The sequence below is a fragment of the Pinus tabuliformis genome, chromosome 2_1, assembly GCF_031772625.1.
Source record: "Pinus tabuliformis cultivar Carrire ecotype Pingquan chromosome 2_1, CPIR1, whole genome shotgun sequence".
Lineage (NCBI taxonomy): Eukaryota > Viridiplantae > Streptophyta > Pinopsida > Pinales > Pinaceae > Pinus > Pinus tabuliformis.
In genome coordinates, this window is record NC_142299.1 from 101,108,504 (window position 1) to 101,252,682 (window position 144,179).

Genomic DNA, 144,179 nt, shown 5'->3' on the forward strand with positions numbered 1-144,179 from the left:
TCTTTTCAAAACATCTAGTGTCTGCTTAACATGCTTTAAATGTTCTTCCCATGTTTTACTAAAAATCAGAATGTCATCCAGGTAAACAATAACAAAATCATCAAGAAAAGGTCTGAGTACATCATTCATTAATCTCATGAAAGTAGCAGGAGCATTAGTTAAGCCAAAAGGCATAACCAGCCACTCATACAATCCCTTTTTTGTTTTGAAAGCAGTCTTCCATGCATCTTGTTCCGCAACTCTGACCTGATGGTATCCACTGTGCAAGTCTAGCTTGGTGAAATAAACAACTTCCTTCAATTGATCTAAAAGATCATCTATGCGAGGAAGGGGATAATGATTTTTGATTTTTATCTTATTCAGTGCTCAGTAATCAATGCACATTCTCCAGGAGCCATCTTTCTTTCTCACCAAAACGATTGGTGACCCACATGGTGATGTGCTAGGCCTGATGAATCCCTTATTGAGTAACTCCTGCACCTGCTTCTTGATTTCAACATTCTCTAAAGCAGACAACCTGTACATTCCAATGTTACGCAATGGAACATCTTGTTGCAAAATAATATCATGTACTATTGCCTTTTTGGGTGGCAGACCTTTAGGTTCTTGAAATAAGACATCATACTCGGAAACAACCTTTTCTATATCAGCTTGCTGTTCAACATTACAACCATCAAATACATTGGTTTTATTTGGTTTCTTTTCCTTTATAACCATCAGTAAGAATTGTTTGCATGAATTTATCATTCTTTTCATTTGCCTTGAGTTTATGAGAGTATAATTATTCTTGAGCTTATGAGCTCTTACAAAGTATTCGATTCCATCTTTAACAAGTTGATACTTGTTCTTAGATCTATAGAAGATAGCCTTCCTATCATACAAGTAAGGACTTCCTAAAACAATTCCACATATATCCAAAGGAATTATGTCTAACTCAACCTCATCTACAAATGCTGACCCACAAGAAAACTTGAGTTTGCACTGTCTAGTCACTTGTAGTTGTGCTTTATCATTCAACCATCCTAATGGGTATGGTTTCTTATGAGGTGTAGTTGCTAATCCCAATTTCTTTACAATTGCTTCAGAAATTAGATTTACTTGTGAGCCACTATCAAACAAAGTATCAATCTTTTGATATTTGGAAACAACTCGAATATGGAAAAGTTCATGTCTTTTTCTATCATTTTCTTCATCAATAACAGATTGAGCAGAATTACTAGTAGATGATTCAGAATTCTTACCTTTTATACCTGTGGCTGCAATGGCTGTTTCATCTCCCAAGTCTGACCCCAAATCCTTCTGGATAGCTGCAGTAGTCTTCTTCTTCTTGCCCTCGGAATTCTTAGGTCTTAGCTCTGGATGCAGAATCTAGCAATGCTCATCGTCATGCCCATCCTTTTTACAGTGAGTGCATGAAGCTTTGCTTTTCTGTGCAGTGTTCGCCTTCCTTGCTTTCCACTTCTTCTTTCTTTTCTCCTTTCTCTTGCTTGCAGTGGGTTGGGATGGTCCCCCAACTTCTGGATTTCCATTCTTTCCTCTAGCTTCTAGATGAGTAGCTTGTCCATATACCTCATCTATACTAGTGGGATTAAACATGAGGATGGTATGCCTCATGTGTATGTGTAGACCACTAATGTACTTCAAAAGAGTCTCTGGTGAGTCTAATGAGATCCCTAGAATCAATGCTCTCTTTCTAAATTCTTGAGTGTACCCTTTCACACTTTTCCCTTTCAAATGCCGAAGAGTTTGCCAACTCATCATGGCTTGTTGCATGTAGGCCAATGGATAGAATTGCTTCTTCATTGCAGAAACAAAGTCACTCCAGTCAAAGATAGTCTTACCATGTCTTTTCATATCATCTTGGGTTCTTCCTTCCCACCAAACCAAGGCAGTGCCTCCTAGGCGTAGGTTTGCCAGCTGAATCTTGCTCTTGTCTGAGTTGATGTTCTGTACTTTGGAATACACATCACTTTGTCTAATACAATTGTCCAAATTTTTAGCATTTAGCTCTCCATCATATATAGGCAAGTCAAATTTAACATCTAGCTTGATCAAAGATGCTTCCTTATTATGCACAGGGCTATTAGGAGGTGTGAGGAAGTTTTCCTCTTTCCCTTTCCTTTTGAGTGGTCATGGGAATGAGACTCATCTTCTTCTTTATCTTGTTTAGAACCTGATGAATCTTCAATGTTATTTTTTCTAAAGTCCCTACACATTTCTTCTACCATGGACTTTATGGCTAGGAAGCTTTATATGGATTGAGGGTTTGGCCTCATAGAACCTTCCTTTGACATTGTCTTCCGAGGATAGACTCTCCCGATTTTAGGATTAGTTTCCACCAACTCTCCTCCTAATTTAAGCTTTGATCTAGTGAGCATTCAACAACTAAACCAACACAAGCTTGTCTAACCTTACAGCCTAAAGCTCTGATACCACTTGATCTGATAATCACCTAATGAGTGACTTCAGTTAAAGATTTATTAAATGAAGGTATTACAGAATCATATGCTGGAGTATGTCTATGTTATTCAGGCAACAGATTGATTAGATTGCAAATACACAGACACTTGAAATGGAAAACAACAGAGGAATACAGTAAGCAAATACAAGAACACAAGAAATTATAAGGATTTCACCCTATCCTCTAGGGCTACATCTCCGGTCTAACTCTCAGTGGTGGCCTTATTTTATTGTGTCTTAAGTAGAGAATTACAATGCAGGAGCTCAATATGAGTCTCCTGAAATAGATTTGCTTGGCAAGGTGGTTCTTGGATTCCCCAAGCCACTGGAGTGCACAGACTCTTTTCCTACCATCTCTTTTACCTCTTTGGTCTGATAGATCCTCTCAGGGATGGCTTGAATCTCTCAAGCTCTCTGGTGCTCGACGCTGCCTTTGGTTAGCTCGGCCCTCTGTCTTCTTTCTGTTTTTTTTTTGCTTCACTGTCTTCTTCGCTTCTCTATCTTCTATCTTCGGTTTTTCCTCTCTGTGTATCTTCTGTTCTTTGTTCATGGCTTTAAGGCCATTCGAGCTCATGGTTGTTCGATTCCTCTTCAACTTCCTTCGGATCGCCTGCTGCAGCTGCGCTTGGAGTTCCCTGTCTCAGCGTCATCATTAGGCTCACAGGGAGCGGCCACTTGTCCTCCTGCAAACTATGCCAGTCCGCTTCGTCGGTTCAATTCTTCGGCTACGTTGTGGAATGAGTCTTCCACCACCTTGGTGGTCAAAGTGGACCTCAAATTCTTCTAAATCACAACTTATTCCCTCGTTAAATCCGGTCTTGCTGTCGGACGCGATGTCAACCATCAGATCTGGATCCCCCAGATCCAACGCCATCTGCTCATTTCGTGTGGTTGACTTGCTTGACCGTCAGCGCGCAATGAGCGACGATTTTCTCTCTCCTCCGCTTGCCATGCGTCAAGCGTTGAGTGGAATCGCTCCACTTTCACCAAAACTGCTTACCGCCCAAGGATGCCCTCGATCAATACCGTCGGTTTTGAAGCAGGTCCCGCCTTTTATCTTTTAGCCTTTTGTCCCATGGTTTTTCCGGTTCCCACGTGACCAAGCGCTCGAGGCCTCTCCTTCTTGAGGGTTTTTTCCCAGCGATGCGCAATTAGGCGCATCAAAAACTCCCTCCGTTTCCTGATCCAGGCTCCCTAGGGGCTAGTTTCGCTTCTCGTGCAGTCTCCATGGGCCTCAGTCAACGCGCTTTGACCGAGGTCCTCGTCGTTCCACGCTGGCTGCTAACTGCCACTGTTTTAGAGGTGTTTTTGATCGCTGCTCTCAATTCTTTGAAGTCTATCCCGACCTGGTACAACCATGGTTCTTTTGATAATTCTTCATGGATCCAATTCGGATCACTGTCATCGACAATTTCTACAACTTCAAAGTCCGCTAGTGCACTTGCACCTTCAATATCAACCGTTACTCCATATAATCGTCCCATGGGGATGATTTTATGCTAATTCACCATTTTGAGATGAATCAGAGACCATTGCAACGTGGGTCTCCCCATCCTTTTCCATGTCTATTTCTATAGAACATTCGCATTAGACCCCAGAATCAGAATGACCTGGTCCATTTCATAATCGCCTATTTGTGCTGTTAGCTGCATCTCACATCCTGTTCGTGCCTTATGATTACCAATCTTTCTAATTGTGTGCTGCTTCGTAGAAGTATTTTCCTTATTGGCGCACTTTTCTATTAAGTCTTCCAATCCTTCCACAACCTTTCTGTCGTGCAGTAACTTCATGTAGGTCTCTAAAAAAGTAGTGATTACAGAAGGATCAACCTATTGTGTCACACCAATGTCTGGTGTCTTGTCCTGCCTTCCTAAGGTGGAGGCCTAAGTGAAGCTCTTCTTTGCTTCCATGAATGTTTCCTTAGTGCAATTAAGGTCAAAGGCAACTTCTTTCTCAGGAGCTTTGCAGACCCATTCATCTTCTTCAGGGTTATTACCTTTGTCTGTTCCAGTCTTCATACCACATCTTAGTACAATATTAATGCTCTGATCCTCCTCATGGGGCTCAGCCCTCATCATTTGTAAATTCTGCGTAGGTTGCATTTTCTTCTCTTGCATTTTAGCTATTAGCACCGGACATTCTTCTACGACATGGTCGAATTTTATATAGTATTGAAACGAATGGTGTGTAGGATTCGGGAAATCTCACGTGAAGTGCCTCGACTATCCACAATTGTAGCAGATAATCTGACCATGACCTCAGCCAGGTCCTCCTCCTCCTCCTCATCCTCATCCTCATCCTCGGCCTTGAAAACCACCACGCTCTCCTCCCATGCCTTGATCTAGAGGCTGAGTTTTTGCATGCATACGATAAGTAGGGGTTCTTTCCATCATCAGCTCATAACTTTGACAATGGCACTCATCATGGTCCACAGATTTACAGAAATTGAAAAACAAATACTAGGGTGTCTGAATGAATTTATGAAGTAAGTGGTAGTTATCTGTCACATGTTTCCCAATGACTTGACAATTGGCGCACCATAGCGCAACTCCCGTGCTTAGCCCCGGTGGGGTTTCTAGCTTTAGGGGGGTTGGCCCCCGCCATACTATAATTCACGTATACTAGAAAATGATCTTTAGCATTCCCGTGGCCCTTGCACTTCAAGCACAAAACCTTTGTGCGTACTTCTGGCTTAGTCTCCTTTTCTTTCTTTAGACTCTGTAATTCTAGGTGTAGGCTCACTAAATGTGAGTGAATCTATTGTACCCCTAGGTTCATATCTTGAATAGGTGATGCATACATCCTCATCACGATCTCTAAGGATTCTTCTTGCATTGCTATCTTTTGCTGTGATAGAGGGATTCTTAACCGTGGAAAAAGTGATGCGATAAACCAGTCACGATGTTGGGTATATGAGATTTTCTTGTTAGCCTGTCTGATCTGGAATTTCAACCTCTGATCAAAGTCCCAAGGTGTCTCATCAACTCTCATTAGGATCTCCTTAAATTCAATAATCGACTATGCCTCAGATTTAGGCTTACTAAATTCTTTGTTCAAAGCTGTTTGAGTCTCTGCTAACGATGCCTGAGGATTATCAGCATAATACTTAATGTACCAAGTTAGCGTGTGATCATGTAAAGTGGTAACCAATTGCGCCTTATTTATATTATCATGAGTGATTTGTTGCATTTTCCTTACAATGTTCGCAATAAACCAGAATTTCTTTGGATCTTCACTTCTTATTCCCTTGAAGATCGACATATTCATTGCGTTTTCCATGATGAATGGTGGAGGTGGAGGCAGAGGTGTAGGTGAAGGTGTATGCGGTGGAGATGGAGGTGGAGGCGAAGTGGATGGATGAGATATCCTTAGAATGCCCTAAGTTATTAACTGAACAACGCTTCACGGTGTGGTCAACGCTGCCCCTTCATCGTCGCTTGAAGGAGGTTCAATCAATGGACTATACTCTGGACCTGATCCGTGATTTCTAAAGAGTCTACCACTTCGCGTAGCTTTGAAAATTAAGGTAATGGCATTACTTGCTTTTCACATAATAAAATTTTAATCCAAGTATTCAATGACCTGAAATGCTTACCTCACGGTCCTTTGAAGAATTTTCTCTCCGCCTAGCTATAGCTAACCGAGGTATCTACTGCAAATTCAGTAACAAATCCTCCCATAATTTGATCAAGCCAATGATCGATAGCCCGCGCGATCTTGTTTATAGATGCCTCTAGTCATCGCACCAATTCTGGAGTCCACACTATAGGACTATCAAGTTTCCACCTTCCTTGACTATCTGTCAATTTAGCTAACCACTCATATAATTCAATTGGGAAAGTGCAAAAGAAGATTTCGTGTACCTCTGTATACAAATACCTATTCAACCAATCCTCCTTCGACAGGTGTGGATTCCTATTTTCTTGAGCCGCAAACTTGTGAATCTTCCGATCTAACCACTTTTCAATCTCTTTCTTAGTCAGATTCCAATGATGCGACATCACACATCTCTTTAAGCAGATCCTTGTCCTGACAACAGAGCCATTTGTTGGCTTAGGGGGTCCTAAACTAGGTTTAGAGTTAGTTGCGCCAACCAAAAAAACCCCACACTATTGGTACTTTCGGAAACAACCCGCATAACATAGGCTATAGTCTCACCCAAAGCAGTATTGGGGGATGCAAGAACCAAGTTTCTGCATCCAGAGACTAGTGTGATGTCTTTCAACGCATTAGATTTTCCTTCGTGCAGATTGATAGACTTCTAGGGCCCTTTACTGTAACTGAGTTTAAGCTGCCTCCAAACCTTCGCGAAGGTCTACAAACAGTCCTTCCGGACCTTAAACAAACGATTTACCTACTTTCGCGCATCAGCAAGAAACCTTAGATGGGATTTCATGTAGATCTACTTGATTCATCAGAAAACAAAGAAATAGCTTCTAAATTCGCGGAAGTGGATAACCATTCAGTTGATATATTATTAAGATAGATTCAGTGAATTCCCATAGCATTCATTCAATAATTTAGAAAACACATCATTAATCGACAACATATAACATAAATAGATTCAATGGAAATACTCAGTAATTCTTCAAACCACTGTCTTTATTGATCTTCAGTTCACTAGTTACAAACTCTTCTACCTGCGGACACAGTGGTAGGGGTCCACGCACTCAGCTGCAGACTCTACCCAGGCCTCCTTCTCACTCAACTGTAGGAGCCTTCCCTTCTCTACCTAAGCGTAGGAAGTAGATCCTTCCTTCCTTAACACTTGCCCAAGACAACAAAACTCTTCAATATACCCAATTCTCTATCCAAAGTTACTTCCAACTATTTATAACTTTTCTAATACAATACCATGGCCCCCAGCTCATGGGTGAGTCTTCAAAACCGACCAAAACAAGGGGCTAAGACCCCTCTGACTCTTATCTATCTGTGCGCTCTCATCCATATTTCACAGAGACTTTACATCTTTTACAAAATTATTTACAAAAAATGACTAAGTTAATTCAATTCTACCCATGGGGACCCCATCCCAACACTTTTGCTGTTATTTTGGGGGTAAGGTAACCAATCTCTGAGCATAGTTAATTTTGGTTTCAAGCTTGTATAAAAATGAAACTAATCTCCGATCATAGTTATTTTTGGTTTCAAACTCGTGTAAAAATGAAACTAATCTCCAAGAATAGTTATTTTTGGTTTCAAGCTCGCATAAAAATGAAACCAATCTTCAAGCACAATTATTTTTGGTTTCAAACTTGCATAAAAATGAACCAACCTCTGAGCACACTTTTTGTTTGTTTGTTTCAAGCTCGTGAGAAAATGAAACCATCCTCAAGCATAATTTTTTCTTTATTTCAAGCTTGTGTAAAAATGAAACCTATCTCAAGCTTAGTTTTTTTTATTTATCATGCTCGTAAATACATGAGAATAAGAAACCAAGTATACTTGTATCACGTTTTTTGGGCTTGTAAAAACTATATGAGAAAGGAACTTTCAGGAGTCCCCTTTAAGCTCATTTCAAACTCCCTAAACATGATAATATTGTTGAGTGAGCTTGTTTCCTTTCACACTTAGATCTAAATAGATTGAAAAAAATTAGTAATCAATCATGCTGAACGGAACTCAAGCTTCCACAAATCAAATTAACTGAGTGACAAGTGCCATGTCACCTTAGTAAACTACCTCCAAGATTTCTGCTAAAATAGAAATTCAAATTTTCTCTAGTTTGATTAAGGCAAAGGTCAAACTGAGATGTTCTTATTGCATTTTCAACACTCCATCTCAGCAAGAAAGGGATTATCAACCACCCCAATCTTGCACCTGTGGAACTCGAAATTCCCTCTTGACAAGGCCTTTGTAAAAATAACAACATCTTGTTCCTCTATCAGAATGTACTGCAACAACATAATCCCCTCTGCACACAATCTTGTAGATGGTGAAATTGGATATCAATATATTTGGATCAATTGTGAAAAACATGATTTGCAAAGAGTTTGATGCAATTCTAATTATCACAGTAAATCACAGTTGGATACATCAACTGACCAAACAAGCCAACAAGTATCTTTCTCATCCAGATCACCTCACATGTTGCTTGACTTGTGTTGGGTAAAGGAATCACATTTCAGTAGACTCCTTCAACACTTAATTTTAAACCTGAGGGTTTCATAAACTTAGAGGAGAAGCACAGGAAATGCCAGAAATGATACAAACTTTTCCTAATTCTATTCCTACTTCTTAAATCACAAATTTACATAATCGAAAGAAAAGTGATGATCAAGCGGAAACTGATACTCAAAGAAAGTCTGGTGCTAGAATAAATGAAAAATAATTTTGTAGAAACTAAAATGGATTCTTAATTCATTATGAACAATCTTAACTAATGAAATGACCCTCTATATTTACCTTCAATGAGACAGTGTGATAAATAATTTATTCCGTGTATATGTCTCCTTTAAAGATATTATTTCCTGCACTAAATTGTTATTCCTGTGCTATGACAACATTCCTGTAACAGAACGTTGTGCCTACACTGGAATGAGGTTTAGATACTGAAAGAATGTTTTATGCTTGTATTGAAGTTCTGACCTTTGTGCAGGAACTCTAAGTCTTCGGGCTAGAACACTCTGATCCTGTACCGAATCTGAGGTTTCTACACCAGATAATAAGTATTTCTGCACTTGGTTTCTAGATTACTTTCGAAAAATAAAAAGCGTGTTAAGTGAAATAGAGTGAAAAGAAAACAAATTTTGAAAGTAAATTCTCACAAGCAAAAATATGCTTCAACCAAACTTATATTCTAGACAGGAAATTATTTTCAAAAGTTAAAGTAAATCTTTATTTAAAATAGAAAACTCTTCTATGTAATTACATAAATTATCTGGTTGTGTAAACATGCTTTTCTTGAGATAGCTGTGCATATAATTTAGATCTGCCTTTTAATGTTTTAACTCAGAAGGTTCATTTAATAATTAATCATGAAATTCAATCCTTTCTTCGAAAGTGTTCAATGCAAGCATAGACTTGTAAGTTACTACAACATTTATTCCATATTCATCACAACACAATTAAATATTAAGTGAGACCTAAGATATTAATAATTCCCTTAGTTTAGAAACAAACATCAATCTTGTAGGAAAGAATAAAGAACTTTTGTGAAAGGAAAGGAGTAAAAGACTTGCGAAACTGAACCAATGAAATCAACTTGCAGAACCAAAAATACACTAGTACATGCATCGTGCTTGTACCGACCTTGCAGAAATGAAATCAAGCATTACAAAGGAAAGCTTATGGAAATTGAAATCAAATAGTTCTAAGCCTGCACACCATGGATTCTGTGACTTGTGAGGAAAATAAAAGTAAATAATAAATTCACGCCTGCACTTTAAATTAAATTAACACAACTTTAAAGAAAGGAAGAACGAGCTGGGTTGGCTGGGCCCTAGCCAACCAGCTCGTTTCCCTGTTACGAAATCGAGAAATGCAGTCGGTCAAAGATTCATCACAACGCAAATGGAAAATGAAATTGCGTATTGGCACATTCCTTTATATTAGTTTCAGAAGAAAAAATACATCTTGGATATGTGATCTAGCCTAGAGAGGCGATACTCCAAAATAATTACAATCTCTTAGAAATCTTTACCATAGCATCGCTCCCTAATTCCTATAAGAGTTTTACATTATATACAAGCCTTCAGGCCTACGGCCGTAACGAAATCATAACAGTAGATTAAATAAGCCTTTCGGCTGTTTACAAAATACTAATCTAAGATATCTGGCCGAGGTCCTGATCTTCAATCTACTAATTTATCTCTCGCTTTGATCCCAACTCAAGGTCAACTGATCCTTTACTAAAGATATGCGTCAGTTGGTGAGTTGTCACGGGAGTGTAGGAATCCACCAACTAGTGCAGGAATCCTACCTGCACTCGACCATTCTATCACAACGATTAATACATTTGTTTATCAAATACTTTAGGAAAGACAAATATTAGTTGCAAGGATAATTAAAGGTATAAAATCCATAAATAAATAATTAAGTCCATGACAAGCCTTTAAATATGAAAATACAAAGAGGGTACAGGAATGTGCATGATTTTAGAGAAAGGTACAAGAATGAATAGGTTCTTAGGTTAAAATATAGGTTTATGTCATGTGTCTAGAGTAGGATAGAGGTTAAAAAATAGAACAATTTAGCCTACCAACGTCCATTAGATCCTCTGTTTAGCCTTTACCTGCACTTTCACTAGGTGTCGACGTCATTTTCCTTTTCTTCACTTTTCCAAGCAAAACCGACAATGGTGTGATGTCTTGTTCATCAATTTCCCCCTCGCTAATCACTGTATGAGCCACAACATCCAAAAGCACTGTAAGGTTGTCTGCGGCTAGTGAAGTATGTTTAGAGTCGTCCAAAATGATTGGGGAAGTCGATTGAATGTGGGCTTCCTTCAAGGAGGCAATCCTCTTGACTGAGCTTCGGGTCCTCCTTTTTGATGTAGAAGGAGTTTCAACAACTAACTTCCACTCCTTTGCCTGCACTAAATCTTCTCTGTTCTTAGTCTTGGTAGGGTGTAGGGTTAGGGTTTCAAGCTTCCCCTTCTTTCTTGCACTCTTCTTTCTGGAGGATTTCCCTGCACCTCTTTTCTGTAAATCGTTAAAAATACTTCCTAGGTCATAACTAAAATTGCAATCAAACCATGATGGTATAAATTGCATGCAACTTGGCTCGTCTTACCTCTCTGAACTCCTTTTGACATTTTCTCCAAGCTTCTTAACAGAAAATAGGGGAAATTGATAAGCTTACCCGACTCGAAATGTAGCAACAACCGAATATGATACAAGAAGGTCAATGAGTAGCGACCCTCGTAGGTGAGGAACTTCTGTAATATGTACAATAGGTCTTTCCATTTTCCTTGCATGGCGCTGTGTGGCAGTCCTTTCTTCTAATCCACTTTTTGTTTTATGTCGACCACAAATTGGTGCCAATTTTTCTTCTTGATCTCCTTCTTTTTTGAACCACTACTCACCTTCTGCTTGTAATCCCATGGCTTGTGATATAGACTGTTCCGTTACTTCAAATTCCAGTGATCCTACCTTGGCTCGGCTCCCATCAAATGTCCGAGAAAACTCTAACGCCACAGCCGAGTAAAAACCATTAAATTTTTGCAGAATTGGGAGGAACCCAGATTCCTACAATAGTGGAAGACTGTTATGGTATTTGACCGTTTGATCTAACTCTTTCATGGAACATGGTTCAATTCTCATGGGCACCATCCTCAATTCACTAAACTCTATCTAAAACTTTTTAGAAGGCTCACATGGTTAGGATTTAGGAGCTCTGTCTAAAATGAACCTTGTGATAGTCGAGTTATCCGAATGCCACTATACTGGCCACCTCCTAACGGTCACGCTCCATCATTAAATGTAGACCTTGGGACGGATGCGATACAGATAGGTTGTGGTACAAGCAGAGATAATCATTAGTGAAGGCGGAAGTTAAGGTGCCATGATTAATATGATAGTCATGTGTGGTATGGTATGAGGTCGGGTCGTCATTAACAGGTAATGATTTTTTTTTCAAAAAGGTAAGTGTGGGATGACAGATTAAATCGTACACATCCCACAATCACTTCATTATTTCACACAAGGTGTACATGGTACTTTAAAAAAATAAGATTTCATAACTTAACTATCCCTGTACTTAAAAGATTTCCTTCCTATTTTAGCAGATGATAAAACAAAGCTTAATCATAATAAAAAATTATTGAATGCTATCAATCTGGAAGTGGTGCAATCATTCTACCTGCACATGATTTTCATGAAACAAGAATAAACTTTCTAGATGTGCATTCTTGCACTAGGTATTCCTACACCATATTATAAATTTTTGCACTAAAGACCATTGTTCTTGCACCAGGACATGTATTTTTGTACTCGGAAGTGCTCAGCAGTGCAGATTCCTACATTGAACATTTCCACAGTTGAACAATCCTGCACCGAACATTCCTACATTGAACATTATTGCATTGAACATTCCTACACTAAATACATATATCTGCACCAGGGATATTGTGGCCAATTTTTTTTTTGATAAAATTCATAGGTTGGATTCTGAAGGGTTTGTTGAATCATAAAGGAGGTTTTATTCGCCAGCTTTTTATTATCAATACATGCCTTTTGATTTGCTTCATAAGCTTGAATAAGATTTTGCAATATGGTCCATAAGGGAGAAAAGAAGTGGGAAAGGGGGTAAATTTTCAGAATGGGAAGGAAATTATGACAGGGAATTCAAGAGTGAGACTACGAAGAGGGACATATTGAAAAATGAATTTGGGAAAAAAATTTCATGGGAAAAAGAGGGAAGAATGAAATCAAATAGGGATAGTTTCCATGTGAAGAAAGGGGTGGTAAACTTTATGGGATAAAAATAAGAAAAATAGAGGGAATTTTACGAAAATGGGAATAGAAGAAGGGCATAATTTTACCTGAAATATGCCTGAATAGTGTTGAACCAAAAAATAAATGCAGCGGGAATTGAGTGTTTCTTGAATAAAAATTTCCATGCCAGCTATCCCAAACTTGGATAAGGGCTTGGTTCCTGCACTTGAACCTGCTTCTTCTTGGTGACAGTTAACACATCTAAAGATCAAGCAACATTCCCATTTTATTAGAATTTGATCTTCCTGCCAGCAAGCTGGTTTTTAGGCTGATCCTTCTACAATCATGTCAGTAAACGGATTTTCACGACCACAAGAAATTTTTTTTTCTTTGTTGTTGTTGTTGCTTTTTTTTTTTTTGAATAGAAAGAATCAAATTTTTAATATGTTGGCATGGCCACCTACCATCTTCACTTCCGATTGTTGCTATATTTACTGCATAAAATATTCCTTTGCGAGGGGCTGAAAATATACCTTAAGCCTATGCCCGTTCACAAGGAATACTGAATCTCGCCCATCAATAGTTTTGATTTCTACCGCTCCATTTTAAAAGAATTTCATCACTTCATAAGGTCTCATCCAACATGTGTGGAATTTACACTTAAAATGTTTAAATATGGAGTCGTAAAGGAGTACCCAATCACCTGGTTGGAATTGCTTATTCTTGATGGAATTTTCATGCCACTTCTTGCGCTGTTGTTGAACTAATACATTTTGCTGAACAACATCCCGTCTAAACTCATCTAACTCATTTAACTGTAGTAGACGTTGATGCTGTGCCTCTGAGAGATCTATCCCCAATTGAACTACAATCCTAAAGGTTTTGATTTGGAACCCTATCAGCAAAAGGACTTGTTTCCCGTACACCATCTCATATGGTGTATGTCCTATGCTGTTCCTCCAAGTGGTCCGATATACCCATAAGGCTTCTGGTAATCTACTTGCACAATCCTTCCTATGCATGTTCACTGTTTTGGTGAGGATGGACTAAATTAGCTTGTTTGTGGATTCCACTTGGCCATTTTCTTACGGGTGGTATGATGTAGATTTCCTGTGCCGAATTCTGTATTGCTCCATCACACCTTGTACCATATTAGAAATAAACTGCGGGCCATTGTCATAAACAACCAGTGTTTCAACCACTCCTCCTACAACTTCACCTTCTAGAGAGCCTCTAGAAATTAATCAGTCCACAGGAACTAGTTCTTTAGATGATCAAAATATATTTTCAACTTTCCTTGAGATAAAATAGAAAAATGAGACTTTAAAGTCCAATGTGTACATCCGATTCTGGAAACAAACTTCAACTTCCCAGCACAGGTTTCTTTCTGCTTTTGACAGTGAGAAAGGTAGAATGCAAATGGCATTCTTACAAGCCCAGATTCCATTCCTAAATCACCATTAGATTATAAAAAAACCATGTTTTAATTTGATACCAGTCAAATTCATTCAATTGACTAGATGGATATGCACAGACAGACTGGTGAGATGCTGTCTTCTACTATGACAACTGCAACCATGTCTCTTTCTAAACTTAGGACTGCCCTATCCAATGTTTAGTCCCAGCTTAAGTTAGAAAATATTTATTCTTTAGCCAAAGACAATAGAATAAAATCATTGGAAGATTTTGTAATTAGAGTGGGATATGATCCCAAATATGTAAAAGTTGCAAAGCTACTCCTAAAAAAGAAAGATGCAGACATTGCTGCATTGAAGAAACAATTGAAGCTACCTTCAACAGAGGATCCTCTAACAAAGGATATAGCAGAGAATGAACAACAAAAGGAGGATATGCTCAAGCTTATCATTGAGAAGAATATATAGTTGAAGAAAATGGAAGAGCAGATTGAAGAGTTATTAAAAGAGAAGGAAGCATCACAACTTTCCATGGTTCCAATCACAACAGTCCCAATAGCAGTTGCAGGTACATAGCCTAGTTCATCATAAAAAACCATTGAGTCTACATCAAAAACAACTGATCCAGCTAGATTATCACAAGAATTGTCCATACAAAAATAGGAAAATGAGAAATTACTGCAGTAATTCCAAAATATAGAGTTGCAAAAAATCAAGAATGACACTTTGTATGTGTAGAAAATGCAAAAGTCCCACAAATTGGAAATTAAGATTCATAAATTAGAGAATGAGTCCCTAATGGCAGATACTTTGGAGCATGCCAAGGAAAATATTTGGACAAGAATAATCTAATCCATGATAGATGTATGACCATCCATACATATTATTTTTGAGCAGCAAGAACTCATCATTAGATGCAGAGGAGTGATAGAAGAACAAAAAGTAGCCTTGAAGACCAAGCCAATAGAAGCCACATATATGATCAAGGTTTTAAATTCAAAAATTAGAGAAGAATGAGAAGAAATAAACATCTTTGATAGAACAACTACCATCCTAGAGATTAAGAAGGTATTACAAAAGAGGAATTTGATCAATCAATTAGAAATTAAATGTCAAACCCTCAATATTTCTGTCAAAAGATTTCATTGAAAGTTTAATGTCTTAAATCAGAAAGGGCTACCAGGATTGGTAGGTTCGAATGATAAATTGATCAAATTAGAAGATTATTGCAAGGAATTATATGTTATTGCAGTAGATAGAACTAAATTTTCAAGAGTCAAAGGACATATTACACGAAAATCCATTTTGGAAGCCTTGGAGTTTGATTTGACCATCATGCATGAGATTAAACATATATTCCTCACCAAGCCAAATTTTGAGAGGTATACTGAAGTGGATGAAACATTAAGAAAGATGGTAAATTTGGAAATCCCAAGTGAAGAATTATGGGATAAATTGCGTAAAACAATTTAGTAATTGCTCATTCTAACAACATGACAACTCATCAGTGTTTTCAGGCCAGATCATCAACAAATTCCTAAAGGATAGAGCCACCTCTTCAGCCGTTTCTTGGTTCCTATTATATTATTCTATTTTTGTAGTTTTGTACTACTTTGGTATGCCATTCCTAACAGATTGTAGATCTTTTGCAAATTTTGTATAAATAACTCCTCCTTTGAGTTATAATGGGTTGAACCCTTGAACAAGCTATCAAGCAGATTTGTACTAAGCTGGACCATTTTTTTGGAATAATAAAAGATTCTAGATTTACCTCATATGGTTTGTTTCTCAGTGAGTTGTGTTTCATCTTGTTCATTCATTATGTTTTCTTCATATAAATTAAGTCGTTTGCAGTTATTCGATTCAAAATTTAACTGAGTTTTAGATCCTCTGTGAAGTTATGATTTAAATAAGAAAAGAATTTCTCACTGTAGATCAACAGATTATGCAATATACTTGTTATCGGGAAAACTAGTGTCTATGCAGAGCTGCTAGTCCAACTAAGGCTGGTAGCTACCTTAGAAACAAACAAACCAAAAACTACTTTCGTTTTCCTTTATGAGAAATAGATGAGAGAAGAATAAGGAGACCAACCTCTGTCTTGCGCTTGGTTCCTTGCTCGTTTCCTCTCTCTTCTGATAGGTCTTTGCCACTCACTTCCTTGTCTACCCAGCTTCAAAGAGTACCTGTAGAATCAAAGCAGCATAACACTATCCAAGAACATAGATCTATTATTATAAACAATATAGGACCAGATGTATATTGACCACACAAATTCATAAATCATCAATCATACAAGAATGTGGAGGAAAACTTGAATAGCTTTATTGAAAATCAAGAAAGAGCAAAGAGGATTACAACCAATTGTTCTGACCCAACATTATCCTCTCAGCAAGAAAGCCCTTCTTCACCTCATGAAAAGCTTAGATCACCCAACACTATGATGTTGCACCAAGAAACCAGCAACACTTCCTTACAAGATACAAAATTCCAGCCTCTCGATCTCTGGGATGAGGGATCCATATATAGATGTCTGCAAGGGAGGTGAGTTAGCTTTTGAGATTTGATTAGTGTCTTCTCTTTGATAGTTCTTGATTCCACTTGGAGATTGATGGTCTCTTACTCATCCCTGGTCGAATGCAGAGAGGCAAGTGTCACAGGAGAAGTTTCTGGAAGATTCCATGCTCCTCCACCTTGCGGATTGACCCTGCCATTTGTCCCTTCTCACCCATCACACCCCATAGAAGGGCTTTTCAACATGCATCGCACCTACTGTGTGTATTCAGGTGGGATGCAACGCACTTTGACTATGGAGCAGATGAAATGGTCCAGTTTTGACTAGTTCTGAGTAGTTTTTCATGGAGAACTTCTGGGAGATGCTGTAATCAGTTGACCTTATTCTTTTAGGGGTTAGAACAACACCTTTAGGGACTTAGGAGCCTTTGGTTTATGGACATTTATGCTTGGGGTTGCAGTGCCCAAAAATGTCTATAACAGTTGCCCCCTAAAGCATGAGGTCGTTAATCTTTTGATGTCGGGTGAAATGCTTTATCATGAGGATCCGAAGTTTTTTCAAGCTGGAAGGTGACCTGTAATAAGATATAATACAATACATTATCTTCATAATATTTTCATGATCTAGCTGAGGCGGGCATTCCCATGCTCAACTTTATAAATTAATTTTCATGTACATAGGACAAACAATCGTCTGAGTGTAGACTGATGATTCTGGTAGAGCCATCATCCCTTATATTGGATGATTATCTGTGCAGCAATGATGTACATTTGATGTCTTTATTTTCCTGAATATATATTGCAACCCGGATGGATGAAACTAGATCCGGGGTCTTCAATCTCGTTCGACTTTCACTCAAAGTACAAGTCGATCCATGTCAGAGATGTTCTGGAGTCGAACATGGAAAGACATCGCCTGATTACCAGCCAATGATGTAAGCTGTTAACAGGCGCGAGAGGAATCACCGATAATGATGATGACCCTCAAGGTACTGTAGTACAATTCACATGGTGTGAATAAGGGAATTGGCGTCGAACACCATGCAAAATCTTTCGGTTGAAGGCCATTGATGTAAACCTGTCACCGGAAGTGAGAAACTTGCCATTGAGGCATGCAAGCTTCAAAGTACTGAAAGGGTTGTTCCTAGATCGACATCTTGGATAATGAGCTGATGTCGACAAGAAGCGATCCGTCATAGGAGGGCCTTAGTGAATCCCACATCAATGACACAGAACGGAGCAAATTATTTTAATGGAGGTGAAAAAGATCTAGTGATATAAGGTTCAGGGTGGCGGTCATGAAAGAATGGAGCGTAAATGTATTATAGTGGGTGAGACACAGGTGAATTCTCTGAGCGACTTCTCTTGAACATATCGGCGACACTGACATGATGGATTGGTAGCATTAACCCCAAATGTGGATGGTGTGATGGAACCATGGTGATGTGACCAATGAATGGAATAACCCAACCCGACTCGGATGCAGAGTGAAAGTGTCATGTTCAAGAGTGACTTGCTACCAACAAAGTTTCTTCAAGTTTTCTTCCCAAATTTTCCCCAGTCATTGCTGACCAGTACCTCTTTATTTTTGTCAGGCTTGAGGAGGATAACATATGCTTGTTCTATAATTTTCCCTTTGGGCAAACCCATTGCTATGTTTTAACGAGCCTAGCGATAGTGAAACTCGTTCTTGTCTGTTATGGACAAGTTTGTTGCTATTCGGTTTTAACGAGTTTAATGACAAAGATAACTTGGTCCTTTTCAATTTTAGAGAGTCTGAAAAGGGACGTAAAGGAAACTCCAAAAATCCTTTTTCGTCATCTAATCCCTTAAGTCCGAAAAAGTATAAAATAATACAAAAGGGATGAATTTTCGGTAATTTTAACGAGCCGAACAAAACAAGCGCTCGATCTTTTTGTGTAATAATCCCTCAGGTCCAAAAAGATTAAAATCTAAAGGAGGGATAGCACTTACGGTCACTTTAACGAACTGGAGAGGCGAATGGCTCGGCAATCTTTTCATATTTTACGAGTCAGTTGAAAAGAGCTTAAAGGAGACTCGGTTTTTGAGGAACGAGTGATAGATCCAGGTAGCGGCTGATTCCAGGTAAGGTTTGGAATTTTCCAATCACGGCAGTGTCACAAGGATGGCTAACAGGATCACTCTTCACAACTATTCCTCAAAAGGGGTAAACAATCAAGTGGAGGTGAATGATTGGCCAATACAGAGTGGAGGTGATGACGAGAACACGACCAAGACTTCAGAGGCTGAAGTAATACATTCACGATGGTTATTTACCGGAAATTGGTTCATTTTTTAATGAGCTTAAACGCTGGGGGAAACACTTGCTCATTGCTTATGTTTATTTTTTAACGAGCTTGAATTCCGTGTTAAAACTGCTCAATATAATGGTCATTTCTTGACTTTACCATTAATAACTTTGTTCCTTCAAAGATTGTGCTGCATGCTCAATTGCTTCATCAAACTAGCTAGAAATGAACAATACATGTTTGGAAAATGAGTTAAGACACTAATATTTTACTTGAATTACGTAAAAAGTAATTTAAAAGTGCTTTTACCCCTCATTTTACCATTTGATTTGAACTTTGGTCTGGTGGAGCCTTGGAGGTGCTTTCCCCCTTGATTTTCACCAGCTGATTCCGAAAGATTCTGTGGACGATTTTTGGCACCGTCTGGACCAGGTAGGAGCTAAACCCGAGCTCTTTCATTTCATCCTTTCCATTTTGCATTCTGAGCCTGATTTTCGGTTTTTCTAAGCCTCTGGGGTTTGAAAAACTCGCTTTGGCTCCATCGCACCCTTTGTATTTCGAAAGGTGCGTTGCATGTTGGCCTACCCACTGGACAGTTGGCATGCAACGCACCTAGAACACTGCTGGGGGTGCGATGGGAGCAAGGAGGGAAATTTGTGCACAATTTTCAATGGAGATTTTTGCCTGTTTTTCACCAAATCAGGATCTAACTCTTCTCTTGTTTGTTTTCAGAGATTTATTGGAGCAAAATGCCTATTACATGGTGAGAACGTGCACATGAAGAAGAGGACATGCTTGCTTTACCTGATCCGGTTACGGTAAATGCACTGCAGAACTGTGGCCTGTTCAAGTTTTTCCACATCTCTAGCATGAGGCAACAAATCAACTTGTTGCAGTATTTTCTCGATGCCTGGGATCCTACCAGCCAGGTGTTCCAGATTAGAGGCAAATCCATCCCCTTGACTGTCATGGACATCTATTTTTTGACCGTCTTATCGAGGCGGGGTGCCCCTATCTCATTATCAGGTTCGGCTCGTGGGGGTGAATCTGTGAGAGATTACATTAGCAGGTATTGCAGAGAGGGATCTCAGCCAAGTAAAGATGGCAAGATCATCATCCGAGATGTCACTGACAGGTCCCTGAGGACCATTTTGTTCACCTTTGGTAGGATGGCTGGTAGTGCGGCTCTTCACGTGGCCAACCGGTCTTATATGCAGTATGCCTTAGAATGCCTCGAACCGAAGGTGTTCAACTGGTGTGACGCAATACTCTTTGTGATGAAAGAACAATTTATCAAGGTGAAAAATGGAAGATTGAAGAACTTTGGATATGGTTCTATTTTGACCGTCTTTGCCTTGGAAAAGATCCCGCTGATGCAGCCGCAGTATATTTCACTTGGTTTACCTCCACCGACTGAGCCACGGATGCAGAGATGGGTCGACCATATGTCCAGACATGTTGGTTAGTCACACGTTTCCTTTTATGATACCTTCTTTGGGTGGTTCGATCGTCAGGAGATGGTTTTCTTCCGAGTATCCATGTGCTGGTATGGACTTCGAGGGTGACCCGGATTTGGTACTGCCGGCTGGCGAGCAGTGGGGTGCCATTGGTAAATTATTTGACCATATTTCTGTTTATCGTTTCTCTTTATAATGTCCTTGTGCTTTGTTCTGTCAAGAATAATCAGAACTCATGTGCTCATGTATATGTTGGATCCGTTCGGCCAGTAGGACGCCTGAGAGTGCCAGCTGCCGCTCCAGCAGGAGAGGCTGTGGGAAGGGCTATCCTTCGCGACCTTGATGTGGCCGAGACTCTTTCAGCATTACAGGATTAGGTCGAGGGCCTCACTCTCGGTATTCCAGATGTGAGGATTGACAAGCTTCCTCTGAGGTTGCAGCGACATACTACTGGCATGCCAAGTCGATGGACTAGGCTTTTACGCATGATTGCACAGGCGGTGCCAGCATCATTAGACTAGGGTGCCCCTAGTGTTTTGAGTTTTGGGTCATTTGACCAATTTTGTCTTGGTTACAGAACATTATGTGTAAACCATAAACAATTATATATATATTTTTGATTTTCAGAGTTTTATTTTGGTTAAGTTACATGATCTGAATGCAAATATTGATGAAATGCTTCTTTTTATAAATGTTGCAAATGTCTATCTAACACATAATTTGCCAATGAGTCAGTTAACATGTTTAAGCTTCTGGAAATATGCTGATATTGAATAAAATCAAATTGCCTTTCCAAAATCTTGACCCTTAGGAACATGCGATAGATAGCTGGATTTCAGACGGAGTAGATACCAGTGAGTTGTAGTATGACGAGTTGTGAGTCTAGCCTGACGAAGAGTCGGCGTATGCCATGTGCGATGGCATCAGAGAGAAGTTCTATCAACGCGCTATATTCAATGATGTCATTCGTTGATCGACCAATACATACCCCTCTGAAACTTACTAACTCGCCGCTTGGATCAAAAATGGCCCAGGCCGTAGAAGATAGGTTCCGCGAACTACGACTTGCTCCGTCGGCATATCCAACAAAAGATTCCAATAGGTTCGACATCTGCGACAAATTTAAAAAGTGGATTTACTTGACCAAAACGATTACCCTTAGCAAAATAAAAAATGTAACAAAATCATATGGGTTACCACACTGAATCATGCATAGTAACGCTTAAGGTACAACCCGTTACGGGGTTGTGCCAGTGGAATTCCGTCGTAATCCATTAACTCGTACGCTCCTTTTGCTAATACACGTTTAACAATATAGTGGCCCATCCATAAAGACTTGAATTTACCTGCTCCAAATTTATTGGATTCTTGGTCGTAAAGTAAGACCAAGTCACCTTTGAGAAGACACGGGGTTTGGCATTCTTGTCGAACTGTGCCTTGACTCGTTTCTTATGGGCTTCGTTAGCCAAAGCGGCATCACGACGGGTTTCATCCAATTGGATTAGTTCCAAGAAACAAGCCTCCTCTTCTGAAGTTCTGGGGAGAAGGTCGATTGCGAGTTTGAGGGACGAGATTTCACAATGAACTGGTAAGATTGCTTCTAGGCCATACACCAGTTGGAAGGGTGTAAACCTAGTTGCATTCCTTATTGATGTTCGGTATGCTCACAAGGCTGAGTACAGGATCAGGTGCCAACTCCTTTTGTGGACTCTAATCATCCTTTGCAACATGCGATTCAGGACTTTGTTGATTGCTTCAACTTGTCCGTTGGCCTGCGGGTAGTCTGGAGTAGAGCTGTCGTGAGACAACCCTAATTTGGCAGCTAATTCGGCCATCATGTGATTGCGAAAATGTGATCCATGATCTGTGACTATAGCCTGTGGAACGCCGAATCTGGCGACTACATGATTGAAAAAGAAAAGGGCTGCTGTTTCACCAGTGTTATCTAATGTAGGCATCGCCTCGACCCATTTGGTAATAGTCCACTGCGACTATGATATACCCATGCCCCTCGGTCGAGGTGGGGTTACATGTCATGAAATCAATGCCCCATTTGGCGAATGGCCCAACAACAACTATTGGCTGTAGAGGTGTGGGTGGTCTTCTGGTTTTGCTATCGAAAATTTGACAGGCATGGCAACTTCTGACTGCGGTTATGCAATCTTTGAACATTGTTGGCCAGAAGTATCATGCTCGTAAATTTTTTTCGCCGTAGCGTAACTAGATTGATGCCCCCCACACGTGCCTGAATGGAAATCATTCAAAACTTTTTCGGCTTCCTCATGGGTGAGGCACCTCCTCAGAACTGTATCGACGCCACGACGGTAAAGCGTATCACCGACGATCATGTAGTCTCTTGATTGGTATCAAATATGTTTTTGTTCGGAGCGGGAGGTATTAGGCCTATATTTTTGGGTTTGGAGATAGATGATTATATCTCCATACCACAAATTTCTTGAATATATCAGAAACAAAGATTCATCCATGATCGTTTCATCTGATGTTTCATCGTTGGACGACGATGGGAGATTGCATAGTAATTCTACGAAAACCAGAGCTTTCTTTGAATTGGATTTTACAAATTCCAGATCAAACTCTTGTAGAATTGCTATCCATTTTGATATTTTCCCCCCAGCAACTGTCGCGACAATATATAAGTCATGGGGTTGCAATCTGACAGAATGGTAGTTTTTCGAAAGAGGACATAGTGTCGAAATCTTTGTATCGCTTGAACAGCTGCGAGCGCCAGCTTTTCAACATAGGAATATTTTCTTTTTGTATCATTTAAGTTCCTACTTAAATAATATATAGGATGTTCAATTCCGTTGTCTTCTTGAACTAAAACCATTGCGATGGTTGTATCCGCTGCAGCCAGATACAGGTTAAAGTCTTTTTGATAATCAGGAGCGTACATTAATGATGCTTTCATTAGGGATTCTTTTAAAGCATGAAAGGAGGCTTGCGCGACTTGATCCCAGACGAAGGGCACTTCCTTTTTCAATAGACGTGTATAACCTTTAGCAAGTTTGGCGTAATTTGGAATGAACCTCCTCAGAAAGTTTACTTTCCCTTGTAGTTTCTGAATCTGAAGCAAATTTGAAGGTGGAGGCAAATTTATGATTGCCTGAACCTTACATGGGTCGAGACGAATCCCGTCCTTTGAGACTACAAAGCCAGGTAGACGACCAGAACTAACACAGAACACACATTTGTGTGGATTGAGTCGTATTTTGTAGTGTCGACAATGTAGAAATATCGCTCTCAAATGCTGCGGATGATCGGTCCGCTTTCGCGAATGAGCCAGAAGGTCGTCGAGATATGGTTGAACGATGTTTTTGATGTCATGGAAGGCATAATTCATTGCCCTTTGAAATGTTTCCCCTGTGTTCTTTAAACCAAAGGGTAATTTGCGATATGCGAATGTGCCCCACGGATAAATAAATGCAGTCTTTGACTGGTCCTGTGGGCGGATATTTATTTGATTATACCCGGAGAATCAATCCATGAATGAAAAGATTTCGCATCTGGTGCATTCATCAATTATATGGTCAATAAAGGGTGTAGGGTAGTTGTCTTTTGGACAAGCTTGATTTACATCCCTATAATCGATGCACACTCTAATCGTTCCTTGTTTTTCCATAACAGGAACAATGTTCGATACCCAATCGGTTAGAGGAACCGGGTAAATGAAACCAACATGGAGAAGCTTTTCAACTTTTGCCTTGATGGCAGCGGCTTTCTTGGGGTGCACCTGTCGTAGCTGTTGTCGTACTGGTTTGACATCTGGATACATCTTGATTTCGTGTTCAACTATACTTGAGTCAATGCCTGGCATTTCATCATATGACCAAGCAAAGACATCTCTGAATTCGCGAAAAAGAGCGTTATATATTTCCAGTTCTGAAGGAGAACAACATTTGCCAACATAAATGTTCTCTACAATATCTGTTTTGGTCGAGATATTTATGGCGATGGTCTCTTCAATGTTGGACAAGTTTCGCTCGGAATCCATCGTGTTTACAGTATTTGATAGGAAATCAAAAACTGAAGGATGATGAAGGTCATCAGGAGTATCTTCTTTATAATCTGGAAGATGGGAACGATGGTGGTAATCTTCCCATGGCGCCCCTTCAATTACCATTGATTGAACAATTCCTTCGTCGGTGTAATGCACTTGCGACCAAGGATCTGAAGGGGTGCCATATTCCTTAGACCTATCTATCCAAACGCTTGATGAGCGTTGATTCGGGTCTGCCTCCCATGCCAAAAACATTGATTGCTACAATATTTCTATTGGGCTTGGAGGCAATACCTGCGTATGATCCATGTTTATATCGTTTTCTGAGATCTTTTGAATCAAAGATATCATATTGCAGGTTCCTACCGTCGCTACTTCCGCCAGATTGATTGGAGGCGGAAGGGAAAAATTCCCCATTAATATAGGGTCTTTTAGTAGGCCTACTCTGATATTTTGAAGTGTATGGTGGCTTCCATGGATCATCGGAATGCTTCCCGTAACTTGGGAACTATTCAGGAGAAATGTTTGTTGGTCGACGATCGTAATTCCTCCTTGAAAAGGAAATGCAATCTTCTTAAAGTAGGTCGACACAACTATAGCCATAGCATATATCCATGGTCTTCCCAGTAGGATGTTGTAATCGAGGTTTCCGTCGATTACTTCGATGTCTATTTCTACTATTTTCCCTCCTAGTTCAACTTGCAAGTTACTTAGAATACCATATGGGGTATACGTTCTTTTGTCAAATGCTTTTAATGTTGTTGAAGATCGCGACAAGGTTGGCGATCCTAAAGTTTTCCAGCAACTCATCGACATAATACATGTAGATGCCCCTTCATCAATAATTGTTCGATGAACAATTTTGTTGAGGGCTTTTACTTTAATGAGGAAAGCTAGTTGAGCTGGTAACTGAGGATCATATCCTTTATGATTAAAGGACACAAGATTAGAATCCTTTGGGTCTATCCCACCGATAGCTGATAATAAAGCCTGCTTTTGGGATGGCCAATTTTGCAGTACCTCAAGTGTCGACATAGCGGATGGCGATTGGGCCAGATCTTCCACTATATTATAATGCTGTGCTGCTTTGGCACGAGGATTAAATGTCGACTTGTGTACTACTCCCTTTGGCAGTTTTATTGTTAGCTCAGGAATGATGGGCGACGCAACTTCTGTTGAAGTTTTTGTCGAACTACTAGGTTGATCTTTATCCTTGTTGTTAGACCGCTGTGGATTCCCGTAATCTTTGTTCCTTGTCGATATCAAAGCATCATTTTGCTGTTTTGAAACCGACAACATCAGTACTTGGGATGGGGAAGCATTTTCACTAGCAACCAGATTTGTTCCTGGATTTGGAAACAGATCAGTCAATACTGCCGAGGTTTTTGAATTCTTGAAGATTCTTTTAAGCTCAACCTTATGTGGAAAATCTCTTGTCCAATGATCCTCATCACATATTATGCATGGATTTTTTGGTTTCCTATTTCCAGCAGGGTTTGCAGAAGATTTTTCAGGTGATGATTCCTCTTGTTTCTTCTTCTTCCCTTTGTTTTTCTTCTTTCCTCCTGGTTGCTTGGTTTCTTTGCCTTTATCTGTCGAGACAACATTTACTTCCGAGGCGAGAAGTTATTCTTTTGCATTTTGACTGGAAATCTTACGGGCCTTTTTAGATGTAGCCTTTGTCGATTTCGTGTCTGTCGTACCATTCACGCCATCGCCGACATGAGAGTCATTGTTCGATTTAGGAGGAGGGGGGACGGAAATTCCGGTTTGGGAGTGTCCGGGATTTTATCGTAGAGCATGCCAGACTGAGTATAAATAAAGTCTAAATATTGCGCACGAGCAATAACTTGCTCTTCAGTGACGACTCCTCCTTTTGCCACATCTTCTGTAATGGAATAAAGACTTAATAAACCATTCAGCTAAAAGCTTATCAGGAACATACATTTTTACCATTCTATGACGACATCGCCACTCATGAATATGATCGGATATGTGAGTGGCCGTTGTTTGTTTGAAATTGGTAAGAAGTTCTATTCCCATTTTGTACCTTATCGGTAACTGAAAATGGGTTAAAAAGGTTGTGTCTAGGGTACTGAAGTTGTCAAACGAAGCTCTGGGTAACTCGATATACCATTTTGCTGCCAGACCAGTTAACGTCCTCTGGAAAAGGCGAAGCCTAATCGAATCATTGTTTAGGGTGTTTGATGAACACCAAAAAGGAAATGTCATCACATGATTCGATGGCTCTTCACCCGGATTTCCATTAAATTTAGGAATATCTGACGGAAGTTTATGTGGAATTGCTGGCCACCAAGGGGCGTAAGAAATTGGATCGTTTGTTAACCTATTTAGATCCGATAACTCCAAAGTTGCCACGAAGGGTAGCTTTTGATTCAGGTTTGGCGAAGCATACGCAGGATAAGATGGGATTGCCTGAGCAGTTAGTCTCTGCATACCAGCATAATGCATTTGATGCTGGTAACTTTGGTAAGGTTGATGGGCATAACCATTGTAGAATGGTTGATTTTGACTGTTTTGAATATACGGCTGCCCACTATTTGCAAAGATTTGTTGTTCAGATCCTTGGTATACTTGTTGGAATTGCGGTTGTTGGTATTGCACCAGCCATGGTTGCGAAGCCATGTGCTGTTGTCCAATATTGACTGTTTGACCAAGATGAGGGGTAATTGTACCCGTTTTGGCCTGTGTCATTCCACTAGTTGGCGATTGTGGTTGAGTCGTAGGGACAAGAGGCTGTTGCATTACAACCTGAGAAACCTGAGGTTGGCATACAACAGGCAGCGCTTGTACTTGTGACACCGTCACAATAGCCGACGTAGTTGGTATATTAGACATAGGTAAACATTTTGCATCGAATACAAAACTCTTGGTTGTTGAGGCAGTATCGGCACCTAACCGCTAGATGTAATTCCAGCATAACCTGAATTTTGTTGTGAACTCCCGTATGGTTGTCCTCCCGAAGGAGACAATGAAAGGGTATATTGCCCCCCATATGGTGGTAATCCGGTACTTAAAGGAATTGTTTGCCCTTGAGGACCAGACTGCCCAAATTGACACCCTGAAGGATCAATTTGTTGAGACTCAACATAAGAGTTTCCGGATACTATTCCGGATGAAAAAATAGGAACATACCATACTGTCGAAATAGCCCCTGAGTGGGCCCTGTCTAGCGATTGAGAGCTAGTTGGGACAGATGGTATGCCGGCGAACATTTGTGGAGTGATAGCAGGAAGTTCTGTCGTCGCTGTGTTGTATGACACAATCCTAGATGTCGACAGTTGTTCAGACATTTCTAGTCTATCCAAAAGATTGCCTAACGATTCTATAGGAGCTTCCGATGGCGGTAGACTAATTTCTGACGAAGAAGGATATAGAGTGATCCCGACTCCAAATCGTGATGGAGTACTAGATGGAGGATCCTCCACAATCTCTTCTATAGCAATCAGACCAGGTGGAAGAGGTAGACCGTCAGGTCCGTAAAATATTTCTGGTGCCGAAGAAGGTATAGAATCTGCAGCGACAGATGTTTGGGGAATAACACCTTCCGAATCAGCTGTAGATGGAGCTAGCTCAATAACACAAGTGTTTACCTTCACATTAGGATCAGTTCTACTGTCCTTTGGTGGCTGCTGAAATTCTTCTGTAAAGGCTGGGATACCAGAAATATTTGGAGTAACCGGAGTCTCCGATGGTGTCGAAACACTTGTTCTAACTTTACCAGGGGATTTGGAACCGGTTAAATGAGTTCGCTTTGTCCGTAATAGTTTCGACTCTGGAGACAAAGATGGTTGACTCCTAAGCCTCCTCGAACGACGGGGTTTCAATTGACTTTCTTCCATGATTGCGGATTACTCGATCAACTAAAAATCAAGGGGAAGTATGTTTCCGAATTAGATGAATTTTAGACGCTTTGACATAACTTGTTTTTTCAATTTTTAAGAGTCGAGAAAAAACAAAAGATGACTCTAGTTGCCTTCGATTTTTAATGAGCCTGAAGTGACAAGTGATCAGATGGAACTTTTCCGTTAAGGAGTCTGAAAAGGAACGAAAGGGACTGCTCTTAAAATCTAGATAGAGGGATTACCAAACGAGTCACAAAACTGCAGAATAATTTTTACGGTACGACAGTCAATCTTCTCGAATGCTGTGTTCAGTGCATTGCGATCGATAGGGTGGCAGACAGGGCTTCCTATGGATAAAGGATTAAGCCTATTGTGGTCTCCCAAAATATACTCGACAGTACGTGGGAGCACAAGTCCGTAGTGGCACTTATCGTCTCAAGTGGAGGAATCACCCAACCAACAGTGAAAACAACATTTACCAGGCTTTACGACGCTGGAATACGTCTCTAGCCTAGACTTCTAGATGTTGTGCATTAGGTTCCAAAGCGTTTTTAGATTCATTAAATTTATTTTATGGTTGATCTTGCTTAAGAAATTTTCCTTTCAGGTTCACCGCGTGATGTAGATGTACAATTCCTAAATTGCAATCTAAGATGATAAACAACTGTTTAATCTTCTTTTTGCAATGAAAATCCTAGCTACTAAGGAAAGAGAGATGACGTTCTTTCAACAAAGAGTAGAGAGCACACACTATATGCACTGTCCTAAATCAAACCAACAAACAATCTAAATGCAAATGCACATGCGTGTATTTGTTTTCAGCCTTCTTAATGTGTGAATGATAAAAAGAAAGCTAATCGCAAATCTGAATTATTTTTCAAAGTGACAATTACTAACAAGTTTCTTTTCAAAACAAAATGAGGACAATGATGACACTTTGTTATTTGGAATTGAAAACTTGCTTTCGACACTTGAAAAACTACTAATTCAAATCAAATACAAGAGTAACAGTGTAATCGACTATTAAGAACAATCAGATTCTCTTCTATGACTGAAAATGACACTTGCGACACTTTCAAATCAAGAAACGACAGTACAATTACGCTACTTCTTTGTAAAGGAGAACTGAAAATGACTCAAAAATACATAAAAATATTTACAGTTCTTTGCACAATGGAGGCGGAATAACAACAAGGAAAGGGGTTTCAAACAGAGGTGTACTGACTACAGGCAGCAAAACTCCTGAATAGAGCTGAAAAGAGTGAACACAAAAACCAAAATTTAGGAACAAGGCCTTGTGTGATCAGCGCACCTGTAACACAGTGAAACTGAAATGCAACGCACCTACTACACTCGAGAAGTGCGATGCATTTGAAGTTCACAGAACAGACAGTGCGCTGGGCCAGGGACGAGACTTTGATTGGATTCTGGGTCACAGTTTGCAGTTCAGTTCAGGGATTTAGGCCGAGCAAGTGGTAGTCAGTAAATCAATGACAGGGGTAGATCTAAGGAGGTTACTAGAGCCACCACGAGGGAAATTAGAGAGCTTGTAAATCAATTGTTTAATTCATAAACAAAACCCGGAGATAGACTGAAGCAACATTGATCTACTTTGCACTTGCATAGAAAATGCAATTCGAAGGCTAGCTGGCTTGACAGGCTCCGTCTGTAAGTTTATAAAGTAAGCAAATGTAGATAAACAAAAAATCTATTCGGTCCCCAGTGGAGTCGCCATTTTGTTATCAGGAAAACTAGTGTCTATGCAGAGCTGCTAGTCCCACTAAGGCTGGTAGCTATCTTAGAAACAAACAAACCAAAAACTACTTTCATTTTCCTTTATGAGAAATAGATGAGAGAAGAATAAGGAGACCAACCTCTGTCTTGTGCTTGGTTCCTTGCTCGTTTTCTCTCTCTTCTGATAGGTCTTTTCCACTCGCTTCCTTGTCTACCCAGCTTCAAAGAGTACCTGTAGAATCAAAGCAACATAACACTATCCAATAACATAGATCTATTATCATAAACAATATACGACCAGATGTATATTGACCACACAAATGCATAAATCATAAATCATACAAGAATGTGGAGGAAAACTTGAATAGCTTTATTGATAATCAAGAAAGAGCAAAGAGGATTACAACCAATTGTTCTGACCCAGCATCATCCTCTCGGCAAGAAAGCCCTTCTTCACCTCATGAAAAGCTTAGATCACCCAACACTATGATGTTGCACCAAGAAACCAACAACACTTCCTTACAAGATACAAAATTCCAGCCTCTCGATCTATGGGATGAGGGATCCATATATAGATGTCTGCAAGGGAGGTGAGTCAGCTTTTGAGATTTGATTAGTGTCTTCTCTCTGAGAGTTCTTGATTCCACTTGGAGATTGATGGTCTCTTACTCATCCCTGGTCGAATGCAGAGAGGAAAGTGTCATAGGAGAAGTTTCTGGAAGATTCCATGCTCCTCCACCTTGTGGATTGACCCTGCCATTTGTCCCTTCTCGCCCATCGTACCCCATAGAAGGGATTTTCAACATGCATCACACCTACTGTGTGTATTCAGGTGGGATGCAACACACTTTGACTATGGAGCAGGTGAAATGGTCCAGTTTTGACCAATTATGAGTAGTTTTTCATGGAGAACTTCTGGGAGATGTTGTAATCAGTTGACCTTGTTCATTTAGGGGTTGGAACAACACCTTTAGGGACTTAGGAGCCTTTGGTTTATGGACATTTATGCTTGGGTTTGTAGTGCCCAAAAATGTCTATAACAATACTAAAGCAAAATACAAGATCTACTTCTACAACAAACTTGCAGAAGCTTAATCATTATGAGCAAGATCAAATAGAACACATATAACTGAGAATGAGAAATCAATCACACATGAACGCAGAAGAATACTCTGGGGAAAGCCTCAGATAAAAATCCCAATCTATATATTATCATACAAGTGGAAATATGTTCAAATTACAAAAAGAATCAGCTCATAAGCTATCCTGCTCTCTCTGTAATCAAACTGTTGCTCATAGATGGTCAAAGGCTTATCCAAACCATCTCCTCTACCCTCTAAGCCTCCTATTTCCTTGTGCAGTTTTCCTTGGGGTCCAGTACTGCCACCTGTGTGAATTGGCCTCTTCACACACTCACTAACCTCTGATCTAACTGTGCATCCTGAAGGAGATTATTCCTTCTGCATGGATGAGTTTCCTATATAGGAAAAATCGTCCAACTGATAATACATTGTCCCTTCCTCTGACCTCAACTGGGTCTCTGACTGAACTGACATGCATGAGTTATTTATGAGAGAATATTTAGTTATCTGAAGTGCAACAGTTACATGCATTCATGCATTAACTAACTGAACTCACAATTAGTTCAACAAACTATTTGAACTAATATAACTAGACTTGAATCAGTTAACTGAGCCAACTAATTACAACTCAATATTACAACTCATCCTTATCTCTTTAACTGAGGGATAAATTCCTCAATCAATGGAGAAACTGTTGCATGTCCCCACATAAACTTCATGTTTGATTTTCTACAACTAATTAACTCAAGATGAATTAATTAATTATTTTGCAAACAACTGCTAAGATCAAATTCAAATTTTCTTCTCAATTTTAGTTCAGGGACTAACTAAAATTGGAATCCATCCCGAAATGATATTAATAGCAATGCCTATTTTTAGCACTTCCATTTTTCATTCCTTGTTGCTATGTCTAACACTAGTACCCGAACTGCTATTTATAGCAGTGCTATTTTTAGCATTTCTTGTTGCCATTTTCAACACTCCCTCTCAACAAGAAAGGCATTCAACTCGAACCCGATCCTGAACCTTTGGAATGTTCTGCATGCAACACTTCTCCCAAGTGTTGTTGCTCTAGCAACTCTAGAAACAAAAAATCTCCCAACTGACCTCCCTGTTGGGCTAGAAACATCCTCTAATGCTGAAGCTCCCTCTGCCGCTGACAAGTGCTCCCTTTGTGACCTCTGAGCTGCTGCAACACTCCATGCATCTCGCACTGTTGCACACCTATCTGTGCCATCCTGCACTAGTGCAACACTCTTGTGCCTCTCACATTGTTGCAACCTGCTAGCTCTGCACCGTCTTGGGATTCCTGCACTGTAGCTCTCTCTGCTGCTCCATCCGCATCTGTCTCTACCCACTCAGCCAATCCTACTACTCCTTGTCAGGGCTCCCATAGTAAGGTATAATCAAAGAGGTTGGGTACCTCAATGATCCTGCCCCTATTCTAGCCTTCTTGGGACTGTCATTCCACATCGCCCCACCTCCGACCTGGAGGTATGGATGGTGTGATCCCTCTGCCCACTTGACTCAAAATTTCCCCCTACTGGAGGTCTCTGCATGAGTAGACGTGTCTACTAGATCTCCTCTCAGCTTCTCTAGTTGTGGCTGCTCCATAACCTCTTGAAGCTGCTTCACCAATTGTGGCTCATCCAAAATTATCTGAGACTTCTTCTGGAACTGCATGTTGAGAGGTAATGTACTCTCCCTCTCAACCACTAAGTCTCTAATAGTTGCCTTGCTCCTCAAGGATTTGCATGCATCTTGAAACTCAAGAGCATACAGTTTCTTGACTCATGAACCGATCTGCTTCACCTGTCTCATGGTGATGTGTCGAAGGAAAACCTTTCCCTTCTTGAAGACTACATCATAGCCTTTGTCTTCCAGCATAGTGATCGACACCAAATTTTTCCTCAATCCTGGTACATACTTGACATCGGTCAAGGTAATGCGAGCTCCATGCTCCCTTTGAAAAACAACTATGCCTACTCTTGAGACACTATACTTTTCATCATTACCCATCACTATGAGTATCTGGAGATCTTTCTCCTCCAAGGTACTGAATGAAATCTTGTCGCTAGTCATGTGGAAAGAAGCTCCACTGTCAAGAAACCAACCACATCCCACCATGCATGAAACCATCTATGCAAAGAGGGTGAAATCCAACTAGAACTGTGAGGCCAATGCCTCACCTTCAGATCCTACCTTGGATCCCATCTTGGATTTCTTCAGTGGACAATTTGTAGCAAAATGGCCCACCTCATGACAATGAAAGCATCGCACTTTCGATTTGTCAAACTTCTTCCCAGCATAGGAAGAACTCAATTTTGGATGAGAACCCTTCTCCTTCCCTTTCTTTGCCTTACTCGCTAAGGCGCAACTTTCTTCATCCTCCTTGGATGAAGAACCATCTTTGGTGCTTCTTCTTATCTCCTCCCGCATTAGATCCGACCAAAGTCGTTCCCAATCTAGCAGTTTCTCTCTTCCATTGACAGAGTCTTGGTAGCTATGCCAGCTCTTAGGAAGATCGATGAGTGCAAGACTCACCATGTCATCATCAACTGTCATGATCCCTACACTTCCAAGCTCATCCCTACAGGTGGTGAGCTTGCTCAGATATGTAGAGATCATGCCGCCCTTTTCACACTTGATTTTCTGAAGCTTGTCTTTCAGCACCAGCTTCCTCTGATCGTTGTTGTTCTGATATAGATATTTCAATGTTTTCCACATCGAAAACAATGTCTCCTTCCCATGGAGGCTCAAGATAATGTGGTCTCGTCCTCCCTCCAGGAGGATTCTCCTTGCTCTAGCCACACTTTCTTCCATTCCACCAATTCTGTAGCATCAGATGCTGCTAGCTTGGGGACTTCTTGATAAATGAAGTCCTTTAGACGGTTATCCTCTAATACTGCTTCCATGCGATCCTTCTAGGCTATATAATTCGAGCTGCCATCAAGAGCATACTCAAGTCTTAAACTGTTGAATGCCATTGGTGAAATTTGAGATGTGATAAGAATTCGAATTCTATAATTAGGAACTTGAAACTTCGAACTTCTCCCTTCTTTGTATACTATTCTTAGCTTTGATTACCTTTGCTCCGATACCATGTAGAATTTCTCACTGTAGATCAACATATTATGCAATATACTAAAGCAAAATACAAGATCTACTTCTACAACAAACTTGTGGAAGCTTAATCAATTATGAGCAAGATGAACACATATAACTGAGAATGAGAAATCAATCACACATGAACACAGAAGAATACTCTGGGGAAAGCCTCAGCTAAAAAATACGATCTCTGTATTATCATACAAGTGGAAATATGTTCAGATTACAAAAAGAATCATCTCACAAGCTATCCTACTCTCTCTGCAATCAAATTGCTGCTCATAGATAGTCAAAGGCTTCTCCAAACCTTCTCCTATGCCCTCCAAGCCTCCTATTTCCTTGCGCAGTTTTCCTTGGGGTCCAGTGCTGCCACCTGTGTGAATTGGCCTCTTCACACACTCACTAACCTCTGATCTAACTGTGCAATCCTGAAGGAGATTATTCCTTCTGCATGGATGAGTTTCCTATATAGGAAAAACTCTCCAACTGATAATACACTGTCCCTTCCTCTGATCTCAACTGGGTCTCTGACTGAACTGACATGCATGAGTTATTTATGAGAGAATATTCAGTTATCTGAAGTGCAATCGTTACATGCATGCATTAACTAACTAACTGAACTCACAATTAGTTCAACGAACTATTTGAACTAATCTAACTGGACTTGACTCAGTTAACTGAGCCAACTAATTACAACTCATCCTTATCTCTTTAATTGAGGGATAAATCCTCAATCAATGGAGAAACTGTTGCATGTCCCCACATAGACTTCATGTTTGTTTTTCTACAACCAATTAACTCAAGATGAATTAATTAATTATTTTACAAACAACTGCTAAGATCAAATTCCTATTTTACTTCTCAATTTTAGTTCAGGGACTAACTAAAATTGGAATCCATCCTAAAATGCTATTTATAGCAATTCTATTTTTAGCACTTCCATTTTTCATTCCTTGTTGCTATGTCCAACACTGGTACCTAAACTGCTATTTATAGCAATGCTATTTTTAGCATTTCTTGTTACCATTTTCAACAAGAATAATTTACAGAATTGTTTGTTATTATAAGTTCCTCTTTATAAATAAATTACATCAGATCTCTGTAATAGTTTAATTATATTTTGTTAATTAAGTAAACAATGTTTCCTTAATTTCTTCTTATATCTGGTTAAGTATTCAGTTTGAATATTAAATCAATTATACTTCTACATGTTCTACTTTTCCACCCCATTTAAATCAAATTAACTATGTGTAGTTAAAGAACAACCTTTTATTTAACTTGGAAATCTCTCTAAGTTTGAAGCACCTGTTTATAAAACTGTTCACTGGTCATCCAATCAATTAAAATCAACAAAACATTATAGATGCTTTGCCATAACTAATTGACCTAGAGTTATCTCAAAGGACAACACAAAATTTGTAACAAAATCTGTATAAACCAATATACGCTTTTTATTTAAAGATGTCAGGTTTATAGATCCCACAAAATCAATAGCCCATTTTTCAAAGGGCTCAATCATAACCTGGGGACATAAAGGCATCTCATTGGCTTGTCCCGGCTGACCCATTCATTGACAACTATCACATCGCTTGACATATTGTTTGGCATCCTTAAACAAGGACGACCAAAAATAACCAGCTTGAAGAATCTTGTATGTAGTCCTCTTATCAGTGAAATGGCCTCCGCAAGGTTCATCATGGGTAGATTTTAAGATTTCAAACACTTCTTCCTCTCTTACACACCTACGGGTAATGAGATCTGGTCCAGTGTAAAAGAGGTCTCTTTGAACCCAATAATATGCAACACTTTTCTGTATAATATTCCGTTTTTCACGAGTGGATAAGTGAGGTGGTGTTTTTCCAGTTAATAAATAGTTGGCTATGTCAGCAAACCATGGGGATTTTTTTGACACAACAAAAATATTTCCATCAGGGAAATTATCATCAATAGGAATTACTTCACCAGGATCATTTAATCTGGAAAGATAATTTGCTACAACGTTAGGATTTCCTAGTCTATCAACAATAGTAACATTAATTCCTACAACAAAAGTAACCACCTATTCACTCTACCTCTAGTCAATGGGTTATTCATTAAATATTTTATTGCGGAATGATCAGTATGCAAAAAGACTTCATATCCTATAATGTAATGTCGAAATTTATTAATAGCAAAAATCACAGCTAAAAACTCCTTCTCAATTACTATATAATTCAGTTCAGCGGGTGATAAGTTTTTACTGATGAAGTAGATAGCATAGGATTGTTTGTTTTCTTCGTGTCCTAAAGCTATGCCAATGGTAGTATCTGAGGCATCAGAGGAAATGTGAAATGGAAGGGACTAGTTTGGTCCTCTCAAAACTGGTGCCTGTACTAATTTTTCTTTTAATGTATCACAAGATTGTTGGCAAGCTATGGACCAAGAAAACTCATTATCCATAGCTAAAAATTGAAAAGGGGGGGTAGCTATCCTAGAAAAGTTCTTAATGAATCCCCAATAGTAGCCCGCATGTCCCAGGAAACCTCTCACTTCCTTTTGTGTTTTGGGTGTAGGAAGACACAAAATAACTTCTATCTTAGCTGGGTTAACCTAAATACCTTTGTCAGAAATGAAGTGGCTAAGAACTACTCTTGCCTTACACATTAATCTACACTTTTTATCACTCAAGGCAAGATGAGATTCTTGGCAACAAAAAAATACTTTTTCTAGATTTTTGATGACTTCCTGAAATGAATCACCAAACACAAAAATTCATCCATATACATTTCCACACACTCAAGGTCAACAAAAATGGCCAAAACTTCCCTCTGAAAGGTATTTGGGGAATTACATATCCCAAAGGGAAGAAATCTATAAGAAAATGTCCCCCATGGGCATGTAAAGGTGGTTTTGTCTTGATCCTTAGGTGTGATCTGTATTTGGTTGTAACCGCTAAAGCCATCTAAAAAATAAAATTACTTTTTACCGGTAAGGGTATTAAGCACCTGATCGATGAAAAGAAGGGGAAAGTAATCCTTGAGAGTGGCAAAATTCATTTCTCTATAATCAATGCAAATGCGCCATCTCCCATCTTTCTTCGGGACCAACACTAATGGAGAGACCCACTGGCTATCAGAAATAGGATAAATAAAATCAGCATCTAAGAGTTTTTGTAATTCTTCCTTCACAAAATCTCTTAGAGCTGGGTTCATACGCCTTTGGGTTTGTCGGATAGGTCGATCTCCTTCCTAAATATAAATGTGGTGAGTATCGGTTTTAGGAGGGATGCCTTTCATGTCTTCGTAGTCCCATGCAAAGGCATCAAGATGGTCTCGCAACAAACTAACAAGCTTCTCTTGTTGAGAGGAATCCAGGTCTGAATTGATATGTAAAGATTTTCTTGGACTAATTTCAACAAGAGTGGTTTTGGGTTCGAGAGTGAAAAGAGGTGCTGCTAGAGACGACAGTGAGGAAGGTTGGGGATCATGACTTTCCTGAAAATCCAGACTAAAGATCTGACACAATGATTCAAAATTTGGCATAGTGTCTAGATTATTCAGGAAGTTAGTATGATGATGTATCATAGAAACTGACTGAGTCTCCTCATCACTATTGTAATCTAGCCATAAGGTATCTCAAAGCTCCTGGATAGATCTAGCAGGTGGATATAAGGTGACTTTCTTCCTAGAGTCCCCATGTGAAATGTACATGTCACCAGAACGACATCCAATGTAAGCATCAGCTGTAGCAAGCCATGGTCATCCCAAGATCAAGGGATGTCCTCCCACATGATTCTTTGGCTGAAGCATAATGAAGTCTGCAGGATATTCCCAAGAGTCTATCGAAACAACCACATCATCCAACACTCCTTCTGGCTTGATCTTAGATCTGTCTACCAATTCAAGCATAGTGGGAGTAGGACGAATATGGACCAACCCAAGCTGATCCATGGTTTGCTTGGTCATAACATTAATGGCTTCCCCTAGGTCTATAAGCACATTGGAGACAAGGAAATCACCTATCTGAACAGAGACAACAGGGTTTCTAGGGTCGATGTATTTTTCCATTTGCACACACCCTGTCATCAACTCTGCTGCTCTTCCAACAAATTGAATAGTTTGGGGTTCTACTCTTTTCCTTCCTGGCTTCTTGAGATAAAGTTCCCTAATGATTTTGGTACATTTGGGATCTCTTTGATAGCTTGGAGCAAAGGGACCTTTATAAAAATATTCCTAAGCTCAGAAGCCAGACTAGACTCGGGAATGGGGTCATTCTTCTCCATAACTAGCCTCTCTGGATAGGGAGGCTGGTTTGAAGAAGATGGCAAAGGCTCAGAAGGTACGGGGATAGGCTGAATGGTGACATTTTTCCTAGAATGGCTAGGAGTTTCCTCCTCACCTTTTTCTTCAATAATCACCATGGTTTTTTTTTTTGATGTTAATACCTTCCCCAATCTCAGTTGGAGGTCATTGACCCCAACTAGCATGGACTGATAACTGGGTGGAAGAAGCGGGGTTCATGGAATGGATCATTTGTACTGCTTTATTATTGGGATTTGGTATGGGTTGAGTAGGCAGTTAAGGTGGTCAAAATGGTGGAGGCAAAGCTAATGGTGGCATAGGTTGACTTAACTGGGGCAATGATGGTTATGGCATTGGGTAAGGTGCATATGTAGGAGGATATGATTGCATAGGTGTAGGATAAGAATGATGTGAATGTTTTGGCCCTCTCCAACCTTGTTTCCAAGATTGGTAGGGTTTTCCATACTAATAGTGGTTCCCATGCTGCCAATATTGAGAGTGATTAGTGTTAGGATATGAATTATAACTAAAAAAATGTGGTGGAAGTTCAGGAACCATACCTGTACTTACCTGAGGCCAATTTTTCCATACTCCCATAACATGCAATGACTCAGGTTCAGGCTGCCCTCCCTCGAATATTTCTTTCAATCCAGGTATGGAGGGGCATTTTTCGGTGGCATGGTTCTCTGCACAAATTACACATTTATTAGTTCCTTTAATATCATCAGGACATTCTTTCAAAGGATGCTTTTTCCTACATCTTGGACAAAAAATAGACAATGACTCTTGTTCTTTTTCAAGTTTTTGCTAAAATTTCAAAGAGTCTATTTGTTTGCTAACAATATTCATTATTTCAATTTTCATATTGTCCATTTTATTCTCCAAACCAATAATCATAACATCAATAGATCCAAGTTTGTTATTTCTACTTCGGATTCCTTTGCCGGATCTAGATTGGTTCCTTGAGAATTTCCTACATAGGTCACAAATTTGATCAAAAGGTTTTTGAGAAATATCCCCTTGTCCTAACAAATTTAAATTATTCCTAGCATCATCAACAATCCCACGTAAGAACAAGTTTCTAATGGTACTTAGATCAAATTTGTGCTTCGACCTTTGGAGGATATACAAAAATCTTTCCAAATAGTCCTCCAAGGTCTCATCATCACCCTGTACAGTGGTGAAGATCTCGTCCTGCATCTATTTAGTTTTACAATATTCATGATATTTAACAAAAATACTCTCTTCATTTTCTCCCAGGGAGCTATAATGTTCCCTCCTAATCCCATGAACCAGTGTAGTGTCGCGTCCTAGAGAGTTGTAGGAAACAGATTTAACTTCTGAGCATCTGATGAGTAATCATAGCTTCTACATAAGATATCAAACTCAAATAGAAAATAATATGGGTCCTCATGTACCTTACCATGGAAATGAGGAAGAGCCGATGGAGGAATATTCTTCATTTGCACGACTATATCCAGATCCATGATTGGAAATCCAAAGGTGGATTGTTCCTCATTTACCTAATTTTCGCCAGTTCCCTCAGCATGATCTTCATGTTCTACCATTTTAGTACCTCCAAATAAACCACTCTCAACAGGCTGAGAAGGCCGACTATGGGTCAAATCAGTTTGAAGTCCAACAGTCTCCTTCTTCCCCTTAGTTGGTTGTGTCACACCTGAACTACTGTTTCTAAAATCCAAGTGGACAATTCCTGCGTGGTGGGTTTGCGTTTGTTTGGAATTTCTGTTTGCAAGAGAAGGCCCAATATGAGAAAAAGTTTCAGATTTATTAGTGTTTCCTCGACCCTTATTGGGCTTCAGACCCCTACCCTTTTTAGGCATTCATCTCAAAAAATGACAAAATAAAAACTCAATAAAATGCTGCAATTAAAATAAGAAATCAACACTCATAAAATCCTTGAAACAATAGAAGCACACTGCAAAAAAAATAATAGCAAACTTACCCCTATTGCTGGAAAAAAAAATGGAAAATTCTTACCAATTTCAAATCGCCTCCCCGGCAACGGTGCCAAAATGTTGGGTGCAGGAATCACAATTTAGAAGACTCCTTCAACACTTAATTGTCAACTCGAGGGTTTCGTAAACTTAGAGGCAAAGCACAGGAAATGCCAGAAATGATACAAACTTTTCCTAATTCTATTCCTACTTCTTAAATCACAAATTTATAGAATCGAAAGAAAAATGATGATCAAGCGGCAATTGATACTCAAAGAAAGTCTAGTGCTGGAATAAATGAAAAGTACTTTTGCAGAAACTAAAATGGATTCTTAATTCATTGTGAACAATCTTAACTAATGAAATGACCCTTTATATTTACCTTCAATGAGATAGTGTGATAAATAAGTTATTCAGTGTATCTGTCTTCTTTAAAGATATTCCTTCCTGCACTAAGCTGTTATTCCTGCACTACAACAACTTTCTTGTACCGAAACATTGTGCCTGCACTGGAATGAGGTTTAGATACCAGAAGAATGTTTTATACTTGTACTGAAGTTTTGACCTTCGTGCAGGAACTCTAAGTCTCCGAGCTAGAACACTCTAATCCTATACCGGATCTGAGGTTCCTGCACCAGATAATTAGCATTTCTGCACTTGGTTTTTGGATTACTTTCGAAAAATAAAAAGTGTGTTAAGTGAAATAGAGTCAAAAGCAAACATAATTTGAAAGTAAATTCTCACAACAGAAAGATGCTTCAACAAAAATTATATTATAGACAGAAAATGATTTTCAAAAGTTAAAGTAAATCTTTCTTTAAAATAGAAAACTCTTCTATATAATTATGGAAATTATCTGGTTGTATAAACAGGATTTTCATGAGATAACTGTGCATATAATTTAGATCCGCCTTTTAATGTTTTAACTCAGAAGTTTCATTTAATAATTAATCATGAAATTCAATCCTTTCTTCGAAAGTGTTTAGTGCAAGCATAGACCTGTAAGTTACTACAATGTTTATTCCATATTCATCACAACACAATTAAATCTTAAGTGAAACCTCAGATATTAATAATGCCCTTAGTTTAGAAACAAACATCAATCTTGCAGGAAGGAATAAAGAACTTTTGCGAAAGGAAAGGAGTAAAAGACTTGTGAAACTAAACCAATGAAATCAACTTGCAGAACTAGAAATGCACTAGTACAGGCAATGTGCTTGTACTGATCTTGTAGAAATGAAATCAAGCATTACAAAGGAAAGCTTATGGAAATTGAAATCAAATACTTCTAAGCCTGCACACCACGGATCCGTAACACAATAACTGTAAATGAAATCAAATATGTGACTTGTGAGGAAAATCAAAGTAAATAACAAATTCACGCCTACACTTTAAATTAAATTAACACACCTTTAAAGAAAGGGAGAACGAGCTAGGTTGGCTGGGCCCTAGCCAACCAGCTCGTTTCCCTGTTACGAAATTGAGAAATGCAGTCGGTCAAAGATTCATCACAACGGAAATGGAAAATGAAACTGCATACTGACGCATTCCTTTATATTAGTTTCAAAAGAAAAAATACATCTTGGATCTGTGATCCAACCCAGAGAGGCAATACTCCAAAATAATTACAATCTCTTAGCAAAATTTTACCATAGCATCGCTCCCTAATTCCTATCAGAGTTTTACATTATATACAAGCCTTCAGGCCTACGACTGTAACGAAATCATAACAATAGCTTAACTAAGCCTTTCGGCTATTTAAAAAATACTAATCTAAGATATTTGGTCGAGGTCCTGATCTTCAACCCGCTAATTTCTGTCCTGCTTTGAGCCCAACTCGAGGTCAACTGATCCTTTACTAAAGATATGCGTCAGTTGGTGAGCTATCACGGGAGTGCAGGAATCCGCTAGTTGGTGCAGGAATCCTACCTGCACTTGACCATTCTATCACAATGATTAATACATTTGTTTATCAAATACTTTAGGAAAGACAAATATTAGTTGCAAGGATAATTAAAGGTATAAAATCCATAAATAAGTAATTAAGACCATGACAAGACTTTAAATATGAAAATACAAAGAGGGTGCAAGAATGTGCATGATTTCAGAGAAAGGTACAGGAATGAATAGGTTCTTAGGTTAAAACAAAGGTTCAGGTCATGTGTCTAGAGTAGGATAGAGGTTAAAAAATAGAACAATTTATCCTACCAACAACTTGCAGCCATGTATTATACTTTTTAAGAGTTGAGTGCCACAAATCTTTGCTTCTTGCTATACCAAGAAATAGTTACAGACCTAACATTGAAAATTCCACCAGATGTACTCTTTAGGTTTGATGGACTTCTAGCCCAATCTACAGCTATGAAGCCACACAAATTCACTCCCTTTGTCTGTCTATACCATAGTCCAAACTGGGTGGTGCCTCTAAGGTACCGTAGAACATGCTTAGCTTCTCTCCAAAACAGTTTGGTTTACCCAACCATAGCCTAGCTCAGCTGGTTGACTAGAAAGCACATATCTAGTCATGTGTTCACAAGATACATGAGTGAACCCACCAACTACAGGTAAACAATCACATCCAATTCCTCACCTAAAGTGGTATCCTCTTCCCTCTAGTTGGTTAGTTGAGGAGTCCCTATGGGTTTGCACTTGTCCATGCAGAACCTTTGAAGTATCTTGTTGGCATACTTGCCCCGAGAGACAAACAATTCCCCATCACCTTGCCATACTTCCAATTCGAGGAAGCAGTGCATGATATCCATGTCCTTCATTTCAAACTCTCTTGTAAGGTCCTCCTAACAAGATTTTGTTCGAAATAATAATAAGAGGGGGGGGGGGGTGAATCAATATTTGTAAATCAATAATTTTTTCCTTTCCATAATCAGATTTATATAAGCTACTTCAGTGAAGGGAACTCGTGAGTGCACACAATTGTTCTTAAGGCAACCAACGTATATCTAGTGAACTTATGATTCAGTTAATTCATCATATGTTGATCTTTAATCTGTGCATCAATACTTTATTAAACATTAAATAATAACCATGTGTAGTTAGTAAAAAAATGAACCATCACATATAAGCAACACACATGAACACAAAGATTTAAGGTGGAAACCCAATGTGGGTGAAAACCACCTACTGCTGTCGTCACTGTCTTCTTTTAATAATAAGAAAATATGTTTACAACATTGTACTGGTGCAGACTCATAACAGTACGCAGGTTTTTACCTGCAGAAGGTTACAACCTTCTCTCGTTCTCCAGCTTCTACTGGAAGGGAGCTACAACCCCCTAAGATATGTTTACTAGTACGTAGGTGTCGACCTACAAAAGGCTACGACCTTCTTTATTCCTCCAGGGACCACATTTCATAAATTTTCAAACTGGATGCTCCTGGTACACAACAATACACATGAAGGCATCATTTCATCCAATTTTCATACTAGACCCATCAACAACATTGAAGCTTAGAATCAATCAGCATTGCAATACAACCATCAAATGCATCTGCATCAACCAATCACTGAAACTCAATCATCACTCTCTGAATCAACCAAACTCAATCATCACTCTCTGAATCAACCAAATTCAATCAATCACTGACAACCTCTGAACCTCTAACACAACTGAATCAACCATTCATTCATACATAATCAACTTCAACCAATCAACTGGAACAGATAGATCATTGTAACCAGTACACAGATCTGAACCCATAACACGACATCATCATTCAGAACTAGCTGTAAACTCAAAACCATGCATCAGATTGTATATGCTACTTGGCTGAACCCAACCGGTGTGTATACGCTACTTACTTTAGCCCAACCTGCGTATATCTCTAAAGATACTGAATCATAAACTTCTGAACCACAAACTATACCAATCAGTGACATTATGAATATCTACTGTCATATTACAGAGTTTTAAACAGATAGCAACAAGGATCACCCTTCCTTCTCAATCAATCAGAATCAATTTCCTTATACATTCAGTTCTACTTTTAGATCTAAGAAGACATCATTGACAAATAGCAGTAAAACAGTAGTACTAACTTGATAGATCAATCATCCTTGAACACCAAGCTTTTCTTTTTCATACGCTACTTGGAAGAGCTGGACCAATGTGTATACGCAACTTCACCAAAGCGAACCAGCGTATAGATCTGCAAATACTTACTTATGACTTTGCTGCACTTCCCAACTTCAGACATACCCAAATGTTACACAAAATATTGTCACCATGACTATTTGCAGTCAGTATGGGCCTATCATCATTCATACTATCTTCCTAAGCAAGTCTCAAACCTCAGCTCTTCATGTCAAGCTTTGAAAATGAGAGAAAGACCTTAAAAATCATTAAAGCTCTGGTTCCGCACTTTCTCACTATTACCTGCGGTCCTGCACCCCCTGTTCATGTTACCTGCGGACCTGCCCACTTTGTCTCTAAAGGAGTGGGTGCGGACCCCTGTGAAAGTAAAAAAGGCGCAAGTTTATTCTAAAAAAATCACTTTGGGTTAATTCTAGATGATTCTAGAAGGAATTTTGACGTGGAAGCCTCGCTCCGTTGATCCAAATGAGCTCCCTTGTAGAGGATCTGCAAACAAAAACAAGCACACAAATTAAATAGCACCTGAAAAGCCAATAGAATAAAGCATACTTATCATGATGATCAAGGAATTCATGAAACAAATCACATAAGACAATTTGTTGAGAAAAATGAGTCTGATTGTATTAATTTAAATCAAAGAAGAACTTTACAACCTATGCCTTGATGTTGTACAAGCTCCTCCCAGGGTCCAGCAAGAAGTCTCCTCTACTTTGACAAGTTTCACTCTCTTCCCAATGAAGCCAAAAGGTATGTGATCTCTCCTCTCAAGCTTAACTGGGAAGTCCCAATTCCACCAACATTTACCCTAAAAAATGTTCAACTTCTAACCTCCCTAGCAACCAACCCAATGCCTTAATTTATAGTGCAATGGAGGGAAGTTACTAGGTCCACCTTCAAAGGGATAAAGCCCTCCTTCAAAGGGATGGCTCCTCTCATCAAGGGATAAGCTCCTTCTCTTTTGGGATGCATGAACCACCTAAGAGTGAACCATCCATGTCAAAATTCCTTCTAGAATCATCTAGAATTAAACCAAAGTGAGTTTTTTAGAATAAACTTGCGCCTTTTTGACTTTCACAGGGGCCCGCACCCACTCCTTTAGAGACAGAGCAGGCAGGTCTACAGGTAACATGAACAGGGGGTGCGGGACCGCAGGCAATAGTGAGAGAAAGTGCAGAACCAGAGCTTTAATTATTTTTAAGGTCTTTCTCTCATTTTCAAAGCTTGACATGAAGAGCTGAGGTTTGAGACTTGCTTAGGAGGACAGTATGAATGATGATAGACCCATACTGACTGCAAATAGTCATGGTGACAGTATTTTGTGTAACAGATTGCCCCATAAAGTGCGAAGTTTGTAGTAGATGAGGATTTCATTTATCATCTAGGAAGAGTGAAGTACTTTATCATTTCGAGGATCATCTTGTGGAGATCCCGGTTGGAACCTGTAAAAACATTCAAAGCAAAATAAATATATGAGATCATATCATCGCTGAGGTAGGCATTCCCATACTCAGATCAAAACTGAATAGAAAACTAACTACTGCTCTAATATAGGAATGATATTTTAATACATCACAAGTATAGACACATGTAGACACAGTATGGACGTAGCCATCTGTTTATGAATAGTCCATTGTATAATGAATACAAAATTCCTCACAGCCTGGATGGCAGAAACTAGATCCAAGGTCTTCATTTCTACTTCCAGAAATAGTACGATTCTATCCATGCGAATGAATGTGTCGAAGTCGAACATGGTAGAAACCACTTGATTACCGGTCAATGATGTAAACTGTTAACAAGTGTGAGAGAAACCACCAGTAATGTCAATGGCTCTCAAAGTACTCAGTACAATCCATGAGATGTGAATAGATGTGTTGATGTCGAACATGTCACGGAATCCTTTGATCGAAGGTCAATGATGCAACCTATCTTCGAAGGCGAGAAACCTGCCATTGAGGCATGTAGATCCCAAGGTACTGACGATTCCTAGATCATCTTTCTAAATAATGAGCTGAAGTCGATAGAAAGCGATCCGTCGTAGGCAAGCCCACAACACGAAATCATAGATCAAGTTTGAAGAAATTTAGTTGAAAGGACTGACTCAGGGATGGTCAAGATGGATGACAGATATTTTGCAGATGAATGGCTTATTTGCACTGACCTCTTGAACACATAACGTCACAGCATATGGTTCGGTGACAATTGACCCAAAGTTAATACCCAGAAATCGGCTGAAGACTTTCAATATGTTTTGATCAACTGTTAGGCAAAGGATTTCCCAACGCAGGTGAATAAAAGTGTCGTGTTCAAGAGTGGTTACAAAGTATGACAAACATGCTCATTTTTCTCTCTTTTCCCCCACCATTTCTGGCAAGTACCTCTTTATTTTTTACAAGCTTGAGGAGGATAACATTTGCTTGATTATAAGCTCATCCTTCGGATGAGTCCAACTTAGTTTAAATTTGAACCCTAAGAAGGAGTGGTTCATTCCTGTTTGTAATTGAACATGTCCTTTACTGTTAAATTTTAACGAGTCCAGTATAGGAGAAACTCAGTGTTTTTCAATTTTAGAGAGTCTGAAAAAATATAAGAAGACTCCATGATTGTCCTTTTTCGTAAATTTTTGTTTCCCAAGCCCTAAAAAGTATAAAATAATACTTGAGAGAACCACTTGATCATTACGACCAAGGAGTACTTTTCGTAATTAGTGCCTTTGATATGAAAAGTAAAAAAGCGATCAATGACATGTCATTTTATAACCAATATCGAATTTGAAACGACAAAACTCCGACAATCTTTTCATGTTTTTATGGTCAGAAAAGAGCTGTAAGTGGACCATATTTTTAGTCCCGTTTTAACGAGTTTAAAAAGAAAAACTCAACGATCTTTTTATGTTTTAGGAGTCAAAAAAGAGCTTAAAGGTGATTCTAATTTTTTTCGTCGAAAATCACTGATTTTGCCTGAAAAATCTGTTATCCTGAACAAAAACTCAAATATTATGTTATAGCTCCAAATCTCACTCTTATGGTTTGTGATGCTGTACTCATGGCCTAGGGCAACCCCTCCTTCCAGACCTGGTCCTAAAATTTAAAAAACAGTGTTTTATCCCTTATACGCGACATTGCCCTGAGTTAAACGCGTGTATACGTGGGTCTATGTATATCCAACCTGCGTATATGTATTAAAACACTTAAAAAAATATAAAACTCCTTATTTTTGGGCGAAGATTGCGGGTTTTACCTGCTGATCACCTGTTAGTGCCCGTGGTCCAACTGTTCCCAACCAACTCCCAACTAAAAAACTACTTTGGGAGAGGTATAAAAAGACCTCAAAGGGAAGGCCTAAGGGAGGAGAGAAGAGAGAGAAAGGTTATTATGCTGAGATTTTTCCCCTGACCAGGTCTGAAGTCCCTTGTTCCTTCTGCACTTCCCCATTTTGTCCAGGAAACCCTTGTTTCCTTGTGTGTTGATATTCATCCACCATTTATGACATCATGGAGAGAGTCATGGAAGGAGTTTGTTAAAGGCTTGAGGCTGGAACGAATCCGGAAGGAAGCTTTGCTTGGAGCCTGCTGAAGGTGACTCAGGTGAAAATATTCCTTTTTATGTACTTTATTTGTCTATAATAAAAGAAACACATGTCTTGGTTCCCGAAATGAATCTTCTTCATGTTAATGATAGTCATGTTTAGAATTCATATGTAAATGGTTGTTTGGATTTCATAACTAACTACCTTTATTTATAACATGAGGATGGTTTCTTTATAAGGTTTTGTCCATATATTGTTGTGTTCTTTGGAATTGCTTGTTTTGCAGGACAAAAGAGAAGAAGGGAACTCCAAGAAGGGTTTGGACCCTAAGGGCCTTCTCGAACGTAGGACCTAAGGTATGTACCCTTTACAATAGAATTTGCTTATAATAGCATAATGGCTGTGTGAATGTGTGCTTCTTCGAATAGACAACTTTCAGTCTGCTAGGGTTTCAACTCAAAAAGCCCTAGGGGAACATTTCCCTCCATCAGAATTGGCGACTCTACTGGGGATGCGGTTTGCTTAAATTTTTTAAACTGCCAAATATGAAAGCGAACACGCGTCTGCTTGAGATGCTCATTGATTATTGGGATGTCGACGAGGAAGCCTTTATGATCGATCAGATGCCGCTCAGGGTAGAAGAGGAGGATATCTATTTTATCATGGGCCTTTCCCGAAGGGGAGAGGTAGTACATTCCCGGGGCAGGACACAGAGTAGCCTCACGATAGAGGACTATGTACATATATATTGCCTGAGACATCCCAAGAAGGTTGGGAGCCAGATTTCTATCACACATGTGGCGAGTTTGTCACTTAGGATAATCCTGTTCACCATAGCTCGAGTGAACGGATCATCCTCTCTGCATCAGGCGTCACAGGTCACCATGAGCGTGGCAGTTGACTGTCTCACTACTGTGTTTGACTAGTGTACTCCTCTCCTGGCCAACATGAAGAGCCAGCTCACTTCTATCAGGAGGGGACAGACCAAGAACTTTGGATATGGGACTATCCTGTGTACTTTCTTTTTCGAGAAGGTTCTCGCACTCCGCCCCAAGGTAGCAGTTTCCATCAGTACCCCACGCGATCCACGCATGGGCCGGTGGGTTGATTTAATGAAACGTCTAGGGGGTGGGGAGGTCCCAAGGACTGCCTTCGACGACGATTTCTTCACCTGGTGGGATCAGCAGATCATCGCCATGGATGACTACCCCTATGCTGGGCTAGATTTCCGAGGAGATCCTGATCTAGTGTTACCACCGAACGCAGCATGTAGGGATTTTTTTGATTTTATGATTTTTTTTTTTGAATTTTTCAAACATAATGATGCATTTTGAAAAATATTTTTGATGAGATTCAAATGAATGATATGATGATCATGTTCCAGACATTGGGCCAGTACGACCAGATGGGTTCCCATGGCATGGACGACGCGACCGAGGAGCAGAAGAGGTGGTTGCTGATACAGAACGGACTCTAAACAATGTCTAGCGACACTTGGCCAGACTGAGCTGCCGAGTACCGATGGCCACCATAGAGGACCTTCCTGAGGATCTGCAGCGTCATGTGGTTGGCATGCCACGTGACTGGGTTCGCACTTTTCAGCGTGTGGCCACTGCGATAGTTACATACTTAGACGCTCATCCTGAGCCGAGGCATTAGATATGCCGGACATGATTATGGGAATTTGAGTCCCAAATTTTGTATATTTTTGGACACACATATGTACACTCGAGACGCTTTACGATATATATATATATATATATACAGTTTGACTTTTTGATGCTTGATTTTATTATGATGAATGATTGATGTGCCAGTCTAATGCCTAATTAGCGATAGAATTAGCTAACCAATTATGAGATCTTGGAATATGCAAATAATTAATATAAGTAAATGATCTTTGCAACAACCTCACCCTTAAATACTGGCGATATAAAGATGGATCCCGTACCCGATAAATGTTATTTAATTGAGACACTATCAATTGAGAATCAAGATACATCTGCCATAGGGTCGATCCCATCGTGTTATGGTTCGTAAGCCATTTTCACTCGCCGATTCTTTAAATCATGACACGATGGTAGAGCCATCCTTTACATGGGCATCGTAGTTAGCACCTCACTGACATTTGTTGCCCATGCTGCTCCATTGAGTAGGCTTGGGAGTCCTCTGTAGTCCCGCCATGACTTATGCGTTGAAGACTCATTCCTCTTAGCTTCTCCGCTTTGTTCTGGCCTTATACCCTAGAGGCTCCTTTGTGTTGAGTTGTACTACTGCATTGCATGTTGACCACTTGCACCTTTTGGCCTAGAGCCGACTTCACTTGGACTCGTGTTTAAGCCAACTTTTGACCATGACGACTGCAAAATCAACCTTGCATACCTTTGACTTCTGCAGCTTGACACACCTTGACCCGTGGAAGGAACACACCTTTGAGTGTCACTGACCAGTTTTCACCTCCCTGCATTGAGCATAGGAACGTTCCATTCCCAGGAACTAGATCATCTGTTTCACCGACACTCGTTCTTTCCACTGTACCATAGCATTCTTTTATTCTTTTTCTGGCTTAACAGAAAAAGACAAAAAAATTAAATATTCCAAAAAGAGCGGGAACGGGACAGTATTTCCATTTATTGTTGGCAGCTAGAGTCAGTCGTTTTGCCCTTGAACAAAGCACTCAAAACAAAGTCTCCTCCGCATGGGTGGGATTTAGTTTGACTTAGGTACGCCATAACCTTGTTATTGAGTCAGTTCTCCCTCGATTGGTTATCTCTTCCAATCATATGGAGGGTTCATTCGTGCCTCCTGCGTGGTGAACTTATACAAAGTCATCATATGTTGCCACATAGTCACATTGAGTCGTGCTTTTGTTCAAGGGATACCTGTTTAAAATGGATAAAAATGCTTCAAAAGTTACCTCTTTAAAGTGAAACATAAACAAATTAAAAACTCATTTATTCAAAAAACTTATAAAAAGGGATTTTGTAAATTCATTTTTATCGTTTGAGTTATGGGTGAGAAAATAGAGCTTTTGGTCAGAAACTTCCCGTGAAGATTGCGGAAAATCCGTCTGTTGGAATCGAACGCCGTCTCCTCCAGGTAATCTACATCATCCTACTCTTTAATTTCATCCGTTTCAAATTTGTTTTTAGGCTTTAATTTCATTTTTTAAGGGATTCTTAGGTTAAAAACCCGCGCGCGGGGGCCCGCAGGCACAACACAGGTAACCTGCGGACCCCGACTTTTTCGTAATGGGAAAAAAGTCAGGGGTCCGCACCTGCCGTGAAGGCAAGGTGCGGACCCACGCACTGTCTCTAACAGAGAGGGTGCGGTCCCCGCAGCAAGGGTTTTTAAACCTAAATTTCTCAAAATTCACCCAAAAACTTTGCTTTTAGACATTCTAATTCACCTTTTTGTTGAATGTAGAGTATACATCATGCTTGATTGGTGAGAACGGGAGCATGAGGATGTAGATCTCACCACGATAAATCATCAACCTTCGATTGATGCATTGAAGGCATGCGGCTTATACAAATCCTGGGCCATACCTGGAATGAGGGCCCATGTGGACTTCTTGTAGTGGCTGGTAGATAGGTGGAGCATACAGGACCAATGCTTCTTCATTGGTGGTCACCAGCTCGAAATGGAGCCGGTAGACATTTACTTCTTGACTGGTTTGCCTAAGAGAGGTGAACACTTGACTCTATTCGGGACTAGGCCAGGTGGTCAGTCTGTCGATAGCCTCCGGGTAGAGTTCTATAACAACCAGACTAGAGACAAAGGGATAGATATCAAAACCATATCCCTTCTTGAACTCAAGGTAATTGCGTTTACTGTTACTAGGCCCTGCGGGAGCGCAGCACTACATGTAGCCACTAGATCTCAAATGCGGATGGCAGTTGACTGCTTTCGAGTCACCATCTTCAACTGGTGCGATGCTGTGTTGGCTAATATAAAAGGCCAACTGACTAGAGCCAAGAACGAACAACTAAAGACCTTTGGATATGGTGCTTTAGTCGTGAGATTTGGTCTGGAGAGGGTTCCAATGTTGGTCCCACAACACCTCATTGTTGGAGCCGGACTTCCTCGAGAGCCCAAACTGATGCGATGGGTTGCAGTTATGGCCCGTCATCCTGAGGAGGGGACAGAGGTCGTTCGATTCACTCCTGAGTATTTCCATTGGTTGGAAAACCAGGTTTTTTCTATTCAGGGCTTTCCTTACGCTGGGGTAGATTTTCGTGGTGACCCAGACATGGCTCTTCCACAAGGAGAGCAATGGGATGATTTAGGTGAATTCATTTTCAACATTTTCCTAATTTTTTTTTGTTTTTGTTTTTATCTCATCCCAAAATTGATAGTAAAAGTTTCAAATGCAGATGTAGGTCCACGACAACCAGCCGCTCTCCGGCCCTATGAGAGGAAACAACCAGCTGCAGCAGCACCAGCCCCACAGGACAAATCAGCAGAGACCTTGGCCGAATTGGAGAGCCATCTAGAGCATTTGACAGGAGACATTCCAGAGACTGGCATAGATGACATTCCTCTTAGACTACAACGCTATGTGATTGGGGTCCCAGGACCTTTTAGGAGGTTCCTTTGTAAGGTAGCTCGTACAGTGGTTTCTTATCGTGATCATCACGAGTGATAGGATGATCGCCCGTTGTAGACACATATGACATTTTTTTCTTTTTGTACTATCATTTTTGCCAATCATAAGGTGTTTTTCAACCTATGATCGAAGACGATGTATATTTGACACACTCCTATGTTACACTATATCACTATTACCAGCTTATCTTGTAAAACATGTTATGGAATGCTTTTAAATTTACTTGTATGATTATTGCAAATGTCTACCTAACATTCGAGTGAAATTGCATCTGCTAATGTATTTAAATATCTTGGAATATGATGATATTCAATATAATAAAATTCACGTTCCAAGAGACGAACTCTCAAAAATAATCTCAATAACACTGGATTTCTAATGGCATATACTCTATTAAGCTGTAATACAACGAGTTCAGAATCTAACCTCACTATCAAAATCCGAATCCCAAATGAAATAGATTCAGATAATAACTCAATCACTTCACTATACTCGGCAATGTTTTTCGTTGTTTTACCGAGGCTTACCCCATGCATAGATACCAACTCGTCAGAGGGCGAATAGATAACCCAAGCTGTGGAAGAAATGTTCCGTGTATTACGACAAGCACCATCAGCAAAACCGATGTATGTTTGGAGAGGCGTCGACATCTGCAATATCAAGAGTAAAACCAAAATAAGCAGGAAAAATGACAAAAAACACTCTTTAAGCTAAGAACACTTTTTAAAACTAAAACACACCAGCTAGAAAGAAAACTAACCTAATTGAAAATCTCCACACCCAAATTTAAGCATAATAGATCTTCAGGTAAAGACCATTTCTGGGTTTACCTAAAGAGACCCCGTCAAAGTCTACCAATTCATAGGCCCCTTTCGCTAGCTTTCGCTTAACAACATAAGGACCATGCCACATAGGGACGAATTTCCCAGCACCTAATTTATCATTTGCTTGATCGTACAATAAGACTAGGTCTCCTTCCGAAAAATTTCGAGGGGTAACATTTCGATCATACTGAGCTTTAATAAATTTGGCATGAGTTTCGATCGCTAATGCAGCATCACGTCGATTCTCATCTAGCTGAGCCAAGTATAACAAACGTTTTTCCTCTTCGGAAGTGGCTGGAAGTAACTCGATGGCCATTTGCAATGACGAGATTTCACATTCAATGGGTAACACAGCTTCCAAACCATAAACTAGTTGGAAAGGAGTGAACCCTGTTGACGTTTTTACTGAGGTTCGATACGCCCAAAGCGCTGAAAATAGCATGTTATGCCAATTCGACCTATGAATCCCAATGATTCGTCGGATCATGATGACTAGAACTTTGTTGATGGCTTCAACTAGACCATTAGCCTGTGGATAATATGGAGTTGAACTATCGTGACGCAAGCCAAGTTGGCCTGTAAGTTTAGTCATCATAATGTTTCGAAAATGACGCCCATGATCAGTGATAATTGCTTGTGGAACACCAAACCTAGCAATTATATGATTGAACATGAAAATCGTAGCAGTTTTGCCGTCTGCCTCAAATGTAGGCATCACCTCGGCCCACTTGGTAAAATAATCTACCCCAAGGATGATATACGCATGCCCCCCCGGCCGAGTGAGGGTTATATGTAATAAAATCGATACCCCATTTTGCAAAAGGACCGACGACAATTATAGGGTGGAGAGGAGCAGGTGGAGCGCACATCTTTCGATCAAAAATTTCGTAGTTGTGGCATTTTCGGACCGCGTTAATACAATCTTTAAACAAAGACGGCCAGAAGTAGCCAGTGCACAATATCTTTTGGGCTGTGGCAAACCCATACATATGACCGCCACACACTCCAGAGTGACAGTCATTTAGAACCCTTTCAGCTTCCTCATGAGTTAAACAACGTCGAAAAACAGTGTCCGCCCCATGACGATAAAGTGTATCTCCAATAATTTTGAATTATTGGGATTGGAATCGTATTTTTCGACGTTATGACCTTGAAATTTTTGGCCGAAAGGATTGGGTTTGGAGATAAACGATGATATTTCCATACCCATGATCTAAAGTGGTGATTAGAAACAAGGATTCATCCGCAATGGGCTCCTTCGCCACAATTTCCGTGTCAGCACGTGGGAAGTCACACATTAACTCCGCAAAGACTAAAGATTTCTTCGACTTAGATTTTTCAAATTCCAAGTCGAACTCCTGCAGGATCACAATCCATTTGGAGTACTTCCCCCCTAGCAATTGTTTGGTTAAAATATAGATCATAGGGTTGCAGTTAGTATGGGTCTATCATCATTCATACTGTCCTCCTAAGCAAGTCTCAAACCTCAGCTCTTCATGTCAAGCTTTGAAAATGAGAGAAAGACCTTAAAAATCATTAAAGCTCTGGTTCCGCACTTTCTCTCACTATTTCCTGTGGTCTCACACCCCCTGTTCATGTTACCTGCGGACCTGCCCGCTCTGTCTCTAAAGGAGTGGGTGCGGACCCCTGTGAAAGTCAAAAAGGTGCAAGTTTATTCTAAAAAACTCACTATGGGTTAATTCTAGATGATTCTAGAAGGAATTTTGACGTGGATGGTTCGCTCTTAGGTGGTTCATGCATACCAAAAGAGAAGGAGCTAATCCCTTTATGAGAGGAGCTATCCCTTTGAAGGAGGGTTTTATCACTTTGAAGGTGGACCTAGTAACTTCCCTCCATTGCACTATAAATTAAGGCATTGGGCTAGTTGCTAGGGAGGTTAGAAGCTGAACGTTTTTGAGGGTAAATGTTGGTGGAATTGGGACTTCCTAGTTAAGCTTGAAAGGAGAGATCACATACCTTTTGGCTTCATTGGGAAGAGAGTGAAACTTGTCAAAGTAGAGGAGACTTCTTGCTGGACCCTGGGAGGAGCTTGTACAACATCAAGGCACAGGTTGTAAAGTTCTTCTTTGATTTAAATTAATACAATCAGACTCATTTTTCTCAACAAATTGTCTTATGTGATTTGTTTCATTAATTCCTTGATCATCATGATAAGTATGCTTTATTCTATTGGATTTTCAGGTGCTATTTAATTTGTGTGCTTGTTTTATGTTTGCAGATCCTCTACAAGGGAGCTCATTTGGATCAACGGAGTGAGGCTTCCACAAACTTGCATTGGACCCAAGGTAGGCCTAAAACACTTGTTTTCCTTTTTTTATAAATTGCATATTTAGAGAAAGAGAGAATTAGATTGGCTTGCTTGTCACTAGATATCATTAGATACTAGGGAGGTCGGTCTTGTCCGCAAGAACGACTCATTCCATGTGACACCAAATCATCATATATAGAGGATAAAACATGTGTTAGCAATTAGATCTAGCCCATCCATTATCATATCACATAATGATAAGTCATTATGATCCTGATCCATCATTAGATCTCATCCATCATCACTGAAGCAATTCACAGTCAATCAATATGAACATTCAGTATACTGTCACCAGAATGCAGTCACCAGAACATAAATCATAGCCCATAATTATGCATCAAAAACCAGAACCAACTACAACTTCAAACATCATAGTTCGTAATGTATACACTACTTCGATGTGTTGAACCAACGTGTATACGTGCTTTTACCAAAGCGAAACAACATACATATCTGCAAATACTAACTTGAAACTTCACAGACATTTCAGACTTCAGGCATACTCAGATCATAACATTTACAGAATAAAACATGCGTCAGTATTCAGATCTAGACTATCCATGATCAAACCACATAATGATAATTCATTTCAGGCTTTATGATCCCGATCCATCAACCATCATCAACCACATAGCCACATCAGATCAAGCAAAGCATCAGAAGCTCATAACCTACATATATGATCTAACACTTCATAATATATTCAATACTTGCACCACTTGGCCTAATGATCTTCTCGTCCTTATATAGTTTTAGGCCTTTCACAATACCTTGGACCAAAACCACTTAGGACCAATACCTTGGACCAAATGCCTAGGGTCAATACCTCAGACCAAATACCTTGGATCAATACCTTGGACCAAAATACCTTGGACTAGATACCTCAGACTAGATACCTCGGACCAAAACCTTGGTTTTCCAACATGTATGCGCTTTTCCTTCTGTGAAAGTGCGTGTATACGTATACGCTCCTTTTGTTCTGTTAACCCGCGTGTATACGCTCTTTTTCTACAATTAACCCGTGTATACAACTTAACATACCTGAAAATGTCCTTTTTATTCAACTTCTTGATTTTGATCTATAGTCCTGTTGTGACCACCAACAACCCCCCTCCTTCTTTAGTATTAGCAATAACACTAAAGAAGTGGGGACCCTTAGTAAAAAATCCAAAAAAATTCTATAAATTTTTTTGTATTATACTCCTAAAAAAAATACATCGCACGGAGAAGAGTGAAACATGTCTTTATGAGCACAATAAAAAACTGCGAAAAAGCGACGCGAAATTCATCGCATCATACATTAAGAAGCGCCCATAAATGAAAATCTTAAGAAATCTCTGATGGCCGATATGCGACATCGCATATCGCAATGTAGCATAAACAACACACAAATAACTTAACAAATTGCAACGATCTTGCGATATCTACGATCTTGCGATAAATGCGATCTGCGATCTTGCGATGCTGCGATCTGCGATCTTGCGATGCTGCGATCTGCGATCTTGCGATGCTGCGATCCTGCGATTTGCACGATTCTACGCTAAACTGATCAGGAAACTCTGCGATGACACATCTTGATAATGCGATAAATGCGATGCTGCGATGCGAGTCGCAGAAATCACCCATCACAAATTTTCCTCGGCTCAGCATTCAAGAAAAGCTGTCCCTAAACCAAAATTGGGCGTGCGCCTTAAAGAAAATTAATGAATGTACGCCAAGATATTCATGAAGGACAAGTTTTGTGTTTTTCAAAAAGTTAGTTCACTATGAGGTGTCATGATTTTATACATTCGTAGAGCTTAGAGCTTTCGTGTCAAAATTTACTATCATTACTCTTTTCCTTTGCGTGAACTGCAGGAATAAAAAACAGGAAACAACATGAAGCAATGTGCAGGAAACATCTAAGGAAAAAGGGAAAGCATCAATGCTTGGAGAACAGAGAAGAGATGCCCTCATAAACGGATACCGCACGCAACTGAAACGCAGATTTCAAAGTATTACCGAACAGATGCTGATACCAATAGGCGATTCGACACTCAAGGTCAAAAGCTCACAAAAGAAGTATGTTTACAAAATTTTGAAGCTTATGCCCGGTAAAGGAAAAAGCGCTAAAGGTGGAAAACGCACCAAAAAGGCCCGGATCAAAGAACGGAGGCGGTTTTTGATGCGCGATTAGCGCCTAAAATTGTTCAGAAAGCAAAGTCCCTAACTTGCTTAGTCATCCATGAGTCTGGAAACCGAGATAGCAAAAGCAGAGGCAATTTAAGAGGAATTTGGGTTGTTACCAAGTATATACGCAGTAAATTCGCCCAGCCAAAGGACGATTCCCAAAAATATCTTCTAGTTTACTAAAAAGTGGTGCCAACGCTTGCCATTTCTATTTTCATAGCTCAAGCAAAAGCAGAAGACAACGAGCCGACTCTTCCCAGGAAAATATTGCATGCTCGCAACACTAAGGAGCAAATACAGAAATAGTTAGGAATTAGATTCAATTTTTAGAAATAAGTTTGCTTAGATAAAGGGCGGTCATTTAAACCGTATCCTAAATTTATGTAATTAAGTTACTTAGTTAGTAGTATTTAAACCCTTCTCAGGCATTTAGAGAAGGGTTCAGAAATTTGTCAAAAACTTGTCCTCAGAATATGCACTTCTGCACCCTCAGAGGAGGTCTTGATGAATGAATGGATCAAGGTTTATTAATGTTTGCATTTGATATCTGCTACTGATGTTGCACTTCTGTACTCTTGGTAGATATTAGAACAAGTGGAGATAAATCATTGTTGCTTGAAGCTTATGAGTAGGACCAGTCATAAATGGTACTTTTATCTCTTGGCCATTTCTGCTTATATTATTAAAGTGATATACAGTTTTTCGTTGTTTATATGTTATTGCATGAATGTTTGAGTTACCATTTGCCACTTTTGTACGGTGGAGTCATTTATTTATGTTTGATATATGAATAACTTATTATGCGATATGCTGTTCACAACTGTTTTGCCTAACTTTTTATGCAAAGTGGTTCATCTTAATTGATTTCCATTCTTATGATAGCTGAATGATCTTTATTACCAGTTATTATTTGAAATCTCTTTAGATCGCATAATAGAAGAAATACATCCCGGGTTAACATAGATTAGATGTGCTGTTTTCATTAGATTACAATAGCATAGAATTAGATTAAAGTAGCTTAGATTAGAACTCTTAGATCAACATCATCCAACTCTGCACACACACACACCCTTAGATTGGGAAACTGGTCCCATTATCCCCAGTCGGACCTGCTATACCAAACGGATAAGGAGCTTCCAACCAAGGTCCGGACCGGGTGGGTATCCCCCTTGTTGTCGACCCGATTTTCGGGGCTTCAACAAGTCCTTTGTTCCTTCATCTTATTCTTTTATATCATTACTTTGTTCCCTTTGAATATACCTATTACAATGTGATTTGCCTTTGTACATTACTTCTAAACTGATTCCTTTGAACTGCCCTGCATTTTGTCACATCTGTAAGTACAAATGCCATGCATTCTGTCACATCTGATATCTCTCCTGTAGATTTATCTAGTTACCATATACAAGTGAGTTGTTCTGCTATAAGTGGGTTTCCATCAAGTACAACACATGCATCATAATGCCAACAATCTCACCCTTTGTACTTGATGGAAACCATGTTGGTGTTGATTACTACAAGCTATAGAAACTGTTGGAGATAACTAGCAACACCAAAATACTCTCCCCCTTTGACATCAAGGGCGAAGGGCGGACCAAGATATTCTCCCCCTTTGATATCAAGGGCAAAGGGTTGACCAAAATGAAGACTTTCATATCTGAATACCTGAATATAAACAATGATCATGCCCCCCCAGGCACATGCTGAATTCTTTGATTGAACTCCCCCTTTGTTCATGCTGAGATAAACTATATCATCCATGATCCCCTTGAGCACATGTAGAGTCTGCAAATATTTTCCAAAAGAATAACATGACTCTATAACTCAACTAAGTGAGTTTGGCCTTCCTATCACCAATGAATCATACATACATCAATCTCCCAACCAAGTGGGGATATACTGAATTTGACTCATCCTCCCAACCAAGTGGGGAGATACCAATTTATACATGACTGAAATATAGCAATTATTACATCATCCTTCCCATGCATAGTGGGGGTACAAATTACATCATATGACCAAAAAGGACTCATCAAAATACTATGATAGACATAGACAAATTATTACATCATGGGTCTTTATATGACCTTTACATAGAATAATATACATGACATTTATAACAGGGACCAAATATATAAACAAGACCATGATAGTCATCAGCAACTATCATACACCATGTATGATCTACACCATAAGAATCTGTCATCAACATCCAGACCAACAACCTGTATATGTTCATCATTAATTCCCAAGATATGACAGTGTAAATATCATCAACCTGTGACAAAGTGATCCGAAATTGATCTAAGACAATTAATAAAGTATTACAGACTCATGTGCATGGATGTGTTTATGTTATTTTATGTAACAAATTGATAAGATTGTGAAATATACAGACACTGAAGCAGTTAAAGAAAACACAACAGGTAAACATATACATGCAACAAGTTTAATAAGGATTTCACCCAATACTCTTGGGCTACGTCTCCTGGTCCAACCTTTAGTGGTGGGCTCTCTATTATGTTTTCAAAGTAGAGTTTTTACAACAATGAGCTCAATTTGAGTCTCACTCAACAGATATAAATAAGAAAGACTATACTTGGATTCCCCAAGTCTCTAGAGTACATAGACTCTCCTTACTAACTCTTGACCTCTACTAGTCACAATGGTATGAGTCCAATCTGAGACTCAATACATGACATGCATATATAGAGGAGTTCGCTTGAACCTTTCAAGCCCTTTCTGGAGTACACAAACTCTCTGACTCTCTCTGTCTCTGTCTCGATGCTGCCTTTGATCTTACAGGTCAGCTCGACTTCTTCTCTCTGTTCTCTGTTCTTAGTTTTCTCATCTCGCTTACTGCTTTATTGCTTGCTGCTCTCCCTGTTAGTTCGTGGCTTCAAGCCAATCTGCTTTCTGACTATTCATTTTCGCTTCCCGACTTTCTCGTTCCCTTGCCTCTATCCATTTGAATCCCTCTGTTCTGTGTAATCATCACTGTATAATACCATACAGGGAGGTGGCCACCTGTTTCATAGCAAACTAAGTGTCAATTCTCTTGGACGTTTTCAAAATGACCGTTTATTTCGTTAACTCCAAGAATGCCCGCGAACACGACTTGTTGCCAATGCATCGTCCACGTCGGACTTCAAATCCTATAATAATCTTCCTGTTAACCTCGTCAAATCCAGTCATCCATCAGAACGCGTCTCCGTCATTGATCTGGGGGCCCCAGATCCTACGGTCATTGTCCATATCGGGCGGGTAAGTAACATGATGTTTACTTGTCCGATGTGAACGGTTTTCTCTCTCTTCCGCTAGACGCATGGCACCCATTGTGTGGCATCGGGCGGGACTCGGTCGAAACCGCTTACCACTCGAAGCCCTTCCGATATTTTGACGATTTTTTGTGGGACCTCGCCTCTGACGGAACCGAAATGATATTTTCCCACAATTTACAATTATTCCGGGTCTGGGAGCTCAGGGCTTTTCCTTCTTTGAGGGGTTTGCCCTTCGCATATGAGAAACTACCCCCGTTTCTTGAATTGACTCTTGGTTTGGATAATTTGTGGCAGTGTGTGTTACCATGGGCCGACAGTCTACGCGCTTGACCGAGGGTCCTTGTTGCTCCGCATGGATGACAAATTGCAACTATTACGGGGATATCTCTGATAAGCTTGATCTTTATAAGGCTTTGAAACTTTGGCATACATTTTACAGAGTTCATGAAAACTTAGAGAGTGTTTTAGGATCCAATTTGGATCATGACCTTCCCACTGAAAAAGCTTTTGGACCACCAAAAGTTGGTTTTTAAGCATCAACCAAGTGAGGGTACATATTCCTCTCTTGCCCAATTTATATCCATTTTGCACTACTTGGTTTTGAACCTTTGAGTCCAATCCTGAGGTACTCAACATCCCCTCGACATGTAGCTCTCACCTTCCTGTCCAGAACTGTATCCTCCTACAATTCATTGAGATATTCAGGTAACAGATCATCAATAGAAGGCAATTGACTCTACTCTTCGGGATCTTCAATCAATGAAGTAGTCTCAAGATTTCTGCATTAACTACCGAATAGATGTGCATGTAAGCTGGGAAATCAAGGTGAAAAGCATTCTCACCAATTTTCTCAAGTATCTTGAAAGGTCTATACCTTATTGGCTTCAACTTCTTACCTTCACCTTGTATTCTGTCTTTGTTGATATACAGCCAGACTTGATCACCAACTTGGAAACTATGCTCAATCTGATGCTTATCATGCCTTGCCTTGTACTTGGCTTGGCTCTTTTCCAGCTGTTCCTGTACTGCCTGGTGAATCTCTTGGATTTTTCAATGAACTTGGTTGCCTTGTCCACATCACTATGTCCATCAATTGCTATGTCTTTACCAAAGAAAAAATCCAAGGGAGACCTTGGTGTGAAACCAAAACAGGTCTCAATAGGAGATCTCTGTGTAGAATAATGTTTAGCTTGGTTGTAAGCATGCTGCACATAACATAAATGTTCATCCCAAAGCTTGGGATGCTTGCCGCAATAGCCTCTGAGCAACTAGATCACTGCCCTGTTGACCACCTCCGTTTGGCCATCTGTTTGTGGATGAAAGGCTGTGCTCTTCTTCAGTGTGGTGTCCATCAATTCCCACATACTTGACCAAAACTTCCCAACAAATTGGGAATATCGATCAAATACAATGGAAGTGGGTAATCCAAAATGAACCCATACATGTTGAAAGAACAACTTTGCTATTTGTTCAACTGTGATCTATTTGTTACAAGGTATTAAAATGTCAGACCAGGTAGTAACTCAAAACAATTCAATTCATGTTATTCCTTTAGGTTCGTCTTTATTATATACATGAGGGAGACTGTTCACTTCATCTCCTGATGACTGTTCATATCTCTTATTATTTATTTACATTGATTATATTTATTCACCCAATCCCGATGATTAGGTGTCAACATTCCCCCCCTTAATCTGAAGGGATGTTGGTGAGTCCAAGCATCATTCTGAATCGTTCAAGCTTTTCTCTTCCAAGTGCTTTGGTGAAGATGTCGGAAATTTGCTCATTAGTGGAACAATGACGGAGATGGATTGTTTTGGCCTTAACATGATGTCGAATCAGATGATATTTGGTATTAATTTGCTTCGTTCAATCATGGTGTTAGTGTCGGTCATGATGCCCTCCATCAGTGATCAAAAAACTCTTTGCATATGCATAAGTAGGTGTCTCATCAATGTCAGTTTTGCATCCCATTAGGCATGCCATAAAACTGATGGAGGAGCTGGTCCTTGTTCCCTTCTTGGTTTTGCTGGATCAGGTCATATCAGTTAATGAGATTGTGTCACACTTGTTTTGTTTTGTCTTGAAGTCCAAAGTCTTAGGTCTAGGGTTTCAGTCAAATGTCATTGCAAGATCATGAGTCAGAGGTCCATGAGTCCCCAGCAAGCCAGAAGGAGGTATGTAAATATGTTTCATTGGTATTTTTCATCATGTACAACTTATTTATACCTTGGATTTAAAAACCCTGTTTTTAAACCCAAGGTCATGTCAATTTTGTAAAACAATAAGGAAATTTCAAAAATTATTCAAAATGCCGGCAATAACCCTGGTCTCCTCGCCAGAGTCCATCAGATGGTCTACCTGCAAAAAGAACGGAGCTAAAGCACCCAAAAAGTCAAATTCAGAACAAAAGAAAACTCAAAACAGTGTTAAAAGAAAGTGTCAAGGCAAAACATTAGAAAGTGGGTTTGGTAAGTAAATTTTTTTAAATTGAGCTTATAAAGAGTCAAATTCCCTCTCAATACCCTCATTGTGCATCCAAAGAGCTTGCAAGAAGAAGTGATAGGGCGAAGAAGCGAAAGGAGGCAAAGTGCAGAGAAATTGAACCAGTTTCAGGTGCGCGACCCGTCAGAGGTTGTGCGCGACCTGTTGGGCGGTGCGCGACCCGTCAGGCGCCTCCCAGCAGTGTTAATTTGTAACGGGCGCGACCCGTCGGGCTGTGCGCGACCCGTTGGGTGCCCTGCGCGACCCGTCAAGCTGTTGACACCAAAACCGCCCCAAATTTTGTCCAATCGCCCTCTAAGTTGCAAAATCGACCGAGGTAGGGTCTATACACTTGATGAATTGATGAATGGTGAATGATGAGCTTTCATTTATATGTTTTTATCACTAAGAATGCAAAGAAAATCGATTTTGGTGATTGCTTGTCAATGTAGGCATAAAGTTGGGGTTTGGTGTTTTTTTTCAAGGTTTTAATTCCCATTTATGTTCCCTCCATGTTTCCCCATTGATTTCACAATTGTCATCATATGTCTCTATCTTATCTTATTTGCAAAGAATATGAAATTTTCCTCCTTCCAAGTATCAAACCCTATCCCTCCCTAAACACATTCCCAAAACCCTAATACCCTCCATTGTGATATAAAAACACACACAGCAAAAAGAACAAAATGCTATGAAAGAAAAACAAAATGATTATGCAAAAAAGAAGGCAATATGATGATAAAATGCCAAAACAAGAAATAAAGAAAATGTGGCTGTGTATATAAACAAAAGCAAAGGAAATATTGCTATGTATATTTGATCAAAAGTAATGTTGCTGTGGTCCTAAAAAGCAAAAACCATGTTTTCCCTTCTATCCCCTAATATCTTTGTCAATAAAACCCCTTTTCCCTTTTGACAAAATTTCAATGAAGCCCTTTTCCCCTAGCATCAAATGTACATGAACCCCTTTGAAAAAATAGAGTGTGCCTTATGATGTACATTGAAAGGCAAAAATCAAATGAGCAAGTTATCTATGCTGTCCCATCCCCCTGTTGAGCATACATGTCATTTCCCTTGGTTATTATTATCCATGTTTCCATAATAAAAACATTTCTTTGCAAATGATTTCCCGCTGATTAAGATGAGATTATATGTTTGACAGTTTGTGAATTGTCCCTTGAAAATTCCCTGTTTTCATATGTTTCCCTTTCCTTATTAAAAGATCCCCTCCCCTAACATTTCCTTCATGATTTTTTCCCCTTGAAAACAGCATACAACTCAGCATTTTTGCAGGCAAGGGCACCAATTTACTTTGTCTATTTTCTCCACTTTGCTCAAAAGCACCATGTCAACCACCGAGACCTATGAGCAAGGTGATGACCAGTCTTCTTCTACAGAGGTTGAGGTACAACGGAGGCCTCGTAGGGGGGGCAAAGGTGGTCATCATAAGAGAGAGGAGCCCACCTCATTGGAAGAATTGCAGGCCTGTCCTTTGGCAGTGAATTGCTTTCAGTATATGTCATGTTTTCAGTTTTGCGAGAGGCTTGCTCAGATCCAGCACCACAGGGAGTTGGCCCGCTTATTTGTTTTGCACCTTCATGATGGGCAGGTCACTCTGGCAGGAGTGAACTTTGTGTTGTCTCCGGAAGTGATTTCAGAGGCTACCGGGATACCAAATGTGGGTGAGGTGTGGCCCAAGCGCAAAGTGTTGGATTTTGTTCATTTTGAGCCATATGTCATGCCAGCCTTGAGACACTTGTCAGGGGTCTTTCCTTTCAGATTTCTCCGGAGGGAGTATGCTCCGATCTTGAAACTCATCATGCATTACTTTACATGTGAGGGCAGGTTTTCACACGTGTACTCTTATCACATCCGCCTGTTGATGCACTTTACCCGAGTGAGGATGATGAACATCCCGGTTTTCTTCTTCCAGAATATTCAGAGGATGGTGCCCATGTTACAGAGGAAGACCCCAGCCCAGCAGTTTAGGAGTTTATGTCACTATGGTCTCATCCAGCTCATTGTTTCCCATCAGTTGAGTCAGCAGGGCATTCCATGGGAAGAGTTCATCTCCCATGAGTTCTTCACAGCACCACCACAGCCACAGCCGGAGCCAGAGGTCATTTATGAGGAGGGAGGTCCATCTCACCAGCCCGAGATCATTGTTCCGAGACATGTTGCTTCCTCACCTTAGGTCACCTACCAGAGAGGCCACAGGGCCTTGTTTGCAGCAGCTCGACGAGTACTTTCTCCACAGTAGGTGGAAGGGGTCTCGTCATCATCTTCAGGGCAGCGAGTGTTATCTCCACACCAGGTGGAAGGGGCCTCACATTCTTCATCAGCAGAGGCAGTGCGGGAGGGCAAGCAGCCCATGGTTGAGGATGAGATAGCCGGTGATACACATGATGATTTCATTGACCTTGATGCCCGCTCTCCTTCTTCAGATTTTTATGAGATTATCAGACAGAGAGAGGAGGAGAACCTCGTGTTGCAGCAAAAGCTCCAAATGGCTCAATGGACCATCACTTATCTGGAGCAGCGCAACAAACAATTAGAAGAGGAAAAAGAACTTGATGAGCTATGGAGGATCCACAGTGATCGAACTTTGAACCGTAGGAGGCCCGGTGACCCATTTCCTGCTGACCGGGAGTCTTTGCTCATTCAGGAGAATGCTCGCTTGGAGAGGCTGTTGGAGAAGGCCAACCAGGACAAGAGGCTGCTAAGGAACATGAAGAATCATTATTGGGCGAGGATGTATGTTTGCAAGGCGAAGATGAAAATGTTCCAAAGAAGGTTGTCCGAGGCCCGCAAGAGGAAGAAGAAGACTAACCCACTCCGTATCTTGGCCGAGGCTTCTATCACTCACCATGATACTCATTAGCCTCTTCCTAGCAGCTAGCACAAGAAATTTTGAAAGTTTTGAGGCATTTTTGGGACATTGACAAGTTTTGGCCTTTTAACGGGTCTCACCCCGCGCGCGACCCTACATGGGGGCAACTCAGAACGGGGAAAACTCAACATTTTTGGAATTTTCATGCAAAGTTACACCTACCTATGGATGGACTTCAGTTTTTATGGAGATTTGGGCCTCCAAAAGGTCAAAACACATGCAAATTTTGACTTTCTGCCCCTATTTTGAGTTGCAGAAAGCTGTCTTGGGAGAATTGAGTTTTGAGGGGTCAAATCAACTCCAAATTCAAAAATTCCGGTGGGTTTGGAAATTAGACTCGCAGACCTTTCCGATGAGCTATCTTGCACCTGATTTGGACACCGGGAAGGCCCCCAAACAGGCCTCTCAATGTGCGCGACCCGTCAGGGAATTTTGCCTGTTTTGACCAGTTCGGCCAGAAAAACACTGTTTTCACTTGGTTTAATGTTTTGGGCATGTAAATGATGGATTTTTGTGTAATTTTCATGGCTCTATGATGATTTTACTCTCCTTGATCACTTCTAGAAGATTCTTGAATGTAAATGGTAAAAATTTAATGCATGGATATGTTTCCTAAGTTTTAGAGGCAAGTTGTTTTGACTGCCTATTATCTAGTGCTCAGTTTAGAATTAGTTAAAACAGCTCCTAGGAAGCTGAGCTCGACCCCTAGAGGTGGGGAAAGGAGTTATATCATCTATATTATGCCTTATCTTGCTCATTTTCATGGTTGGACTCTTGAGGGAGAAGCTCCTATTGTATATTTTACTTGTATCTCTGCAATTTGAGGAAAAGGAAGACCAGGGTTTTGCAGACATCATTGGGATTCTTGTGGACTCTTGTGTTGATGGTGTGTTCTCTTATTGTAATTGTAAGTGTGTTTATGTGTTCCATCTCTTTCTTTACTGCAGCTTATTAAACAAATGAAGTGATAAAGTTTGAATTCATGCTTGCCATGCTCAGCTTTCAAATTTGTTTAATGTTTATGTTTTCCACTATCTAGAGAGGATTCAAAGTCATTGTTTGCCCTCTTTAGCTTCTATTTTTCCTTCCTTGATCATCCATCTCAGCTAAAGGCATCAGCACAAACTTCTACCTTGCCCCAAAGACCCACCTGCAAAACCTGAGCTCAATCCCCGCACCCTGAGTTGCACTCCCTCCAATTGCCACCAAAAACCCCAAAAACTTTAAATCAACCCTCCTTATTAGTTTACTAGCCTAATATCAGTGTTTCTAATTGGTCAGCTCATCCTATTGAAAAATCCACCGAGTTTGACCAGAGAGAGCCTTCTCCTGCCTCGTAGGGCTAGCTACGAGGCTGAATGGTTTGATGTAGCCTTGAGATTTGTCTATCTCAGCCTAGGTGAAATTTCAAGTGCTAACACATGGAACTTTGGGTTCTTGGCCAACTTTATTGCAGAGGTATTATCAATCATGAGTGGAGTTGATTTTACTTGTTTTACCTGCAAATCTTCAAGAATTTTCTTGAGCCACACAATTTCTTTTGTTGCTTCAGCTGTTGCCACGTATTCTGCTTCTATTGTGGAATTCGTTGGAACTGATTGTTTGCGTGATCTCCAGGAGACATATCATGATCCAAGACTCATAGCATATCCTGAAGTAGATACCCCAGTTTCTTTGTCTCCATCGAAGTCTGAATCAGAGTATCCAATCAAACTGAAGTCGTCCACCTGTGTATACTTGATTCTAAAGTCTTGAGTTTCCTTCAAGTATATTAGAACTCTTTTTGCAGCAGACCAATCTCCCTCACAAGGCTTTTGCATAAACCTGGAGAGGATTCCAACAGAAAACGAAATGTCTGGTCTAGTAGTAGTTAGGTAGTTGAGACTTCCTACAAGCTGTCTATACTTTGTTGCATCCTCAAATTCTTTTCCTTCAATAGATGTGGGCTTTAAGTTTTGTTCCATTGGAGTAGTAAGAGGATTGCATTCTATCATGCCAAACCTATTCAACAGATCTCCAATGTATTTCTTTTGAGAAAGAAATATGGACTTCAGATGTTGGGTTACTTCAATACCAAGATAGTAATGAACATAGCCCAAATCAGTCATTTCAAACTTTTCCCCAATTCCTTCTTTATGGATGCAATGTAGCTTTCATTGTTCCCTGTCATCAAAAGATCATCTACATATACCATAAGATATACAACTGTTTTGCCAACTTTCTTGATAAATAAAGTTCCATCATCAAGATCATAATGTTTGAAAATGAGTTTCAAAAGATGCTTAGTTAGTTTTTCATACCAGGCTCGCGGTGCTTGTTTGAGGCCATATAAGGACTTCACAGGTTTGCATACTTTATGTTCATGTCCTTTCACAACAAATCCTTCAGGCTGGGACATAAAAACATTCTCTTTTAGATCTCCATTCAAGAAAGCAGTTTTTACATCCATTTGATGGACTTTCCAACCGTTCTGAGCTGCTAGGGCAAAGAGTGTCCAGATGGTAGCCCATTTTGTTGTGGGGGAAAAGTCTCCTCATAATCGACCCCTTCCTTCTGTGCAAAACCTTTTGCCACAAGCCTAGCTTTGTGCTTGTCAAGTGAGCCATCAACTTTATACTTGTTCTTGTAGACCCACTTGCAGCCAATTGGTTTGGTTCCTAATGGAGGATCAACCAGCTTCCACGTGCCATTATTTATGAGGGAATCATGCTCCTTTTGCATCACTTCTTTCCATTCATCATGAGAAGCAACTTCTTTGAAGGAATTTGGTTCAAAATCTGTAGACAATTTCAATTCACAATCATAAGAATCCATATCAATAGGTGAATTAGAGTCATCTACATCACCTCCATTTTTCCGGTTTGAATTTCTAGTTCCTGTCTTTCCAACCTCATCAGGATGAACACTTTCAAGTGTCTTTGTCAACCACTTTGGGGGACCTTTCTTAGGTGGTCCAGGATTCTTTGTTCATTGAGTTTGGATTTAATCAAGATTGAGTCTCCCAATTCTATCAATCACATCACTTAAAGCATCATCTGTTGTTGGAGTTTCATGTGGGGGAGAGAGTTCTTCAGAAGAAGATTCCACATATTGATCTAGTATAGGAATCCCCCTTCAAGATGTGGAATCTGATTATCAAATTCTTGAAATTATTTTTCATTTGTGAATCTATCCAAGCGATCAAGTTGCCGCTCAACAACATTGTCAGTTTTGGATGATTTAAGAAAAATTACATCTCTAGATACAACAAACTTTTTATTGAATTCATCATAGAGATGGTATGCTTTGGAGGTGTTTGAATACCCCAGGAAGATACACTTACGACTTCTTGCACCAAGTTTTTTTCTATGTACCTTTGGTATCAAGGCATAACAGGTGGAACCAAAGACCCTGAGATGCTTTACCAAAGGAACATGTCCATACCACATTTCATATGGAGTCTTGTTTCTAATAGCATTAGATGGACATCTATTCTTTATATATGCAGCACATAGAACATCATCAACCTAAAACATTATCTTTACATTTTTGAAGAAGAGCATAGATCGTACCATATTTAAGATTGTCTTATTCATTCTTTCAACTACACCATTATGTTGGGGATTATAAGGTACAATTGTTTGATGTTTGATCCCATGTTGGAAAAGATAGTTTTCAAATTCATTTGATGTGCATTCTTTTCCATTATTAGTGCAAATAAACCCAATATGACATTGTGCATCATTTTCAATCCATTTATGAAAGTTCTTGAATGTTTGAAAAGCATCAGATTTGTTCTTCAATAAATAAACCCAACACATTCTGGTGTAGTCATCAATAAATGTCATCATATATTTATTTCCATTTGTAGAAGGAACATGCATTGGACCACATAAATCTGAATGAATGAGTTCAAGTTTTCTATGTGCTCTTGAATGTGAATCATGTAAAGACTGTTTTCTATGCTTTCCTAGAATGCAAGCATCACATTGCTTAAATTTCCTAGGAATTGTAGGCAAACCAGCAACACCATTTTCTTCAACAAGCGGAGGCTGTCATAGTTCAAATGTCCAAATCTAGCATGCCATAATAAACTTGAAGGACGTGTACCTCCTTCATAATGAGAATTGTATAATAAATGTTGTGCATGAGCAGAGGTACCTTGCAGCTTGAGAAGCCTTTCTTCTTATATTCCCCTCATGACAGGTGAGTGGTTAGATGATTTTCTCACCTCAATCTTGCCATCAAACATATGAATGGAGTGACCTTTCTGGCGGATGTGAACCAAGGACAAGAAGTTTCTCTTGAGCTGTGGGAGATATAGAACATGATGCAGAAGAAAGTCTGGAAGACTAGGCAATTTAAGCCTGATTGTGCCAAGCCCTGATGGCTTGATTTTTGATCTGTCTGCAAAGTATACTGCTCCATCAAAATTGTTAGTAAATTATTCAAAAAAATCTTTTCTATGAGTCATGTGGCAAGTTGCTCCTGAATCAAGCAACCAATCATTTTTCCAAGAAGCAAGTGAAGCATTAAATAAATCTTCATTTACTCCAATGTTACATTGTGCTACAACATAGTGAGCGGATTCAGGTGCTTTACGTTTGTTTGTATCATCAGTTTTACCTTTATGTTGGTTTCTTTGCTGCTGAATTTTGTCCCATGGTAACTTGCATGTAGAGACATCATGTGATCCATTTCTTTTGCAGCGTATGCAGTGAAAATTTGCCTTTTCTCCTTGAGAGTGTCCGCCCCCCCTGCCTTTGAAATATCTTCCTCTTCCTCTTCGACCACCTCTTCCTCTTGAAGAATCCTGAGTAGGATGCTTTTCTTTATGAAAAAGGCACACAACCTCTTCAGAAGATTCAGGGGTTGTCTTTTTTCCAAAATCTTTCTCTCTTTCAACAAATTTTTTTACAAGAGAGTCAAAGGTAATGTCTTTAAGATTTCCATTTGCTTGCAATGACTCAAGATAATTGGAGTAAGTAGGATAAAGTGCCTTGAGAAAAGTGATAAGAGGAATATCCAAATCAATTTTAGTGGCTTGGATATCATGCATTATATACTTTACTTCAGATGCAAGAGCAAGAGGATCATTATTTTACAATTCAAGAGTGAAGAGTTTAACCATGACTTGAACAACTTCAAGTGCAGAATGTGAGTCATAGAGTTCTTTCAGCTTTTGTAAGGCTTCGAAAGTAGTTGAAAATGGCGTAATATGGCAACTCACCTCTTCACTTACAGATGTTGCAATTAATGCATAGCCTTTGCTGTTCTTGTTTTCCCAAATGGCGAGCTCTTTATCTGATGTAGGCTGTTCTGGCTGTTTGTCTCCGTCTCCAATGCACACTCCTTTCCACAACTCATTGAAAATGGGGGTGTGTTTTATCATCCAGGACCACTCAGGATAGTTCTCTTTGCCAGTGAGAACTATTCCCACAATGGATATGATTGAAAGCATACTATAACAAAAACTTCTACTGCAAAATTTTACTCTTAATGGGAAAAAAATATAATTTTGATATGACTGGACAACAAATTCAATTGGACAACAAATGTCAATACCCAAGACTATAAATACACCAAGACTGTGTATTAAGGCAGCGTAAATACAACAGACTTCATACGTTCTTGAAAAACCAAAGCATATAATTTAAATGGGCTCTTCCCACTTATTCAATGCCAACGCAAATATGGAGAGCATCATTTTTTTTTTAAATAGGTTTCCAACACATAATATAAAGCACCACAATCATATTGCAGCACCTCACCATATATATCGGCCTTTTTTGGTAATACGCACTATTCAAAATATATATCGGCTCCTTTTTTTTTTAATTCATTGATCACCCAATGCAGCCCTTCAAAAAAATTTCAACGCACAGCAATGACATGTCTGCGGCAGAGTTCGATTTCAACCATTCGATTTCATATCATATGGCCTTTGAAAAAGGGCTCAACTCACATACACATCATAGGACAACATTGAACTTTCCACGCTTTACAGTAAGATTACAGTCTTCAAAAAAATGAGGATTACACATACTAGATAGTGGTATTATCCTTCAGCGGAGCAACAGATTACATAGGCAACAATATAGTTCTCCAGTGCAACAACAGATTACACGGACAACCTCCAGCGCACAAACCTTCAACGAGAATCATTCATCGGATGACCTTCAACAGAGTCTACAACATATGTGATTTAACTTGTAAACAAATCCAATACAAAGGATTCAATACAATGCACCAGAACTGTATGCATTCAACAGACACCATTGTATGGAACTCTTTGTATTCCTTGTGTAGAGTATAGAGAGACTACACATAAAGTATGAGTCAATGCACGTAGAGCGACACTCCAAGTTTCACAGAGGAACAAAGGACAAAGCAGGGAGCAGAAAAATAACAGTCGTTACAAGGATAAAATGGAGGCCAACAGCATTCCAACCATTCACTGCACCCGTTCAATGCTCCATAATCTTTCACGCAGATATGGAGGCCAACAGTGTGGAGAGAGCAGTGTATGGACTATGTCAGAGGAGCGTGGGAGGTTACAAAAATTGGAAGAAGAATGCAGGACAAACTGACAAATTTCTGAAGAAATAACAGAAGGGAGTTACAATGGCAGACTGCAATGCCAAAAATGGAGCTGGCTCTGATACCATGTCAGACTAGGCAGTAACTCCTCAAAACAATTCAATTCATGTTATTCCTTTAGGTTGGTCTTTATTATATACATGAGGGAGACTGTTCACTTCATCTCCCGACGAATGTTCATATCTCTTATTATTTATTTACATTGATTATATTTATTCACCCAATCCTGATGATTAGGTGTCAACATAAAATACACATTTTGCTGAACCTATCCACAATAACATATAAATAGTCATGACCTTTTCTAGATTTAGGCAGTCCCCCAACAAAGTCCATGGAAGCACTTTCCCAAGGATGATAAGGAATGGGTAGTAGAGTGTACAAGCCTAGTTTTCTATTGCTGGGCTTGCTTTTAGCACACATGGTACACCCTCTTACATATCTAGAGACGGTTTCATTCATTTTTGGCCAATAACAAAATCTTCGCAGCTGTGCAACTGTTTTACTTACACCAAAGTGACCTGATATTAGCGAACTGTGTGCTTCTCGAATTATCTTTACTCTTTCAGTTTGTGGAATGCATAACACTCCAAAATGATACAAGAGTTGGCCCTTAACATGATAATCCTATTCTTTTACTTGTTTTCCATGACTTAAAGTTGCATATACATCTTTAAAATCTATATCTTGAGCATATTGTTTAATGTAGCTTTCATGCAATACTGAATTATGCTTAAGTATAGTAGATGCATTTATGATTGGTCTTGACAACATATTTGAAACTTTATTGTGTATTCCCTTTTTATATATGATGACAAGATGAAACTGATGTAGAAAACCCATCCACCTATAGTGCCTTGATTGTTGCAAGTTAGTTTGTGAGTGTAAATATTGAAGTGGTTGATGATCAATATGTATAACTGTCTCTTTTCCCATTAAATAATGTTTCCACTTTTTCACACTGTAATAATACATACAATTCCTTATCATATGTGGGATAATTAACTACTGCAGAATTAAATGTCTCAGAATGATAACATATGGGTTTACCATGCTGCATCAACCTTGCTCCCATGGCATAGTCACTGGCATCTGTTTCAATCTCAAATGGTCTTTGAAGATCGGATAGTGCTAGTACTGGTGCTGTACTAATATTTTCTTTTAAGGTGTCGAAGGCTTTCTGCTGTTTGCCTCTCCACTGAAACACCTTGTTCAATCCTGTTAAAGCATGTAAGGGAGTTGCAATCAAGGAAAAGTTAGCAATAAACTTTCTCGAATACTGTGCTGCTCCTAGGAAGATTCTGACTTCCGTAGCAGATTTGGGTTTAGGCTAGTTTACAATGACTGCAACCTTAGAGGGATTGATCTTCAATTCAAAACCCCATACAATAAAACCCAAATAATTCAAAGATGTTTTGCCAAATTCACATTTTGAGAGCTTAACATAGAGATTTTATCTTTTCAAAACATCTAGAGTCTGCTTGACATGCTTCAAATGTTCTTCCCATGTTTTACTAAATATAAGAATGTCATCTAAATATACAATGACAAAATCATCAATAAAAGGCTTGAGTACATCATTCATTACTCTCATGAAAGTAGCAGGAGCATTATTTAAGCCAAAAGGCATCACTAACCACTCATACAATCCCTGCTTTGTTTTGAAAGCAATCTTCCATACATCTTGCTCTACAACTCTGACCTGATGGTAGCCACTATGCAAGTCCAACTTGGAAAAGTAAACAACTTCTTTCAACTGATCTAACAGATCATCTATGCGAGGAAGGGGATAACGATTTTTGATCGTTATCTTATTCAGTGCTCAGTAATCAATGCACATTCTCCATGAGCCATCTTTCTTTCTCACCAAGACAATTGGAGACCCACATGGTGATGTACTAGGTCTTATGAACCCTTTCTTGAGCAGCTCCTGTACTTGCTTCTTGATTTCTGCATTCTCTAAAGCGGACAACCTGTACATTCCGATGTTAGGCAATGGAGCATCTTGCTGGAAATTAATATCATGTACTATTTCCTTTTGGGGGGGGCAGACTTTTAGGTTCTTGAAATAGTATATCCTATTCTGAAACAAGTTTTTCCAAATCAGCTTGCTGTTAAGCATTAAAACCCTCAAATATATTGGTTTTATCAAGTTTCTTTTCCTTTAGAACCATCAGTAAAAATTGTTTGCATGAATTTACAATTCTTTTCATCTGCCCTGAGTTTATGAAAGTATAATTATTCTTGAGTTTGTGAGCTCTTACAATATATTCGATTCCATCTTTAACGAGTTGATACTTGTTTTCAACTCTATAGAAAATGGCTTTCCTATCATACAAGTAAGGACTTCATAAAACAATTCCACATATATCCAAAGGAACTATATCTAACTCAACCTCATCTACAAATGCTGACCCAAAAGAAAACCTAAGTTTACATTGTCTAGTCACTTATAGCTTTGCTTTATCACATAACCAACCTAATGGATATCGGTTCTTGTGAGGTGTGGTTAGTAATCCCAACTTCTTTACAATTGCTTCAGAAATCAAATTTACTTGCGAGCCACTATCAAACAAAGTATCAATCTTTTGATGCTTGGAAATAACTCGAATATGAAAAAGCTCATGCCTTTTCCTATCATTTTCTTCATTATCAGTAGATTGTGCAGAATTACTAGTAGATGCATTAGAATTTTTACCTTTTATACCTGTGGTTGCGATTATTGTTTCATCACATGAGTCTGACCCCAAATCTTTTTGAATAGCTGAAACAATCTTCTTCTTTTTTTCCATCGAACTTCATGGGTCTCAGCTCCGGATGCAGAATCCAACAGTGTTCATCATCATGCCTATCCTTCTTGCAGTGAGTGCATGAAGGTTTGGTCTTTTGTACAACATTTGTCTTCCTCTCTTTCCATTTATGCTTTCTCTTTTCCTTGTTCTTGCTTGTTGTGGGTTTTGATGATCCCCCACCTTCTGGGTTCACATTCTTGCCTCTAGCCTCTAGATGTGTAGCCTGAACAGATACCTCATCTATGCTAGTGGGATTAAACATGAGAATGGTGTGCTTTAAATAGCTGTGTAGAACACCTATATACTTCAGCAAAGTTTCAAGTGAGTTTAAAGAAATTCCTAGAATCAAAGATATTTTTCTAAATTCTTGAGTGTAGCCTTGTACACTTTTCTCTTTTAATTGGCGAAGAGTTTGCCATCTCATCATGGCTTGCTGCATATAAGCTAGTGGATAGAATTTCTTTTTAATTGCAGAAATAAATTCACTCCAGACAGTAAGAATTTTACCATGCTTCTTCATGTCAGCTTGTGTCCTACTTTCCCACCATACCAAGGTAGTGCCTCCAAAGCGTAGGCTGGCTAGCTGAATCTTACTTTTGTCTGAATCAATGCTCTGCACCCTGCAATACACGTCGATCTGTCTAATCCAATTATCTAGTTTCTATGCATTTAACTCTCCATCATATATCGGCAAATCAAATCTAACATCTAATTTAATCAAAGATGTTTTCTTTTTATTTTTGGGGCTATTAGGAGGCGCGGGAAGCTTTTCATCTTTCCCTTTGCCTTTAGAATGGTCATGGAGGAGATATTCTTATGCTCCTTTATCTTGTTTGGAGTTTGATGAATTTTCATCTCTACCTTTCTTAAATTCTCTATACATTTCCTCCACCATGGCTCTCATGGTCATGAAACTATCCATGAAATGGGAGTTTGATTCCAAGGTACTTTCTTCTACCATTTTCCTCTTAGGATAGACTCTTCCAATTTCTGGGTTAGCTTCAACCAATTCTCCTTCTCTTAATTTGAGCTTTGTCCTAGTTAGCATTCAACAACAGAATCCAGCACAAACCTGTCTAACCTTAGCAACCGAGAGATCTAATACCACTTGATCCAAAATTGATCTAAGACAATTAATAAGGTATTACAGACTCATGTGCATGGATGTGTCTATGTTATTTTATGCAACAAATCGATAAGATTGCGAAATACATAGACACTAAAGCAGTTAAAGAAAAAACAACAGGCAAAAGTATAAACACAACAAGTTTAATAAGAAGTTCACCTAATACTCCTGGGCTACGTCTCCTGTTCCAGCCTTCAGTAGTGGCCTCTCTATTATGTTTTCAAAGCATAGTTTTTACAACAGTGAGCTCAATTTGAGTCTCACTCAACAGATATAAATCAACATGACCGTATTTGTATTCCCCAAGTCTCTGGAGTACACAGACTCTCCTTACTAACTCTTGACCTCTACTGGTCACAATGGTATGAGTCCAATCTGAGACTCAATACATGACAGGCATATACAGAGGAGTTCGCTTGAACCTCTCAAGCCCTTTCTTTAGTACACAGACTCTTTGAGTCTCTCTATCTCTATCTCGATGTTGCCTTTTCTCTTACAGTTCAACTTGACTTCTTTTCTCTGTTCTCTACTCTTAGTTTTCTCAACTCGCTTACTGCTTTACTACTTGCTGCTCTCTTTGTCAGTTCGTGACTTTAAGCCAATCTGCTTTCTGACTGTTTGTTTCTGCTTCCTGGCTTTCTGGTTCCCCTACCTCTGTCCATTTGAATTCCTTTGTTCTGCGTAATCATCACTGTATAATGCCTCATAGGGAGGTGGCCACCTGTTTCATAACAAACTGAGTGTCAGTTCCCTTGGACGTTTTCAAAATGACCGTTTATTCCGTTAACTCCAAGAATGCCCGCGAACACAACCTTGTGCCAACGCATCATCCACGTCGGACTTCAAATCCTATAAAACTCTGCCTATTGACCTCGTCAAATCCGGTCATCCATCAGAACACATCTCTGTCGTTGATTTCGGGACCCCAGATCCTACGGTCATCGTCCATATCGAGTGGGTAAGTAACATGATGTTTACTTGTCCAATGTGAACAATTTTCTCTCTCTTCTGCCAGATGCGTGGCACCCATTGTGTGGCATCGGGCGGGATTCGGTCGAAAGCGCTTACCGCTTGAAGCCCTTTCGATATTCTGCCAGTTTTTTGTGGGACCCCACCTCTAACAGAACCGGAATGATATTTTTCCACAATTTACAATTATTTCGGGTTCGGGCGCTCGAGGCTTTTCCTTGTTTGAGGGGTTTTCCGTGCAATATGTGATTAGTGACTTGTCGCTAATCGCATATTAGAAACTACCCCCATTTCTTGAATTGACTCCTGGTTTGGATTATTTGTGGCAACGCGTGTTACCATGGGCTGACGGTCTGCGTGCTTGACTGAGGGTCCTCGTTGCTCCGCGCTAATCATAAATTGCAACTATTACAAGGATATCTCTGATAAGCTTGATATTTATAAGGCTTTGAAACTTTGGCATGCATTTTACAGAGTTCATGAAAACTTAGAGAGTGTTTTAGGATCCAATTTGGATCACAAAATATGCTGCATATAGATATCAACTCATCCTCTTGATATCATCAAGATCAACTTGCTTCGTTTCCTTAGTAAAAAGAGCCTTATCATAACCTTCCATGAATCAACTAAGCATATGTCATATATCCAAGCAATAGTGCAAAATCATTCACATCATATCATATGTATGTGAAAACACCATAGTCATCATCTATGATCATAACATCATCATCAAGAACTGCATGATCTTTCCAAAAGAACCTTCAATCTATCAACGATGTATCATCACTAGGGAACATCCCACATCTAATAAGGATCAACCATGATAATCAACATATGTGAGTATCAACCTACCATCATAAGGTAAGAACTCATCATCATTATGTGACTAAGTAAGCCATGTCTTCGAATATCTATGTCGTCATGCGACCTGCAATAACACCATTCTCTTGGCCAACCAACAATATTTATCAATATGCAACTTAAGTAATCAACCAACATAATGTGTATCCATCAATTATGTATCTAGCAAACCATAAGCGCATGGTCATTTGTCCAGCTTTCTTGATACCATCAACAACAACAATCCTCAACGATGTGAGAGCCAAGAACTATAGAAATCCTGTATCATAACTACACCATATGCATCTTTGAAGGCATGATGACACCAGCATAAAAGAAATGAGTGGCTTATCATCAAATAATGAAGTTGTGTACTCAAGCTTTGTACTTCTCCTTGTCCTTATGAATATCACCATGTAAGAAACATGTATGTACTGTATGCATCATCAAAAAGTCATCCACAATCATCCATAAATCTGATGTGAATAACAACTATGCAACCCCAAGCAATACAAGTATCATCTGAGATTTCATCATGGGCAACTCATAACCGTAACATAACAATATGTATCATTTAAACACTTTAGCCACATAAGCATCATCACCATTGATAAGAATCATTAGGTACCAAATAATTCTTAACATAATGCCAACAATGCAATATTAGAAGCATTGCATATTCTCCCCCTGAACCTGTGCCACTTGTTCACCGTTTGATCTGATCATTGCATATATCAGTAAGAAATATCAAGGCATCATCAACAATCAGATATACATCAAGTTATCAACAACTTATGAGGATCGAGAGCACTTCTAAATAACATCCAAAAACTGTAGTCATCTAAGACAAAAAAGATAATTCATAATTTTTTGAATCATATCAGGTCATTTTTCTGAGTTTATCCCATTGCTTCTTCATTAAACCAACATATATGAGACTGTGCAGCTTCAAACTCGTGTATATATGCGACTTGTCTTCACGAAAATTGCGTATGAGATTTATAACATTAAATTTTCACACTTTTAGCTCCCCCTAAGTCTGTTATGTCTGTACATTGTGCCATGCACATTTTTCTAACTGTACTTCCTTCTTCTTCCATATCTTCGAGTGTGATGATGTTTAATCCTTTTGGTATGGTGCCCGAAATTTTCTCCTGCATTCATTTGCTATATGTCCAAACTTGTCACATGCATAACATCTTACATGCTTCATATTCCTTCTATAGCAGTCAATGGATTTATGACCAAATATATTGCAAGAAAAACAATATCCCTTAAAGTACCTAGAAGCTCATGATCTTTCTGTGTGATAGTCTTGAACCATTCTACTTCTGCATATTGCTGCAACATGTCCAAAATTATGACATATAAAAAATTCAACATTATTCATTTGAGGAAATAACCGATTATCACTTCCACAGTTAGGAATAAAAGATTTTCTTTGAAAAATTTCTTTCCTTGGTTGTTGATGGGGTTGACCTCTCATCTCCTTGTTGAGCATTTCAGATTTTGCATTAGAGTTCCTTGCCTCACCTTGTGAGCTAGATTCGCTTTCAACAAATTCATGAAAACCAAGACCAGTTTTGATGGCCGGAGACCTTTGACTACTAATAATATCATCCAAAATCTTAGTACTATCTTGAAATCATAAAAGCTTATCCTTTTCTTCTAATTTACCTTTTAGGATATTTACCTCAACCTGATATTGCTCTTTCTTTTCAAGATACTGCTCCTTCATGATTTATTTAGCTTTTCTTCCTTCTTCCACTTGTTACCTTAATTCAAGAACTTCGTTTTCTTGTTCTTCAAGAGCTTGGAGTAGTTATTCATTATGCTTATTTGATTGTTCAAGATCTTCTTTTAGAGAGAGGGTCTTAGCTTCAAGACTTTCATAGTAACTAGATCTCTCTTTAAGTTTATTGATTGTTGTGCTCCTTTTATTTACTTCATTTCTTAATGATGTCACTTCATCCTACAGCTTTTGACATTGATCTTCCTTTTCCTTGCACTGATTCCTTCCTAATTTCCTTCCTCCAGTTGAGCTTTTAGTATCGTAGCTTCTTCTTTGAAGGCACACTCCCTTTTGTCCAATAGATCTTGTTGATCTCTAATTTTGTCTGTGAGTTTTTTAAATTCTGCCTCTATTTGATATCTTTTTCTTTCACCCATAAGAGCAAATTCAGTTGTTTCACTGTCACTTTCATCATCTTCAAATGAACAGAGAAATGTATCACTAGAGGATAACAAATTCATACCTGATAGTTCTTTTTCTTGTTCATCTTCATTTTGAGGTGATTCTGAATCTGAAGATTTTCTTCCACATAATCCCCAATTGTCTCTCCCTTTGTCACGGTTCCTTTGAGATGCCTTCTTCTTTTGAGGTGCTTTCTTCTTTCCCATTGTTTCTATGGATCACCTTCAAGTGATCAAGCTTCTGCCAAAGGACCTGCTCTGATACCAATTGTTGGAAATAATATTGAGTGCGGGGGGGGGGGGGGCGGGGGTGAATCAATATTTGTAAATCAATAACTTTTTCCTTTCCATAATCAGATTTATATACGCCACTTCAGTGAAGGAAACTCACGTGTGCACGCAATTGTTCTTAAGGCAACCAACGTATATCTAGTGAACTTATGATTCAGTTAATTCATAATATGTTGATCTTTAATCTATGCATCAATAATTTACTAAACATTAAACAGTAACCATGTGGATTTAATAATAGAATGAATCATCACATATAAGCAACACACATGAACACCAAGATTTAAGGTGGAAACCCAATGTGGGTGAAAACCACCTGCTACCGCCGTCTCTGTCTTCTTTTAATAATAAGAAAATATGTTTACAACATTGTACTGGTGCAGACTCATACTAGTACGCAAGCTTCTATCTGCAGAAGGTTACAACCTTCTCTCATTATCTAGCTTCTACTAGAATGGAGCTACAATCCCATAGCTCTTGTACTAGGCGATATGTTTACTAGTACATAGGTGCCAACCTACAGAAGGCTACAACCTTATTTCTTCCTCCACGGACCACGTTTTGTAAATTTTTAGACTGGATGCTCCTGGTACATAATAATACACATGAAGGCCTTGTTTCATCCAATTTTCATACTAGACCCATCAACAATTATTGAAGCTTAGAATCAATCACCATTGTAATACAACCATAAATTACATCTGCATCAACCAATCATTGGAACTCAATCATAACTCTCTGAATCAACCAAACTCAATCAATCATTGACAACCTCTGAACTTCTGAAACAACTGAATCAACCATTCATTCATACTTAATCAACTTCAACCAATCAACTGGAACAGATAGATCACTATAACCAGTACACAAATCTGAACCCATAACACTACATCATCATTCAGAACCAGCTGTAACCTCAAAACCATGCATCAGAGTGTATACGCTACTTGGTTGAACCCAACCTGCGTGTATACGCTACTTACTTTAGCCCAACTTGTGTATATCTCTAAAGATACTAAATCATAAACTTCTGAACCACAAATTGTATTATTCAGTGAAATTATGAAGATCTACTATCATATTATAGAGTTCTAAATAGATATCAACAAGGATCACCCTTCCTTCTCAATCAATCAATCAATCAGACTCAATTTCCTTATACATTCAGTTCTACTTTCAGATCTAAGAAGACATCATTGACAAACAACAGTAAGACATTAGTACTGATCTGATAGATCAATCATCCTTGAACACCAAGCTTTTCTTTTGCATACATTACTTGGAAGAGCCAGACCAATGTGTATACACAACTTCACCAAAGCGAACCAGCGTATAGATCGGCAAATACTTACTTATAACTTTGCTGCACTTCTCGACTTCAGACATACCTAGATCATCATATATAGATGAAAAAAAATGTGTTAGCAATCAGATCTAGCCCATCCATTATCATATCACATAATGATAATCCATTATGATCCCAATCCATCATTAGATCTCATCACATCACTGAAGCAATTCACAATCAATCAATCTGAACATTTAGTATATTGTCACCAGAACATAAAGCTTAACCCAAAATTATGCTTCAACAACCAGAACCAACTGCAACTTCAACATCATAGTTCATAATGTATACGCTACTTCGATGTGTCTAACCAGCATGTATACGAGATTTTACCAAAGCGAAAAAACATATATATCTGCAATACTAACTTGAAACTTCACAGACATTTCAGACTTCAGTCATACTCAGATCATAACATTTACATAATAAAACATGCGTCAGTATTCAGATCTAGACTGTCCGTGATCAAACCACATAATGATAATTCATTTCAGGATTTATGATCGCGATCCATCAACCATCATCAACCACATAGCCGCATCAGATCAAGCAAAGCATCAGAAGCTCATGACCTGCATATATGATCTAACACTTCATAAGATATTCAATACTTGCACCACTTGGCTTAATGATCTTCTCCTCCTTATATAGTTTTAGGCCTTTCACAATACCTTGGACCAAATACCTAGGGTCAATACCTCAGACCAAATACCTTGGATCAATACCTTGGACCAAAATACCTTGGACTAGATACGTCGAACCAAAATACCTTAGACTAGATACCTCGGACCAAAACCTTGGTTTTCCAACATGTACGCACTTTTCCTTCTGTGAAAGTGCATGTATACGTATACGATCCTTTGGTTCTGTTAACCCACGTGTATACACTCTTTTTCTACAGTTAACTCGCGTATACAACTTAACATACCTAAAAATGTCCTTTTTATTCAACTTCTTGATTCTGATCTGTAGTCCTTTGTTCCTTCATCTTATTATTTTGTATCATTACTTTGTTTCCTCTGAATAGACTTGTTATAATGTGATTTGCCTTTGTACATTACTTCTGAACTGATTCCTTTGAACTGCCCTGCATTTTGTCACATCTGTAAATATAATTACCATGCATTCTTTCACATCTGGTATCTCTCCTGTAGATTCATCTAGTTACCTTATATAATTGAGTTGTTTTGCTATAAGTGGGTTTCCATCAAGTACAACACATGCATCATAATGCCAACATATTTGATCAACGACTCATCACCAGTCAAAATCAAGTCATCAACATATAAAACAATAATCAACAATTTACCTTCTACCAAAATATGATAGAGGTTTGTAACTGCTTCACTTTTGGTGAAGCCCAAACTGATGAGATAACTATCGATCCTAGTGTACTAAGCACATAGTGCTTGCTTGAGACCATTCAATGCTCAGTATAGTCTGCACACATGAGAATCTCGATCAAAAGTCCCGAAGCCTTCTTGTTTCTCTATATACACCTCCTCCTCAATAACTCCATTGAGGAATGTTGTTTTCACATCCATCTGGTGGATCTTCCACCCCATTTGTGAATCCATAACAAGGATTGATTTGATGGATGAGTACCTTGCTACAGGATCAAAGGTCTCCTCATAGTCAATCCCCTCAACCTGATAGTACCCCTTGGTCACAAATATGGCCTTTAATTTTTCTATGCTTTTGTTTGCTACATGCTTCAATTTAAAGATCCATCTCGAACTCACAATTGATTTGTCTACTGGTCTTGGGACCACTTTCTAGACATTGTTCTTTATAATGGATTCATACTTCTCCACCACTGCGTCAACTCATACTGGTTTCTCTACTACTTCCTTGAAAGAGGATGGATCAGTATCTACAAGCTTAGTCATTAGAGCCATGTAGCCAATGTACCGATCTCGTGACCTTCTCTGCCTGTGCTGATTTAAAGGAGCACCCACATTCTCCCTCACATCTTGCACAAGTCTCTCAACTTCCCTTGTCCTTTTCTTGCCTTCTATGGAAGGTTATGCTTAAGTGGCTGTCTCCACGCTCTGCTCCTCAACTTGTGGCTGCTCCAAAACATCTCGAGGCTCCTCCTTTGGAGCTAAAAGCCCCTCCTCTGGTGGGAGCTAAAGCTCCCTCTCAAGAGAGCACCACATGGCTTTGTCTTCATCAAATTTTACATCCCTTTGCACAACTATCATTATGAGTGATGAAAAGTACACACGGTAGTTGTCGGGAGTTTCTGTGTAACCCAAAAATACCCCCAACTCTACTGTTAGCTCTAGCTTCTTCCTTGATTCTTTGGAGACATGGAAGTAAACAAAGATTCAAAAAATTGTGAAGTGCAACACATCTGTCTTCCTCCCCGAGAAAGCCTCCTCTAGTGTAATCATTCCAAGGGTTCGATGGGGACTCTTGTTCTGTAAATAGACCACTGTGTTTCATGCTTCAACCCACAAGTTCAAAGGTAGGATTTGGTCATACAACATCACCCTCGTTTCTCCCACAATGTTGTGGTTCTTCCTCTCAGCCACACCATTCTGCTGTGGGTTGTGGGGTGTTGTAAACTCTCATAGAATGTCTTCTTTTGCATAACTTTTTTTAAACTCATTTGACACATACTCACCTCCATTATCGCTCCTGAGATATTTCTCATTCTTACCCATTTCTTTCTCAACCATTGCTTTGAATTCTACGAACTTGGACAAAGTATTATCTTTATTTCGCATGAAGAAGATCTAGAAATTCCGTGAGTAGTCATCAATAAAGATAACAAAATATTTGTGGATGGAAGTGGAGGCTATCGAGAAAGGTCTACAAAAACTAGAGTGGATCCTTTCAAGTACTGCATGTGCTATGATGTATCGATCATGGAAAGTGGCTTTTGTGTATTTCCCCAAGGTACACCCTTTGCATGTATCCTACTGCTCTAGTGCTCCTTTGGGGAGGCCTGTGGTTATCTACTGCATGATTTTCAAAGCTCCATGATGCAAATGGAAAAGTATTCTATGCCAAAGTTCACAGACATCATGACTTTACACCTTCTCCACCTTTGTGCTTAATGTAGCACAATCATCCACATATATCTTGTACATGTTCTTCACACAAACCCCGATTTGCTTCACCTGTCCCGTGGCTATGTGTATTAGGAAGGCCTTTCCTTTGCTTAAGATCACATCATAACCATAGTCTTCCAAAACTAAAAAAAGAGACAAGATTCTTCTTTAGACCTGGAACAAACATCACATCCTTAAGTCTGAGAGGGGAGCACGACTCCCTCTGAAAGGTGACTGTCCCCATCCTGATCATGTTGTACCTTCCATAATCTCCCATCTCAATGTGCATATGGAGATATTTCTACTCCAAATCACTAAAAAGAATCTCTATTCCCCATCATATGGAACGAGGCACCATTGTCCAGGTACCACATGCTTCCCATCACTGGATGGCCACACATGCAATGATAGTAATATCAAGCTTGAACTGTGAAGCCAAAGCTTCACCTGCTGCTCCTCATGAGGTGTTATTTATAGTCTTCTTGTGTGGATGCTTCAAGGCGTAATGCCTGAATTCATGATAGTGAAATCACTTGATTCTGGACAAGTCTTTATTCTTCCCCCTTGACTAGATTCTGCTTTGGATTGGGATTTCTTCCCTTTCCCCTTCTTTTCCTTTCCAACCAAGGCACAATTTTCTTCATCCCCACCCTTGGATGAAGTCCCGTCTCTAGTATTCCACCTTATTTCATCATATACCAAATCGAACCATAGGTTTTCCCAATTTGGTAGTTTTTCTCTCCCATTCACTAAATCTTGGTAGTTGTGCCAACTCTTGGGAAGCCCTAGAAGGGCTAGGATTACCAAATCATCGTATGATATAGTAACACAACTTTACCAAGTTCATCATGACATTGTGTGAACCTGCTCATGTACTATGGAATGGTCTCTTTCTTCTGCATATTGATATTTCAAAGTTATTCCTTGAACTCTAGCTTCCTGTGGTCACTACTATTTTGGAACAGATTTGTCAATGCTTGCCACATTGCATACATAGTATCTTTCCCATGGATATTTGAGACAACATGGTTTCATACTCTCTCCAATATGATTCTTCTCGCCTTGGCTACACACTTATTCCATTCTTCTAGGTCCTGAGCATCAAATGCTACTGGTTTTGGGATATCATTATCAATGAATTCCTTCAGTCCATCATATTCCAAAACTGACTCCTTGAGGTCCTTCCAAGCAACATAATACGAGCTTCCCTCATGATCAAGTGCTCATGTCCTAAGTGTCGTAAAATGCTCAAAATTTAAAGTTCTTAGAACTGGTTCAAAGTTGAATGAATGGAAAGTGCTCGTCTTCCCAATTCCGGCGCCGCAAACGGTTCGAAAAACGGTCGCCATATGAGGAAGTTATGGCAAAAAGAAGAATTTGTCCATAACATTAGAAATTTTAATTTTTCAAAAAATATTAAAAAAGGAATATTCCGCCAGCACGAAATCCGAGGCAACCACCCAAACATTAAATGTAACTGCAGTTAAGTTGGCGGAATTTTGGCAGGAGCGCCAAATTTTGCGGACCCGCCATAATTGGCGGAGCTATCTGGAGTTAACTAAAGTTAGCTGGAGTTTTTCTAGGGGCAAACTGGAGAAACTTTAAATGGCCATAACTTTGGCTAGGAAAGTCGGTTTTGGACGAATTTTTTTTTTGATTTTGGGTATTTTCGACCTTCTAAAGCCATTGGTGTAGGTCTTATAGCCATCTGAGGTCATTTGCAGATGTTTTGGAGCCGTGAAAGTTCTAGGAGCCACCAGGGCCCAGTTTTGTGAAGACTGTACAGGGTTGCAGGTATCCATTGGAGGTGATCCAATAGTCAATCCTGAAGGATTCAAGTGCTTTGAATCCATTTTTACCATATATTTCTCCTGTAGATGCTTCTATTCAACTGTATTTTCAATTTGAGCATTTAATAAAAACAAGGACAAGCCCGGTTGGGAGCTTTGGACCCTATATTAGGTTGGGCGAACCTACCTATGGTTTTGTGCATGATTTTCGCACATGGTATTGGACGCGATGGTTTTTCGGTCCATGGTATTGGATGCTTCGGCATGTATAAATATGTATTGTAACATTGAAAGGAACATAATGAAAAATCAAGCTGGTAGTCCCGGTTTTGGGATCCAGGGAAAAATCTCTGTGCATATGTGTTTTATGGGTTATGCTCTCGCATTGTTTATTTTCTTTGTTTAAGAATTCGTATGCAGGTAATTTCTGTACAGGGTTAAAACCTACACCCAGCAGACGTAGCCCTGGAGGGGGTGAACTGCTTTATCAACTTCTTTTGCATTTGTGGTTGATTTATTTTGCAGAACAAATTCATTTTAATGTGTTAAATAGTAAAAGGAAATAACTCTGCTATGCTTAAATGGGTCATGAACAGCTGAAAATTTCATGTGTTTTCTTTCTGCAAGACATGGAAATCTTTTAAACATGTTTAATTCTGAATTGAATACCTTGCAAACAAATTTCAAGTAGTTTCAAATTCAGATCAAGTTGGTATTAGAGCAGGGTTTTTTGTGCAAAGATCTTCTAACTGTCTTGCAAAGTATTGATGCTTACCAGGTTGAAACTTAAAAGAGGGGAAGGATAGTTGACTAGAGAACGAGAGAATCCTCAGTCAAGGAAGGCCAGAGAGCCATCACCTCCACCTTCAATTTCACCCTCAAGAGTCTCAGCAGAAGCTTCAAGGATGTCTGAACATGAAGGAGAAATTCCTACAGAGACAGATCCAAGAGAAGAAGAAAGAGTCTTCAGAAAGGATTTCTTGGACCTCACTGAAATGGTGAGGATATTGTACCAAGAAAGAAATGAGAAATTGGTTGGAGAAGGGTCCAAACATCCACATGAAGGAGAGGGCTCTTCAGGAGGTAAGAAGGATGATGATCATTCCAAGAAAGGACATGGAGGAAATGGTGATCCACCATCCCCATCTTCACCTTCTTCCTCTTCATCTTCGTCTTCTTCTGTTCATAAGCATAGATCCTCTGGAAAAAGTCCTTTTTTGAAGCTTGATGTAAAATTCGAATTACCTATGTTTAATGGTGAAGTGGATGCAGAAAAGCTTGACAACTGGATTAGGTAGTTGGAAGTTTACTTGAGGATCCAAAATATGCATGATGATGCCACAAAGATTCAGTTGGCTTCTTTGAGAATGGATGGAGCAACATTGGTCTGGTGGGAGGCCAAGACTAAAGAGGAGATCAAGAAATTTGGTAAGGTTACCTTAACATGGCCTGAATTTCTGTTAGCCATTAGAAAACAATTTTATCCTCTTGCTCACATTCAGAAAGCCATTATGAATTGGCAAAATTTCAGACAACTTAAGGGTCAGAGTGTCCAAGACTACACCCAAGAATTCAGGAGAAGAGCTCTCTTGTTAGGGGTAGATTTACAGACCCAAGAAACCTTGCTGAAATACATCGGTGGCTTGCATAGCTACCTTAGACACACCATCTTGATGTTTAACCCTACTAGCATGGACGAGGTTTGTGTCCAAGCTGCCCATTTAGAGGCAAGGGGAAAAAACACATTTGAAGAGGGTAGAAACAAGCCCCCCAAGGGGAAAAACAAAGAGAAAACCTCCAAGGGAAAGAGCAAAAAGAATGCATCTGTCAAACATGAGAGTGAGAAAGTGATCTGTAAACACTGTTCTAAACCAGGCCATGAGGAGAAAAACTGTTGGAAATTATATCCTGAAAAAAGACCTCAATTTAACAAATCCAAAGGGAAACAGGAAACTGCTGCTACTACATCTACACCACAAGATTTAGGGGAAGATTCAGGTGATTAAACCAAAATTGCAGCCATGGGTTTGAAAAACTTGAAGGGAAAATAAATTGAAACTCAAGCGAGCACTAGTACCTCAAACTGCCATGCACAAGCTCCTAATGAGGAAGAAAGAATTGAACTGTTTCATGTGAGGGTGATTTCAAAACATACTAAAATTGACACACTTTTTGATAGTGGGTCACAAGCAAACCTTATATCAGAGGACTTGGTCAAGCAACTTAAACTTGAGACCGTTCCACATCCGAAGCCATATCCACTTGGATGGATTTGCAAGGATGCAAATTTACAAGTTTCAAGAAAGTGCACATTGCGCTTTGCAATTACTGCACATTTTATTGACACAGTTGAACTTGATGTGGTACCTTTTGATATAGCAGGAATTGTTTTGGGATGTCCTTACTTATTTGACAGGAAAGCTATCTTTTATCGCCATGAAAACAAATATCATCTGTTCAAAGATGGCAAGGAGTTCATTGTTAGAGCTCATCGCAAGAAGACAAATATAGTGATAGTGAATGCAGGACAAGTAAAAAGGCTAGTCAATTCAAGTAAGAATTTTTTTCTTCTTATGATTAAGCCCAAGGTTGATGTGAATCATGAGTCATTTGACAATTGTGATCCAGAACTTAAATCAGATCTATATGATGTAGTTGATGCATATCATGAGATGTTTCAGGAGCCAACAGGTTTGCCTCCTAAGAGGGAGATTCAGCATGAAATCCATTTGCATCCAGATTGTCCTCTTCCAAACATAGGCATGTACCGCATGTCTATTATGGAGAATGCTGAAATAAAGAAGCAAATCAAGGACTTGTTGGACAAGGGTTTCATAAGGCCAAGTACTTCGCCATGTGGGTCACCGATTGTATTGATTCCAAAGAAAGATGGCACTTGGCGTATGTGTGTTGATTTCAGGGCCTTGAACAAGATAACGGTAAAGAATCGTTACCCACTCCCAAAGTTAGATGATTTGCTAGACCAGCTGAAAGATGCTCGATATTTCACTAAGCTAGACTTGCGCAGTGGATATCATCAAGTAAGAATTGAAGAAAGTGACATTTGGAAGACAACCTTTAAAACCAAACAAGGACTCTTTGAGTGGCTTGTGATGTCGTTTGGTTTGTGCAATGCACCTACAACTTTCATGCGGGTAATGGATGATGTCTTGCGTCCTTTTCTTGATGATTTCATTATTGTCTACTTAGATGACATATTAATTTTCAGCAAGTCTAGAGAAGATCACGTCATGCATGTTAGAAAAGTACTTGATGTTTTGAAGAAGAATCAGTTATTTCTTAAAATGTCAAAGTGTGAATTTGGAAAGACTTCTTTGGTTTATTTGGGACACATAGTAGGAGGAGGTGCTTTGAGAATTGATCCTGCTAATATTGAGGCTATTGTGAAGTGGCCTACACCCAAATCCATAACAGAGGTAAGAAGTTTTTTGGGTGCAGCTCAATATTTGAGGAAGTTTATCTCTAACTTCTCTTCTATAGCAGCTCCTATGCATGCAGTGACAAGTGTGAAGCATGCTTTCCAATGGGGAGGCAAGCAGTAAAAAGCTTTCGAATCTTTGAAAGAGAAGATTAGTTCAGCTCCAATCCTTGCATTACCGGATTTGAGACAGCCATTTGAGATACAAACTGATGCTAGTGATTATGCTATGGGTGCAGTTCTTCTACAGCATGGTAAGCCTATTGCTTTTCATTCTGAAACTTTTAATGGTGCTATTGTAAATTATCCTACATATGATAAGGAGTTGTTTGCGTTGGTACAAAGCGTCAAAAAGTGGAAACACTACTTGATGGGCAAAGAAACTGTTATACATACCGACCATTAGCCCTTACAGTACTTGCAATCACAAAGCAAGTTACAACAGTCACGACACTTCAGATGGATGGGCTTCTTGCAACAGTTCCATTTGGTAATAAGGTATAAGAAAGGTACTTTGAATAAGGTTGCTGATATGCTTTCAAGGCCTATTATTGGTGTTGTTACTTTACTTAAGAATGATTCCATTGTACATGATAGTTACATAGAACAATATGCATCTGATGATGACTTTAAAGATGTGTATGCTAACTTGAGTAAAGGAAATCATGTAGAGGAAAATGACTATCACATGCATAACAATTTGCTGTTTCATTTGGGCAAGTTGTGTATACCACAGGGGGAGAGGATAAATGTCATAAGAGAAGCTCATTCTTCTCTTATTGCTAGCCATTTTGGTGTGAGAAAAACAGTTGCACATCTACAGAGGTATTGCTATTGGCCTCGCATGGTAGATTCTGTTTCAAGGTTCATAAGAGGTTGTTCATTATGTGCTACAAGCAAGCCTAGCAACAGGAATCTTGGTTTGTATACTCCTTTGCCGGTACCTTCTAGACCATGGGAGAGCATCTCTATGGATTTTGTAAGAGGTTTTCCAAAATCTCGAAAGCAGCATGATTATTTATATGTAGTAGTTGATCGTTTCAGCAAAATGTGTATACTTATGCCTTGTAAGAAAACTATAACTGCTGAATAAACTGTTGAATTATTTTTTCATCATGTATGGATTCACTTTGGTTTGCCTACTTCCATTATTAGTGACAGGGATTCCAGATTTGTGGGGAATTTTTGGTCCAACCTATGGGAGATGATGGACACAAAGTTGAAGAAAAGTACTGCTTTCCATCCGCAAACATATGGACAAACTGAAGTTGTGAACAGAACCATTGTGCACCTCTTGAGATGTTATTGCAGCAAGCATCCCAAGCTTTGGGATGAACATTTTCACTACATACAACATGCTTACAATCGTGCCAAGCACTCTTCCACAAACACCTCACCGTTTGAAGCTTGTTTTGGTTACTTGCCAAAATCACCTCTTGATTTCATTCTTGAGAAAGATGTTTCCATTGAGGGACATAGTGACATTGACATAGCTCGTTCATTCATTGAAAGAATTCAACAAATACATCAGCAAATTCAAGAACAACTTGAGAAGAGTCAAGGCAAGTACAAGGAAAGACACGACAAGCATAGAGTCGATCACAAGTTTCAAGAAGGAGATGAGGTATGGCTGTACATTAGTAAGGAAAGGATGCAAGGAGAAGGTAAAAAGCTGAAGCATATTCGTTATGGTCCATTCAAAATCCTCAAGAAGGTTGGAAATAATGCTTTTCAATTAGATTTGCCTTCCTACATGCAAATGTATTCTGTTGTCAATGTGGAGAACTTACGTTTGTATGAACCTCCTTTGATTACTGATCATGAAAATGCTGTTCAGCTGCCATCTATAGAAGATTTCTCGCCAGAATTCTTAGATGAGCTGAAAGAAGATACAATCCTTGACAGAAGGACACACACTTCAAGGAGGGGCAGTGTAGATTATGTTCGGGTTGGTTTCAAAGGCAGCAAACCGAACAAGGCAAAGTGGATGGAGGTGGACAGAGTGAGGGAGCTGTACCCTCACCTCTTTAACAGGTAGTTGAAGGCTTTTGGGGTCCAAAAGCTTCCCAATGGGGAGGCGTGATCAGGTGCTCATGTCCTAAGTGTCGTAAAATGCTCAAAATTTAAAGTGCTTAGAACTGGTTCAAAGTTGAATGACTGGAAATTTCTCGTCTTCCCGATTTTGGTGCCACAAACGGTTCGAAAAACGGTCGCCGTATGAGGAAGTTATGGCAAAAAGAAGAATTTGTCCATAACATTAGAAATTTTAATTTTTCAAAAAACAATTAAAAAAGGAATATTCCGCCAGCATGAAATCCGAGGCAACCACCCAAACATTAAATGTCACTGTAGTTAAGTTGGCGGAATTTTGGCAGGAGCGCCAAATTTGGCGGACCCGCCATAATTGGCGGAGCTATCTGGAGTTAACTAAAGTTAGCTGGAATTTTTCTAGGGGCAAATTGGAGAAACTTTAAATGGCCATAACTTTGGCTAGGAAAGTCGGTTTTGGACGAATGTTTTTTTGATTTTGAGTATTTTCGACCTTCTGAAGCCATTGGTGCAGGTTTTACAGCCATCTGAGGTCATTTGCAGAGGTTTTGGAGCTGTGAAAGTTCTAGGAGCCACTAGGGCCCAGTTTTGTGAAGACTGTACAGGGTTGCAGGTATCCATTGGAGTTGATCCAATAGTCAATCCTGAAGGATTCAAGTGATCTAAATCCATTTTTACCATCTATTTCTCCTGTATATGCTTCTATTTAGCTGTATTTTTAATTTGAGCATTTAATAAAAACAAGGAGAAGCCTGATTGGGAGCTTTGGACCCAGCAGACGTAGCCCTGGAGGGGGTGAACTGCTTTATCAACTTCTTTTGCATTTGTGGTTGATTTATTTTGCAAAACAAATTCATTTTAATGTGTTAAATAGTAAAAGGAAATAACTCTGCTATGCTTAAATGGGTCATGAACAGCTGAAAATTTCATGTGTTTTCTTTCTGCAAGACATGGAAATCTTTTAAACATGTTTAATTCTGAATTGAATACCTTGCAAACAAATTTCAAGTAGTTTCAAATTCAGATCACCTCAAGAGCATACTTGAGCCTTAGTCCATAGAAATACATCCTTATAGATTTGAAGAATTGATCCTGCAAATCTGCTCCTCCTGTAATGAAAACTTCAAAATCTGTGCTCTATATTGAATCCTGCTCTGATACCATGTAGAAATTAATATGTATATTTGAAACTGCTCATGAAATTTACTATATCATAAGACTCAAAGCTACTCTACTGATCTGCGAAATTTAATTTACCATCTAGAACACAAATCATAAAAATGCAAAAGGAAACATCACACATTCACAAAGATTTATTTAGGGGAAAGCAACTGCGCAAAACCCCTTCCTATATGTATTGCATTAATTAGAGAATAGAGATGAAATACATATGCTTTCTCAAGCCTGAGCACACCCTACAAGTGTATAGTCTATCCCCTTGCCTGACTAACTGACTCTAGCCAACATTTAGCCAATTTTCAATCCCTCCAAGATCCTATTTCCTTGCATTGTTCCTTGAGGAAATTAGCCCCTATTATTTAGGAAATCCCCAATATTGAACTGTGCAATTCTTCTATGTCTTTCCTTTTACTGCATGCACCACTTGTACACATGGGAATATGCTACAACTGATAGTACAATGCCTTGGAATCTCCATCTCAACTGGGTAACTCGAATTCTCTACATGTAACAATTATTTTGGGCTAATTGATCAGTTAACTAGTTTATCATTGAGTGTGGTTGATGTTCAACTTATGAAACTTGACCTCCACTAGTTCTTCTGACAATTAGAACTAGTTTAACTGACAATAACTAAAATTAACTAAAACTGATTGCTACAAATTAGCAATCAATCATGCTGAACTAAACTCAAGCTTACCCAAATCAAATTAACTGAGTTAACTGAGTGACAAGTGCCATGTCACCTCAGTTAACTACCTCCAAGATTTCTGCTGAAATATAAATTTGATTTTTCTCTAGTTTGACCAAGGCAAAGGTCAAACTAGGATTTTCTTGCTGCATTTTCAATAGTCCCTTTACATTTCTTCCTTTCAGAGCATTATTATTATGTTTAATGAAGACCTCTTGGAAGTCACGATCAAGGCCTTGACATATATTCCTTCCAAAGCTTTGTCCTCTTATAAGCCATGATCAAGGAAACCCATTTACAAGCATAGTTATTTTTTGTTTCAAGCTCATGTAAAAATGAAACCAACCTCTAAGCATAGTTCTTTTTCTATGTCAAGCTTGTTAAAAAATGAAATAGGCCACCATGAGCATATTTTATTTCCTATATCAAGCTCATTAAAAAATGAAACATATCTACCTCCATAAAATCTGGGGGGCATGTGCCTCTAGTCATCATGTTGGAATTAAGCCACTAGCCTCTATCGTTATGTTGGGGGCAAGGTAACCAATCTCTAAGCATAGTTATTTTTGGTTTCAAGCTAGCATAAAAATGAACCCAATCCCAAGCATAGTTATTTTTGGTTTCAAACTCGTGTAAAACTGAAACTAATCTCCGAGCATAGTTATCTTTGGTTTTAAGCTCACATAAAAATTAAACCAATCTTCGAGCATAGTTATTTTTGGTTTCAAGCTTGCGTAAAAATGAACCAACCTCCGAGCACAAATTTTTTTTTTTCAATCTCATGAAAAAATGAAACCATCCTCAAGCATATCCTTTTCTTTATTTCAGGCTTCTGTAAAAATGAAACCTATTTGAAGATTAGTATTTATAGAGTTCAGGCTTCTGTGATCCATATCAAGATTGTGAGAGATTTTTCAGCGAAAATCACATGGAGTATCATTTGTCGACGCGTTTCGAACCAACTAGTGTGGTTCATCGATGAACCACACTAGTTGGTTCGAAACGCGTCGACAAATGATACTCCATGTGATTTTCGCTATAAAATATTTCACAATCAAGATTAGTATTTGTTCTTTATCATGCTTGTAAATACATGAGAATAAGAAGCCAAGTATACCTGTATCGCTTTTTTCGAGCTTGTAAAAACTATATGAAAAAGGAACTTTGAAGAGTCCCCTTTAAGCTCTTTTCAAACTCCCTAACCATGATAATATTGACGAGTGAGCTTGTTTCCTTTCACGCTTGTTAAAGGATTTGAAAGGGCGTATATTCAATATAAGTTTGACCCTTTTTCAGATAGAGTAAGACTAATTACGAAAGATGAATAATCTAGTCAATCACGGATAGAAGAGTTTCTCCTTTGTTTTTATTTTCCTTTTTGAACCTTAGGGGACTAAATTTACAAAAAGAACACCCTTGGAGTATTCTTTATGTTCTTTTCAGACTCCCTAAAATATGAAAAATCATTGAGCTTTACTTTCTTCGGGCTCGTTAAAATTTTATGTTGAAATAATCTAGCAAGTTATCTTTTATCCTCTTTTAATACTTGTTAAACCTAAACGAAAAATGCCATCTTGGAGTTTCCTTTATATTTATTTTCAAACCCTCTGAACATGAAAATACCTTGAGTTGTGCCTCAATTGGACTCGTAAAACTTAAACAACGAAGGAACCATCTATAAATTGGGACAAAACTACTCCTTCCAAGGGTTCATTAAAAATACTCTAAGGGATGAGCTTATAATTTGAGCATATGTTATCCTCCTCAAGATCACATAAAAATAAAGAGGTACTTGATAGAAATGGTGGGGATAATTTGGGAAGGGAAGATATATATATATATATATATATATATATATATATATATATATATATATATATATATATGGAAACAAGTCGCTCTTGAACATGACACCCTTTCACTCCTTGTGTCAAGGTTGTTGGATTTTATAGCTATTGTTGGTCTTCATAATGTATATTTGGCACTTGATGTATTTATATTGATTATTGTAAAGCATATTTTAAATGCTAGAGTCAAAAGAAAAATATATTTTAGTCAAAGTCCCATTGCAACTTTTAAAAGAAAAAAAATTGAATTTTTGAAATTGAAATTTTGGCTCCAAGTTTGTCAAGCCAGCCCTAGGCAGAGTCACACCCCTTCGACTCTACAGATCACTCTGTAAAGGCAACTCGACCTCATTCTCACCACACCAATTCGCATCTCTCTCTCAAGCAAGTTTTTGGGTAAGAAAATGAAGGACAAGAAGGACTAAGATTATGAAAAATAAGGATGAAACCATCTTCTCTCTCTCTATCCTAGTTCACATGTGTGGAAGGTCTCTCTCTCTCTCACTTTAATTTGCATTCTATGGGTGATTTTTTTGCAAGGGGCTAGAAATTCTAGGTAGTTGCAGGAGCCAAAATTTATGGGATTTTTAGATCCCTATACTACTAGTGTAACCCCTTATTGTTAATAGTGCAACCCCCTTATTATTTTTTTGTGCCCATGTAGTCCCCATATTGTTATTATTGTGCCCCATAGAAGCCCACTATTGTTATTGTTGTGCTCTTACATTAATATTGTTATGTCGGCTTTGATTATATTATGACCCCTTAGACTCCTATATATAGAAAGGAGGTCTTGTCATTTGTATCATCCAAGAATTGTTCATTTGCGTAATGTAAAGGAGGTTTTACCCTCGAAGAGGATGATTTTTAAGTCGTTGATCTATCTTTTCTATCTTCTTGTGAGCTAGTTTCCTAACATTTAGTATTAGAGCCTTGGAATCTAGGGTTTCACTTCTCCAAACAGGTCATCGTGGAATTGCCGATATAACTTTTTTTCTACGAAGTTTCAGAAGCTAAAAAGAAATCCATTTGAGCTGAAATAGTTCTGAACCTCAGGTCCGAATTTCAGATCTTGTCTTGCTATATTTTCGAAGATATGATCTGAGGAAGTTAGGGTTTTTGCAAGCTCCAAAATTCCATCTCAAAGAGGCCATCATGGAATTTTCGTTATAATTTTTTTTTACGAAGGTTCAGACTCTGAAATTAAAACCAATTTGAGCCAAAATCATGGTGAAGCTCGGGCCCAAATTGCAGATCTTGTTTCGCTATATTTTTAGATATACAGACCAAGACATTTAGGGTTTCTGCGGGCTCCTGAATTACACCCCAAATAGTTGACTCGGGGAAAAGCGTCACGACTTTCTCTCTGAGCATCATATTGAAATTTCGTTAGAAGATATAGAAAGAGCACAAACTTTAATTTTCGGTGTACTATTTTCAGGTCCGAAGGTTGAAACAGTAGCACGTGGCACTTTGTACAAGTTCTCTCTACTGAAAAATATATAAGCAGGTCATCTTGGGAGATTGGGCATAACTCTTTCTTGGAGAATCCAATTTCGATTAGACTGATGGCATTGTAAAGATGACATCGAGGGATATTGCAAGTCGCAATTTTAGACCTTGGAGATATGAAATTTCAGAGATATAATAGATTCAAGATCGAGCTCCTAAAAGAAAGAAAAATAATGACTCGAATCAAGAAAATAGAAACACCTAGTAAGAAAAATTGGATGGAGGATTTGAAGAATGTGATTGAAGCTAAGATAAATAGTTTTATATGTGCCATGGAAGCTAATAACAATGGTAGGGAAGCATATTTGAAGAAATTCATGAAAGATTTGAAGAAAGACATGGAAGGTTTGAAGGAAGGTGGGACAAAGCTGCTACAAGAAAGGCCTCCTAATGACGAAAAGTTAGTAGAGGAAACTCATGATGAGAAAAAAATAAATGTTAATCATGATTTCATAGAATCTAACATTGGATTGAAGACCCACCGTATTCCAAAGATCGATATGAGGAAGTTTGATGGAAAGGATCCCATAACATGAATACTACAGATGGAGAAATATTTTGATCTACATGATGTGAAACTATTACAAAAGGTATGTATTGCATCTTTATATTTAGAACCTAATCAATTTTTATGGTATAAAGGGCTTTTTTCTCATAAACCACTTATAACCTAGTCAAGTTTCATGGAGGAAATGATAGCACATTATGAGGATACACAAAGCAACACCTTCTTTAGCTAATTGATAAATCTCAAGCAAAAGGGTTCAATGATAGAGCACATTGAGGACTTCCAACAATTGAATATAAGGTTAAATGATATTCCAGAGAAGCAGAGGATTGATGCCTTCATAGGGAATTTAAAGGATAACATTTAACATGAGTTTCACCTTTGGGAACCTGATTCATTGGAGAAGGAATACAGGTTGGCAAGAAAAATTGAAAGCAAAATTATGGAAACAAGAAAGCCTTCCACTCATAACTATAAAGATGGAAGTGTTGTTGCTCCTATCCTTTCACCACATACAAGGTTGAGACCACAACAATTGGAAGGAAAAAGAGCAAAGGGGTTTGTTACAATTGTGATAAAAAATACACTAAAGGTCATAAGTGTGTTGAGAAGAAATTAATTTACATAGATGGGGAAGAGGAACAAGAAAAGGAACAAGAAATGTCAAAATAAGAGGATATACACCAGGAACCAATCCCAAAGAAAAAAGAAATGAATCTGGCCATATCTTGTAATGCATTAACAGGAATTACCACTCCTCAAAATCTCAAGATAGAAGGGCATAGAAATAAGAAAAAGGTAACAATATTGATAGATTCGAATAGTACCCATAATTTTATTCATTGTAATATAGGCAATGAATTGAATTTCTTCCTATATCCAGCACCAGAGTGTCAAGTAATGGTTGCAAATGGAGGAACCATATATTTCTCTAGAAGGTGCCATAATATCAAGCTATCCATGGGAGAATATGTCTTGAATAGTCCAATGCTTTCCATTCCAATGGGTGGTGTAGATGTTGTACTAGGAGTTCAATGGCTACAATCTTTGGGTACGATAGCTTTTAATTTTCAAGAACTTTTCTTCAATTTTTTTTTTGTAAAGGAAAGGAGGTTGAATTAAGGGGCATTGTAGGGAAAACGAGAAAGATAATCAACTCCAACAGGATGACAAAGCTTCTAAAGAAAGAACAACATGACGAAATTGCACAATTATATTCACTAGAGGTAACCACATCTAAATCATCTATTTCTCCAGATCTCAAAAAAGTTCTGGACAATCATTCCAAGGTATTTGAGACTCCCAAAGGCCTCCCACCTATTCGTGATCATGATCATGTTATTCATTTGATTCCAGGAAGTGTTTCCCCAAACATCGGGCCTTACAGACATCCATATGCCCAAAAGAGTGAAATTGAACGTATGGTTGCAGAAATGCTAGAGGTTGGTATAATTCAACCTAGTCATAGTTCTTTATCTGATCCAGTGGTATTGATACATAAGAAGGATGGATCATGGCGCATGTGTTCGAATTATAGGGAGCTCAACAAGATTACTATTAAAGATAACTTTCCCATTCTTTTCATTGATGAATTATTGGATGAATTACATGGAGAAATTTACTTCACCAAGTTGGATATTTGTTCAGGATATCATCAAATCAGAATGAAGATTGAATACATTCCAAAAACAACATTTATAACTCATGAGGGTCATTATGAATTTTTGGTCATGCCTTTTGGCCTTAGCAATGCACCTTCTACATTTCAAGGTTTGATGAATTCCATTTTAAAACCCTTAGAAAATTTGTGTTAGTATTTTTTGTTAATATACTACTCTACATCAATTCTTGGAAGAATCATGTTCAACATGTTGATAGGGTGCTCAAACTATTGGAGGAGAAACAATTATATGCAAAAAGCTCCAATTGTTTCTTTGGAGTATAAGAGGTGGAATATTTGGGTACTCAGTTAGCTCATAAATCATCTTATCATCTTGAATTTGATGGGAAAACTGTGATAGTGAACAAATGTTTGGAAGGATATCTTCGTTGCTTTGTATCTGATAAACAGGCACAACGGGTCAAGTGGTTTCCTCTAGCTAAAGGGTGGTATAACACTTCCTTCCATATTGTAGCAAAAATGACCCCATTTATGGCACTTTATGGATATCATCCACCGTCCATCACATCATATTTAAAATAAAATTCTAAGGTTCAAGCAGTGGAGGATCACATCGAGCATCAACAAGAAGTTCTCAAAATCTTAAAGGATAACCTCAATTTGGCTTATAATAGAATGAAACAACATGCAGATCAACATTGCAACGAAATAAGTTTTGATGTCGGTAACTGGATATTTCTACGACTACAACCATATTGTATAATGTCTTTCAAGTAAGCTAAGAAGGATAATAAATTATCGCCAAAGTATTATGGTCCATACAAGGTGTTACAAAAGATTGGTACTATGGCATACAAATTGGAGCATCCTGCATCTTTACGGGTGCACCCAGTTTTCCATGTTTCATGCTTAAAGAAGGTTATGGGTGAGAAGCTCCTAGTTCAAAAAATATTGTTGGAACTTGATGAGGAAGGAAAAATCATATTGGAACCTGAAGAGGTCACAGAAACAAGAACACAAAAGCTACGAAATCGATCAATTTCAAAGTATCTCATCAAGTGGAAGAACTTAACCGCTGAAGATTCCACATGGGAGGAAAAGAATTTTATACAGAAGCATCCATAACTACTCAAGCGTTGAGGACAATAATTTTTGAAGGAGAGGGGTATGTTAGATCCCTATACTACTAGTGTAACCCCTTATTTTTATTAGTGCAACCCCCTTATTAATTTGTGTGTCCATGTAGTCCCCACATTGTTATTATTATGCTTCATAGAAGCCCAATATTGTTATTTTTGTGTGCTTACTTTATTATTGTTATGTCGGCTCTGATTATATTATGACCCCTTAGACTCCTATATATAGAAAGGAGGTCTTGATTTTTATCATCCTAGAATTGTTCATTTGTGTAATATAAAGGAGGTTTCCCCCTTGAAGAGGCTGATTTTTAAGTCATTGATCTATCTTTTCTATCTTTTTGTGAGTTGGTTTCCTAATAGGGATTCTAGTAGTTGTGGGAGGACCGAAATTATAGGGTAGATCAATAGAGCGAAGTGTTGGATCAGATTGGGAGTGTTGACTTGGAGGGTTTGACTAGGTTTTACCAAAGGACTAGGTGTGTCTCTTATTGAACAAAATAATTTCTCTATTGAAAAAGCTTGTTTTGTTTTTCCCCTTTGTGGGTTTTCCCAAGGTAAATCTTGTCTCTCTTTGTGCATTGTGATCTCTACTATTATTGTATCATTGAATTTATGAAGTGTAATTCCTTAATGATATATTGGAAAAATTAAAAGAAGATCAACATCATTAGAAGTAATTATTAGTTTTTCAGAAATACTATAAAAATCAACAAAGATTGGGAAAATCCACTTGTCTCTTGTTGATCACACCCCTTTTAAAAGTCTTACACTTCAGTCTGTGATCCACTTTTTGAGTCAGTGTTTCCAAGACAATTATCGTGTCATCAATATGTTCAATATAATTTCAACATAATTACAATTTTGAAGCCTTCTATCGCATAAGCCATACCTGAGTTAGCTAATTTTTGTAGTCCTGTTGTGCTATTCAACAACCCCCCCATATGTTAATATAATAGCTAATATTCTATTAATAAATAGGGACCCTTAAAAAATCCTTCCAAAAACAAATTTAGCATTTAGGCATTTTCTTGTTAAAATTTTGGAATAAAGCAAGATATCAAGTCAAAACCCTTTGAAAGCTAGCAAATACTCACCTTTTCACATAGTGCACAACCAAGTGTGTCAAGAGCCTCATTAATGAGCAAACATCGCAAAAAACGATCAAAAGGAATTACCAGGCTTAACCTAGATGTTATTAGGCTTTTCATTTAAACTAGGTCCTTAGGCAATTTCTATTAAAATAAAGCCCGCATCGCATATCACCACTTACAAAGGTGTCACCCTCACAAAGTATCTTTAACAATGGAAAATACGATATTGCAATGACACGGTCAGCCTTATCACATCGCATCAGAAATACTTAAGAAAGAATCGAAACCTTACCAACCATGCGATATTGCGAAACACGATAAAAGCCTAGACCTGATTGAGAACTATGTTATAAAATAACACTTAAGTCCATTGCACAACTAAAAAGGCTTTATAAGGTAAAATCTCATAAAAAAAGCTATGCTCTAAAAACAATAAAGGATATCCCGCGCTTCGCATCCTGGAAAAACCAAATGAACTTTAAAGAAAGCACACAAACAAAATGTGATAATGTGATTTGCGATATTTCATCACAATCACAAAATCGACATTCTCGTAGCTAAAGCTCGCCACCCTAAAAGTTTCTTTCCCAACTTACGATGCAAAACTTCAATGAGCAATAAATCTAGAGATAAGGAACCATTAGTGGGCATTTAGTATGGGTTAATGGCATTTATGTTTGAAGAGCGACTTGACATGACATGATATCTTCTCATCTGTGTTTTAATTAAAACTCCTTTCTTGTTACCTTTTCAAGGTTATATGTATCATTCAGTCTTATTTTCATTCTTACTTGTGTCTATCCGATCGCTTCTGCTTTGCTCCATTTTCAGGAAAAATTTGCAAAAAGAGTCATTAGGAGCAATGGTAAAGAGGGGAAAGGCATCCGCGTTTGAAAAATCAGAAATGATCCCTCTATTCTCTGATACTACGCGTAGTAGAGACGGAGGAACCTAAACATGGGAAGCCATGTATGATTTTCTGGAATAAGAGAAACCAAGGCCTCTGGTAGCAAAGGCCATAGCCGATGCTCATGTCTCCTCCGATGCCACCTTCTTCGAGACAACATGATCGTTTCTACACCGCATAGCCGCAAGGACGAAGATAATTCTATATACATATATGGTTAAGTGGATAATTGATGTGGTAGACGTCTCAGACAGAGAATTCAAGAATAGAAGGCAGGAGGTTATGGGATTTGTTGTAGCATCCATCATCATTTAGATTTCATTTTCAATTTTATCACAAAAAATAAAAAATCAAATATTATGTTCTAGAAACAAAATTAAAAGAGAATGTGAAAGTCCGAAAGTAGTGATTTGTTTTATATTATTGATGGCTTTCAAATCTGATATAAGGTGGGGCCCCGACCCGTATGTTAATTTCGAGCAGTATCACAAGACATGAGCAAGCATGGGCTGGAGAAGTGAGTAAAGTGCTCTGCGGGGGAACAACGAGCATGAGTTATAACTCAGGCTCAACTCCCGTAGTTGACCATGATGTCAAGGTGTTTGACCAAGATCTACAGCCTGAGATTGCTGTGGGGGTTCAAGTCTGATGAACATCCCATACACTCCCTACCCTCGCAGTGGGCCGCTCCCTTCGCTTCACTCCATCTCATCTCCTCCACATCATCCGCCACCCTCATTCATTACTGTCCACCTCATCCACTGTACCCCGTCACCTCATCTGCCACTCCATTAATTAGTTACATTAATTACATGTTTTTTCCTCCCCGTTTGATTATTATATGTATAAAGGACAAGCAAAACCCCGTTGCATTAGTCTTTTGTTTAGTACTAAGCAACCTTGCATCCAGTTCAGCAGTCTGAGTCAGCAACCATCCCGGCAACTGTCATCAGCAACTGTCACCAACAAATTGTCACCTACAGTCACCATGTCCAAACAAATAAGTTCCTCATCAATTATCCATACCCCATTAATGGATGTTGAACGAGATATTTCCGATAACCTTTGTACAATTAAACATTATTCACTGTATCAAGAGGTCATTCTGAACCATAAGAAGTCTCCTATATTCATGGCAATGGTTAGGTCAGGTGTTCTAGCTGATTTTGTCCCCAGAACTCATTTATTTCCTGAATTTATTCAATGGCTAGCCTCAACAATGTACCCCAAGAAATGATTCGTAATGAATCGGTTAGGGAGAGTGTTTTTCAAGTAACCTCACATTTAATACACCAAGATTTAAATTACCCTGTGTCTGGGACTTACACCACCTTTACTGAAGAATCCTTGATTTCTTATTATGATAACATGTCTCCTTAGGAGCTTTCTCATATCACCTCTTTCTTGGCCCCTAAATCTGGTCAATTCTCCTTAGATGGCAATCTCTTCTCTTTAGAAATATTTGTAATTGACATAAGACCTGTGTTGCAAGTAATTGCCAAGATTCTAGGGAAAGAAGACTCCAAGCAGGTAGATAAAGTTGTGCTGGGATTTTTCTCCTTAATGATGAAGCTTGAGATAGTACTAGAAATTCCAGACTTCTGGGTAGATGCTATCAGTACTCAATTTATGACTTTGCCTCTCACTGGTTCCTTCAAATTTCCTTCGCATTACTTATTTATTTCTGTACCAAAATGTTGAACATTTTTCTGATTTGCGACTAAATGTTGTTGATATCAATAAAATGAAATAGTCAGCGGTATTTTGGACAGACCTGATAAGGGGTGATCCAGGAGATAGTGGTCTATTTGAGTTTACTTCTTTATTCCTTCCAGTGGCTTATAAAATCTTGAATGGAACCCTACCCCAAACTTTCCTTCCTAAAGCTCAAGAATTTCTTCAATTGAGTAAGGATGTGAGATGTGGGAATTGGTTCATTTTTGAAGAGCATGCAAAGATTAGGCTTTATGGAGCCTCTGTCAAGCCTTACAGGTTACATAAATTTGTACCAATGAGGCTTTTTTCCCTTGAATTCATCAGGTAGAGCTTAAATGTAGATCGATTTCATTTTGTTCCTATGAAGAAAGGCTTTTTCTTCAAGTTGCCTAAAGCAGTTGGACCCTTCACTGTAAACACCAGAGAGGCTGCCCAGGAAGTTGAAAGATTGTTGAAAGACATGTGTCTTTTGTTAAACACAAACATGGCAACAACATAATATGAAAGATAAAACATGAGAGTACATTTTTTTATTAACGGATGATATACATTAATAGTACATGGTTTGACTGTTGGGTTCCACATCCCAAGGTCTCGTGGACTTCCTTAGTCTATTCCTCTTCCACACTAACCCATAGAGGATCAGGTGTCCAACATTACCCCCCTTAATCCGAAGGGTTCTGTATGAGTCCAAGAAGAGAGCTGTAATACAAGATGTACAAAAAATGCATGGCAGCACTAGGTTGAATGTGCTCTCTGAAATGTTGTTATAAAGGGCGGTGGTTTAAGGATGACCACCAACACTGGAACACTTAGTGTAGTTCTCGGAACTCTTCCAAAACTAGCAAGAAGCTGAAGTATTCTGCTAGAGGAAGTGCTCCTATTATTTTGAAGAGGGAAACCTTCAACCATGAAAGGGAGGTCTCACCTCGCATAAAAGGGAGAACTTCAACCTGAAAAGGGAATTCTCAACCTGTGATGGTTTAAGGATGACCAAAAAATTTGGAATGCTTAATGCAATTCCTGGAACTCTTCCAATGCTGGCAAGAAGATGAAGTCTTCTACTAGAGGAAGTGTCCCCAACTCTATTCCTGGAATTCTTCCGAAACTGGCAAGAAGCTGAAGTCTTCTGCTAGAGGAAGTGTCCCAAATTCTTTGAAAAGGCATTATCAACTGAAGGCATGCTCAGGGGCATCTTTGTCTCTGGCTACAACTTTGAAACTGGTGTGGCAGGTTGTGGCTCAGGCTTGTTGATGTGGCTTTGAAGGTTGTAGATGGCCATCATTTCCCCCCCTGTCAGATACAAGGTGAGATGATGGAGAAAAATCAACTACAAGACTGTTCAATACTCTGGAACAATTTCGGATATATGACTGAAATATCTTCTTGGCTATTGATACCCATTTCCAAAAAGCGATCCATCCAAGATGAATCTTTGTTCTTGCAGTCGGCTTGTTTCTAAAGCATCTGTTTGAAGAATGACTAGTTTTATGACAGTGCTTACATGGATGAAGATCAAAACAGTGATATTTCAGATGGCCAACTCGGTCACAGTGTTGGCATTTCACAATATGTTGCTATGGAAGAGGGGTAGAATCTGAAACAGCTGGAGGTGAATTGTCATGAATGAATACAACACTCTGAAACTGAATGGGCTTGGAGTAGTCTGGAATATGAAAGGACACGTCCTTGTCATATCCAAGACCAGTTCTGTGCTTGTTGTGGACAAGCTGTTCCCAAGGTCTGATGATGGGCTTGGGAAGTACAAATTGAACTTCTTCATCTGCATGTACAACTGCTGCTTTATGGGAGTCTGTTTCAATTTTCTGAACAGAAACAGGTTCAGAATGACTCCTTTGTTTTAATTCTTCATGCTGTAGTTGAGATTTGAGCTGCAAAAAATCAATTTTCTCTTTTGCATTTTGTAGACAGATCTGAACGTTTGTGAGAGAAACTTTGCTGACTTTTAATGTATCATGAGTAGTAGACAATATTAGAGTTTTGAGAAACTCTAATACTTCATTGATTCTGGCCATTTTTTTTTCAATGTCAGAATTACACCTTAAAAACTGATCACAACTACTACTCAATGCAGAAAAGTAATACCCACTCATAGTACACAACAATATCCTTTATAAACGTGCAACAAATGATCAGTGTGCAACCAGCAAGCACCAATTACAATCCATTACATAAAAATAAGATTTTACTCATGACCAGCACTATGTTCTGACAATACAACCGACTAAACTTTCCTCCACAAAAGACTATTTTTATTTGTCAAAATAATCATTGCCTTTATACAACCCACCAAACTCTTATACAACAGTCGAAGTAACAAGGAATCAATGCATATATATGTAGATTGTGTTTGTATCCCTTCGACCTCCAAATCTACAAGTTGCTTGTATTTCACATGACAGACAAGTGCCACAAATTATGTCAATGGAAAATACTACAAATATACAAACGTTAAGCCTTCTGCAATGTCTTGAAGCATACCAGGAAGCAACTTAAGTATTCATCAACACTATAATTCTTTCTTTCCCAAAATTTGCAAGGAGCCAACAAACTAGATAATGCAGATTGGTTCTTATTGAAAACTTTTATATCTCAACACCCACTGCAAACAAAAATTCCAAAATACCAGTATGTGTTCCTACTGGAAAATCCTTTTATTTGCTGACTTCACTCTTTGAATGGCATAAATTTGTTCAAACTTAGAACTGCTCCTACAAATGTGACTCTTCTACTGACATAAATTTGTCTTTAATGCACATATAAAATTTATTGAAACCAAATCACATATTTAACTCCAAAGTATAGCCAGCACGCATATAGTCATATAATCTCAACTGATCCAATGTATGCCATCTTATGAATCAACAACATATATGTAATTAAAATCATATATGTTCACCACATTCAATTCAATATATATCATTGAGAACACACATAACCAATTCAACGCTTTGAATTGACCAGTGTCAACAAACAACACATAAATATATAGTTTCAGAGAACGCCCAGGTCCCGCAACAGACACACAAAGAATGAGACAATACGATGTATATGGATAGTGTTATACTTATGGATAGTGTTCAACAGTGTATATAACTGGACAGTTAATGTATATAACCTGGAGTAGTCTTCTTTGCAGCTGGCTTCTTTGCTGGGGCAACTAGTTTAGTAGCCTCTTGTATGCTCTTCACAACCAATAAATCACTTCATAATATCGGTCCCTTAGTGAGGTAGGTTCAGCTTCACACTCAGAATTCGATATGGCTCTCAACAGTGATAGAATCTCGTCCCTTCAGCCAGAAACTCGACTCAGAACTAAGGTGATTCTTCCCATGATAAGGGTAATGTGGTCATTAAGGTAGAAATGCAAACAGAACGACATCGGTTGGTAGTTTCAGACACTTCAAAGTCACCCGTTGAGTCCATAAGAGCAGGGGGACACTATGATTTCATAATAGAACACGACATTAAAGAATTAGGAGCACACACGCTGGTTTTTATGGCGGTGTACACTGATGCAGATGGGGAGCGGAAGCATCTTCCTCAATTTTTCAAATTTGTGGTGGCTAATCCACTTTCAGTGAGAACAAAGGTGCGCTCTATCAAGGAAAGCACAATTTGGAAGCTTGCATTGAAAATCACAAAAAGTCACATCTTTACATGGATCAGGTCCAATTTGAGCTTGTTTAACCTTGGACTGTAACTGCTTTGACAGATGATGGTGATAATTCTGAAGTTGATTCGAAAATTAGGGACATCTTCAAGGCACCAGATCTCATTAGAGCTAATGGGGAATTCGAAATTACCTATATCAATTGAGACAATGTTATGTTGACTCTAGATTAGTGGAAGTTGAAGGAAGCAACAACCTTGGCAAGCTTCAACTCACATGGAGGACAAATTTGGGCGAACCAGGCCACCTGCAGACACAACAAATCATTGTAAATTCTATACCACACAAGGATGTTGATGTACAAATTGTGCAATTTCCCCCTCACATTATATTAGAGCAACCATATAGGGAAAGTTGAAGAATTTGATGGACAGAGTGACACTTGGTTCGAGGGCTTCAATGTAGGCCCGCCGTTGGTTATGGAGTGCAGTCCAGCACCACGACTGTCTTTCACGTCAGGTTCACAACGCTTCTGTTTCACATACCATATCCAATAAAGCAGTCACAAAACCAACCCTAAAGATAGCACTTGGATTATATATGCAATCAACAATGACGGCTCATACACATATGATTTTGTAGGAGTACACATCGTTCAATGCACATCACACCAGCATAGTTCCAATGCATAGTTCAAATGCACCATAAATCCAGTATTCAATAAGAACCAATGCATGTGCACAGCTACCAAATTGATTCATCAGCTTTCGCAATTAGTTCAACGGATTCCAAAATTTTTGCATAGATTCAACATATAGTATAGTTTACTTCCATATAAAAGAAACTCAATGCAAATCTTACAATCCAATGCACTGGTATAGTTCAGGGTATTGATTTCAACAACCATAATCAACGTGCAGAGTAGATTGTATAATCAACGCACAATCACAGTCCAGCCTTCAATTCATTTAAGTGCACAATCACAGTCTAGCCAACGCACAATCATAGTCCAGCCTTCAATTCATTCAAGTACCCAGACCAATGTACACACACACCAAGTTGTTCAATGTAGAAAGCAGAGAACACTTTCTTGATGTCAGGGAATAATGAAGGTAAATAGGAGTTACATGAGCAGAGGGAAGCTAAAAAAGGGGGTCTGGAGAAATGACAGAGGTTGCAACTAGAATTTAGCTGAGAAAATATTCATGAAATGAAGAACTGATGGAAGAAATGACCTGCGATGAAAGGCCATAATACAAATGGCTCAAAGTAATTATGCAGGGCAGGAATATGCCTGATTTGATACCATGTTAAACACAAACATGGCAGCAACATAATATGAAAGATAAAACATGAGAGTACATTTTTTATTAATAGATGATATACATTTATAGTACATGGTTTGAATGTTGGGTTCCACATCCCAAGGTCTCTTGGACTTCCTTAGTCTATTCCGCTTCCACATGAACCCATAGAGGATTAGGTGTCTGTTGTGCTGTACAACAACCCCCCCCCCCCCATTTCTTAAAATTTTTCTTTTAAAATAATAATATGAAATGGGTCCCTTTTAAACATAGATGTGTGAATAAATTGGTATTAACTTATTATTAGAAAAAACCCTCATCAAAAGGTTCGACTGAAATATGATATCCCTTTTAAACAATGATAAAATAGGTCTTTTAAACAAATCATAAAGCTTTTTATTATTACGATAAAGCGATCGCAAGATCGTATATCGCAATAATAAGAGAAACACAAATAAAGACCCATTGAATTACTCCGATCCGAAAAGGGAAATCGCTATCGGATATCGGGGAAAGGCAAAGCGCATCATATATAAGGCACCCCCCATTCCTCTGATGCGATAAAAGGTATCGCTATCGGAAATCGGCTGTGGCAATCAATTCATTAACTGTGACACCTTCAAATCTTTCGATGGGATAAGGCATATCGCCATCGGCAATTGGCAATTTCGCAATAGTGTAAGTAAAGTGACCCGAGCCCTGTCCCGATTGCGATACATTAAATCAAGGCGCGTGTTTCTAAGCATATTAAAGATTGGCATGCATTATATCACCTTTGGTGATTGAAAGATATTTTGGACTATTATTAAAACCCTCCCTTTCACGTCGCCAATCATCAAATGCGATTAGCCACCAAAAATCTAAGCCACGCTTGAATCAATTATTCACCATATAGACGTTACAATGGATATTTAAAAGCTCCCTTATCATGATTAACAAGTGAAGCGGCCAACTAATGAAGCAGTTATGCCGAGATTTTCCACTTAGATTCTATCTGCAGCAATTTCACTATGATCTTTGTTTACTCGCTAAAATATATAACTCTTTCATATTGGCTCATGTTATCTATTTCTCTGTATCACGCTGGTTTCCTTCCTTGTGCAGAATTCCGTCGAAGTATCAAGTTTTAAACAAATGGGAAAGAAATCCAAGAGGTCCGTTGCAGCTGCAGCCCCAACAGTAACAGTCTAGCCCACCAGTGACCCAGGACCAAGCAAAAAGGGCCTAATTTCAGACACTACATGTCTCGGCCTTGGAAATACAAGCTGGCAAAGCAGCTATAATTTAATTGAGGTAGAAGAATCGGAGGAAGTGTCGGAAGAAGCTACTGCAGGATCAACTAATAAATCAGACGCCTCCTTGAAAGATTTGGCCGACTCATTTTTACACAGGATAGCAGCTCGGGAGAAAATTCTTCCTTACACTGATGTGGTCAGATGGGTGGTCGAAAAACTTCCTGTTTCTAATAGGACATTTTGCACAGTTGATAGAAGAGTTTTCGGTTCATTTCAGCCTAACGACTTGAGGAAAATGTATCATTTGCCCGAACCTGAAAAGAAATACAACAAAGCCTTTCTGGAAAAATTCGCAGAGGAGAATGAGACGGAATCAGCCCCAATTAGGCAATGGATACAGAATCCCGCAAAGCACAAACATGAATCATCGGGTAAGTACTCCGTGGATTCCTTGGCATCTCCTTACTGTTACGCTGGGGCAATGATGTGTAGGATATGGGGAATGCATGATTCAACAAAATTTACTATCGAAATGGTTCCTTTAATGGAAGCGGCTATTAGTAGTTATGTCATGGATTGGGCGAACACATTGTTAGATAAATTAGCCTCTGCAATTCTTGATTTTAGATTCAATTCACACAAAACCACCAGGGCTATTCCCCCCTTCTATTACAATGCTTATGTTATGGATATGCTTTGCTTTAATTCCGAATACCTGATACTTGGGTGGAGGTGGACACCACAGGATCCTAAACCAATCCACATCTATCATTAGATGTTATGGAAGTCACATTATAAAGACCACTTGTATCAAATATGTAATGGTTTCATGTTGCCTATATATTATGCCATTTTTGATAAGCCTGCCCCAAGGATTTCCGAGGAGGCAGAAGTTGACTTGACTGCTGTGGGGAATTGGTTCAGGGAATATAAATTCACATATATAAGGGTGTTTGGTAGTTCCACAAGACCCCATGTCCTCCCATTATATGTACCTGATAAACTGTTGGCATGAGAGTTAGCTTACCAATTCACAACCGTTGGAACATCCAAAACTTTGAGGACTTCTAAAAAGCAGTTATGGCCCATATTCCCTTTGAGATGCGGTGTTTATACCATACTTGATTACAAACATGCTGAGAAGGAGACAGGAAAAATAAATATGCTCAATCTTGCAACCATTCTTAACAAGCAATTCGATTCCCAGAAGGTTGCCTATAATGTGATTGAACATGCCAAACTTACTAAGTTTGACCATGAAAAGGATGAATTTGATGATCTATTTTCTTGAGCAGGATCATTGTCTTAGGTTAAAACATTGGCCAAGATGAAATATAATGATGAAGGACTGGTAGAATTCAATAGGCTCAGAGAACAGAGGTTGCAAACTCTGCCTCTGGACTTATTGGCTACTACACCAACAACTAAGTCAAGCGAGCCTGAACAGAAGAGAATTGACGAGCCTCCTGCTACAGAGAAAATTCCCGAAAAGGGAAAAGAGCCAAAGAAAGGAAAAGAGAAGGAAACAATGCAGGAGAAAGAAAAGAAGCAGGACAATGAAGTTATTGATTTAGAGACTCAAATTGATCCCAAACTCCTCAAAGAGTGGTAACAATTTGACTCTATTACAAACAATCTTGAGACTTCACAAGGATTTGGCACACCCCAAATGACAGTTAGTCAAGAAACGACCACGACTACGGTTCCAAGTGAAGGGACCAGCGGCCTACCCAGTAGCAAAGACGTGGAAATAATTCCCAAAGATCCATATGATCATATTGTTTTACAGATAGAAGACATACCACCATTAGATGTCTTTTACAGTCCTAAACACAGGGCTGTGGTGAAAAGACAGAGGAAAAGGAGGAGACTTTATCAATCTTCCCCTTTGCCAGATCAAATAGAGATGGCTAATGTGGTGTGGAAGGAGGAATTGAACCCTTCCAATGACCTTACGAAACTCTCCCAGTATGCTGGAGCATATTCGGCAGCCACCATGGATAAAGCCTCGGAAGTGAGCAGTCTCCTTAAGGAAAAAGATCAAATGATTGGTTCATTGCAGTCGCAGGTGCCTGAAGCACAATGGAAAATAGAACAGTTAGAACAACAACTGTCAACATAGCGGCAGGCAAACAACCAATTAAATGAGCAATTGCTCAAAGAGAAACAGAGGATAGATTTGAGCGTGGTACAGAAACAAAAGGAATTGTCCGAAGCATTGGCCAGATTAAAGGCGATGAATGAACAAATGAGCAAGACTAAGGATGAGCGAATCGCTCAACTGTCACAAGAAGTAGAAAAGTTCAGGAGCCTTCCTCAAGTAGCAGAGTTCAGGATAGAAGCTTTACAAATCAATAAGGCATTGATTACATAGCTAAAACTGCTATGTCATATCATTTCTCTGGCTGAACCTCTTTGTGAGATTACTACATCAATAGTTGATAAATCAGTTGAAGCTAGGTAGGATCTAGAACAGGCCGATGAGACCTTAACTAGTTTTCTTGCTTGGCAAGACTCCCTTGAAGGACAGGCTTCGGATCTGCCCAAAATTCTAGAGTCACACAAAGACATCCTGTTCCTAGAATGGCAGTCGCAACTAATGAAGGCAGAAAGAGAAACCTCAAGATGTCGGTTATCTACTAGCAATTTAATTGAATTGGTAAATGACACTCTTTATCTATCTAACATGATTTCACAGTGTAATCCAGGTAAATTGACATCGGCCAAAGCTTTGGAACAAACATGCAATTAGGAATTGGAAAAGAATGGAAGACTAATCGCTGGCATCCACAGTTTAAATTGGGATGCCTTTTCATTTTTCTTAATCAAGCCATACAGTCAGAGGGCCGCACTCAAATGTTTAACTGATGCCATCAGTTGCATGATCCCCGAGATCCAAGATGCCACATATTGAGCTCAACTGAATTCTCACCTAAGTCGCCCTCCAGAGTTGCAAACGATGCTAGATATCTTCCAGCTCAAGCTGAAGGGAGACCACCCGAAACAATGAATCATGCTGCCGACTGAGAACAAGAAGATTTTGAGGAGATATTCATAATATAGTTGTACCAATTAAATAGCACTTTTATTTTGTAATTAGTTAGTGTTGGCTACTTGAATTGTTTATTGATTAAACAGTCAAGTACCACATTAATTTGTCAACCTGGGAAAGTCCTTTTATTTCAAAGGTGACCTCGTACTGTATGTACTTAATTCTAAAAGCATTAAAAGCTGTAGTATACACGATTCTATTTTCTGTCAAACTCCTTACTCTATGTTATACCAGTTACGGTATATTGCAAAGATAAAATGAAAGTAGTCAACTAAGAATACAAATCTGCAAAGAGAAGTAATGGCTGCTCTGTTAGCAGAGGATCAAGACCCTATCCTCAGAGTAAGGATGTTCAGCACCTGCCCCTGTAACCAGGTTGCTAATACACACTGCAATTCCAAATCACCGGTGAGGTATTCTTTTAGAGTATCAAGCAATTAACAAAACAGAGTATCAGCAAAAGGAAATTATCAGAGGTAATGCTACAGAATCCAAACAGAGTACCAACAAAAAGGAAATTACCAAACACACTCACACACTAACAGGAAATAAATGGGTGAATCTTGTGAAGAAGGTGGGCCCTGTCCCTCTCACAAGATTCCCCAGAACACAAATGCTGGATTAGATGCTCAGAACAACCTTTTATTCATCTGCCAAAATGTCCAGTTACAATAAAGATTCAGACTTGCTTTTGTTTTTCAAAATTTCCCTTACAACTTGTTTCCCTTTTTCTCCCCCCTTTCTAATGTAGATGTCTCCTCTTTATAGAGGAGACATCTATTACAATAGACCGTCATAGTTCATTCAGTTAAACCTTTTTGTCAAAAATAAGAAATCCATCCTTGTTACAAGGTGCCGTTACAACAGTGTGACGGTGTATTCTTTCTTGGGTCTCTTACTGTTACACAGCTGGTAAACAAACTTCAATCGTCTTCTTGAAATCCTCGTACTATCCTTTGCTGCTTCCCCATTGTTGCTGATTTAGTAAACTCATGCTGTTCCGGGTTTTTTAGCAACTGTAATCGTGTTTTACCCTTTCTGGACAGTTGTTGATCGTGCTGTGTTAGCATGGCACTCTGCCGATCTTCTGATAGTTGTTGTTTGTCATTTCCGGTATTCCAGTTGTTGCAAAATAACGTTTTCCCTGCTTTAGATAGTTGCTGTTGCTGGTGTTGCAGCAACTGCGTAGTTGCTGTTGCTGGTGTTGCAGCAACTGCGTAGTTGCTGTTTCTGGTGTTGCAGCAACTGCGTAGTTGCTATTTCTGGTGTTGTAGAAACTACGAATTATAATTTCTGCAGACTTTAGACAGTTCAACGGTTACTTAGCAACTTGGTTAACTTCTCCAAAGATAATTACAAAGATAACATGAATATGTAATGAATAATTAAACATATAGTAATGTGGAGAGTTACTTCATACCTTGGAATGATTAGGTCATTATATAATCAAAGCTTTCAACTTATGGACTGAAAAGGGTAATATTATAGCAAAAATACAAGGTCAAAAGTGGTCAATTTGGAGTCCTAACATCCCCCCCAACTGAAAGGGTTGCATGTCCTCATGCAATGCTTATTCTGAATCTGAGTCAGAGTACTAGGATGAACAATGTAAATTACTGATACAGTAGCTATGGGAAGTGTTATCAAACTTGTCCCTGAACCGACAGACAGTCTCTAGTTGCCTCCATGCTGCCGCCTCTTCCTTTTTGGATGATCCAAACTGACCCTTGTATTGCTGACCAGATAACCATAAGAGGGGAAATTTAAATCTGTAGCCAATCCATTTTTCAGCACATTGTTCCATACATCTAACATAGTAAGGTACCATTGAAATTGCTGCCTGTAGATTAGGGGGATTGTAGGAATGATACTCCTGCCTTTCCTTGGGACAATTTTCCCAGAATAGGTTGTTGGCTTTAATAGCCAAAGGTGCCTTCGTTTTCACATAGTGTTGGCAATCTCGCAAGACCACTGCTTGTAGTTGCCTAATGTGATCAATCATTCCAGGTTCACTTAACATTCTTTGGTGCTGTGCAATGAAAGTAGCTGCATTTTGAGGTTCAGCCCTAATCCAAAGGAGGCAGTTCTGTTTATTATGTTGTGCTGAAATGAAAGCGTTTTGCCAAGTGAGTTGGTTGGCTAGAAAAGAAATGAAAGCTCTGAGTTGTATGTCGCCAACAAGAGGGAGTATATTCATTTTTCTGTCTTCAGACATGGCTTCGTTGTGGAGATAAAGCTCACACAACAAATTCTGATCATTCTTGGGTGCCTCTGCAAAGGTTTCAATAAATTGTTATGATGTAATCACCTGATGAGGTCTACCATCCCTAACTGCCTTTATCTGTAAGAATGTTAGTCGTTCCCTGAAAAATGCTGCATAGTTGAAAGAGGGTTTTCTTGTAGCAAGTATTCTTTGAACCAACTCAAAAATCTGGGACAGTCTAGCTTTTAGTTCCTTAATTTCTTTGTACTGAGTTCTAGACTGCTCAAGTGCTTCCCAATTCTTATATGCATAATTGAACCAGATTCCCTTTTGCTGTTGGAATGCTTTCCCTTGTGACAGCTCATATTCTCTCCACCATTTTCCTTTTAATTCTTGAAAACTAGCGGTCTCTATGCATGCATCACTGACTGAGGGAGATTCAGTTTGTGTAAAGGCATCAACAAGAGTTTTCTGCTCTGTGATAATTGGAGTAGGCCGGGGTGATTCGATGTCTTCTTCTCCATTTCCAGCCAATGTTTCTTCTTCTTGTTCCATAAGAGTTTGGGTAGGCCGAGGTGATTTTATGTCTTCTTCTCCAATCTCTGCTGATTCCTGTGTAACAACCAATGCTTCTTTTTCTTGTTCCATAACATTTTGGGTAGGCCGGGGTGATTTTATGTGTTCTTCTCCATTCCCTGCTGATTCCTGTGTAAATTCTTCTTCTTCTTGTTCCATAACTTTTGCGGAGCCTGCTGGTCTTCGAGTTACAACAAGTTCTTCTACTTCTTTCTTTACACTTTTTGGAGATCCTGCTGGTTCTTGTGTTACAGCAGGTTGCTCTGTTCCCTCTTGTATAGTTTTTGGAGAACCTGTTGGTTCTTGTGTTGCAGCAGGTTGCTCTGTTTGCTCCTGCATAGTTTTTGGAGAACCTGCTGGTTCTTGTGTTGCAGCAGGTTGGTCTGTTTGCTCCTGCACTGTTTTTGGAGAGCCTGCTGGTTCTTGTGTTACAACAGGTTGCTCTGTTTCAGCAGAGGGTTGCGGTGGTTCTGTTTTTGCTTCTGCAGTTTGTGTAACAGCAGGTTCTTTCGTTTCAACTACAACAACAGAAGGTTCTGGAATGACTTCAGTTATTGGTTCTGCAACTATCTTGTATCCTGCTTGAGTGTATATCTCACCACACTTGGTGCACATATATTCACTCTCTTTACTCTCCTTTGCTGCAGATGCTACCCATGCTAAAATGTGCAGGTTACGTTCATTTTGATAAGCTTCCTTGACCCTTATTATTTCCTCCTGGTAATCCTGAATTTGGGATTTCAGAAATTCAATTTCTTCCTGCAGGGCAGATATGGTAGGCTGAGCTTGTAGAGCGGCAGGTTCTAGTGGAGGTGGAGGTTGTGTTTCAACATTCATTTGAACATTTATACCCCCAACAGGTGGTTCTTTTGTGTCACCTGGTGGGATAGTGGCTGTTTCTCGTGTTGCAGCCACTTGGCCAATATTACCTTGGGTGTCGGCAGCTGGTTCTTGTGTAACAACTGCCTCAAAAGATAATGTCACGACACTGTGAACACTCTGCATCTCAGCCCCATAGGGTGAGGGAGAGGAGTTTCCAGGGCTGGTGGGAGTACGGGTTTTTAACATGATGGGTGGGGAGCTGGGGAGGGTGTGGCTAGGGGATTCAACTATTACATATGACCGAGTCCTTTGCTTGGGTAGAGAAGCAGGGAATTCAAATATTTTTCTTTTTCGGCTAGCTTTCTTTAAAATAGGGGCAGTGGCGGAAATAGCAGCTGCTTTAACCGAAGCCCTAGTTCTTCTTCTTTTCGGTGGGGTTTCATTTTTCTGCTGCTTCTTTCATTTGAAAAGGGTAATAGGGATGTTATCATCAGAGTCGTCGGTAGAAATACCAAGTATAGGAACGGATGGGTCGGTTTTATTGGGGGATGGGGTTGTTTGCATGGGTATTTCTATTGCTGATTGTACATTTTCAGCAACTTGTGGGGGACTTTGCTGGAGGATTTCTTCGGGTATTTGCTCTGGAATATCGTCTGTTTTCTAAGGAATTTCTTCGGGTATTTGTTCTGAAATATCTTCTGTTTGCTGAGGGATTTCTTCATCCTGCTGAGGTATGTCCTCAACTTGGTGAGGAATTTCCTCTTCCTGATGAGGAATTTCCTGCTATGGCTGAGGGATTTCTGCCTCTTGGTGGGGATTAATGAGGGGAGGGGGGTTATTTAAGGCAAGGCCTTTATTTATCAATAATTGAGCTAGACGATGGTGTTTCAAGGAATGGAGCGGACACTTTGTGTTGATAGTGTAACGTGACATATTTTTAAGACATCCCAATAGATAATATGGCATATTTATCAACTGACCATGCCTCAAGTGATTCAACAAGACGAAATCGTGCTGGTAAATTACCTGGTACAGGCCTTCTCACGTTAGGTATTGCTTTACAAACTCAGCAACTTTCAGCCATGGTTGAGGCAGTGATTGAAGTGCTACACCTCTGCCCTTGGGTTCCACCTGCTCGCCTGGTTGAAGAAAATCCTGTTGCGCATTGAGGATCAGGTGCTTCCTACTGAACCATCGCGTGCCATTAGCTGGTAGCCCGGTAACTTGGGCTATGACTTCCTCTGTGACTGGAATTTGAACTCCCTGAACGACGGAAAACCCCTCTGTTAAATTGCATGCAAACTCAAGGACTTGCTGTGCGTCGAAATCTGGAAGTCTCCTAAAATAATCTAGCCATCCCGCTTGCAGGAAGATTTGATAGGCCTCGGGATAGAGCTCAAGAAGTGCTGTTGTGCCAGGTTCGTATGTGATGAGATTTCCTCCCATAGCTGCTGTTTCAGTGAAAATTCTCAGTACAGAGTCGAGCTTCCGAGTTCAGTCCAGAGTAAATCGTTGCAAATGGTAACATGACATGATGAGGTGACTTTTACATATTACCGGGAGAGTTAAGGGCGGCGACGGTTGGCGTGCTATACAATTATGACAGTGCTTTGGTAATCCCCCCCCCAAAAGCTACGAGTAAGTGATATGATTGGAAGTACAATTATTCGGTAGTCCTATCAACGTCTCCACATTAACTATTATTTAATATCCATACATAATCATGCGTACCTTTATATTTTAGCTTTTTAGTTGCTGCGTCGAAAAGTCTTGTCTTGTCTTTTCTGGATTCATAATGATTGAAGCGGGTCTAAAAGTATGAGAATACCGACGATTTTTAGTACTGACGGGAAGTAATAGTGGAGGATTGTAATCATCATAGTGTATGGCTGGTTATTTTGGTAGGAAATGGTATGTTTTATGCAAATAATAATTCATTTCTTGGGAGCTGAAGTGGAGAAACTGGTGCTTTTATAAATGAGAGAATACTGAAATAGGCATTATGGCATCGGGAAGTGGTGTTACAGCAACGGGAGCTAATGTTGCAGCAAAGAGAAATGGTGTTGCAGCAACGGGAAATGGTGTTGCAGCAACGGGAGTTGGTGTTTCAGCAACGGGAGTTGGTGTTGCAGCAATGGGGAATGATGTTGTAGCAACGGGAAATGGTGTTACAGCAACGAGAATTGGTGTTGCAGCAACGGGAGTTGGTGTTGCAGCAACAGGGAATGGTGTTGCAGCAACGGGAAATAGTGTTGCAGCAACGAGAGTTGGTGTTGCAGCAACGGGGTTCCCAAGTCTGCAAAGTGATTCCTTTGAAGTTTTTGTTCTCAGCCATTTTCCAAAGCTTTGATCTGCAAAATAATGAATTGTAATATGGCAACCCTTGGCAGGGATTATTAGTTGAAAAGAATATCTAATCTAAAAAAAATGCATAAATGAACAGAAATTTAAGTGCCTTGAGGGACAACAAGTTCTCCTGGGAAAGCATAATGCATATCTACCATGCAAGTAGCTTTAAAATCTTCTTTAGAAACAGGCCGTTGATACAAACTGAGTCGATACCCATTCACTAGTAGTGGTGTTCTGCTATCATCAATTGTTAAAAGTCTGACTGTCCCATTTGGAAAAACAACATCTACTTCATAAGACCCTAACCACCTTGTTCTTAACTTACCTTGGAAATTCTCGAAATGGGAATCATAGAGTAGAGCCTAGTTACCTTTCTGGAACTGCTTTTGCTTGATGGTTCTGTCATGCCACCTGCTTCTTTGTTGCTGTATCATGGTTGTTTTATGGATGGCATCCAGTCTCTTCTCGTCCAATTCCTGAAGCTGCTGTAACCTGGCTGTCTGTGCATCAGTTAAGTCAAGGTTAACAACTAAAGCAGTTCTTAAAGTTTTGATTTCAAACTCTACAGGGAAAACAACATTTTTTTCCAAAAACTAATTCATAAGGTGAAAAGCCCGTAGTATTCCTCCAAGTAGTTCTATAGGCCCATAATGCCTCAGGCAACCTTTGAAACCAGTCCCTTCTATTCTCCTTTATTGTTTTTGTCGAGATGGCTTCTATGACTTTATTGGTGCTTTCTACCTACCCATTTTCCTGGGGGTGATAAGGTGTAGTCATTTTGTGCTTAATATGATATTTCTGAAGTGTATCCTTGAAGCCATGAGAGTTGAAAGGAGGTCATCCATCCGTGACTAGTTCTCTAGGCAATCCAAACCTAACAAAGATCTCTTCAAATAAAAATGTTAGTACTGCTTCTTCATTAGCTTTAAGGAGTGCCTTAGCTTCTACCCATTTATTCATATAATATGTGCATACTAATATGTACACTCTTTGATTGGATGGGGGATTAATGGGACCTATAAAATCTAATGCCCATCTCTCAAAAGGTTCAAGAATTACCTGGGGATTGAGTGGCATTTCATCCCTGTGATTAGGCTGGCCCATTCTTTGACAGCTATCACAGGCCTTCACATATTTCCTTGCATCTTTGAAGAGTGAGGGCCAATAATAACCCATTATGAGTACCTTGTGTGTTGTTCTTTTGTCTGCAAAATTCCCTCCACAAGGGCCATCGCGACAAGCTTTTAATACATCATAAATTTCATCTTCACCAATGCATCTCCGGATTTCTTGACCGAGTCTTGTGTGGAAAAGACACCCGCTTATCCAGCTGTACCTAGCACTTTGCTGGATGATCTTTCTTTTTTCCCTGTGTGATAGGTGCGATGGTAATTTTACTGCAACTAAATAGTTGGCAATGTTTGCATACCAAGGTGAGTGAGCAGATACTGCAAATAAATATTCATCAGGAAAAGAATCATCTATTGGAATATTTTCATCAGTTTTTAAACGAGAAAGGAAATCAACAACTACATTTTCCTTTCCTGGCCTATCTACAATTGTGATGTCAAATTCTTGTAATAATAATAACCATCTGGTAACTCGAGCATTTGTAACTGATTTATTCATTAGATATTTAATGGCCGAGTGATCAGTATGCACAAAAGTAGTGTAGCCAGTAATATAATGTCGAAACTTATTGATAGCATAAATGACTGCTAGGAATTCCTTCTCAGTGACTGTATAATTCAGTTCAGCTGGTGTCATATTCTTACTGATAAAATAAATGGCATATGGAAGACTATTTTCTTCTTGGCCCAAGACAACTCCAATTGCAGTATCTGAGGCATCAGAGGATATATGAAAGGGTAGTGCCCAATCATGTCCTCTTAAAATGGGAGCTATAGACAACTGATGTTTAAGTTCATTAAATGCTTTTTCACAATCATCAGTCCACTTAAATTCAACATTTTTTGTTAATAACACAAATAGAGGAGAAGCTATTTTGGAAAAATTCTTGATAAATCTTCTATAGTATCCAGCATGTCCTAAAAAGCTTCTTACATCAGTTTGTGTTTTGGGGATAGGGAGGGTCTGAATTACCTGTATTTTGGCTGGATCAACTTGAATTCCTAGGAATGAGATGAAGTGACCCAATACAATACCTTGATTCATCATCATATGACATTTTTCAGTGCTTAGGGCCAGGTGTGCTTCCACACATCGCTTAAGTACTTTTTCAAGATTCTGCAGTGCATCCTCAAAAGTCACTCCATAAGGAGTAAAGTCATCCATAAATATTTCTAAAGAATCATTTAGCATATCAGAAAAAATCCCTATCACTGCTCTTTGAAATGTTGCTGGAGCATTACATAGCCCAAATGGAAGAACCCTGTAAGCAAAGGTTCCCCATGGGCTAGTAAACGTGGTCTTGTCCTGGTCTTGGGGTGCAATCTTAATCTGATTATATCCACTAAATCCGTCCAAAAATGAAAAGAATTTCTTACCTGCCAAATTATCTAATACTTGATCAATAAATGGTAAAGGGAAATGGTCTTTCTGGGTGGCTTTATTCAGAGCTCTGTAATCCACACATACTCTCCATTTGCCATTTTTCTTGGGTACAATTACAAGTGGGGAAACCCACTCACTATCAGATATAGGGTATATAAATCCTAAATTCAACAGTTTTTGAAGTTCCTCCTTCACAATTTCCCTTAAATTGGGATTCATCTGCCGCTGGGGTTGACACACTGGGCGGGATCCTTCTTTAATATAAATGCGGTGGGTGTATAGCTCAGGAGAAATCCCCTTCATGTCTGTATAATCCCATGCAAATGCTTCTTTATTTTCCCGGAGTAACTTTATTAACTGTTCTTTTTCATTATCAGTTAAGTTAGGATTTATATTTAATGTTTTTCCAGGCTCAATTTCTATTGTTGTACTTTTGGAGGAGCGCCTACTATTGTCTGAGATAAATTTTTAGTTTTCAGGTTTTGCTGAGATTCAGATTCCAAGATTGCAGTGAAGTGATTATACATTTCTGGGCTGACCGAAGAAGGTTCAGAAATGAAGCTACTGATTAATTCATATTCGGTAGAGTCTTTGAAAGTTAAAGCTTGTCTGATAGTCAAGATAGGTTGGGTTTCTTCATCCTCATAATCTACCCATACAGAGTTGTCATTATTAATCATGGGTGTAGCATGAGGATAAAGGGTACGCTGTTTATTTTCCTGCCCATTAGAGATGGTCATTGATCCTGATCTACAGCTGATGAAAGCATCTGCTGTAGCTAGCCAAGGTCTTCCTAAAATCAGTGGATGACCCCCCAACTTTGTTTTAGTTTGTAACACCACAAAATCAGCTGGGTAATTCCATGATTCTATAGAAATTATTAGGTCTTCAATGACTCCTTCAGGTTTAATTGTAGAGCGATCAACCAGCTCTAGAATGGTTGGAGTTTCCCTAATAATTTTTTTTAATTGCAGCAATTGTGTTGTTTCAAGTGTCATAATGTTTATTGCAGCACCTAAATCTACTAGAACTTTAGAGACAAAAGTTTTTCCAACCTGAAATGTTACTGTAGGGTGACCAGGGTCACCATATTTCACAGGAGGATCTTTTTCTGTCATTAAAGCAGTCAGTTCTCCCATCACATGAACTGTGAGGGGGTCCTTAGCTTTTCTTCCAGGTTTTTTTATGCAGATATCTCTAACAATCTTAGCATAAATGGGAACATCTCTTAGCACTTGCAACAATGGAATTTTAACATATAAATTCTGTAGTTCGCCTAAAAGGTTAAAAGGAGGTTGCTCAAGTGTTTTGGTGAGAGCCAGACGTTCAGGGAATGGCGGATCTGCTGTTTGAGCATTGTTGTTAGACGTTGAATCAATTGTTTCAACATTATTGTTAGCTGATTTTTCTTTTCTAACTTCCTCTTTATCAGAGTCAGTAATGTCATCAATGATGGGTTCAACAATTCTCCCTGAGCGAAGATGGATATCGTTACATTGCATGGGGGAGACAGGCTGATTTTGAATATCAATTACTTGCAGAGCTTTATTGTTATTTGGGTTGGGGTTGGGTTGCACAGGTAGTTGTGGTCTAATTGCTTGGTTATTCGGAGGAGTATTGGATGGTAACGAAAGAGACTATTGATGCTGAGGAAATGGCATCTGCTGGCTTGCCCAGTTCGGATTCCATTGATTAAAATACGATTGTTGGGGAGCCCAAGGATTCCATATGGTAGGATCAGGAAAAGGAAGACTTGGTTGCTGCATGGGTAGAAAATTCATCGTATTAAAGGGTGGGTACTACATTTGGTTCATGGGTGGGTAATTTGTTTGAAAAGGAGAATGATTATTCCACCGACTAAATGCTGTGTTAGAATTCATACCTTGTCTTTGTGGCCATTGCCTCCTCTATGTCATCAGGTACACTGCCTTAGCCTCTTCTTCAGTTGACTGCAATGCTGCTTTTATTCCAGGCAGAGAGGGGCATTGCTGGGTCTCATGGTCCTTTTCACAGATCGTGCAGATTGGTACCTTATCTAGTGGGCATTCCCTGAGTGGGTATTTTTTTCTGCATTTAGAACAAAAAATAGCTAGGGCAGCTTCTGCTTCTGCCTGTTTCTTTTTTACCTGCAGAGCATCAATTTGTGAAGCAAAAGAGCTTAACATCTCAGTTTTAAATTCTTCCAACAAATTACCTATTTCAGCCCTTGTTGCTCCTCCACTTGCTGACTTATGGACTCTTGAATATACGTTGTCCCTGCTTTTTGATCTGCTTACTACTCCTCTTGAACATATCATGCAGAGGTTGATAATTTCATCAAATGGTTCCTTAGAAATGTCCCCTTTTCCAAGCATATTCAACATGTCCAAGCAATCATCTCGTACCCCTTTCAACAGTATTGTTTTCAGAATATCTTTACTCATGGTAGGGTGGTCAGACCGCTGCAGATTATACTGCAGTCTTTCCACAAAGTCCTCCAGATTCTCGTCCTCCTTCTGAACCATTTTAAACAACTCTTCCTTCCTCTCTCTTGTTCGGCAGTAATCCTGATATTTGGCCAGAAAGCTTTCTTTCATCTGATCCCAGGTAGTGATTGCCTGAGCTCCTAAGCTCATAAACCACCTTAACACATTCCCTTTCAGTGTTGCTGGAAACAGTTTTAGTTTCTGATTAGGGCTCACATAATCATAACTCCTGTCATGCAGAAAGAGTCGATAATGTGGACAAAACTGACCTGCCTAGAAGCAAAGGCTTTCTAGTGAAAAACAAGACAAATAAACACTACCTTTCTCTAAACATGCATTGAGAATACAAGTAATCAGGTGATTTTAACATACCTTTAGTCCAACGCTTTGTAGTAGTCCAGCCTCACCGATCCGGATGAGCTCCTCCTTCTCTTCGAAACCTGCATTCACTAACAAGCCAAAAGATTAAATAGCACCTGATAAACTCATAAAACAATACATATCCATCATACAGACCAAGGAGTATATGAAACAAATCATGAATAACAATCTGTTGAGAAAAATGAGTTCATTTGTATTAAGTGGAAACAAAAGAAACCATTACAACCTGAACCTTGGTGTTGTGCAGGTCCCTCCTAGGGTCTAGCAAGAGTTTTCCTTTACTTTGATCAGCTCACCCACTCTCAAATAAGGCTAGGAAAGGATGGGAATCTCTCCTCTCAAGCTTTACAAGGGAGTCCTAATTCCAATAGCATCTACCCTTAGGAATGTTCAGCTTTCAACCTCCCCTCCCTCTGGCCTAATGCCTGCATTTATAGTGCTCTAGAGGAAGTTATTCAGGTCCACCATCAATGGGATAAGCCCCTCTTTGGATGGGATAGCTCCCCTCTTGATGGGATAAGTTCCTCTTTGATAGGGATACATGAACCATCTGGAGGCGCTCCATACACGTCAAACAAGCTTCTAGAATGCTCTAGAAATGACTACAAGTAACTTTTTTGGAGTGAAACTTGCGCCTTTTGACCTTTACAGGAGTACGCACCCCCCCCTTTACAGACAGGGCGTACAAGTACGCAGGTATTGTGAACTTGGGGTGCGTACACGCAGGTAAGGCTAAGAGAAACTGCGTACCCAAAGATATATAGATTTTTAATGACTTTCTCTCTTTCTTGGAGTTTGACATGGAGATCAGAGGTATGAGGCTTGCCAAGGAGGATAGTATGACAGTTGATGGAGCCATACTAACTACAAATAGTCATGGTGACAAATTTTAGTGTAACAGATTGCCCCCTAAAGTGCGAAGCCTGTAGTAGATAAGGGTTTCATATCATCTAGGAAGGTGTTGAGGGCCCCGAAATTGGGTCAACAACAAAGGGGATACCCACCCGATCCGAAACCTGGTTGGCGGCTCCTTACCCGTTTGGAGTAGCGGGTCCAACTGGGGATAACGGGACCAGCTTCCCGATGCATGGGATGTGTGTGTATGAGTAAAGTTTGATTATGTTAGTTCTGAAGGCATTCTACAAATAATGTAAATCTAACTTGCAAAGTGACTCTAAGCTACTGTAACTTAATGGAAATAACACACACAAGATCTACGCTAACCCGGGATATATATTTCTTCTATTATGCAATCTAGAAAGATTTCATACAATAACTGGTAATAAAGATTATTCAGCCATTATAAGAATATAAACCGTGTAAGATGAACTGTTCTGCCTAAGAAGTTAAACAAAACAGTTGTGAAAAAGCACATCGCATAATCAAATCATTAGCATGTTAAGCATAAATCAATAAGTCCACCGTACAGAAGTGCCAAATGATAACCCGTGTGTTCATACATTAACATGCAAACAATATCAGCTGTATATCGCTCTAGGAATACAAACAGGAATTAATCAAGAGATAAAAGTACCATTTATGACTAATTCTTACTCACAGACTTCAAGCAATAACGATCTATCTCTACTTGCTTCTAACATCTACCAAGAGTACAGAAGTGCAACATCAGTAGCAGATGTAAAAATGCAAACATAAATAAATCTCGATCCATCCATTCATCAAAAACCTCCTCTGAGGGTGCAGAAGTGCATGTTCTGAGGACAAGTTTTTTGACAGATTTCCGGACCCTTCTCCAATGCAATGAGAAGGGTTGAAATACTACTATCTAATCCTAATAATAGTATTATTACAAAATTTAGGACACGGTTCTCAAATGACCGCCCTTTTTCTAATTCAGTAAAACAAAAAAAACAAGAAAAAACAACTTTCTAAATGAAATTACTTCTTAATTTGGTCTCTGAAATTGCAGTTTTCAAGCATGGGCTTGAGAAGAGTCGGTTGGCCGACTTCTGTGTTTAACTGGGCTGTGAAAACGACATCCATAAGAGCTGGTGCTACTTTCTCGGCCGCGTTCATGATGCACCTTACTGTCATGCATTGGCTGTGGGGCTTAACTAAGTAAGTCCAGTAACTTTCCCAGTTTAGTCTGGCCAATGTCTGAACTGTCTTCCCGTTTGCCTGTGCCTTCTGCTTCCGTTCTGCCTCCAGATGTAACGTGCTCGGTAAGTACCCCGGGGTGGACTCTGAAATCAATTGGCCCTGTGTAAATTTTCATTTACACAGTCGATAAGTATGCTTGCCTGTGTCGCCGCTGACTCTGCTGCCTGTTCCGCCTGTGTGATTTGTTCATCCCACTTATTGAAGAGCAGTTCCTTATGATTCTCATTAATCTTGGGTGCCCCTGCTCTTTTCCCTTCCTCGTCATTTTTCCAAGCCAGATATTCTGTTACTCTTCTGTTGGCTTGGTCATAGTCATTCCGCAATTCCACCACCTGGCTGGTGATCTTGTCGCTTAGCTCACAAAAATGCCTCCACTGTGATATTCTGCGCACCATATCTTCCTGTTGCTGTGATAGTTGGTCGTTCAAGCCGATGGACTCTGAAATAAACTCTGCCAGCTTGGGTTCATCCTTGTGCATTTCTTGTACCGAGTGCAGATGCTTTTCTTTTTCTTCAATACTTCTTTGGTGGCTCACCTGCATCTGGCGAAAGTCTTCTTGTAGCTTTTCAAGCTGCTTGGAGGCTTCAGCGTTCACATTGGCTTGTCGCAACTATTGTTGCAGCAGTTGTATTTGACTCTCGCGTTCTTTTAGAAGTTGCTGAACTTTAGAAGCCTTATCGATAGTCGCAGAAGCGTATGCTCCTGCAATCTGAGACAATTTCTTGAGATTGTCGGTTGGATTGTTATTCGGGTCTTTCCACAAGACATCTAGGTGTTCAGCATTTTGAGATAGAGCGTCTTCGAGCTTTCTTTTCTTTCTTTGTCTCCTTACAACTGCCCTGTGCTGTGGGCTGTAGAATACGTCCAGTGGAGGGATCTCTTCTACGCTAAGTAGAAGTTCTGAGGATGGAGCGATAGGAAGATGCTCCATTTCTGCGGTACTACTGACTATGGTTGAGAAGACCTCTTGCACCACCTGTGTATTGCTCACAGGTGTTTTTGGGGCTTGGCCTTCAAGATTAATTAGTTCATTGAAGGTCTCCCATTCTTTATCTAGTTCTGCTCTAACCAGAGGTGCTTCGGTGACGGGAGGGGGAACTTCTCTTGGTGGCGAGGTGGCAACTTGCTGCTGAGCCATCGAACTTGATTGAGCCGTGTCCTTGATTGTTTCTTCGTTCTTGTCTTCTTTGTGGACAGACTCTTCAGGATCTGGAGATATTTGTTTTACGACACTGGAATCAGATTTGGAGGCGTTGGAGTGTTCACTGAGGCTGATGCTCGGAGTCGGTTCTCTGGTAGCTACTCGCAGTCTTTCCAGTGGAACATTAACCAGCCTTCTTTCTCTATACAACGTGAATTTCCGGAGGTCGTTTGGGGACAGCCTTGACTGAGATTCCTGCAAAACTTCTTCGAGCGAGTTCTTGCCCTGAAAGAGATCGTCGAATAGATCTTTCTGCCCAGAGAACACACTTGTCCTGACGTTAGTTGTAAATTCCTGGGCCACCTTATTTGGGTCAAATGGCCTTGGTGAGAATTTAAATAGTTGGAGACACGTCACATTCTCCACCTCGCCAAAAGCGTGTCCCACATCGAATAAAGAGAAGGACCCACATGTGACTGGGAATTGAGGCCAAATGGATTTCTTTTTGTTCTTTAGGTCCTTAGTTAAACCGCCTTCAGAACAAGTCTGATAAGCGATCTCTCGAGCCAACAATTTATCTGGGATGTACAAGGGTAGGACATGAGGAGGTGCTGTGCTTCCAAAAACTCGGATGTAAGTAAACCATTCTTCCCCAAACCATCTTGCGATGGGGGTGATATCAATTTGTGCCTCGGGAGAGCACCTTGGGGGGTCTTTATCATATATTATCCTATGTATGGGCAACATAAGCCCATGACAAATCTGGTAAAAATGGGGGGCGAACTGGGAATCCCACAAGATTTTATGATAGACATGAATAGGCAATGGGTCCTGGGTAGTCCATTGCCAACCCATAGTAGGGAATTTTGATACATGACAGACAGAGTCCATTATATAGGCAGACAAATAAAAAGGAGGATAGAACCTTTGGGAGAAGGATCTCTTAGAACGATAGTGGAGAACTGCCGTGTATAGAGTGTCAGAAAGGATTTTGGCCCAATCTACTATCTCAGAGTTAGTTGCGGCATCAATTAACGGTAGCCATTCAGATGGAAATTTATTGATATTGGGCTTACCAAATAGCCTACAGAGCATGGCTGCAGCAAAACAATACGGAGAGGTAAGAGAACCAGTGCTATACATACCGTTCTTATCTTTTTTCAGTGGTTCATCCCTTTTTGACCATTCCTTGGTAGTGTCTGATAGGTCCGGATTCTCTGCTGCGAACTTCCTAACAAAATCTGCATTGTAGGTCGTTTGTGGTTCAGGAAGGTGATACATGAGCTTCAGGTCTTGAGCCGCGAACGATCCCACGAGCCCATGTCCTTTGACTTTGAACTGCCTATGATGCAACTCCGCATCATCTAAAATCCACTTGATCATGTCTGTATACGGTAGGATCTTCAGCCTTGCTGCTATTCTGTGGAGGAAAGAGCACGCTAGGTTTTCCAGGGATGCTTCTGAAGGACGTGGTGCATCTGCGACAACAGTAGTTGCCTTGATTATTCTAGGGTTCTCTTCTTCTAACAGCCTATACATGCCTTCCCATGTGGAAATGCCTGCATCTTTATTGCATGCGGTATCTGTGTAAAGGGGCGCCATCTCCTTGGTCTTTTCTCTTGTCTCTGAGCTCTGAGCTTTGTTCTTCTTCCCCATCTCACTTATCGTTTCTGTTTGATTTTGCCTTCGCACTTCGCTCCTGCAGGTTATGAGTAAAATGGAAAGATTGATCAGAAAGGTGGTGGGAGAGTTTTAAATGCAAGAGATAAATCAGATACGCCACCTTACGTGAAGCAAATCCGCATTAAGGCACGCGTCTTTATGCCACTTAATAACTGACAACTAATTCATTACTAACATTAAAAGCGCAATAATTTCCAAGTCAGGTTATAGTAAGTGGATTTTCTTTGGGTGGCGTGCTCGAAGGAGTCGTATCAAGGTGCTTTTATGACTTGCCAACGCATCCTGCATGTCGCGCGATCGCAAACGGTAGTGATCGCAACATCGCAGATTGCCATATCGCAGATCGCAACGATTCAAATGTTTGCCAACGTACCCTGCCTCATTTCTGCGATATGCGATCGCGCGATCGCAACATCGCAGATCGGCGGACTTGTAAGCTTTTCTTTATGGATGCTGGTGTATTGCGATGCGATGTTGTTCACTAACACCGAGGTGATGTGCATATTGGCTTTTAGAGGGGAAACGAAGGCGTTTCTTTAATTTTAGTGATGCGACCTTAAGATTTGCTTTTATGGACACAGGTTTAGGCTTAAGTTGTCCAAGAGACCTTTCCTAAGCTTATGCTCGCAACTTCGAAAGAAATCTTTGTTTTTTTTTTTTTTTTAAATTAACTAAGGGTCCCCATTCAATCTAGCATCATGGCTGATATTAGATTGAATCAGGGGGGGGTTGTTGCTGGCCACAACAGAAGGGTGAAGTACTTTATCATTTCAAGGATTATCTTGTGGAGAGCCCAGTCGGAACCTGCAAGTATTCAACACAAAGCACATATATAAGATCATATCATCGCTGAGGTAGGCATTCCCATACTCAGATTGAAAACTTTAACTAATTGACTATCTACTGCTCTGATACAGGAATGATTTTGCAGTACATCATAATCATAGACTTTTTGTAGACACAATATGGACGCAGCCATATGTTTATAGTTGGTCTACTATATAATGAATACAAAACTCCTCGCAGCCTGGATGGTGGAAACTAGATCCAGGGTCTTCATTTCTACTTCCTGAACAGGTACGATTCTATCCATGCGAATAAATGAGTTGATGTCGAACATGGTAGAAACCACTTGATTAGCAGTCAGTGATGTAAATTGTTAACAAGTGTGAGAGAGACCACCAGTGATGTCAATGGTTCTCAAAGTACCCAGTACAATCCATGAGATGTGAATGAATGAGTTGATGTCAAATATTTCACAGAATCCTTCGATCGAAATTCAATGATGTAAACCGTCGTCAAAGGCGAGAAACCTACCATTGATGCATGCAGACTTCAAGGTACTGACGATTCCTAGGTCATCTTTCTAGATAATGTGCTGATGTCGATAGAAAGCGACCCGTTGCAGGCAAGCCCACAACACGAAATCATAGATCAAGTTAAAGAAATGTAACTGTAAGGACTGAATCAGGGATGGTCAAGATGGATGATGGGTATTTTGCAGATGAATGGTTTATATGCAGAGACCTCTTGAACACATAACGACACGACAGATGGCTTGGTGACATTTGACCCAAAGTTACTACCTGGCTGAAAACTTTCAATGTGGTTTGATCAACTGTGAGGCAACGGATTTCCCAACCCAGGTGAATGCAAAGTGTCGTGTTCAAGAGTGGTAATAAGGCTTCTTCTGAGACAAAGGATAACAAATAGGCTCATTTTTCACTCTTTTCCCCCACCATTTCTGGCAAGTACCTCTTTATTTTTTACAAGCTTGAGGAGGATAACATATGCTTGATTATAAGCTCATCCTTCGGATGAGTCCAACTTAGTTTTGATTCAAACCCTAAGAAGGAGTGGTCCATTCCTGTTTGTAATCGAACAGGTCCTTTACTGTGAAATTTTAACGAGTCCAGTATAGGAGAAACTCAACGTTTTTCATTTTTAGAGAGTCTGAAAAAACTTAAGAAGACTCCAGGTTGAACTTTTTCGTAAAGTTGTGTCTCCCAAGCCCGAAAAAGTATAAAATAATACTTGAGAGAACCGCTTGATCTTGTGACCAAGGAGTACTTTCATGATTAGTGTCTTTGACATGAAAAGTAAAAAGCGATCAAGGACACGTCGTTTTATTTCCAGTATCGAATTTGAAACGACAAAAATCCGACAATATTTTCCTGTTTTTACGGTTAGAAAAAGGGCTATAAGGGGACTGTCTTTTAATTATGTTTTAACGAGTGTAAAAGAAACGCTCGGAAATCTTTTCATGTTTTAGGAGTCAGAAAAGGGCTTAAAAGATGACTCTGATGTTTTTGTATGTGAAAAATGACAATTTTCCCTGAAAATCCTTTTATCCTGCACAAAAACCAACACATTACTCATACCTGTTTAATATAGATAAAAATACTTTGAAAAATACCTTTTCATGGTGGAAAATAAACAAATTTAACATTCATTTACTCAAAAAACCTATAAAAAGGGCTTTTACCATTTCACTGTTGAGGAGAGAAAAAGGGCTTTTGGCAAGAAACTTCCCGTGGTCGTTGCGGAGAATCCTATCGCCGAAATCGAACGCCGTCTCATCAGGTATTCTACAACATCCTCCCTTGCATTTCCATCTGTTTATAATTCATTTTTAGGTTTTAGATTTATTTTTTGGAGACCTTGGGGGTTTCAAGGTCCGCTTTTCGGGGTACGCAGGTGCCCCATGGGTGACCTGCGTACCCCGACATTTTCTCCATTGGGAAAATGCCGGGCGTACGCAGCTTTCCTTAAGAGAAGGTGCGTACATACGCCCTATCCCTAAAGGGCTGGCTGCGTACACCGCGGAGTGGATTTTGAAACTCCAAATTCTCCAAAATGAACCAAAAATTTTCATTTTTATGGACTCTAACAGATGTTTTATGGTGTGTAGATTGCCCACCATGCTTGATTGGCGCGAGAGGGAGCACGAAGATGTTGATTTGGCTGCGATTAATCATCAACCTTCCATTGATGCTTTGAAGGCATGCGGTCTTTACAAATACAGGGCCATACCTGGCATGAGGGCCCAGGTGCGCTTTCTAGAGTGGCTGGTCGAAAGGTGGAACGTTCAGGATCAGTGCTTTTACATTGGAGGGCACCAGCTCGAGATAGAGCCCTCTGATATTTACTTCCTCACTGGTTTTCCCAAGAGGGGCGAACAATTGACTCCATCCGGGACTAGGCCGGGTGGCCAGTCCATTGCTAGCCTCCGGCTAGAGTGGTGTAACAACCAAAACCAGGATAAGGGGATAGAAATCAAAAAGATAACCCTGCCTGAACTTATGGTAATTGCCTTTACAGTTACCAGACTTTGCAGCGCTGCCGCTTTGCACATTTCCACCAGGTCCCAAATGCGGATGGCGATTGACTGCTATCGGGGCACCATTTTCAACTGGTGCGATGCTGTGTTGGCCAACTTAAAGGGCCAACTGACTAGGACTAAAAATGGACAGCTGAAGACTTTTGGTTATGGGCCTTTAGTTGTGAGTTTTTCCCTAGAGAGGGTTCCGATGCTGATCCCACAGCATCTCACTGTTGAGGTTGGGCCTCCCCGAGAGCCTAAGTTGATGCGATGGGTTGCGGTGGTGGCCCGTCATCCTGACGAGGGCACGGAGGTTGTCCGATTTAGACCGGAGTATTTTCACTGGTTAGAGAACCAGGTCTTCTCGATTCAGGATTTTCCGTATGCCGGAGTTGATTTTCGTGGAGATTCGGACATGGTTCTTCCAGCGGGAGAACAGTGGGACGACACATGTACTTCATTTTCCACAAGTTTTTAAATTATTTACTTTTTTTTTTTTTGTTTATATCGTCTCAAAACTGACAGTGACAATTTTCAAAATGCAGATGTAGGTCTAAAACGTCCGGCCAATCTCCGGCCTTTCGAGAGGAGAGTACCAGTTGCACCAGCACCAGCCCCACAGGATGCAGCCGCAGAGACCTTAGCCGAGTTGGAACAGGACCTAGAGCGTCTTACGGCGGACATACCAGAGACGACTATAGATGATATCCCTATCAGACTTTAGCGCTATGTGGTCGCAGTCCCAGGACCTTTTAGGAGGTTCTTGTGTAGGGTAGCGCATTAAGTGGTGTCGTATAGAGAGCACCACCAGTGATTGGCTAGTCACTTTTGTGGACACATGTGACATTTTGGTTTTTCGTACTTATCATTTTTGCCGATCATAAGGTGTTTTTCAACCTATGATCGAAGATGATGTATATTTTGACACACTCCTATCTATATATATCATTATTACCTGCTTATCTTGTTAAACATGTGTGATGAAATGTTTTTAAATTTACATGCATGATTATCGCAAATGTCTGTCTAACATTCGAGAAGCAATTGCATCTGCTAATGTATTTAATGACCTTGGAATATGCTGATATTCAATGTAATCAAATTCACGTTCCAAGAGGCGCACTCTCAAAAATAACCTTAATAACACTGGATTTCTAATGGCATATACTCTATTAAGCTGTAATACAACAAGTTTAGAATCTAACTTCACTATCAAACTCTGAATCCCAAACGAAATAGATTCAGATAATAACTCAATCACTGCACTGTATTCTGCAATGTTGTTTGTTGTTTGACCGAGGCTCACCCCATGCATAGAAACTAACTCGTCAGAGGGAGAATAGATAACCCAAGTTGCGGAAGAGATATTTCGTGTACTACGACAAGCACCATCATCAAATCCAATGTACGTTTGGAGAGGCGTCGACATCTGCAATATCAAGAGTAAAACCAGGATAAGCCAAAATAACGACGAAAAACACACTCTCTAAGCTAAGCACACTGTCTATACTAGCAAACACACCAGCTAGAAAGAAAAACTAACCTAACTAAATCTCCATACCCATCATTTAAGCATAATACCTCTTTAGGTAAAGTCCATTTCTGGGCTTACCCAAAGAGTCCCCATAAAAATCTACCAGCTCATAGGCCCCTTTTGCTAGCTTTCGCTTGACAATGTAGGGCCCATGACACATAGGAACGAATTTTCCAGCACCTAATTTATCGTTAGCTTGATCATATAATAGCACTAGGTCTCCTTCCGAAAAATTACGAGGGGTCACGTTGCGATCATACTGAGCTTTCATCCGTTTTGCATGAGTCTCGATTGCCAATGCAACATCACGTCGAGTCTCATCTAATTGAGCTAAGTATAATAGACGCTTCTCCTCTTCGGAAGTAGCTGGAAGTAATTCGACAGCCATTTGAAGTGACGGGATTTCGCATTCAATGGGCAGCACTACTTCCAAACCATAAACTAGTTGGAAAGGAGTGAACCCTGTTGATGTTTTCACTGAGGTTCGTTACGCCCAAAGCGCAGAAAATAACATGTTGTGCCAATTCGACCGATGAATACCAATGATTCGTCGGATCATGATAACTAAAACTTTGTTGATAGACTCAACCAGGCCATTGGCTTGTGGTTAATAAGGAGTTGAGCTATCGTGACACAAACCAAGCTGGCCTGTAAGTTCTGTCATCATAATGTTTCAAAAATGGCGCCCATGGTCAGTGATTATCGCTTGTGGGACACCAAACCTAGCAATAATGTGATAGAATATGAAAATCGCAGCTGTCTTGCCGTCTGCCTCGAATGTAGGCATCGCCTCGGCCCACTTAGTAAAATAATCAACCGCAAGGATGATATATGCATGCCCTCTGGCCGAGTGAGGGTTACATGTAATAAAATCGATACCCCATTTAGCAAAAGGACCAACGGAAATTATACGGTTGAGAGGAGCCGGTGGTGCGAATCTTGCGATCAAACACTTGACAGTTGTGGCATTTCCGGACCGCAATAATACATTATTTAAACAAAGACGGCTAGAAGTAGCCAACGCGCAATATCTTTTGGGCTGTGGCATACCCAGACATATGACCGCCACACGCTCTAGAGTGACAGTCATTCAAAACCTTTTCAGCTTCCTCATGAGTTAAGCAACGATGAAAAACGAAGTCCGCCCCACGACGATAAAGAGTATCTCCAATAATTTTATACTGTTGGGACTGGAATCGAATTTTTCGACGTTCCGATTTTGAAAGTTCGGGCCGAAAGGATTGGGTTTGGAGATAGACAATTATATCCCCATACCACGGATCTAAAGTGCTGATGAGAAACAAAGATTCATCCGCAATGGGTTCCTCTGCCACAGTTTCTGTGTCAGCACGCGGGAAATCACACATCAATTCCGCAAAAACTAAAGATTTCTTAGACTTAGACTTTTCAAATTCCAAGTCGAACTCCTGCAGGATAACGATCCATTTAGATTACTTGCCCCCTAGCAATTGTTTAGTCAAAACGTAGATCATAGGGTTGCAATCTGAAATGATTGTAGTTTTACGGAGAAGAATGTAGTGACAAAAACGTTGGACAGCTTGAACAGCTGCCAAGGCCAATTTCTCCACATGTGAATATTTGAGCTCAGTGGGATTTAATGTCCGACTAAGGTAATAGATCACATGTTCCGTTCCGAATTCGTCTTCCTGTACTAAGACCATTCCAATGGTGGGATGAGCGGCGGCGAGGTACAAAAAGTAATCCTGGTTGTAGTTGGGAGGATGCAGCAACGGTGCATGGGTCAACGCGTGCTTTAGCGCATCAAACGATTTCTGAGCTATCTCATCCCAAGAGAATTGAGCATTTTGTTTCAACAACCGGGTAAAACCCTTGGTAATCTCAGCGTAGTTAGGAATGAATCGGCGTAAAAAGTTTGCTTTCCCCTGCAAACTTTGGAGTTGGCGCAGACTCGAAGGAGGAGGCAATTTGATGATAGCTTCTACCTTCGAGGGATCGACACGAATGCCGGCTTTTGAAACTACAAACCCCAACAATCGTCCCACTCTTATGCAGAAGACACATTTGTGTGGGTTCAACCGTATACGTTAATGCCTACACCTCATAAAAATTGCTCGTAAATGGACAAGGTGATCAGCTCGATGTAAGGAGTGAGCGAGCAAATCATCGAGATACGGTTGCACAATGTGCTTGATGTCATGAAATGCATAAGACATCGCCTTTGAAAAGTGGATCCGGCATTCTTAAGCCAAAAAAGTAATTTGCAATAAGCAAATGTCCCCCATGGACAAATGAAAGCCGTTTTTGGTTGATCGGTAGGTAGAATATTGATTTGGTTGTAATCGGAAAAACCGTCCATAAAGGAAAATATTTCACTGCCGGCACAATCATCAATTATTTGATCGATATAGGGTGTTGGATAGTTGTCCTTGGGACAAGCATGATTGATATCCCTATAGTCGATACATATTCTTATTGTTCCCTGTTTTTTGTTAACCAGAACAATATTCTATACCCAATCTGTTAACGAGATCAGATAAATGAAACCTGCTTTCAATAGCTTCTCAACTTGTGCTTTAATCGCAGCCGCTTTTCGTGGGTGAATCTGACGCAAACGTTGCCGGACGGGTTTAGCGTCCGGGTAAGTCTTGATTTCATGGAAAACAATGGCGAGATCAATTCCTGGCATTTCCTCGTAAGACCAGGCAAACACGTCGCGGAATTCTTGAAATAGGGCCTTGTATGTTTGAATTTCGTCATCTGAACACGAGGCACCTATATGAATGTGTTCAACAATTCCGGGCTTCACTGAAATGTCAATGGGAATAGTGCGAGAAATTTTTCCCAAATTTAGCTCTTAATCAGGATGTTTCATTGGACTCTGAGCGTCTTTGACATATTCAGCTGTAAAGATTGATGAGAAATCGTTTTCAAAATGATCATCCTCAGGTAAAAACGGAGATCTATGATGGAGATCTTCCCATGGTAAATCGTCTACACATAGGACTTCACAAAGTTGTTCGTCAGATGACACAACTTCGGGAAACGTTATTAACTCCGAGGTTGACGCGAAAAGGGATTCCTCACGGACCACATTCATTTGGTTGAACTTGGGTCGGTAAAAGACTGCACTGCTTCATAGGCTATTTCATATGGACTCAAAGGCATTGCGTCACCAAATGAGTCTATCTCAGGTTCAGAAGGAATGATCCAAGGATCGTCATAAATAATAGTGTCTGAAGTAATCATATGAATAGATGCAAACGAAGACACGGCGTTGATTGGAGGAAAAGGAAAAGTTCCCAGTAAACCGGCATCTTTAACTAATCCTACGCCAACATCCTTATAAGGGATAGTCGTTTTACCGACATGCTGGATACTCTCTGAAGAGGCTGGGTCGGACGAAAAGTAAGCCAGCTAGTCTATGGTTACGATCTTGCCATTGTGTGGAAACTTTATTACTCTGAAGACCGATGAAACGACCGCTGTCATAGCGTAAGACCAACTTCGACCCAAAAGAAGGTTGTAGTCTAGAGGGGCATCAACCACCTCCACATCTAGACTAACGGTTTTTCCTTCAACCCCTATAGGCAAATCCTGTAGAATGCCAAATGGATGGAACCCACGGCCATCAAAGGCCTTAAGAATTGTCGGGGATTGGTTTAGTGAAGGAGAACCAAGCGATCTCCAACACTGTATCGACATAATACATGTGGAAGCTCCCTCATCAATTACAGTCCGATGAATAGGCCTGTTTTTGAGTATCACTGGGATATGGAAAGCCATCTGATGAGGTAAATGCGGTGTACTATTTTATAGATCAAAGATTATGAGGTTCGGGTCCTGAACATCAATAGCTCCTATAGCCGACAAAAGTAATTTTTGCTGTGCTGGGCATGATTGGAGCACTTCTAAAGCCGACATTGCTGAGGGTGAAATAGCTAAATCCTCAACAATGTTGTAATTCTGGGCCGCTCTCGCATGTGGATTGAAAGCAGACCTTGGAAGTACACCCTTGGCGGGCGGTTTTATTACTAAGTCAGGGTTAGGTTTCTCGATCTGTAGTGGATCGGAACCGGGAGCTGAGGTTGATGGATTTGAATGAGAAGATTCTACTTCTTTCAATCCATCAACATGACTTTTAATACCATAATCTTGCGATCGAGTCGCAATCCTTACATGAGACATCATCAATATGGGTTCTTCAGTGGAACCCAAGGAAGAACCTATCATCTTACTCTCCTGCTTTGGAAATGGATCTTTCAAAACAGCAGCAGTTGAGTAACCTTTGACGATTTTCACAACCTCGGCTCGATGAGGGAAATCTCTTGTAAAATGATCCTCTTCACAAATAAGACAAGGATATCGAGGTTTTCTCTTTTCGTCATTGGTTTCTGACTTTTCTGTTTTCTCCTTTGGAGTCTTGTCTGCTTTACCCTTCTTCTTACCTTTCTTCTTCCCACCGTTTTTTGATTTAGCCGTAAATGACTCTACAGCGTGAATATCAGCGGAAATTTTAGGAGAAGATTCTCCTGTCGGGAATCTGGTAAGGTTATAATGGGCGAAGGATTCTTTGAAGATTTCTTCTTGCTTTTAGTATTTACCGTACCAATCATGCCATCAGCAGCATGAGATCCCGAAGGAGCGGCAACGATTTGATTTGACTTTGGAAGGTCCGGGATCTTTTCATGTAACGTACCTGACTGAGTGTAAACTAAGTCAAGGTACTGCGCTTGAGAAATTACTTGCTCCTCAATAACTACTCCGGCCTTAGCTACGTCTTCAGTAATCTTCGGTAATAATGATTTAACAAACCATTCAGCTAAGATTTGGTCTGGGATAAAAACTTTCACTAATCGCCGTCGACATCTCCATTCATGTATATGATCGGAAATATAAGTGGACGTCGACCTTTTTTAGTGAAGTTAGTAGCTCCGTACCATTATCATATCTGACCGACAACTGAAAATGAGTTAGGAACGAGGTAGCTAACTGACTAAAATTGTAAAAAGAGGCCCGTGGTAACTCAATGTACCACTTGGCCGCGAGACCAATGAGCGTACGCTGGAAAAGACGTAAGCGGATCGAATCATCCGAGATGGAATTTGAAGCACACCAGAGGTGGTAAGTCATCACATGATTTGACGGATCCTCTCCAGACTTACCTTCGAACTTGGGTATATCACTGGGCAACTTATTTGGCATTGGCGGCCAGAACGGAAGATAATTTATTGGATCGTTCGTTAGGCGCGACAAGTCTGGTAAATCCAGAGTTGCGATAAACGGTAATTGCCGATTAGGATCCCTAAAACTCTGGGTCACAAGACCAGTCCCAGGAGGAGGATATCCAGGATAACTTGGAATAGGTATCGCATTCGGGATATTATATCCTCTTGGAAAACCAGGATTAACCGGACCGTACTGGGGTTGCTGAGGTTGTTGATAAATGTACCCAGGATACGATTGGTACTGGTAAACCGGCTGTTGGACAGCAGGCCCGTATTGGTACTGTCCCTGGTACTGTTGATAAGCAAATTGGGGTTGACTAGTGACAACCGTACTTAAACCAGGTTGTCCTACAGGCATCTGAACCGTAGTTTGAATTGTAGATCCAGACAATGGTAAAGATGTCTGAGGAAGGTAGTGTTTATTTGTCTTGTTTGTCACTAGAAAGCCTTTGCTTCTAGGGAGGTCGGTTTTGTCCGCATTATCGACTCTTTTCGCATGACAAAATGGCGACTCCGCTGGGGAAAACAGAAAAGTTAGAAACCAATGACGAAAAGCGCAAACCTCGATATCCTTGTCTTATTTGTGAAGAGGATCATTTTACAAGAGATTGCCCCCATCGGGTCGAGGTTGTGAAAATCGTCAAAGGTTCCTCAACTCCTGCTATTTTGAAAGATCCATTCCAAAGCAGGAGAGTAAGATGATAGGTTCTTCCTCGGGTGCCACTGAAGAACCCATATTGATGATGTCTCATGTAAGGATTGCGACTCGATCGCAAGATTATGGTAGTAAAAGTCTTGTTGATGGATCGAAAGAAGCAGAATCTTCTCATTCAAATCCATCAACCTCAGCTCCCAGTTCCGATCCACTACAGATCGAGAAACTTAACCCTGACTTAGTAATAAAACCGCCCACCAAGGGTGTACTTCGAAGGTCTGCTTTCAATCCACATGCGAGAGCGGCCCAGAATTACAACATTGTTGAGGATTTAGCTGTTTCACCCTCAGCAATGTCGGCTTTAGAAGTGCTCCAATCATGCCCAGCACAGCGAAAATTACTTTTGTCGGCTATAGGAGCTGTTGATGTTCAGGACCCGAACCTCATAATCTTTGATCTATAAAATAGTACACCGCGTTTACCTCATCAGATGGCTTTCCAGATCCCAGTGATAGTAAAAAACAGGCCTATTCATTGGACTGTAATTGATGAGGGAGCTTCCACGTGTATTATGTCGATACAGTGTTGGAGATCGCTTGGTTCTCCTTCACTAAACCAATCCTCGACAATTCTTAAGGCCTTTGATGGCCGTGGATTCCATCCGTTTGGCATTCTACAGGATTTGCCTATAGGGGTTGAAGGAAAAACTGTTAGTCTAGATGTGGAGGTGGTTGATGCCCCTCTAGACTACAACCTTCTTTTGGGTCGAAGTTGGTCTTACGCTATGACAGCGGTCGTTTCATCGGTCTTCAGAGTAATAAAGTTTCCACACAATGGCAAGATTGTAACCATAGACCAGCTGGCTTACTTTTCGTCCGACCCAGCCTCTTCAGAGAGTATCCAGCATGTCGGTAAAACGACTATCCCTTATAAGGATGTTGGCGTAGGATTAGTTAAAGATGCCGGTTTACTGGGAACGTTTCCTTTTCCTCCAATCAACGCCATGTATTCGTTTGCATCTATTCATATGATTACTTCAGACACTATTATTTATGACGATCCTTGGATCGTTCCTTCTGAATCTGAGATAGACTCATTTGGTGACGCAATGCCTTTGAGTCCATATGAAATAGCCTATGAAGCAATGCAGTCTTTTACCGACCCAAGTTCAACCAAAATCAACCAAATGAATGTGGTCCGTGAGGAATCCCTTTTCGCGTCAACCTCAGAGTTAATAACATTTCCCGAAGTTGTGTCATCTGACGAACAACTTTGTGAAGTCCTGTGTGTAGACGATTTACCATGGGAAGATCTCCATCATAGATCTTCGTTTTTACTTGAGGATGATCGTTTTGAAAACGATTTCTCATCAATCTTTACAGCTGAATATGTCAAAGACGCTCAGAGTCCAATGAAACATCCTGATTCAGAGCTGAATTTGGGAAACATTTCTCGCACTATTCCCATTGAAATTTCAGTGAAGCCCGGAATTGTTGAACACATTCATATAGGTGCCTCATGTTCAGATGACGAAATTCAAACATACAAGGCCCTATTTCAAGAATTCCGCGACGTGTTTGCCTGGTCTTACGAGGAAATGCCAGGAATTGATCCTGCCATTGTTGTCCATGAAATCAAGACTTACCCGGATGCTAAACCCGTCCGGCAACGTTTGCATCAAATTCATCCATGAAAAGCGGTTGCGATTAAAGTAGAAATTGAGCAGCTACTGAAAGTAGGTTTCATTTATCCGATCCCGTTAACGGATTGGGTATCGAATATTGTTCCGGTTAACAAAAAATAGGGAACAATAAGAATATGTATCGACTATAGGGATATCAATCGTGCTTGTCCCAAGGACAACTATCCAACACCCTATATCGATCAAATAATTGATGATTGTGCCAGCAGTGAAATATTTTCCTTTATGGACGGTTTTTCCGGTTACAACCAAATCAATATTCTACCTGCCGATCAACCGAAAATGGCTTTCATTTGTCCATGGGGGACATTTGCTTATTGCAAATTACCTTTTGGGCTTAAGAATGCCGGAGCCACTTTTCAAAGGGCGATGTCTTATGCATTTCATGACATCAAGCACATTGTGCAACCGTATCTCGATGATTTGCCCGCTCACTCCTTACATCGAGTTGATCACCTTGTCCATTTACGAGCAATTTTTATGAGGTGTAGGCATTATCATATACGGTTGAACCCACACAAATGTGTCTTCTGCATAGAAGTGGGACGATTGTTGGGGTTTGTAGTTTCAAAAGCCGGCATTCGCGTCGATCCCTCAAAGGTAGAAGCTATCATCAAATTGCCTCCTCCTTCGAGTCTGCGCCAACTCCAAAGTTTGCAGGGGAAAGAAAACTTTTTACGCCGATTCATTCCTAACTATGCCGAGATTACCAAGGGTTTTACCCGGTTGTTGAAACAAAATGCTCAATTCTCTTGGGATGAGATAGCTCAGAAATCTTTTGATGCGCCAAAGCACGCGTTGACCCATGCACCGTTGCTGCATCCTCCCAACT

General features: G+C 39.6%; 1 pseudogene; it reads left to right on the forward strand.

Moving 5' to 3' along the window:
• Positions 1-14,728: 14,728 nt before the first annotated feature.
• Positions 14,729-109,498, forward strand: LOC149198985 (uncharacterized; annotated as a pseudogene).
• Positions 109,499-144,179: the final 34,681 nt, after the last annotated feature.